This window comes from Drosophila takahashii, chromosome X, assembly GCF_030179915.1.
Source record: "Drosophila takahashii strain IR98-3 E-12201 chromosome X, DtakHiC1v2, whole genome shotgun sequence".
Lineage (NCBI taxonomy): Eukaryota > Metazoa > Arthropoda > Insecta > Diptera > Drosophilidae > Drosophila > Drosophila takahashii.
Genome location: NC_091683.1, coordinates 4,804,439 through 4,948,617, shown reverse-complemented (window position 1 = coordinate 4,948,617; position 144,179 = coordinate 4,804,439). Strand labels below are relative to the sequence as shown.

General features: G+C 36.8%; 9 protein-coding genes across 9 annotated transcripts in view; 6 read left to right on the top strand and 3 right to left on the bottom strand.

The window, feature by feature from the left end:
• Positions 1-10,228, top strand: part of out (outsiders) — a 12,750-nt gene extending 2,522 nt beyond the window's left edge. Inside the window, exons 2-5 of the mRNA XM_017155605.3 lie at positions 6,699-6,888; positions 7,405-7,531; positions 7,588-9,111; positions 9,692-10,228. Of these exons, the coding sequence (XP_017011094.2) occupies positions 6,724-6,888; positions 7,405-7,531; positions 7,588-9,111; positions 9,692-9,831 (1,956 nt within the window). The 5' untranslated portion in view covers positions 6,699-6,723 and the 3' untranslated portion in view covers positions 9,832-10,228. The remainder of the gene's footprint in view (positions 1-6,698; positions 6,889-7,404; positions 7,532-7,587; positions 9,112-9,691) is intronic.
• Positions 10,229-18,908: 8,680 nt separating this feature from the next.
• Positions 18,909-22,653, top strand: LOC108066882 (monocarboxylate transporter 9). The gene is made up of 4 exons (XM_044396072.2): positions 18,909-19,398; positions 19,462-19,588; positions 20,265-21,584; positions 22,204-22,653. The coding sequence occupies exons 1-4, from the start codon at positions 19,030-19,032 to the stop codon at positions 22,347-22,349; spliced, it is 1,962 nt and encodes a 653-aa protein (XP_044252007.1). The 5' UTR covers positions 18,909-19,029; the 3' UTR covers positions 22,350-22,653.
• Positions 22,654-28,860: 6,207 nt separating this feature from the next.
• On the top strand, positions 28,861-49,566 carry LOC108066884 (uncharacterized). Its single transcript, XM_017155606.3, has 4 exons — positions 28,861-29,852; positions 45,464-46,919; positions 47,713-47,904; positions 47,970-49,566. Exons 1-4 carry the CDS (start codon positions 29,772-29,774, stop codon positions 48,173-48,175), a joined length of 1,935 nt encoding a protein of 644 aa, XP_017011095.1. The 5' UTR covers positions 28,861-29,771; the 3' UTR covers positions 48,176-49,566.
• An 871-nt stretch (positions 49,567-50,437) lies between these two features.
• LOC108066953 (monocarboxylate transporter 7) lies at positions 50,438-54,966 on the top strand. Its single transcript, XM_017155760.3, has 5 exons — positions 50,438-50,567; positions 51,546-52,595; positions 54,069-54,213; positions 54,285-54,405; positions 54,599-54,966. Exons 1-5 carry the CDS (start codon positions 50,484-50,486, stop codon positions 54,858-54,860), a joined length of 1,662 nt encoding a protein of 553 aa, XP_017011249.2. The 5' UTR covers positions 50,438-50,483; the 3' UTR covers positions 54,861-54,966.
• Positions 54,967-63,445: 8,479 nt separating this feature from the next.
• Positions 63,446-86,293, top strand: Sxl (Sex lethal). The gene is given in 9 exon segments (XM_044392997.2): positions 63,446-63,572; positions 69,832-70,381; positions 74,620-74,665; positions 76,424-76,768; positions 77,007-77,114; positions 77,182-77,363; positions 77,762-77,985; positions 81,755-81,820; positions 83,517-86,293. Coding segments are annotated over 8 exon segments (2,220 nt in total). The 5' UTR covers positions 63,446-63,572; positions 69,832-70,304; the 3' UTR covers positions 84,689-86,293.
• Positions 86,294-90,173: 3,880 nt separating this feature from the next.
• LOC108068122 (facilitated trehalose transporter Tret1) lies at positions 90,174-95,032 on the bottom strand. The gene is made up of 3 exons (XM_017157529.3): positions 94,206-95,032; positions 93,004-93,507; positions 90,174-91,688 (listed from the first exon to the last, which is right to left on the bottom strand). Exons 1-3 carry the CDS (start codon positions 94,471-94,473, stop codon positions 90,886-90,888), a joined length of 1,575 nt encoding a protein of 524 aa, XP_017013018.1. The 5' UTR covers positions 94,474-95,032; the 3' UTR covers positions 90,174-90,885.
• Positions 95,033-98,561: 3,529 nt separating this feature from the next.
• LOC108068153 (uncharacterized) lies at positions 98,562-143,804 on the top strand. The gene is made up of 6 exons (XM_017157567.3): positions 98,562-99,069; positions 138,556-138,612; positions 138,666-138,863; positions 139,514-139,707; positions 140,195-140,291; positions 142,041-143,804. The coding sequence occupies exons 1-6, from the start codon at positions 98,982-98,984 to the stop codon at positions 142,196-142,198; spliced, it is 792 nt and encodes a 263-aa protein (XP_017013056.1). The 5' UTR covers positions 98,562-98,981; the 3' UTR covers positions 142,199-143,804.
• On the bottom strand, positions 117,500-118,147 carry nullo. The gene has a single exon (XM_017157569.2). The coding sequence runs from the start codon at positions 118,145-118,147 to the stop codon at positions 117,500-117,502; it is 648 nt and encodes a 215-aa protein (XP_017013058.2).
• LOC108068154 (vitellogenin-1) lies at positions 127,233-128,360 on the bottom strand. The gene has a single exon (XM_017157568.3). The coding sequence runs from the start codon at positions 128,297-128,299 to the stop codon at positions 127,535-127,537; it is 765 nt and encodes a 254-aa protein (XP_017013057.2). The 5' UTR covers positions 128,300-128,360; the 3' UTR covers positions 127,233-127,534.
• Positions 143,805-144,179: the final 375 nt, after the last annotated feature.

Genomic DNA, 144,179 nt, shown 5'->3' with positions numbered 1-144,179 from the left:
AGTATTTAAATATATATTTTTTAAAGACAACCTAATAAAATAGTATTAGGAATTTTATAAAAATATTTCATATTTATTTATGGCAATAGTGGAATAATCTGTTATTATAACTTTGATTTCCAGTGTATATTTTCAATTATAGATTATAGATTATGGCTTTTTCTCAGTGAACCTCCTTCTCCTCCTCCTGTAGATCGTGTGTCAGACACTTGTCTTGTTTGACAGCACACCCAAGTGGAATTAGCATTTAGGGATTGAAACTGGAACCATTGACCGACCGGCCAGCAGTTTGCCCCGAGAGAATTTCTGGGATTGGTTTTGGGTTTCACTCGTAGTACCCATAACCCACCGACGACTGCATTTCCCAGCACCACACCACTTCACTTGGGCCTCCTCTTCAGTTCACGGAAGGCACCACTTTGGTGGGAGTCGGGTTGAAGTGTACGTGAGTTTATTCGGGCCGAAAAAAAAAACGAAAACAAATAACCAAAGACTCGACAAAAAAATAATTTAAACAAAATAAAATAAAAGAAGTGCCTAGGAATTGCCTGAAATGTGCATTAAACGCTTTGCATAGGAAAGCGACATGGACATGGGGGAATTGTTGTGCCGGAGATTGACATTCCCATTCCTATTCTGATTCTGATTCCCATTTTCACTTCGAATCATACAAAGCACACATGTGAGAATGTGCCGGGTGTTGGGATTATTTTGTGGCCTGGCGAGGAGAATGCTGAATGCTGAAGGCTGAGGGCAGAAGGCTGAAGGCAATAACAATCATTCGAAATGCGCCTTAAAATAGCAAACAGCTAGCACCCGAACACGTTGTTGCTCATAATCTCAGATGCAATTGAGTGCTGCCAGCCAGCACATGAATGATAACTTTGTCCAGGCCCACTGGAGTATTAATAGCCATTTTTAGACTCTATTGAAACCAAGCATGACGCTCTGCTGCTGATTTTCCTGCTGCTGCCATACCAACCAGACCCAAAAGAACAAAAAGCCGAAAAAAAGAGGAAATGGAAAAAAACACCTAAGCCGCAGTCATACTTCAAATGGTGAACAAATCATTTCAAAATGTAAAGGTGTATGTTTAAAAATGCAATTGTAAAACAAGTTCTACAAAATCCTGGTAAAAAATCATTTTAAAAAGGAAAGGGTTTATCTTCAGAAATGCAGTTTTAAATTCTAAAAAAAAAGATAAAAATAAAAAAATAACTTTGAGCCTTTTAAATAAAATCTTGGTAATCAAAGGTAAAGGTATACGTTTTAAAAAGAAACCTTAATTTCTAAAATATTTTTAAAAAATATAATTTTCCCTTTTAAAATAAAAATTAATTTTAAAAGTGTAAATATGCAGTCTTAAACTCAAAAACAAATGCTAAAAAAAATGTTAAAAAAATCTTGGTAAAAAATAATTTTAATAAATAAAGGTATATGATTAAAAATGCATTCTTTTTTCCACAAAAAAAAAATACAAAATATATGGTTATATTATAGTATTATATAAAAATGCATTTTTTTTATATATCTTTTATGTTTCTTTTACAATTTAAAAATCAAAAACCCTAACGAACGGTTTGTGTTAGCCAATTTCAACTGTATACCAATGCCCAGAGATTTTTTCCACTCTGGTTTTTCATTTGGTTTGGTTTTATGCGTTTTGCAGTTTATTTACACCAGCTCCACAAGAGTATCAGGCGCCAACAGTGGGATCACACAGGGGGAAGGAGTAAAAAGGGGGAGAAACCCCAGGAACCTGGAACTTGGGGATTGGGGTTTACGATTCGACGCGTATATAGTACACAAATGAACCCTAATTGGACACCTTGAATGCACGCAGTAAAATGCAAACGCATTTCTCGAAGACTTTCCTTCACAACCGTTGATCTCTAGCAACCGGTTTTTTCACCTACAATACACAGATGTATATGCATACAAATCATTTCCTCTTAACTGCCAACATTTTGTTTGCGTCATTATTACTCCCAAATGCAAAAATACGCCCCGAAACGCGATCGTTTGTGAAATCATTGACAAATGTTTACAATCGCTTTTAAATGAGGAAAGATTTTAGATAATACAAAAGTATCAAGTTCAAATCATGTTAAATATTAGAAATATCTTTTTTTTTGACTAGACCTAACATTTTCATACACACAACTTAAAAGCATTGTGAATTTTTTTTTTCTGACTTCTCTCACATACTAGATCATTCTATAATGATCCCCAATCAGATCAAAGCTAAATCTGCTGCTCTCATTGTAATCTTGTGAAAGAGGTAAGATCTTAGTGATAGATGATATCTACATATTCTAAGTACTTGGACGATTATATCATTATTTATGACTGACGAAGAATTTAATTTCCAAAAGCCTCTGTTCACAAGTGCAACGATGTGTGTAGATTATTTTCCTTTCACCGAAGAAACTTGGAAACTATCTGCCTAAAGTTCATATATATATTGATATATATTCCCCCTTATTTGATCAGCTGAAAGTTTGGCGCTCTCTCACTTTTCTCATTAGCAGCGAATCAATTACGCTCATATCGCTGGGCTTTAATCAATTCTCATTGACACAATTTAATTGAAGCGTTTGGTTGTGAAATAAAACGATCTGAGCGACAATTCGTTGACGCCTCTCGCAGACCTATGCATTTACCAGGGTCTACACACACTATATAGATGAATGGAATACTCATATGTTGTATATACAATTCGATTCCGTTTATTACACACAAAGCAAACCGATTAATCTCAATTAGGGGCCAATTGGCTGAGCGAAAATGCTGGAGAAAACTTCCGTTGCGTGTGGGAAGCACTTGAAGAAAATTGTGCCCGTTTGAAAACTCCAAGTTATGGAGATTCGAAAGTGAACTTTTTCAATTTTCAAACATGGTGAATATGAGATTTATTTATTTGTTGTGATAAATTTACTGTTGTCGCTCGGTATATTCCCATTACAATTTCAATTGCATCTGAAAACAATTGCAGAAAATTGTGCCGGTTTCAAATCTCCAAGTTAAGAAGGTTTCAAATCTTAAATAAACTTTTTAAATTTTTAAACATGAAAAATATGCTATTAATTTCTTCATTGTGAGAAACTTACTTTTATCTTTCGGTAATATCTTTGTTTTGGGGAAATAAAATTGAGCCGATTTGAAATCTCAAATTTCAGGAGATTTGAAAATAAACTTTTACATTTATACTTCTTTCTTTCCATTTCAGTTTCTCTTTTTAATATAGAGGTATAGCTTACTTTTCTCCTAATTCTAATTTTTATTTTGAGATTTCAAAACTGGAAATCAAACTTAATTGCAATTGTTTTGAGTGTATCAATGGGAAGCTTGTTCGATACTTGTTCGCCCATTAGCTGCACCTGTTCTACACGTTCGCTCCCTTGTATTTTGTATTTTTCTGCCTGTGTGTGCCTGAGTGGGCATGTCGTGAACTTGAGAAGGTACAAGTGTTTTCCACATTTGTCTTCTGGCTCCGCTGGCTCCGCTGGGTCCCGACGACGACCGGAGATAACCGGCGATCGAACCTAATCAATAGTAGTGCCGCCATCGAGGGCCCTATCTATCCATCTATCTATCTGTATTTCTATCTCTATCGTTCCCCACCGAGTGAGTCATCAGACCCCGACCGCCGACCGGCGATAAGGCTTGAAAAGCGGCATTGGTTCGTAGGAAAAAGAGAGAGCCAACCTAAATCACAGTAAATCACATTCGCTCAAAGGTAATTTTTTTCAAGTGTAGTATTATTTTTTTTAATAACTCCCCTGCCAGACAGACCATCCACAAATAGCACGTGTTTTCCCAAAAACGCCTTATCGCTCCCGTGGGTAGTAGGTATATCCGCATTGATTCTTATCTGAGCAATGCGAAAAGTATTTGCCAATCCTTGGGCATATTCATTCGGTGGTATGCTGAATCTGTATCTGTGTATCTGTGGTCTTTGTTTGGCCGTTGGGTATTGCATTTGTTCTGGCCCTGCGGCCTCCTTATCGGACACAAAGATAAAGCCAATAAGCCCAACGAATCCCTTTGTTTATTGACTTCTTCTTTGGTTCTTCGGCGCGGCCTCATTATAATGCAAATTTACAGGTACAAAGCGCATTACGTGATCCAAAAATAGGCTCTAACTACTATATATATATTTTAGATTTTTTATTGCATTGACAAATCGAGAAATCTCTGCTCTTTTCAGCATGATTAGGTCAAAAACCAGAAAAATTTCGGTGAATTTAATAATAATGTGAAATTCCCAATTGTCTAACTGACTTTATCTGAGCTCTGAGCATGAGTGTTTGTTTTTCTATCCACAAATTGTTGTCCATGCAGCATGACTGCGCAAAAAACAATACAATTTATAAGAAAACATCGACGACAAATTGCGGAAACCCAGAGCTCTCCGCTCAGCTCTACAGCTCTACTGCTCCGTTCTCATCTGCCCCACGAAACCGGAATGTTGTGGTGTTGTATCGCACGATCGCTCCGACTTTCTGCTCGATATTCCCCCCACTCTGAGCGAAAGTTTCGCCTCAAAAATACTCTCACGATAGTCGCCGGGCGTTATTGAATATGGGAGTGTCATGCCATGAGTTTGCATGTCGCACACACTTAGTGAGTATTTATTCATAATCACCACTGTGCACCAGTTTCCTATATGTTTAAGTGATAACGCAAATCGAACTCTGTTTCAAGTGCAATATATAAATATATATATTGAGTAAAATAAGTAGAATTGTGAAAACTCCTTTTTTAGTAATTTACTTTTAGAAGTTAGTGATTAGAATATATGATATATTTCAAATACAATCGTTGGATGATTAAGATATGCATATCCATACATACGTTAAATATAGAAATTTATGAGCTTACTGAACGCGAGATTTATACATCGAAAAAAAGTGGTTCTAAAAACGAACCTTTTTGTAGATAAATTCCACACTAATGGAATTCCAAAATCTCTAAATAAGAGGAGTATTAAATAAATACTTTAGGAAGTATTAACATAAAACTTGGAATGGTAAACCTTATAATATTTGAATGAAAGTAGTATGAAATAAATACTACGGAGTTGACTTTATTTAGTATTAAATCAATACCAATCTTATATCTAGTATCTGGTATATCTAGTATATTTTTAATACAACAAGTATTACGACCTTTTTTGTGGGTGTAAATTTTTAAAATATTAAGCAACCAAGGCTTTTTCTATTAGCTATTTAAAGCCCAACTTGCAAAGTGTATTTCTTCGATCGTTTTTGTGAAGACTCTCCGCCAGACTCTCTTTCTTTTTCAGTTTTTTTTCTCACTTGATCGATGGCTTGGAGTTGTGAGTCTGCTAAGTGCCATCGTCGGGGGGTTTTTTGTTTATTTTTTTTTCCCCCGATCCCAGACTTAGTTTCAGACTGGCTGCGTCAGCGGGCGGGCGTCAATTTATGGCACGCTTCGATGAAGTTCAATGGCAAACACAGATGATGATGATGAAGAAGATTTCGGAGGGGGCAAAAGAAAAATGTCTGAATGAAGACATATCCCCGGTTCCCCAGCTGCACTACTATACTCGTCCTCGCATTATCGATGCATAAATAAACGAGATGCCATGCGATCTATACGCTATGGCTATGCTTTTATTTTTACAACTTGTCTTTTGATTATCGCAAGAACCGAACGATGACAACCGAGCCGGTCTGGCGGCTTTTACCAAGTGATTTTCCCTTGAGGATCGGATCTCTCAATGCAAATCCAGATTCTTCGCGAGAGAAGCGTGCTTTGCATGCATATTCTATATGGTATACGATGGTATTTTGTATGGTGCGCGTCGCACCCATTATGGCAAATCGAAAAATAGAAATTACTATGGCAATATATCTATGATAGAGACCTCGCCCCGTCTATAAATGCCTTCGACTGTCATATAATGACTCCAGCAATTCAGCTATCTGTTGCGATCCCAATTAGCAATTAGAGCATTATCTTCACCCCAGCCCCCGCGAATCCCTCTCGCTCTCCACAAAGAGTTGTTAAAGGTGTGCCATCGATATATGTACACATTTACTGCAGACAGGGGGGGAAAATATGTGATAATGCCCCGATGGAGTCGATAGATGACAGCTTTCCCTATACCTTGTAATTTGGAAAAACGCCGGATATGTTTGTCTCAAGTGGTGTTCATTTGCCAGATTTGAGATTGCCCAGTAATCAGTGGTTGGTTTGGGTACTTAACGCCTTTTTAGAATGTTAAATATTCCATTTAATTAACACTTAGCACTGAAAAGTGACTAAGACCATGGGAAAAAGTCCGAAAAGAAACTTGAAGATTTGGATTTTTTGAAAAATAATTTTATCTTAACTATTATTTTAGGAATACTGATTTTGCATTTAATACAATTTCTAATTATTATTTTATGTTCTACAAAAGTAGTCACTTTTAAGGTCATTTTAAAAGTTTTTTTTTGTTTCAGAAAATCCCACCAATTTGCATAGAAAAATGTCACACTTGCGTATCATATAGTAAGCTCTCTAATTAGCAGCTTTTTTTTGTAGTTCGTGCTTGTTATTCTCATTATTCTCAGAAATTACAAAGTCACATCACCATAAGAATTAAGTGCAGAAAAAAAGAAGAAAACTCCACCCTATCTCCCAATTGAAAGGCAGTGTGTCATTAATCAACGTCTTTGCACTTTCAGGATCAAATCGCATCGCAGCATCGCAATGGAGAAATCCAGCTTAACGGAGAAGAATCACACCCATGTGTACAATGACACGACCAAGCCGAAGAAGCCCAAGCGTCGCGACAAGAGCGATCTGGGTCCGGATTTTGTGGCGCCCGACGGAGGATGGGGCTGGGTGGTCTGCCTGGCAGCAGGTCTAAATAACGTGAGTGATATAGAGACGAAATCCCAGTTGAAAGGGATTACAATACTTAATTTACTACCTATATATATAAGTTAAAAAAATATATAGAGAAATAAAAATCATATTTACTATGATCGATACATTAAAATTGAAAGTCCTAATATTATTCATATTTAAAATATTAAAATTTTTAGCTTTGAATGTCATTCAAGCTCTTAACAATTTTAATATAGAGTAATTAAAATCATATTTACTATAATTTATAGATACAAATTGAAGCTAATTGTAAACGCTGATGCATCGTATAACAATTAAAATTCCTAATATTATTCTTTAGCTACAAAAAATAAAAATAAAAATAAGAAATAAAAATAAAAACTTAGAGTACACTTTGAACTATGAATACCCATATGTTTGCAAGATTTAAAGTCTACTTTAAATTTCAGAAGCGGACAAGTTAAACTAATGCCTTAGAAAAATACAAATAGTTACTATATATAAATATATTAATTCATTTTTCCACTCCCATTTCCACAGTTTTTCCTTTTCCCGGCTTTGCAGCAATATGGTTTGATCTACAGGGTGCGAATGCATTCCCTGGGCTTTGATGCCAAGCAAACGACAACTATAGTTAATGTGGTGATGGCCATCTCCTCGCTAGTGGGTGAGTTCAACACTCAAGCGATTAAAATATTAAATATTAAATCTATTTTCTATTAGGCATTGTAAATGGAGCCATGTTCCGTCGCTTCACATTCCGCCAGGTGGCCCTGACCGGCACCACGTTGGCCTTCCTGGGCATCTTCATGTCGGCCTTTTGCACCAACTTCTGGCAGTACATCCTCTGTTTGTCCGCCGTCTATGGCATCGGTTTGGGCCTGGCCATGGCGGCCACCTCGCTGGCTGTTAATACATACTTCAAGCAGAAGAGGCGCCGAGCCACTGGCTTCTCGTGGACCATCACTGGCCTGGGTCCCATTTTCTTTCCGCAGGTTTCGACCTTTCTGCTGGACTATTACGGTGCCCAGGGTAGCATTTTGATCTATGCTGGCATCGCCATGAATGCCGTACTCTGTGCTCTCACTCTTCAGCCGGTTCTGTGGCATGTGAAGAAGCCAGAAAAGCAGGTGGTCATAGCCATCGAAGGAGGAGGAGCTTCTGAAACGGAGAAATTGCAGCCCGATTTGCTGGAGGCCAATGGCAATCTGGTGGATCCCTGGAAGGATTACGAGTGCAGGTACTGTCAGTATCAGAAGCGCGGCAAGCGTGGCATCTTCTCGTCGCAGTATCTCTTCAATGTGGACGATCCCGAGAGGCCGGGCTATGAGATCACCGAGCCGGGCACACCGATGTTGGCAAGGGCCAACGATGGTTGGTTTGGTTCGAAGCTTTCGCTGACCTCGGAGAATGCGGCAGGCGGCGCGGCTAGGTATCGCACTCGCCAGGCTTTAATGCGTCAGGTTTCCGCCTCGCGCAGCCGCGAGAATCTCGATCGGTTGGAGCAGCAACAAAACAACAGAGATGATGGCCTGTTGTCCAAGCCGAATTACTTTAATCGCGAACGCGAGGACATGGATCGTTATGCCAGCAAGACGAGCGTCTACTCGAAACCAGGCCAGGATGAGCAACTGTTGCGCTGCACCTGTGCCGAGGACAAGGCGCTGCTGCAGAAGACCGCCGAATCGCTGCAGGTTGAGCTCTCCCATCAGCTGGCCGATGATTTGGCCGAGGAGGAGGCCAAGAAGCGCATGACCTTCTTCCAGAAGGTGAGCAAATTCTTCGATCTGGATCTCCTGCGTGACTTTACGTTCGTCAATTTGGCCGTTGGCATGAGCATCATGATGTTTGGCGAAATGAACTTCTCGGTGCTCACACCGTTCATTCTGAATTCATTTGGCTACTCGGATGGTCAGATCTCGTTGGTAATGTCGCTGCTGGCCTGCATGGATATATCGGTGCGATTCCTTGCGCCGCTCGCTCTGGAGAAGGTTAAGCTGGATAACCGGGTGCTGTTCGCCTTTGGAATCCTCTGCATTGCCGTGGGTCGCGTGGTGGTGTCCTTCACCAGCTCCTACGAGGTGATGATCGGTGTGTTCCTGCTTATTGGCTTTGGAAAGGGCTTCCGCACCATCTTCTCGCCACTCATTATACCCAGCTATGTGCCGCTGAATCGTTTGCCAGCTGCCTCCGGCCTGCAGCTCATCTTTAACACAATGTTCTCCTTCGCCATGGGACCCATTCTTGGTGAGTCTGGAGATAGAGCATGAATGGATTCAGTTACTAATTTTGAATTTTTTGTTTTATATGAATGAATTAATTAGAATTTTGAGTTTAATAGAATTGAAAGAGTTTGAATTTTTAGCTTAATAGAATTGAAAGAATTTGAATTTTGAGTTCAAAAGAATTGAATGAATTTGAATTTTGAGTTTAATATAATTGTATGAATTTGAACTTTGAGCTTAATAGAATTGAATGAATGAATGGCATGAATTTCGAAACAATTTAAACAAAGAAAGGGCCATAATTTTGTGATTAAATCTGCCTGAATTTTATTTACTAAGCAGTTAGCATTAATTTGTTTAAAATTTTTCAATTTCGTTGTCAAAAGAAAACACAAAAAAAATCTGTCAAATTCAAAAAATTCATAAAAATTATTCATTCAATTCGAAATGAATTAGAAAAACATTCAATTTATTTTACATAAAATTGTATTAAACAAATCTGAAATTTCATACTATGATAAAAGAAAAATTGAATAATTCACGCAGGGCTCTATTTATTATTATAATTACTTATAAATTATAAATTACTATTATTTTTTTAGGTATCCTAACGGAGGCCTTTGGCTATGCGGCCACCATCCATACCATCAACGCACTCACCTGTCTGGCCCTGCTCCTTTGGCTCACCGAGTCCGTGGTGCGACGCATTTTGGGTAAACCCTCCAAGGGATTGGGTCAATAGAAGAAGCAGCATCCTTGCTAAGGAGAGAGCAAGCTGACAAAATCTTCATCGGAACTGAACTACTTGGCCATCGCAATCCCAGTTGGCGAGAGATAATTCAAGCTGTAGACATAACCTAGTCCATCATATACTTCCCGATCGATTTGTGTGTATAGTATTACTTGAGCTAGCGGCGCCTGGAGTTGTCCGTACTTAAAGATACCTAAGAAACATATATATCTCTTAACTAGCTCATAATCACCATCACCGTTCCCCATCGCTACCTTAATTTACGGTCAATTTTTTTTTTAGCTTTTGATACTCTTCCCCTAGACTTATTAAATGTACTTAGTGATATGTGATAAGTGTATTATTGTTCCGCAGTTGATAAATATGTGTATATTATATTATATTATATTATATTATATATAAAAAAAAAAAAGTAAAAAGAGTTCGTATTTGTAGTTAATACATATCTTGTAAGGTGATTGTATGCAAATACACAAGAATGTATAAGAAATCTGTACTTTTCTGTACTGAAGGAAATTGAGGTAATGATCTGGGTTTGATGCCCCTCATTTTAAGATATCATATAAGATAAAGGTATTGTCACTAGTATTTTTTTTGAATATATATAAGTAATATCAATGTTAGTGTTTCCCTGAAGAATTTTTTTTTTTTAATATATATAAGTAATATCAATGTTAGTGTTGTTCCCTTGAAGAATGCATTCAAGGGTTAGTTCAGCGTTTATCAACCAAGTACCAATTAAGATATCTCGTCGGAGCAAATAAATAATAACTCCAGTCTGTTTTATTTTTGATAAATGTACTTTTGTTGACATGCCTTATCTTGATTCTGTTTCTTCCTATATTATGAGATTATTTGCATTTAATTAACTTGCTATTTACCCGATGTTTTCCATTTTAATTTCTATAAAATCAAAGCAGATAGGTTATCTACCTTTTCATATTTCTCTTTGATTTATTTTTAATAGGTTTTAAATATAGATTCTTTGCAATGGATAAAATAATAATAAAGAAACTCTTGCCAATAGATACATTTACTTCTGCATGTAAAGCGTAATTATAAACGCATAAATAAATATACAAATGGCTGCTGTATCTATTTCTTAGTTTCCACTGCATGCTTAATTATAAATTTAATATCGTTGAAATGCTGAATAAATGATTTTATTATTGTTGCTACCGACGATAATAACACAAAAGCGTTTTTAATTACATAAAATAGGGTGGTTAGTTGTGATGGGAGCTGCCCCCAAAAATATGCTTCATAATTAAAATATTCGACAGCTTGTGCATATTAATGAACTCTCAATTATGGATAGTGAATGCCATTAAATTTGGAAAATTTAATATAATATACACTATGCGCATATTTAAAATCGCATTTTTTGTTTGCAATTTTAATTTATTTCTGATAGAAAGAACTCTATAAAATTGTAGCATCTTTTGGGGCTAAAGAAAAAATGGCTTGCAAAATGGGACATCTTTTAGGATATTATTAAAATGAGCAGATGATTAAATTAATTTAATGACCTTTTAAGAACAGAACACTTAAAATCAAAATAAATCTAAAAACCGACCAAGAACTTAAATTTCTATTTTTAAATTAAATTATAGTGTTAAATATGTAGAAAATATTTTATTTATTTCTTGTTTATCAATAGAATTTATAAAATTTGTTAAATAATTAGGAATATCATTACGTAGCAGCAGATTTTTTTGCATTTAACATAGGTTTTGTTTCCCTCATAAATATTTCTTTTGAAATTTTAACTATTTTTGATCCCAGATTCCATGACGTTCCATAGCCTGACTCAGTTTTATATATGTATATATTCCTTGGTTCCTACTAATTTTCTGCCCAGCACCGTGTTTTATAACATCCGCCAACCCAGCCGATTCTAAAATTCGAATAGGAGGCTTATCTTTTGCGCTGGGGGCAGGTCTTTTATGCCTCCTCGTTCCCAAATGCTCATATTCCCGATTATATGGCCGTGTCATGATCCTCGTCACTTGAACGAGAAAGAAACTGCTGTTGCCGTTGTTTTATTTGTGGGTCGACACACCCACATTGGTCTTTGTACCCGAGTGGCAAGAATCGAAATGAAAAATGCCAAATGCCAAATTCCAAATAAAATGTGTGCCGTTCTTATCGACAAATTGTAAATGTCGCAATCGAATTGCAGAACCTGAATTCGAGTTCTGACCACTCCAGATGTTAGAGAGTAAAGGTTTCTTCCAATCTTTATTGGTATCCAAGTTCTAGACTAAAAATATATCAAATTACAGTGGATCCGGGCGATTTAGATGCTTTCAATTAAAAGTTTTTAAAAGTTAATTAGGAAACAAATTTGAGAGATAGGATGGGTTATCCATAGGAGCATCAGAAAGAAAAATATGTATTAACTTTCAAGATTATTTTTAGCACTTCAAGTTGATAATCTGGCACAAAAGGAAAAAAAACAGATCCGAGATTTCGAAATTAAATAATCCCCAACTAAGCACCAGAGAACCTTTCACTTTGCGCGTAATCCTCGATCTGGTCTCATGCGTCACGGGTTCCGACGACCTTGGAGTGTAATGCTAACCACCGGTGGGTGATGGTGATAGGTTGATATATGGGACTTGGCCAGAGGCGGATTCCCTGTCCCGTTCCAGTTTCAGTTCCAGTGACAAGCTGTCATCAACATCAGGCCGAAGCCAAGGGCTTAGCACGCCCATCACTTGCCGGCCAACTATGCGCATTTCCTGTACGTAACGCGTCTTCTGGGGAGGCATAAGACGTACAGTGGGCCTACTTACACTAAAACCATACCAAAATGTTGAGTAGGCATTGTAAAACATTAATCTTTCGATGCCTTCTATATGATTCTCAAAGAAATTGGTATTATAAAGAGCATAACACAGTCATTTTAATGACCAGAACACGCATTTTTCAACTACCTTGTATTTTTTAATTATTTTTAAAATTTAGTACAGCTATTCACAGAATATTTATATATATTTATAATATATTTATTCTTGAATATGACCAGAACCCGCATTTCCCAACTACTTTTTATTATTTTTCATTATTTTTAAAATTTAGTATAGCTAATCACATAATATTTAAATTTTTGTTTATAATATATTTTATCTTAAATAGTCACAGTCACTTTAATGACCAGAACCCGCATTTCCCAACTACCTTGAACGTTTTTTAATTTTTTTTAGAGTTTAGTACAGCTAATGACAAAATAGTTCTCAGGCAAGGTGACTGTAGCTCCATTAAAGCATTCAAGAGTTAAAAATAACAAATATGGAGGCCATGCTCCACTAATTATGAAAATGTTTTTTGCCAATTAATAAAAAAATGACATTTCGTTCCACTGTAGCGCCGGTCGATGGCAAAATCAAATTCTAATCGCCGCCGCTATCATAATGTATTTATGAGTTGTGTTATTTGTTTTATATTTTTTTTTTTATTCGCGCGCTCCGTGCGTATACGTAATGCACTCAGTATGGAGATATACTTGGATGTATGTGTGCGTGTGCTCTGATGTCCATGTGGACACACATGATGTAAGTATGTATGTACATATGTACATACCTATATTTGCCCCTGATAATCGGGGGCCTGCGACGACAAAACTAATTACAACAACACTAAAAGCAAATACAGTGGTAACACAAAAAATAATTCCAATTCCCTTATCAAAACAGCAATAGAACGGAATAAAAGCAACAATAACAACAACAAATGCAAACAGAGTCAAAAAACAAAAAAAAAAAAAAAATGAAAAGGCAGCGCACGCAAGAAGAAGAAAGAGCAGGAGCAACGGTAAAGCTAAAGCTAAAAGACCAAAATAACACGCACACTGAGACAAAGTAGAGTAGAAATAAGTGAGCAAGTATCGTTGTGTGCAAGTGTGTGCGTTGTGTTTGGGTGTTTAATACTATAATTCACAAAATTGTTCAGTTCAGTTCGCGCTGGTGAACGTAACGGAAAAGTCGTCGCCTGTTGAATATATATAAACATTTATATATATATTCTATTTACTTGACTCGCCGCCTCGTCTCGTTTTTATTTCTTTTTTTTTTTTGGTTTTGTTATTGTTTTGTATCTCAACATTACTACAGCATAACAACAACAACGCGAGAGAACAACAACAAACGGAGAGGAGGAAAAATCATTTACAAAAATAAAACGTACGGCCCAAATACATAAAAATATATATAAAATAGATGTGTGTGTGTGTGTGTGTGAGTTAACATTTGTATTTAAGTTTAGTAGCAATTAGCACTAGAGCAAACTAAATGATATTTTTTCTCTCGAAGCGCGCGCTTTCCTCGAGACACGTGCACCGCACATAAAATATAATAGACCGTATGTACACAATTGGTAATATCAGAAAAAAAAAAAAAAGCGGTCGAGAGAGAAACCCATATTAATTTCGAGACAACGCTACAGATTTCGAAGCAAGTTTTCCAAAAATCCAGAAATATTGGTAATTATAATACCAAAAGAAAAAAAAAATAAGGTTGAGAGAGAAACCCAATTCGATTTGACAATTCTACAAATTTCAAAACAATTCAAAGTTTTTACAAAATCCAGAGATCAACCATTTAATAATTATTATCATAGAAATAGCGAACGAGAAACGTATTTCAATTTCAAGACAATTCAACAAATTTCAAATCAATTTTTAAAAAAATCCAGAAATTATTGTGAAATAGGTCTAACCTATAGAAAAAGTCACTACATCACTATTACCGGTAAAAATTAAAGCGGTGGAGTAAAAGATAAGCAAATTAGTCTTTAAAATATATGAGAAGGAGAAGGTCTTCATATTTCAAATAGTTCCCAACTTATCTAATCAAAGTCGGTAGTAAATTAAACTAGTTTATTATAAATATAAATCTAACAAAACACTTGTACGAACCTCATATGAGTATTTTAAAAATGTTTTCAACTCGAAAATTCACCTTTTGGAATTTGAAAACAAACAAAAATAATATATGAATTCAAATATTTCGCGCATTTAATTTGTTTTGTATTCCAAAAATAGTCGTCTGCCCATTGTGAAATTGTGACACATTCGGGGGAGGTGTTTTTCGGGATTCGAAACCGTATATTTTGAGTGTTACGTCTAATTTCGATATAGGTGCATACGTGATGTTCTCATATGCCCATCAATCAGACATCAATCAAAGTCGCTTTTCCTCTCTCAAACGGAGCGATTACGGTTTATAGAACCACAAAACCGCGTTCGAAAAAGGTTCCACGTACAGTGGCTACCAAAAAGCAGTCTACCGGCTGTAAATGTTTTTATGATGGGATGGGATCATCATCATCTTTGTTTGGCCAATGCAAATATTCTTTTATGGTGTGTGAATTGTGAATTGTTTGGGCCAAAATAAAATGACGGAGGGTAACGGAACTCGTCGTCATATAATGCGGAAAGCTCTAATTATACAAATGTTTGTTTTTAGCTTTAGACGGCTTGATCGTCTTAAACGTCTAATAACGACAACGAGACGTCGCGTGTTAATCAAACACTTAAGGGCATTAATATACATACAGCCTGTATTTTTTTTAGTTCTTCAATGGCCTTTCCCCCAAAACTCTAATCTTTGAATTTATAGTTGCGCGAAATATACCCATGTATTAAAAAGATCTAAGAGTTATCAAACTTCCTTGTGAGCTAATCGAACGGATGGGAAGATCAGGAAACAAAAACTAATCAACGGTCAAAGTTTACTCAATCAACTTATTCACGATCTATAAATATTTTAACTGTATTATCAATTGATTGGACTTTCTATGAACTAACAGCTGTTCTGATCTGATATTTCAGTTTGTCCACTAAATATCAGTTATATCTTTTTGGTTCTAAAGCACCCAGTCCTTTATATAATGAAAAGTATTTCATAATATTTAATAATTAAAGTAAGATTAAATAACATTTGTAATCAGCTAAATTAAAAAATGGTTCCCAAGATCAATTATCAATATCTTCCAAGAAATCCAGTTTTTAGTCTTAGTAATTAAATTATCATATTTAGTTATGTGTAAATATCATATCCAAATAATAAGATTTGGCGCTTTAAATTATAGATACTGTTTCTTAAGAGCCCTGTTAGAGCTGGGGCTCATCACATGTGTCTTGTCGTCCGGTTCTTATTGCCAATTCTCGCCATGTGCTCGCTGATCGATGGGTGGTGGTTCGATCATTGGATGACATTGAAAAATTCCACACAGTTGTTGGCCAGGCCATAACCATATCCATTTCCAGGCCTTTCGTTTTGTCGATAACGAAAAAAAAAGCCGATTCACTTGGACTGAGAACCGAGGAGGTCAATTAGGGGCCCATTACTATATCGAACCGAACCGAAACTGCGATGATAAGCGAGTCAAAAGTCTGCCTGCAACCCACTGTGTTTAGCATATGTTCGTTGTCGTGTATGTTGTTTTGCTGATTGCCCGGCAATTAAAACACTGTAAAATTGATATTTGAGCAGCTCGTTTAATGGCCAAGCGCGCTAGTTCTGTGTAGCCCGACCTTTAGTACAAACCGTTTTTCCGTTTCCCCTATTATACTAGTAGTATATCGCATATAAAGCGAACTTTGCTAGCGAATCTTATCTTCTGCCCACAGCCCATACACCCCTCATCCTGCCCCCACATACATATATTTATATTTGCAGTGGTCATTCCGCGGTTCGGTTCGATGTGGTTCGGTTCAGCTGCTGGAGTGGTCGCAAAATATCAACAACTTTTCACCAAAGTCAATTAGAAGCCAGTCGGAGTCCGATAAAGCAAGTAAGCAGGATAGTTAGCGGGCCATGAGGCACTCGGAAAAATTAGTTAGCTTAAAGAAAGTAAAAAACATAATCCTAGCTGGGTTACAGTAGCGTAAATTGCCACCTATATTCTTTATTTTAAAATAGTAGCTTAAAAACTATAGAATTTTTATAATACAATAGACAGAAAACCAATTTCGATTTAAATTTTGGGTTTTTTTCATATCAATAATAAAAAAACGATTTGATTTATGTCGAGTTTATGATTCAAACATATCAATTTAATATTGTATCATATCATATAAAATACCAAATTCAGTATTTTTGAACAAATAATGTAAAATAAGATGAACATAATCTTTAATCATATCAAACTGATATTTAAAAAGTATACATTTGACCAGCACTATTAATCTATTATCTTTGTCAATTTTTTTACGTATATAATGTTTTCTTCAGAACTTAATAAAAAAAAAATTCACAAAATTCCTTAACAATATAATATGGGGGTAAAAACAAACGGAAAGAAGAGCCTGCAACCAAAATTACATAAATGACATAAAAATCTAAAAAGAAAAGCCTAAATTCGGAAACAATATATATTAAAGTATGTGATGATTTTCGCACAAGTATTTTCTTGGGAAACGGCCAAGCACACTTTTTTTTCAGTGCAGTGATTCCGCCGATTGATTGGTTTGAAAACCTTTTCGGCTGCTATAACCTTGTGCTGCGGATATAACGATTGGGCAACAATATAATTAGGCGATATCGTTAGGCGAAGGAGTGCGCCTTATCACATGGGCCGCCGCATTCCCGTTCCCCGAATGATCTCACATAAAAACCCATGCCGCCAGGCCCTGACATATATATCTCGATGATTCGGTGTCTTTGTCGCGTCGTCGTCGTCGGCACAAGTATTTACACGATGAACACTCATTTCTGGTCAGCAAACTCTCGGATACGAAAATTCCGATTCAAAAAAAGAAGCAAATAAAAAATAAAGTTCGTAACTTTGCTCTCTGAAATGAAATTGCGGGCGCGATAAGGCGGCGGCGCTCTCTCGGCCGATCATCATCATCATCAACAATCGAACCCATTGACGTTAAATGCGTTGTTGTTAGTGTTTTTATATAATGGGTGCTAAATCGGTATTATTTACTTAGTTGTTGCTTTTTGGCAGTCACGTTTCCAGGCTCAAAAATATCTCCCGCCCGCCTTCGAAAAGAAAAAATTAGTGAGAGTTGCCCAAAATATCACTGGGCTGATCGGTCAGTTGAGGTTGAGGCTTTCGCCCCGCCGTCTCGCGTTGCTCTGATAAAAAAAAAAAAAAATATTTAAAAAAAAACATCAAATCAATTGAGCCGTAAACGGTTGTCTGCTCTGTGTGTGCAAATCAATTCACTCAGAGTTCAAATATTGGTTTGTTTTCCATCTTTTTTATTTATTCTGGGTCGTTCGAATACTGTGTGTGTACTACATGTGTGCCCAACTTGTAGGGTTAAAATTACAGAGGTAATTACATTCTGTATTAAATATTCCATCAATCAAGAAAATATTAATAAAATCAAGGTTTTAAATATTTTTTTTCTTGTGAAAAGTAATATATGTAAATAAAACGACAGGTATTTTTCATAATGCCTTGCAATGATGAAATATTCAAAAGTGACTAATGGTGACAGTTATAATGTTTGTTCCATTTTAAAAGCTCTCAAATTGGACAAGTAAATAACCGGAAGTTAAAACGAAAAAAAATGTATAATAGAGAATCCCGAATAGAAAATAAACCTTACTTAACCCAGAAAAATATACAAATATGTTTTATAAGACGGTGTACAAAAAATCAAATGGATATGCGCAGGTTAATTTAATATATTTTTAAGATCTAGATTATCTTTAACATATTTTATATTATTTGTTAAAAAAGATGTACTAGATTTCATATTTTAAAGTGTTATATTTATAATTTTTTTGATATGATAAAATAACTAATTGATAAGTTTGAATCATAAATTTTACAGCAATCATATCGATTTGTTATTGATATGAAATAAAATAGAATTTATTTGTTTTTCTGTGTATTAGATAAAACCCCTTTTTTGCGAACAACAAAAATCTGTTTAATGAGATTAAAAAAATAATTCATCGAATTAACTTTGTTGTGGCAAACAATTGTCTGACTAATTAGATTTGTGTTTCGAACAATTTCGTTTTGGTTTAAATATATACTTAAATTAGATATAATTGTGATAAATAAACTTTTATTAAAAAACAAATAATCAATATTTTCAGAGCTGCCATCGTCTAGTAATGCAACAACCGGTCAAAAAGCCCTCAGCGCTAAACTAACCCAAGTCCCAACCCAATCCCCTCCTCCCCTTAACCCAAATTCTGGTCCAATAATAATTCCAAGATGACCGACAATGGAAACCATTATAATAACAACAACAGCAGCAGCAACAATAACAACAACAATGAGGCATCCAGACTGAGATTACCCGAGGAAGCTGAGCAGCAGCAGGCAGCAGAGCAGCTGCTCCCGAAGAATGGATCATCAGGGGGCGGCGGTGGTCATCAGGCCAAGATAGCGCCTCCTTCATATTCCCAAATCCAAAACCAAAATCAAACCCATTCCAATGCCGAATCCCAGCCAGCAGTGCCAGCGAAAGGATCATCGCATCCGGTGAAAAAGAGGCGAGACAAGAGCGATCTGGGCGAAGATTTTGTGGCGCCCGACGGTGGATGGGGATGGCTGGTGTCCGTCGCCAGTGGCGTTAATATTGTAAGAAGGCATTTTATTAAAATCTTATTAAATTTATAAACATATAAACCTTTCCCTCTTCAGCTGGTGACGTTCGCATTGGCCCAGCAATTCGGCATCCTGTTCCGCGATCGTATGGCGGCTCTAGGAATCTCCAGCTCCGAACTGACCACCATCATCAACACACAGATCGCAGTGTCTGCATTTACGGGTGAGATGAGGAGGCAGTGGTTAATAATTCATAAAATACCCATAAGTTATGAAGTGGGTTTAGTATAAAGTCGTTAAAATTCATGCAATTTACATAGTGACGAATTGCAACGATGGTCTGGTATATATAATAGCTGAATTGAAAATCTGACAAGATAATCCAATCGGAATTAGCGGAGGGAGCATTTTTTGTCATCACAATATTTTTTATGGGAAGTGCGATCGTCACTACTTTTTTTTTAGCTTGTTGAGAGGTGCTTTAATTTGATTTATTTTTTTTCATGTAGTATTTATAGCAGAATAAGTCACAAAATTTGGTTAACGTAATGGTTTTTGATAAATATGAAATTTGGTAAAATTCTTAAATTTTAAAGTACAGTTTAAGTTTTAAAAATGTATGGAAGCTCAGAGCTTTTAGCCTACTTTAAATTTAAAAAGCGCATGTTAAATTTGAAGTAGTTTTTAAATTTAAAAAATGTTTGTGAGTTCACAGCTTGAAGCTTACTTTAAATTTAAAAAAAGCATGTTAAATTTAAAGTGACGTTTAAACCTTGATAACTTTAAATTTAAAAAAGCGCATTTTATGTTTAAAGTAACTTTTAAACCTTGAAAATGTATGGTAATTCACAGCTCTTTCCTTTTTAATTAACAACTAATTATACTTCCTTTATCCAAAGGTCTGCTCAACGGCCCGCTCTTCCGCCGCTACACCTATCGAGTGGTGGCCCTTTTCGGATCCGTCCTTACCTTCTTGGGCCTCTTCTGGATGGTCTTCGCCGACACCTTCACCATCTACATACTGAGCTTCTCGATCCTGTACGGTTTCGGCCGCGGCCTCACGGTATCCGCCTCCTCGCTGGCGGTCAATACGTACTTCAAGACGAAGCGACGCACGGCGACGGCCTTTCAGTTTGGCGTCGCAGGACTGGGACCGATTGTGTGTCCCTACTTTGCCACCTACATGCTGACCTCGTACGGTGTCCAGGGCACCACACTGCTCTTCGCCGGCGCCTCGCTGCACACGATCGCCTGTTCGCTGATCTACCAGCCGGTCAAGTGGCATGTGGTTAAGCGGGATCCCGATGCGGAGGCACTGCAGCAGGTTCAACCGTCTCTCGCGGAGCGCGAGGATCAGGACGAGGATATCATCAAGAATGTGGTGGAGCCGGAAACCCCTGTGCTCCCGCGAGCCAATGATGGTTGGTTCGGCTCGAGGGCCTCGCTGAACAGCGTGGGCACTCGCAATCGTCTGAATACGTGGGAGAAATCCGATGGCAATGGTCATGTGGAGCTCAAGCGTCTGAGCAGCCGGGATTCGGCGAATCCGGGGCGACAGCTGCGCAGCATTTCGGTGAGTCACAGCATCAAGGAGGAGGAGGCCTTGGGCTATCATTCGGATAATGATGAAAAAGGCCATCACGTCCATCATGTCGCCGCCGAGCTGAGCGAGAAGGAGAAACAGGAGCTGGAGGACGAGGAGGAGCGCCAGCGACGCAAGAAGCTGCCATTCTACATGAAAGTGGTGATCTTCTTCGACATGGACCTGCTGCGGGACATCACATATGTCAATCTCGCGGTGGGTATAACGCTGATCAACTTTGTGGAGGTGAACTTTGCCATCCTGACACCCTTCATCCTGTCCGATCTGGGCTTTAATAAGGAGCAGATTGCTTTGGCCATGTCCACGCTAGGATTCTTCGATCTGGTCGTGCGATTCCTCATACCGCTGATCACGGCGAAGATAAATCTAAGCAATCGCACCTTCTTCGTGGTGGGCATTTTGGGTATGTGCGTGGGCCGCATGTTCCTCTCGATGACCCGCAACTTTTACGTCATGATGGCCATCTTCCTCTGGCTGGGCTTGAACAAGGCCTTCCGCACGGTCTTCTGGTCTCTGATCATTCCCGGCTATGTGCCGCTTAAGCGCTTGCCAGCGGCTGCTGGTCTACAGCTGCTCATGTCCGGCACCTTTTCGATGATTTTCGGTCCGCTGATTGGTGAGTTGGAATACTAGTAGATGCACTGATAAAAGATAACCTAGTAAATCCAACGATTTTTTCGATATTTTTCAAAGGTTGATGTTTTTCGGAGAAATAGACAATTTTCTTACATTTTAAATTATAACCTTTGAGATTTCAATCGATTTTATCGATACAATATTCTGGGAATACCGATAATTTCGATATTTTTCAAGCGCTATTTTATATTTAATTTAAATATTCTTCCCTCTTATATATCCATTGCTTTTTTGTGTTTCTTTAAATTTTTAATTCAACAATTTTACATTTAACAATTATAGTTAATTTAAATATTTTCAACATTGATTTAAATAGGACATTTTTTTTTTATCGACGTAAAATCTTAGAAGTAAATGACTTCAATATTTTATTTAACAATTATAGTTAATTTAAGTATTTTAAACATTGCTTTAAATATAAAATTCTTGTTTTAACATCGAATCTAATATTTTCGAACTTGATTCAAATATTTTCAATAATAATCATGCAATATAATATGATTGGTATTTAGTATTCTTTTTATCAGTGTATATTCCAATAATAATACATATAATATAATAATATGTAATATTTATGAAATTTCTCATCCCAAATTCAGGTCTTATCCGGGATCACACCAGCTATGCCGTGACCCTCAACCTGTTGAATGCCCTTTGCGTGATGGCCTTCGCCGGCTGGTATCTGGAGGACTTCATCCGCGCCCGCAGCCGAAAATCGCAACCAGTGAAGACAATCGACAACTGATGATCAGCCGCCGATCCAAAACAATAGTTGACCAAATAGTTGAACTCAGTGCCAGCAATTCCAAGACCAACAACTCCGTTCCCCCCAAATCCATCCTAACTTTAGCAAAATGTTATTCTTGTTATCGCATTTGCCCAGTGCCTTTTTTTTTAATCTAAACTATACCCTTATGTAAACTACATATATTCTGCGTGTACATTGTGTATATACTATTCGAGTGTAGTAAATTAATTGTATTAAATATCGATAATTGTTAATTAATATGCATAAGCTGCCAAAACTTACAATTTACATCGAGTGTTTTATTGGTTTGGGTTGAGAGGGGATAAAGTTAAGATAAAATCAAATTAAAATAAAATAAGATTAACAAAATAACAGAATAATAAAATAACTCTAGTGACATTTATGGCAGTTTCAATAAAATATGGGTTCCTAATTTAAACTGTTTTTAATGGCATTTTTATTACTTTAAAAATAGGTACTTAAACAAAAATAATAAAGATAATGCTCTTTAATAATATTAAATGTGTATTCAAAATTATTGATATCTTTTTAGGATCTTTTTTGTGTTGTGTGGTTGAAAAACCAAAATTTCTTTTGAAATATTAATAATAGTACTATAGAATTTTCAATAGAAAGAATACTAATACATAATTATCTTCAAAATACTGATATAGATTACACTAGTTTACAAAATAATATTCTTGGTGTGCTCCCCAGCAATTGATGGCAAATTCTGTCAGTGTTGGACCCCTAGATCACGAAAATACCATTAATTTTTTTTTCGATGGCACAGTTTTTTTTTAAAGATTTTTTAAAGTTCAAAATGTTAAATTTCTGACTTTTTTCGAATTTCTTCTTATATCTCGGCAGATATCAACCCGATTGGGCTAGTTTTAGTTTTATTTTAAAGTCAATAGATCAGAGCTCAACTTTGCCATACAGATCAATATGATTGGATAAGTAATGGCAGCGCAGAAGCTCGACAAAGATGAAAAATGTGTTTTTTGGCCGACTGTAAGTCGGCTGTATATATCGTGAAAACTCGAAATAAATCCGTTGAAAAATCATAATGGGCTCCAACTTAAAGTTTACATCCTACCAAATAAAACAAGCCGGGTATGGCCCAAATTATTGGAAAATTGGATTTATGGTGGATTTTTAAAGTTAGGATTTTTCCACATCTTTTGATCGACAGATTTCAAATTTAAGTTTTATCGTAGGCGGCGACATGTACACAAAAATTAGTGGCGATGGCAGCCGGGTCAAAAAAAAACTAAATCAGATATTTAATAGCTAAAAAATTACAAAAGTGAATTTAATATTTGAAATTTATTAATTATCCAAATGGATCTTACTTATTAAAAATACTTACAGTCATAACGCAAGCGATTTTATATTTTTTTAGGAATTTGTAGAAATTAAATTCATTTATATATTTTTCTAGCTTTTAAATTTAGCTATTTTTTGACCCCGTTGCCGTCACCACTCATTTATGTTTACATGTCGCCGCCTATGATAAATCTTAAATTTGGACTCTGTCAACCGAAAAAAGTGGAAAAATCCAAACTTTAAAAATCCACCATAAATCCAGTTTTCTATGGATTTGGGCCATATCCGGCTTGTTTTATTTGGTAGGATGTAAACTTTTAGTTTGTACCCATTATGATTTTTCAACGGATTTATTTCGAGTTTTTACGATATATACAGCCGACTTACAGTCGACCAAAAAACACATTTTTCACCTTTGTCAAGCTTCTGCGCTGCCATTACTAATCCAATCATAATGATCTGTATGGCAAAGATAAGCTCTGATCTATTGACTTTAAAATAAAACTAAAACTGGCCCAATCGGGTGGATATCTGCCGGGATATAAGAAGAAATTCGAAAAAAGTCCGAAATTTAACATTTTGAACTTTAAAAAATCTTTAAAAAAAAACTGTGCCATCAAAAAAAAAATTAATGGTATTTTCGTGATCTAGGGGTCCAACACTGACAGAATTTGCCATCAATTGCTGGGGAGCATTTTGGCTGTAAACTAGTGTTATTTAGCTTTGCAAACTTCTGAGTGAAAAAGTTCTTATTTGGAATGTTAAACGATCCGTTTCTTCATCATTATTGTGCATGATCTCATCTCTTGTGATGCAGCAATAAAGTCTAATCAAAATTTGTTCGACCATCAGTCCCGGCAGAATCCAAAGTTCGAAATCTAACAAGAATCTTGTGACTTTGCGGAAGAATTGGGGGACGCGGGACGGGATGAACGGAAAGGAGCACGTGAATATCACGAGTAAACCAGCCAACCAACTCATCACAACATCAATATCAACGATCAATGACACTGAAATTGGAAGCGGAAAAAATTGAACAAACATTGGCCGCCAGTTGAGTTCAGGGAATTTATTTTCACTTTGGTCTGATGCAATTTTTTGTTTGCTTTATATTCCAATGAACCGGGGTTTTTATGTAACATAATATTGAAGAAAAATATACATTTAATGATATGATTTTGTTGAAGCTAAGGATTCCCCATGTTTAAAATTATTATCTGATAGCTTCTCTAATGACGTAATCTTTATTTCTGAGCACTGCATTTGCTCACATTTTTTTGCTCGACTTCTGAAGGTTTGTGATAAGCGCTCAGCCGTTCCCTTTTATTATTTTTAAAGTGCAACTTGTCGTAGAAACAGCAATGAAACACAGCTATCAATGCAAAACGACTGCACATTCCCCTTTAGATTAATCACCGCTTCGACAAAAAATAAAACAAATGTGCAAATTAGGCGAGCTAAAGAATAAACCAGTTCCCAGAGTGACGACAAAACAGCTGCGATAAAGCAGTAAATGGGTTATGAACTGAAAATACAAAATACAAATAAGTAAAAAGTAACTCTCCCAGCGGAAAGTTACAAGATCAAAAAAATGATTTCAAAACAATGTTACGATGCGATTATTCAGGTTCAATGCACCTGGGCAGCAGTCTATTTGATAAGAATATAGCATATCAAACGCCTGAAAATATCTGCCGAAAGCAGGCATCCAGCAAACAGGAAGCTCTCTTTCTCTCTCCGTCAACCCAATGCTAAATAAATTTGTCGCAGTTGGTTTTGTTACACTACTGTCAACAACATCAGCGGAACTAAATGGGGAAAAAAGAGGAAAGCACAGCGAAACATTCAACTTGAACAATCCATTCCGAATATTAAATACCCGGTAGTAACATTTTTAAATAAAGAAAAAACGTATTCCAATGTGCAAGGATATATCTTTAGCATCTCTCCTAATCTGGTATTATTATTTGGTTTATATAAATAAAATATACAATTTTTATTTTATATAAAAAATAATTTAATAATATATTAAAATATTATTCATTATTTAAGGGTGTTTCAGAGTTCTATCTTTGAGATTATGGCTAGTAATCCTTCCAACGCACTCTACACCACATATCCTGGTTCAGGACAGATAAAGGAAGAGGCACACACACACACATAAAATCACCCACTTATGGACATCCATTAGGAGTGGGTGGCGTAACCAACTGAGCAACAAGTTGGAACAGGAAGGAAACAACAAAAACAGAACCCACTGCCACAGTGCTGCCATTCTATCCATTTAATTGCTATTATAATATCACTCCTTTTAATAGCAATATTAATATTTACCAAAGATATTTCTATAAGGAATTCAGCTTTTTTAATAATAATTATTACAAATTAATTGGATGAATGGGATCGAGTCAATATAAGTATTGTGTTAGTTGACATAAAATAAACTGGGGTGGTTCGGCCGTTTCTGTGGCTTTAATTGTGAGTTGGTGACAACATCTTACCGCAGTAAAAGGCTAGTTTAGTAAATCAACAATCTGTTGCCGGCAGAGTGTCAGCTTTAAGTACTCGCATGCAAATCCCACGTGGTTGTGTGCGGTGTCATTGCCCCACTTCCTCCCTATCTTTTTAGAGACCAACAATTATCGATTCTTTGTCAAACTTGTACGACAGTGCTGCAGATTCAGATTCAGCTATTATCTCAGATATTAAATCCTTAACTTAAAATATCGAATACAATTTTGCCACAACTTATTATAACATTCCAATATGACATAATTTGTTGATTTTTTTTCTTTTTAGTTTTTAGAGGAAAAATTTGTAGAATATTGCATTTATAGTACCGTATGTAAATTTTTTCTGGTTTAATTTTTAACTGTTTGTAAAGCAATCATCTAAAATCTTGTGCTTAAAAAGTATGCTACAAAAATCGTATTTTTAAAACCTCCACGAACATAATAAATTTAAAATTAAATATAACTATTATAATCTACCCAGTGTAAGGTTTAAAGCATAAAGTACCTAAAAAGTGTACCTATAGGTACAAGAGTCTGGGCTCACACCCACGAGGGCTCACTGTGAGCACACACACACGACGACGCAACAAGTTAACAGGAGAGAAGGGAGAGAGCGAGATACGGAGAGTGGGAGAGCAAGACCATTTGCGCAACTGCAGCCGAGTCAAAAAAAAAAGGCCAAGTGAAGAACTCAAAGGGGAGCCAAAGAGAAGGAGGAGAGGAGAGCGTGCAAATGCAACGCAACAACTGCAGACAAAGAACGAATGTAAACAAAGAAGCAAGGCGCACTGTTTGTGGATTTTGGCAAGCAAAGTAAGCAACTTCTCTCGCTCTCTCCCTCTCCTCTCCCACTCTCTCTCTCTCTCTATCGACATTAGAACGCGATCTTGAAACACAGCCACACCAACAGCCCCCCACACACACACATGGACATCGTGGCGACTCTCTCTGGATGGAACGGCACTGGGGCACAGTGGGTTCCAAACAGCGAAATTTCGGTCAAATTCGGTAAGTTTCCTTTGGGCCAACTCTGATTCGCAGTCCTATGTGGATCTTCCTTCCTTTGCATCGTTAATACTTAGGATATCACAAGGATAAGCAGTCTACTTGATTACCATTCAGTTGGGAGGCTAAGAATAATAATCACCATACTGTAGACATTTTATAAAGAAGAGTCCCTGAGTTATAAAGGCAGCGATTTCGGTTTGGCATAAAAATTTAGAATAAAAAACCGAAATTTAGGACCTTGTGTAAGACATTACAAAGATTGTGTCATTGCTTGGGATGAAAAAACAAAACTATAACTAGGATCTGGCTCTCTGAAGAATCAGTTTAGGATAAAAATTTAGAATAGAAAACCATAATTCGTCATTAATTCATAGATGTTCGATAAGAAATATTTTACGTGTGGAAGGCTAGGACATTTAAAGATCACATAACATAGATAGAGGTATAAAACAGAACTATAACTGGGACATGACTCCTGGTTCTAGTCTAGTTACCGTCTATAAAGAAGTGCCCCTCATTTTCTGAAGAATCAGTATCGGCGACTTCGGTTTGGGATACAAATCTAGAATAGAAAATCGAAATTCGGAAATAATTCATAGATGTTCGTTATGAAATTTAACAAGAGAGAACGCTATAGTCGGGTTGTTGTCCCGACTATCTAATACCCGTCACTCAGCTAAAGGGAGTGCGAACGCTGTGTCGGGTTGGTGTCCCGACTAATAACCGTAACTCAGCTAAAGGGAGTGCGAGGGAGATAGATATATAATTTTTGATTGCGTATAACTTTTTAATGAATGGTCCGATTTTAAAAATGTCTTCTACATTTCGATAGGTATAAATATACACAACAAAATTGCATTTATACTTCTCGGAAATCTTTAAAGATGTGGGCGCAGGACCCATTTTAAAATCGTTAGTGGGCGATTGTGGGCGTTAGAGGGGGCGTGGCGCTCGGCTAAAATAAACTTGCGCTGCGTAGGAAGCCAAAGAATATGTGTGGGAAATCTCAACCTTCTAGCTTTTGTAGTTTCTGAGATCTCAGCGTTCATACAGACGGACAGACGGACAGACGGACAGACAGACAGACAGACAGACAGACAGACAGACAGACAGACAGACGGACAGACGGACAGACGGACATGGCTAGATCGACTCGGCTAGTGACCCTGATCAAGAATATGTATACTTTATGGGGTCGGAAACGCTTCCTTCTAGCTGTTACATACTTTTGCACGAATCTAGTATACCCTTTTACTCTACGAGTAACGGGTATAAAAATCACATTACACGGGTAGAGGTAAGAAACGGAACTATAACTAGTTCGGGTTCAAGTCTAGTTGCCCTCTATAAAGAAGTGACCCTTATTTTCTGAAAAATCAGTATACACCGATTATGGTTTGGGATAAAAATCTAGAATAAAAAACCGAAATTCGGAAATAATTCATAGAACTCATTATACATAAGTAAAAAACGGAACTATAACTGAGATCTGTTTCTGGTTCTAGCTAACTTTGTTCCACTGTACGACGACGGTAACGGCGACTGAGGCAGCGGCAGCGGCGGCGGCGGCAGTTAGGCCAGGGCACCAGAGCAGCGACGGGACGGCAACGGGCAAACGGCAAACGGTAGTGGCAGTCAGTATTCAGTATTCAGTTTTCAGTATTTCAGTATCGATTGAACAGCCGCGCGTAGCTCATCGAAACCGAGGAAGCGACGCGACGAGAGAGCGAGCGAGACAGCGGACAGGCGACGACGACAGGGTAAAGGAGAGGAAAGGGAGACGGAGACGGAAGCGGAGACGGAGACAGAGACGGAGACATTCGAGCGCCTGCCGCCCCCTCTTTTGTAATAAATAGCGCTGTGCGAGGCGACCACACTACCAAACGGCAAAAGTCCGCTGAGAGCGACGCAACGTAGGCCACAAAGGCCCGCCCCCCAAACTCCCCCCCGGTGGAAAGACACAACCAGAACAACAACACACACACTCCACCCCCTTTGACAAAAGGGAGAACAGAGTGAAACAGCTGGTACAGAAAATATAAAAACCCAAGCTGACCAAAACAAAAGCAGAAATTAGCAAATGACCAAAGGGAATTAAAAAAAAAAAGATAATAAACCCACAAAGTGCCTTATAAAAAAAAAACAACCCACCAGTTCAAAAAATTTCAGTGTGATAAGAAAATATCATAATAACCCAACTCAATCCCAAAAACATTTTCCGTCTTTTTTTGATTGTTTTTAAAGTTTTGTTTTTGTTTTGTAAAGTGCGTTGTTTCGAAAATCAAAGAAATGGAAAAATAATATAATTAACAAACCACACAACTGGCAGGCATAAATTAAGAAAATCGAAAAACACAAAACAAATCAAAAAAACCACAACAACGTAAAAAAGTATCCATAAATCTATATATACTACACCTCATATATAGAGAGACCTAAAATAAAACTAAAACAAAAACAAAGCAAGTCCAGGAAAGAAAAACAAAAAAAAAACAGCAGAAGCAGAAGAAAGAGCACAGAAGGAGAAACGAAGAACACAAAGACAGCAGAAGCAGAAGAAGAAGCAGAAATGGCAACCAAACAGCCCAGAAAAGTGGCCCCCGATGGCGGATGGGGATGGGTGGCTTGTTTTGGCGTTAGTTTGGTCAACGTAAGTTGTTACCCGATTAAATACTAGATTTACTAGACTCACAACCCTTTCCCCACCCAACAACACAACATTCCAATCAATTAGGGTAAATCCATGGCTAAACCTTTTATCCAAATTCAGAGCTACACAATATTCCCTTTTCGCCGCCTCACTTTCCGCATTTGCACTTAGGATAGGTTAGTTCCCAATACCCCATTTCATAGTTATTATATGGCTCGTGGTAAACTTGTTTTCATACATGGACGAACGATAAGATTCAAATGAAATATGACGAAATTCAATATGCTTCTGGTCCTACCCGCAATTTCCCGTGTTTACACACCGATTTATGGGGCTACCACCTGTAATGGGGCGGCACTTGGGCCAATTTCATTAATAATAAATTCCCTAATAGACGTGTTTAAACAAACTAACAACCAAACAAAAAAAAACAAAGGAAATAATAGGAAGGGCGATGTCGGGGGGCAAAAGGCATTGCATTTTATTAAATAAATGATAATTAACTAGCTGGTTATTAAACTATTTAAAAAGTACTTCATTATTTATGGTAATGAAGTTAAAAAATTGAGATTAAAATATATAATACCAAGACAAATTCATCTTGTTTGCAATAAAGTAGTTTGTTCTATCAATTGCGTTTTATAAGCTTTTACTATATAAAATATAGTAATATATTTAATTTTTTATCAGATTTTATATCGAAAACTCTCTTTAAATACGTTTAAAAAACTATTAAATCTTCTTGCCGAAACAGCTGCTTCCCAACTTCGAAAAGAACAGACAGAGGGATACTTATAGAGGGGGTGCAGTTAAAAGGAGACCACGATCATGGCCAAAGAGTTTTCTGTGGGTTCTCAGATCGCATCTGTCTGGCGGTCACGCACCCGCCGCGTGATCTCGAAAATGCGTCTCAACAGTGTTTTTTTTTTCTGTTTTGTTTTCAATTTCTGTAGTTGGCTCTGGCTCCTTATATGCCTACTACATACAACATTGTTTTCATTTAGTTTTATTTCGTGCCTCTTGTTGTTTTACTTTTGCAATCTCGCCTGAGGCCCCAGAGAGGTGATGGCAAACAAAAAAAAATTTGTATATAAATCAATTGGCACACTTTTTCGGATTTAATATCACAAAATTTTAAAAAATATATTTGGATTTTTCCCAAAACAAATAAACACTTACCTTGACACATTTTTAAAAGTTTTGCTGTCATCTTGATAAACATATTGTGAGTGCAGATTTTTAATAGTTTTTCTGTCTTCTTGATAAACATATTGTCAGTCCAGATCATCATTAATTAGGTGTCCCTGTTCGCATCTTTTATTTTATAATCACAACCCTAGGGAACAACAAAGACATGGTTAGTAAGTAGTAAAAACATATCTGCAATGTAAGGAGAATTGTATTTAGAAAGAAAAATGAGCTGAAAAAAATAAAATATTGATGGCATTGTAGGGTTTTTTTTAAAGGAGATTCCACCTGAAAAGAGTCCTATATTTTTTATATTTTATATGTAAATCACAGAAATTTCAGAAATATTTTTGAAATTTTCCCAAAAAAATAAACACTTACCTTGACACATTTTTTAAAATGTTGCTGTCATCTAAATTTTTAATCGTTTTTCTCTTTTTAATGGTTTTGCTGTATTCTTGATAATTATATTTATTGTCAGTCCAGATCATCATTAATTAGTTGTGCTGTTTCGGTTTTCTTATTTTATAATCACCCTAGGGAACAACAAAGATATTATTAGTACAGTGAAATCTGTAGTTGTAACTTGAGAATAATACATAAGAGGATTGCAAAACAGATCTGGAACTAAAGGAATGAAAATATTATAATTATAAGGTTCTTCAAAAAAGATTTTACCTGAAAAAAAATGTTTATATTTTTTAAATTTTATATGTATATCACAGAAATGTTAAAGAGATATTTCGAATTTTTTCAACCATAAAAACACTTACCTCGACACATTTTTAAAAGTTTTGCTGTCATCTTGATTTTTAATTGTTTTCCTGTTTTTAATAGTTTTGCTGTCTTCTTGATAAACATTTTATCCAGATTATCATTAATTTTGTGTACTGTTTCGCTTCTTTTATTTTATAATCACCCTAGGAAACAACAAAGATATTAGTACAGTGAATAATACATAAGAAGACTGCTAAAATAACATATCTGAAATTTAAGAAAAATCGTATTGAGGGAGAAATATGAACTGAAAGAAGAAAATTATAGATTATTTTTCTAAGGAGATTCCTGAAAAGAGTGAAATATTTGTTATTGTTATATTTGTTATTTCCTCCAATGCCACGAAATCAGATCATGTCAATTATGCAATAGTCCTAAAATTACCTTCCTTCCATTTTCCATACCAGCGAAACCCAAGCGACTTGGTAGTAAATGAGTCGAGACGATGTGCAATTATAAATGCTAATTTGTGTGTGGCCAAGCGAAGATCTCGAAAATTGACAGCATTACTTAGCCTAGCAGTTATGCGTACTCAGTGAGGAGACAATGATATGAGCATTATAGGTGCTTATATCATATCATCTGGGTGCCGTCGACGACTCTGAAAATAATCAACGGAACAGATGGGGGGATATGGTTAGGATGTGAGCACACATTGAGTGCCAATGCCTTGGTCATTGAAGCCAAATGCGTTGTGACAAGATTATTCGAGGGCAGTTTGATAACTTATTATGCGACTAAAATGGGAGATCTCTAAAATAAATGTATAAAATATCATAGGTTTCATATAAAAAATTCTTATATACCATTGAAATATTTCTACAATTTAATTTGCAAGTATCGTATGATGGTGTGATAGCTCCTCAACGATCCATCTTAGTCCACTTGTTATATTTATCGGCCAACCCATGATGACCTCCTCCAGCCAATCCCCACCCAACATTTGTTGCAACACAAAACAAAACACTAGAAACGCGCCATTTGCAAAACAAATCGAGTGTTTGGCACGGAATTTGCCTTTTGTATTTGGTATTTTAAAGAAAGAAACCACGACACTTGGGGATGTACTATATGAGAAATGATAGGTGGGGAAAAAAATTCATAAATTTCAAAATACTACCGTAAAGTTCGCACGACCTTCCCATAAACCCAAACAGGTGGGCCGCGAAAAAACAAAAATCATCTTTAATCATCTTCTAATCAGTCGATTAAAACTGTCCTGAATCATGGCCGTGCAAATATATCCCATGGAAACAAGATAGATAAGATATATTTGTGACCCACTTGGTCACACGACCAACTCTTATAGACTTCGACTCCGAAATCTCGAGTAGTTTGTGTTTTCGTACCACTCGTTGGTCTTGGTAGAAAATTTAAAACACTCGTAAAACTTAATTGATCCTCGGCACAATAGAATGAAAGGTGCATGTATATAAATATATAGCATATAGAGCGAAAACAAAATCGATCATCATCATCATCGAAAATCGAGAAAGGGGAGAAGAAATATTGGAATATTGGGGTTAGATTGCGACTGACTGATATGCCAATCACTCGATTATGTGTTCTCGCTTCGATTGATTATAGGTTAAGTTCGAACGACAACTAATCGCAATCGCAACTTTTGTTTGTTTTCGTTCCTATATATACGTTATATACAGCTATTTGACATTATCTTTTGGCCAGGCACACGTTTAATCGCTTTTAAATCATTTACGAGGCAAATTAGCACTTGAACCTTATACAACACGAAAAACCAATAGAGAAATATGTCCATAAACCATCATAAACAATACATTTTTCGAAGCTGGTGAAAAACAACATGAGTATGAGTATTGCAAGTCAAGTTGTTGCCATGTCTAGAGGACCTGGACCCCTGAAGAAGTTTATTTTTCTTCGTTTTCCATACAATCTAGCCGGAAGCATGACCGTAAAAACGTTACGAAATTTTTATTGTTCACTGATTTAAGAATATTCTTGCCGTAATGGTGACTTAAATTATTCATTTAAATGTAAATAATCAGCGGGAAAATGTCATAAGAAAATATAGGTATAAGGTGACATTTTCTTAAAATCAGATAACCTGAGGATCATCTAAAAATATCAACTGGAAATCAGTTAATTATAGAAGTATTGTAATAAAGGACTTATTAACCTAAAATACTCGAGTATTACGTATTTAATCGTCTGATTAATAGGATTAATATTATTTTTCCGAAATTTGCGTACATATTGAGTTCCTAGTCTGGGCGCATTGTTTAAAGACCTTATCAAAGAAGCAAAAAAGAAAAAAGAAACGCGTCGCGTCTGTCTGTCTGCAAGACCCTGGACAATGATAAAGAACCCAACTCGTCGACTATATAGTCAAATATCCGCGCAAACCAATTGGAAATTCGCTGGAAAGTGTTTACGTAAGGCCCCCAAAACAAAGAGCAGCCGCCGAACCCATTAGCAAAAGCACGTGACCGATAAAACCAACAGAGATAAAACTATGGAGACACATATAAGCAAAAAATAAACTCAAGATATATAAAATTCTATTTAGTCTCAACGGAATAATAATTAATTTTTCTAAGACAAAGAACGTTTTTTTCTATATATGATATATGTGCTTATCACTGCGATTAATCATTACTTATCATCGCCCTGTTTTAACTGCAATCAAAAGTGTAAATACGTATTTCAATTATTTACGTAGTCCATCCGATAAAAGCGTTATACGATGTGAAGGTTCAGTCAAATAAATAAATCAATTTAATATCTCAATTTAATTTTCGCCCCAAAATGACAAAAGGATATTTGTGTGTGGTGTTGTTATGCAAATAGTAGAAAAACAATGAGCAATTTAATTAAATTTTCTGCGAAACCATTGTTGGAAAAACTCAAAGGCAAAAAAAAAAACGCTGAGGGAAAATTATCTGAAATCCGTGGGTCAATTGATTGACTTTGCCACCCGTCAATTTTTATTTGATTGTGATTGATTTCCAAACGTGTTTTTTGTTCAAACATTGGCGACTACTGACTGCAAATAAAATCTACATTTTATTGTTTTGCGAGTGGCTCTTTGGTTGCCCGTTGATGATGATGATATTTGCAAAACAATTAAAGAACACAAATCAGAAACCAAAGATTTCTTCGCCAGTATCTCACTTTGGACTTTGCTCCACTGACTTTGAATCTACTATTCGTCTTTTGTTGTTTCTTTTTTTCATTTTTGTTTTTTCATTCCCATCTGTTCTTTTTTTTCTATCCACCTTTTTGCCGAGAATGTCGTCTGATTTGTCGTCTCTGTTTACCTATAAATTATATATGGTGTTTTGCTCGCCTTTGTGTGTTCAGTGTCAGCGCAATAATGAATACCAACTTAATGTTGTGGGTGCTGGTGCTCTCTTTCAGTTTTTCCTCCGAAGTAGCCGGCACACTCGGGTTCTAAATTGCGTTCTCTGCTGGGATATATAAAGCATTTTAGTTTTCTGATGTATGAGTGTTTCATTTATTTGATATATAGATGTTCCTGCATTCTTATAAAATTTTTGAAACCAAAACTTCCTTATTTTTAATTTATTTGAAATATGGATTCCTATAAAATTCAATTAACATCAAAAAAAAGATCTATAATTTTTTTTCGTAAATATTTGATATATTTTAGTTTTATTTCATATTTTGTTTGGATTTGTTTAAGCTTAAAAAAAATCTTAATTTCATATATGGATTTTCCCGCATTCCTTTAAAATTTATTTGGCATCAAAAAAATATCTATTATCTTAAATCTTTATTTTTTCATACTTTTTTGTAAAAGTGAAAGCTTTGAAAAATATTTCTTGTTTTTCAGATAAAAATTTAAAAAGAGGGTGTTTATAAGTCAGCTGGTTTTTTTTTCTTGTCATAAGCCTTTTGTTTTCTATTTGGAGACTACCAACCCCGCACTCCCTTCCAAACCATTAAATTCGAAAAGAAAAAGCGCAGAACGAGTAATTAAATATAGAAGGAAGAGTCAGTCGTCACTGATTACTATATATTTTTGTTGTTATACCCTTGCAGAGGGTATTATGATTTCAGTCAGAAGTTTGCAACGCAGTGAAGGAGACGTTTCCGACCCCATAAAGTATATATATTCTTGATCAGCATCACAAGACGAGTCGATCTAGCCATGTCCGTCTGTCCGTCTGTCCGTCCGTCTGTCCGTCTGTCTGTTTCTACGCAAACTAGTCTCTCAGTTTTTGAGCTATCGGGATAAAACTTTCCCAAAAGTCTTCTTTCTATTGCAGGTAGTATATATGTCGGAGCCGACCGGATCGGACAACTATATCTTATAGCTCCCATAGGAACAATCGGAAAAAAAAAACTTTAAAAAATTCTAGCTTCGGTGTTTTTTGAAATATTACCTTCTACTTTTGGGGATGTTATTTTTTAAATATATCTGAATTTCGAATTAATTATTTAAAAAATCGGACTACTATATCATATAGCTGCCATAGGAACGATCGGAAAATTAATGGAAAAGTAATAGGAAATAAATTCTAGCTTCTTTGGATTTTATTGTATTATCTTCTACTCTAGAATATGACTCTTTTTAAATATTTTCGAATTTCAATTTTAATTTGATCAAAATTGGACGACTATATCATATAGCTGCCATAGGAACGATCGGAAAATTAATGAGAAATATTAGAAAATTGAACATTTTTGCGATTTGTTAATTAATAGGAATGATCTGCAAGGGTATATAAGCTTCGGCTGGCCGAAGCTAACTTCCTTTCTTGTTTTTGTTTCGGTCTCTGTTTCTGTTTCTGTTATCATTATCAGGTGCGATTAACACATTGGTTCATGGGGCTCAAGATGTTACCGAAAGCGAAAATCCCCCCGAATCAGCAAGTGCCATGCCAATTAAGCTTAAAATTTAGCACATCAGCTTAATTGATAATTAGAATATTCGGATTTTGATTAGCGATAGAGGAACTGCTGGACATGTAAGGCGGGCGTGAGACATCGCGTTCTTGGGAACTCTATGAATTGTGGTCTTTAAAAGACATTGGATTATATGTAAACCCAAAGTCTAAATTATTCTAAACATTCGAATTCATCAAAGTTTATATGTCTAGCATATAATCCCGATGTCCAGCAATTATCATCACCCAGTGTTTGACCGATCTGGCGACCGTTTAGCATTCTACCAACGCATGCTCACCCAATACGTCATAAAAGTATCCGGCATGCTTCACTCGATTCGAACAATCTATATCTGGACATGCCCGCACATACATACTATATATGTATATATATGTTTCGATGTGAAGTGGCATTAGTGTCGTCGCACTTCGAAAGCCAATTAGAACATTTCCGAATGGTGTTCAGATAAGTTAACGTCTTTCAAATCAGATGGTTGTTTCAAATGGGAGGGGTTTTTGGTGGGGGCTTTCCATTATCTCTGACATTCGGGGGTCAAAAAAAAAAAGAATGCCTTTCAGTTTTATTAAAATAAGGATAATTGCTTTGACCATTGAAATATTTTATCCATTTAAAAAGTCAATTATAATAAAAAGTCCTTATAGAGATGACGTCTGGGAATTATTCTGGATATAGATAGAAATATAGCATTGAATTAGGAAATTAATAAATAAATACCCAAGTAAAATATCTAGAAACCAAAAAAAGTCTCGCTTAATTCCGCCAGCTAAATTTCTCGTTAATTGTGACGTTTCATCTTTGCACAATTGGTAAATGTGTGTGTGGTTTGGCCTCTGTTTTTCACAAATGAGAGCTAATTTCTTTGACAAATTCCGAGTACCAGGCGCGAGAAAAACAATAAATAGAATTAAAATAGAGCACAGTAAGCGTTTGCAAAAAAATAAAGTAGAAGCACTCGTGCAAACAAGATGCGAACGGACGCCTTTAACTGAGCAAACACACTTCACACAAAGAAGCTGCCCACAATGAGCATTCGCATTCGCAAGTGAATGCTAAAACCAAACTATATGGATATATCACATAAGATACGATCCGAGATCCCCCGGTGATCCCAGCCAAAAGTGTGCGGTGTTCACTAAATGTTAATTAAATTTTAACAACTGCTAAAAGCGAGCGCAGTCAGAGAATCGATCTATTGTGCATTTGGCTATCGCACGAGATTTGGAAATGGTTTGGATAGGTTATCAATATGGGATATGGGTGCTAATTCCCAATCCACGCGCCAGACATTCTTACCCCATAAACTAAGTGGTGATTTTCAGACGTTTTATAGCTGGGGTTGGCAACAAAAACAGCTGCATATCAGCCGAGTTGCAGATGTTTAATCTTGAGGTCCATAAAGTCAGTAGAAAGCCATATATGATATAAAGGAAATGTACTTTACTTATATAAAGATCAAATTGATATTATTTTTTAAAGAAAAAGTTAAATATATCAATTTAAAGTAAATAAAGATTATGTTTATCTTATTTTTTGTATTATTTGTTCGAAAAATCCTAAATTTGGTATTTTAAAATAGTGATTCTATAATTTTTATGAAATAACTGATATGATAAGAGATCAAGTTGACATGCTTAAATTAATAATTTGACATTAATTATATCGGCTTTTTATTGATATAAAATAAGATAGATTTATATCAAATTTGTGCATCGTCAAGATGACCACTATCACCACACTTATAAGAATTTAATATTAATTAGACTGAATTTATTTTTAAATTTACTTAGCATTGAGTGGTGAATCTAATTGCGGAAAATAGCCACTGAGTCAAGCCAATTTCCCTTTCGATAGATAATTCCCTGAAATCAATACCCCAAAATAACAAGAAAAACAAAACAAAAATAAGTAAAACGTTTTTTGCCACAAGGCTGCAAGGCAAAAAAGCAGAGAAAATCGCATGTAAACTTTCTTCGCTACCCAATTTATTTTTGCATTGGCCTCAACGACGTCACGTGATCGTGATCAAAAGACAGCAGAGAATATCTGGTGGCGGCGGCAGAAATAAACGAACCCCAACAAGCTTTAACAACCTTAACAACGGGTCCCCAGTCCCCCAATCCACAATCCCCAATCCCCATCAATGTCAATAGTCAAATGCACATGTGACGACGCCGTCTTGGGGCAAATCCGGTTTTTATCCACAACAAAGGCCGCCAGCAGCATCAGCAGCAGCTGATGCTGCCGATCACGTGACTGCGTTGTTGCAAGTTGCACTTCCCCCGTGGAAGTGAAAAAAAAATCCAAACTCGTTTGCAGCTTACAACAGCACAAACACAAACAGCTGCTCTCATAACTGTTTCTGTATCTGTATCCGATGAATGTCTATCTGTATCTGTATCTGCTACTGATGCTGTGTATCTGCACAGATGGAAAAACAATTAAAATATATTATAATTAAAAAATATTATAAAATAGAATATTTCTATTTATTATTATATGTGAAATTGGAGTTCCTGAAAATATATTTTATATTGTTTGTTTTATTTTTAAAGAATATACCATTATAATGCCTCATAGAATATTCATATTATTTGTACTTTCTTATCAAAACAGATCAGTAAACTAATATATTATCTTTGTATTTAAATGTTCAAAGGATATTTTTTAAAATATGTTATTTAAATTTATGAAATCATTTGCGTTCCTTTATTTTGAACACGTTTAAGAATTGCAAAAACTGAATATAACATGATAATATATATTTTATCAGTTATCATAATATCTTTATCATAATCCCCAAAGATCCTTTTAATTTTTCTCGAGTAAATGAATCACATGATTGTGATCATGTGCAAGCTACCAGCAAAGCAGCTTCACCACCAGAGCCATCAGCCCCATCCGCTCCGTTTAGTGCCCCATTTACAGTAGAGCCTCACTAAAACAGACCACCAAAATCGAAAGTAGTATGAGGAGAAAACCGCTTTAAAATAAATCTCAAAGATGTGCATAAAAAAAATAATAAATTAATTTTTAAAATATAAAAAAATCATTAATACTATCGAGTTTTAACTGTACTGCAGTTCAATTCGGATTGGATCGGCTTGGCTTGGTTTGGCTTCGCTTCGCTTCGATTCGATTCCATTCGATTCAGTACAGTTCAATTCAATTTCGAGTTCAGCTTTGTGACGGCTTTTGTTTTATGGCAATGTCGAGTCAACTTTTTGTTATTGTTTCGTTTTTGTATTCATCATTATTATTTTTTTGTTGCCGTGCTGTTTTAATTGAAATGTTTGGGCAGCGGCCGAATACCCCTTCAGTTAAGTTCAGTTCATTTGAGACGTCGAGTTGAAATTCGTTCGCTTGGGTTTGGTTCGGTAGTGAAATGTACAATGTACTTCACAATTAATTGCTTCAATTGCCACGAGGGCCCAGCAACAGCAGCAATTTAATTTCAATTCGAACTTATTAACTCACTGAGGATCGTCTTCTGTTTTTGCACAGAAAAAAAATCTATATGAAATAAGGTCAATTCTACATTATTTCATATCAATAAAAAGCCGATATGATATGTCCAATTTATGATAAAATACCAAATTTAGTATTTTTTGAACAAATAATGTAAAATAAGATACGTTTTAACTTTTTTAACCTTAAAAAAGCTGATATTTTGTCAATTTTTTTTCTGTGTACTTTTATTTTTTTACAGCTTTGTAAAATGCATTTTGTTACTTTACTGTAACGTTTTATATTATTTCACCACACAGAGGAGCTCTTCAAGTTCAAGGTACTCGTCGAAAAAATGAAAATTATGTAAATTTACATTCGATGAAGTCAAGGTGCTACCGAATCTGTATGGAATCCATTGAACTGAACGGGTTAACAAATCGCATTACCACCCCTTGTTGTAAACTTGAAAGTAAATCGGAATACTTAAAAATCCCACATTTCAATGCCACCGAATTATTATTAAATGTTTAATTTTAATATTAGAAATGGAAAACCAATTAAAAATAACCAACCTTTATTATTTTATATTCAATTACAAAACGTAATTTTCCGCACAACATGCTATATGAAAAATGCGTGTGTTGGGGGTACGAAAATAAATTCATTAAGCATTCCCATTCCCAATTACACAATTTTACAATTTCTCTAGATGATTACCAGTAATTGGCCGATTCAAGCGTACATAAAAATGAGCTACTAACTTCTGAAGCCAATTACCGTCGTCGCCAAAGCGATCCGGAAATTAACCTGGGGCCTAACTATTCACTCCTTATCAAGATACAAGAAAAAACAATGGACAGTAGAATACCCAGATACCATTTAAACATATTTAATAAAGTTCAAATTTTGAAGGACAAAACACAAAACACCGGAGAAATGATGAAATATCAAGTTGGAAGCATAGAAAATGCCACGCAAAACTTAATGGGAAATCGATAGGATGAATGGACTTGATTTACGACGGCGGTCAAGAGAGCCGACTTCTCGAATGAAGAGGAATGAAGAGGCGGCGGCGGAGGAATCAAATGACGTCTGCCCGACAACGTCATCGAATCGGGGGTGACACATTATGATGGCATAATAATATGGGTTATATCCACCACATCCCATCCCAACCATCCATGCACGATTCGCACGCAGGAAAGAGACACGAACTTTGGACTTGAAAATTGATAACACGCCAAAAGTGAATTCGAAACCAGTACCACACACGCGCCGCCAAGTGGTTCCCAAAAGTCAAAAGCCCCCTGTATAATATCTTTCCAGATAGACAGTGGAACTTTTTGTATCCCGGCACCCAGGCGTGCTGAATTTACATATTGTGAAATAGGTTTAGGTTTCTTTAAAAATAAAATAAATGAAAGAAAATAAAGTAATTATTATAAATTTACTAAAAATCAATTTACAATAGTTTATTGATTTTTAAAAAGTCTTTTTCTTTTTTATAATTTTTTTTTCGAATTTTGTTGTTTTTTTTTTTACGTTTTTATGTCAGTCCGATCTTAAATTTCTTCTTATATTGAAATATAAAATATTTTGTTAATATAAAGTAAAATATTACATGAATAAGCCTTATGCAATCAAGATTTATAAATAGCACACATCGATAAATAGTACTCGAAATATATGCCTTTTTTACAACAGAAATTAAAGCAAAATACCTATTTGAAACGTGTGGCTTCCGATTCGGAAATGTAATTTATGAGTACTTGGGCGTTTGACATCTATGAAATGTTTAGAAAAGCCAGAACAAAAACCTTGAAAATATATAGGCATACACCACTCACAAACTGAAATCCATAAATCACATAAGTAAGTAGTTACGATAAAGCTTTCTGACCTGAAACACAAAATATTTCCAATCCATAAACCCTTCCAATCCAGTTGATTGAGCTGCGACGAGACAACGTGTTAGCCGCGTGAAGGGCGCGCTGGCGAATTGTTAAGTAATATTGTCTATATAGGGACCGCCGCTACGATTATAGATATAATATATAAAGCAACTTTCGTTGCGAACACTCAAGTGTCACGTTAATTTCACGCAGGGCATCAACACCACTTGTAAATTAGATTCGAAAATATTGCACGAAATGTTTAAAAATAAGTTAGCAGCTAATTGTGCAAATTTCACATCTCACAACTCAGTTCCCTCCCCCTCTCTCAAAATCATATATATATAAATCAATAAGCTGATTTGGAGCAATATCCGAAAATCAAACAAACAGAAATCCCAGAGATCTCATCTCTGTTCCCGACTTGGTTGTTATCGGGTTTGTTGTTTGTCTTTGGCTGTTTTTCGCTAAAATTGTCGAGCACAAATATAAGAAAGAAGAAAAAAAACATGTGTGTATATATATATTATATATTCATATATGTAGCACCCACCAATAAACAATCCCCAAACAGCAGGCAAAAGTCTAGCTAAAAATGTATTTACACATTACAATAAACCCTCTCAGCCGTCGTCGCTGTTGAAAATGTGCAAATTTGAAATGAAAACTGGTCGGAGATTATTTGTTGGTATTTTAGAAATATTGCTGAATCGAAAAACACGCGTTGATTGAGATTTCCTTGTTATAGCGGAAGTTTAACTAGTGCTGGGCATTAAAAGGCATATAGGTTGTCTTAGTTTTAAAATTATATTTAGAACAATAATAATAATAAATATTATATGACCAGAAATAAATAGTGTTCTTTACTTATTGCCTGTCAAAAGTGTCTACAACTATTCAATCTATACGAATTGATCAATCAACTGAATTTGACCGTCTTGAAATCAAAGTGTGGGAACCTAAAGCGAATTATGGAACCCCCATATCATCGCCATCGACTTCACCCCCACCGATCACAAACGATTGAACCATTTTAGCAACTATATTGACTTCGAACACCGAGTGAGCGCGTGTTGTTTCTTTTCCCTTCAAATGTTTCTCTTTTTCCTCCTTCAATTATGAGTTCTGATAATTGAATTATCAAGCAATTAAGGCTTTTGACTGAAACGCCCCATAAAAGCTCATATACCTAGAGGGACGGGCGCCGTAATTTAAAAATTCGAAAATCAATAAGCACCAAAGCGCAATCAATAATAATCGCAGCCCAGCCGCAAACAAATAAAACACTTTAAGAAGCCCATCCATCGTGTATACATATGCTTGGAGGGACTAGAAGGTTTTATATTCAAAGTTTGCTGTAGGTTCTTTGAATATCCATGGGAAATACGACGGAAGTTTAGACGACCAGCAATCTTTAAATGCCAATTAAACCTAAACCCTTTTTATAAACTTTTATTTAACGATTTAATGCACCAAATAGGAAAGTCATTAAAGTTTAACAAAGTTGGTATAAATTGTCTGTATTTTTATTATAATAAAAGTAAAGAATTCCCTTTCAATGTTTTAAATTCAATGTATTAGTAAATAAATTTCATAAATTTTTTAATAAAAATTCTTTTTTTTTACAATTTTATTTTATAAATTACAAAAGTAATTTAATTGTTTCCTTCTTTATTTCATTTTTATAAAACAAATTGGACAATATGAATTATTTTCCATTTATTGTGTAATAAAAATATGTGAATACGAATTATTTTAAATTTTATTGGAGAATTTAAATTGGATAATTTATCAATTTATTTGATAAAAATCAAGCAATTATTACTATTTTATAATTGGTATTTTAGACATCAAAATAATTACAGACCCTGGTTCATTCGACATTAAGTCGACTTTCTTTTAAGAAACCATATTTCGTTTAGTTGTCCTCTAAAGTATACGAAAAAAACCGAATTGAAATGACAGCCCACCACCGGCTGCAATCATCTAATACCAAATTCACGCCAGTCCACTTTATAGGCCAACCCACTTTACGAATACAAATTAGACATGCTCGAATTTCGAGTCATGACAGGCATCAGGCCACAGATATGACCACCAGTAGTTAGTTGTAGGTGGTTCCGCAAGGCCCAAGGAAAACGAAATAGAATAGAAAAAAAAGAAAGAAAAATCCATCAATCAAATCCGATCATGAATGGAAAAGAACGCTGGTCAGAAGATTCCGATTCCAAGTCCCTGGCGATGATAAGGAGCTGACGTGGTCACCTACCCATTCAGATGATGTCCAATGAAATTGCACAACCGATAAGGAAAAAACAGGGGCCTGAAGAGCCCACCATCCATCCATCTGAAGTGCATCGATAATGGGGTGTGTAGTGTGCTGACTTTGGGTTTCTTTTTTTTTTGTCCACTTGCCCGCGCCAAAGGGTTTTTTTCGATAAGGATTGGGGGTTATTTTTGCGATATGGTATTTGGTATATATGGTTATTCGTGTGATGACGTCATTGTATTGTGTCAATTTCTCTGTTTTCCATTCGCAATCCATTGCAAGAATGCCATCCATGTCGCACTGATAATGATAATGAAATGGTGGTTATGGCTCAGCGCCCTCTCTTCCACTCTACGCGTAATTCTTTCCCCCGAGTTCTCTGCCTCCGCAGCCGATAAATCACGCGGCGGCCTCTGAACGCGGCAGATTAGCTCGCACAAATTGGCCCACATAAAAATACAAATGGAATAAGAGTAATACCAATGTTCGCTCAGCAAGTGTATAATTTATGGGGCGCCAAGCGATCAGAAATCGAAGCACGATTAAGTTGGATGAGAAAATAATAACTAATAATAATAATGCCATAAAGCCCGTCGATAATCTATTGGAAATCGAGTAGGAATGGAACAAAATAAGAGCTTAAATTAGTTCCATTGCTTAATTCCGTGGTTCTCATTAAATTTTCAATGGATTTTTTTAAAGATCCTTACGCCTTATCAAAAAAAAAAAACAAGAAAGGCAATTCGAGGTTTTAATAATAATAATACTCATATACTGAAGAGTAGAAGATAATAAATCAAAAAATAGCAAAGCTTACTTTTATTATAATTTTTCCGATTATTCCTTTGTCAGTCGAGCTTGAAAAAATTTCGAATTCCTATTTATTAATATTTAATTTGTGTTTTCCCTTGAAAACATTTATATTATTAAATCGATGTTGTCAAAATATCGAAAAGATCGATAATTTGTAAGCTCTATTTAGTTTCGATAACTCGAGACAATAATTTCGGATAAATCAACCTCAAGTCGATAGTAATTTGAAGACCAAAGAATGGCAAAGTGGCAGGGAAAATAATCCCAATAATCATTAAAAATTATTAATCGATAACCCTTTTTCTCTTTTTTAGCTGGCCACCCGCTCGATTGAGCCCTCGTTCGGCCTGCTCTTCGGCGACACCCTCAAGGATCTCAATGTGGGCACAACGGGAGCGGCGATCATCATCAGTGCGCTGGACGTGTGCATGAATTTCTCGGGCCTCTTTGTGGGCCCACTGCTGAAGGAGTTCTCCTACCGCAAGGTGGCCATCGCCGGTTCGCTGCTGTGCGGCTTGGGCCTGGCGCTCACATCGCCGGCGACGAGCATGGCCCACATTCTGAGCACCTATTCGGTGATCAATGGCATCGGTGTCGGTCTCTCTACATCCGCGGCCTTTGTGGCCCTCAATCATTACTTCAAGCACAAGCGCGGTCAGGCGGTTGGCCTATCGATGGCTGGGACGGCCATGGGTATGTTGATAATGCCGCAGCTGGTGAGGATTCTGCTGGAGGCTTACGACTTCCGGGGGGCGGTGCTGCTGCTGGCGGGCGTGGCCCTCAATGCCACGGTCGGTTCGGTGCTGCTGCAGCCGGTGAAGTGGCACATGAAGGAGGAGTTCGACGACGAGGAGCTCATGTGCATCTCGGCCCTGCCCACCCCGCAGCCTCAGCTGACGGTCGGCGGCGGAATAGGTGGCGGCGCAGCGGCAGGAGCGCCCGAATTCAAGGTTATCAAGGAGGATGGCAACGAGGAGGATGCTCTGCCCGAAATGAACACGCTGCTGTTTCACAAGCATCATGCGCATCAGCATTCGATGCGAAAGAACTACTCGGAAATGGCCATGAACACGATGAATGGCAATCGTTTGGGACTGCCAAAGAGGCCAACTTTCCCACGAATCATGTCCCTGGCCGGCGTACAATCGGCGGCTGGCGGAGATTCGGGCGGCTATACATCGCAGGCGGAGGTCAATGCCACGCAGCTGCGCTGCCGCAAGGCCTCGGTCACCTCGAACCTCTCCTACATGGACTTCACCGGCTCCATACTCCAGGTGCATCTGAACACCGGCGACGATGAGTTCGAGCAGAACGATCGCGAACTGCGACGCGTGGGCACCGCCACGGGCAGCATCGTTCTCGGCGGTCATCGCGATAGCTTCATCAAGATGAAGCCCACCGAGCTGGACAAACAGGCCGAGGCGGCCGCCGCCCTCGACGAGGAGGCCAAGAAGAAGGCCAAGAAGCCGGGCTTCTGGCGTCGCTTTGCCGATCTCCTGGACATCGATATGCTGAAGGACAAGATGTTTCTCAATCTCCTCTTCGGTCTCTCCATTTTCTATGTGGCCGAGATGAACTTCAAGATGGTCACGCCATTCTTTTTCGCCAATCTCGGCTATCAGAAGGCCGACGTCGCCTTCTGTCTCTCGATCACCGCCATTACGGATATCGCGGCCAGGATTGTGTTGCCGCCGATCTTTGATCGCACCACCATCAAGAAGCGCACCATTTTCCTAGTCTCCATCATCTTTGTGGCCCTGACGCGTTCAAGTAAGTTGGTAGGCTAGTAAAGTTAGCAGTTAAGGGCTTACATACAACGATAAACAAGTGGAAAATTAATAGCTGCTTAAAGACGCTTGGAGATATTTTAATTAAGTATTAAACTGCATGATTTAATTTTAAAATATTTGAAACAAGCTCAAACTCAAATGATAAAAAAGTAGAAAATTAATAGCTGCTTGGAGATGCTTGGAGATATTTTAATTAAATATTAAACTGTGTGATTTAATTTTAAAATATTTATAACAAGCTCAGAAATATTAGATTCGCTGCTATTCATATTTAGATAAAATATTTAACGTCAATAAAAGGAGGACTTTCATTTAAATAAACTAAATTTATTTAATTTAATATTTTCACATTTAAAATTAATAAAAGAGGGTGTACCAGTGTGGAGTTTTTCAACTAAAAACTAAAACTTTAATGATTTTTTTTTAATAATGTTTTAATTGATATTAAAATGACATATTAAATATGATATCCAAAAATAAGAAGTATCCATCAAAGAATTATGATGCACACTTTGTATAGTGAATCTCAAAATGTATTGCTATTTAAAATGAAATTTTTATTTTTTGGCGAAGATAATATAAAAAAAAACTAATTTTCGACTAATATTTTTAAGTTTGTAAGTTTCTAAAATCAGTAACCCTAAGTAACTGCCTACAAATTATTAAAAATACCTTTATGGGCACAATGGAAAAATATCGTATTGCATATACTCTATATACATATTTTCCTTTGCATTTCCAATAACCAAACTCTAAAATCTCGACTTTTTCAGTTATGGCCGAGCAAACGGACTGGACCCAGTTGATGATTTGGCTTTCGATCTGCGGCTTCTTCCGCGGATCCGCCCTGAGCAACTTCACCCTAACTGTATCCGAATACTGCTCCCTGGAGAAGCTGCCCTCGGCCTTTGGCTGGCATCTGGTGGGCAAAGCCCTGTTCGTCATCACATTCGGACCACTCATCGGTAATGACTATCTATATATATAGCCCAACTCCTTACTAATTTTTTAAAATCACTATAACTCACAGGCCTCATTCGTGATGTGACCGATAGCTATCCTATCTGCATTCACACCCAGAGCGTGTGCATCATGATTTGCGCCATTGCCTGGGGCATCGAGTACCTGGTGGAGTACATCCAGTCCAGACGCCGCACCGCCGATGCCGCCCAGTTGCCCACCCAGGATTTGGCAGCGACAACGACGACGACGGGACAGCCGGATGTGAAACTTTAAGATGGCGATGGACAGGAGAGGAGATGCAGAGATCGTGGGACCAGAGAGATCTATACTTTAAGGAAGACAGTCTCGCCGCAGGGCGGAGGATTTCCTCCAGCGAGTACCCAAATTAACAAAAGAAAAAAATATATATACTTAAGAAAACGGGAGGCGGGGCCCCAATCCCCCGAAAATGTATTAAAACTCAATTTAGTTAAGTAACGTTTTTTGATCTTTTGTTTTTTTTTTTTTGCAATATCTTTAGTGAGACTTACCATCTTGGAGAGACATAATCACACACACACTCCATACCACACACACCCACACACATGTAACCATAAAAATATAAAACATATATTTAAATAAGCAGGATTTGTCAGTTTTAGTTGATATGATATAACTAAAAAGAAGTGCGTTTAACTCTTAATGTTATAAACCCCAAAAAAAGAAATTTTGCCGTTCCCCTTTTATGATTTCCCCTTGAATTGTTCTCTCTTTCGTTTATTAGTGAACTTGTATGTGATAGTTCAAAGATAGTTTTGTAATTTAGAAGTTAATCACTACTTATAGAAATACTGATATCTGCATCGGAAAATACATCGATGCGAAAGGAATGTTGAAAATTGATCGGCTTTAAAATGTACCTTAAGAGCGATGTTAAGCAACGACAAAACAACTAAACTACTATATAAACATAAATAAAACAATATATACTTATATATCCTATGTATGCTTGAGACAACAACTTTGGTATAAGGCTAAGTGCGATGATTGAACTGAAGAAATATACAAGAAAAAGATCAAATAAGACGAGATGATGGACAACAAAAGTATCGAAAAGCTCGCCAAAGGTTATTTTTCTAAATTTTAAAATGAAAACGAAATGCCACAATATATACATACATATATATTTACAACAATTGAAGATTTATAACAGCGGCGAGGTGGAGAGATCAAAATCGATAGGAAAATCAGAATCTTGTTGTAGATCTATTAGATTATACCTAACCAAAATGCAACTTAACCCAACCGATAAGCAATAAATGCAAACAATCCACGCAACTTTGTGGACCAAATGACCAAGTAAACGATGATATGTAGCAAACTTTTGGGCTCGTTGAGAATGGCTACACTGGAAACTAAACTATTCGGATATACAATAATATATACACAAACTATTATAATTAAGTATATTTTGGGTACTTAAATTTATCATGGAGTATATATATATTATATACATTTTTTTGTCGAATTAGTTGATAGTAACGAGAGCGATTTTGATACAAGCGTATGAAGCGAACTTTTGGAAATGTATTGCCCGATATTGTAGCCTTATAGAATATAGTATATTGTATCAGTATATGAATATGTGTATATTAAATTGCAAAAATAAATTGATGAAAAAATAACGGTAAAATAATTTATTTGAGGTTAGGGTATTTTCTAGAACGAAAAAAAATCATATCAAATTGATATGCGCATGGTATTTATACGCATATCACTTTTACCGATGCAATACCGATTTCTCTTTCTCGGAGATTCTCTGACTTCGAAAAAGAGAGCAATAAGAAATGAGTTTTTATTCGAAATTTTAAATAAACTACGTTAGTAAGTAAAGTCATCATCTATAAACTCAGAGATCCGGCCAAGATGGAACGAAGCATCATTATCACTTAGATGGAAGTCATTTATAGAATGGAAGCTCATGCGTCGGGGGCAAACAAATGTAATGCGTGAAGAATAAATAATAAGTTTGTATAAATTAAACACAAGAACACTCTCGTTGGAGGAGGAGGAATATGACTGACAGAGACGGCGACCCACGAGGACTGTGTTGTAAATCTGGTGGCAAACCTGTCCGAAGCATTAGTTCTGGAGGCACAATTCTTATCAGTTGGGTTGCTTGTCCCAAGACAACTTGTTTTCGATAGAGCGAGGCGAGAAGATACCTGATAAAAGGCCGAAATGATGATGCTCAAACATGTTTCCGTTATTCGCAAATGTAACATTACAATTACAACTGAAATGGGAATGGGAATTGGAATTTTGGGGGCGGCGCTGTCTCGAGTATTTACACTTACGGAAATGCTCGAAAAACTCGGGAGCTATCTTATCGGCAAAGCCATATTGTAAACCTTCGTCATAAGAAGCTTAGCTTGGCCATAAAGACGACCAGAGGTGCGATAAGGGTAATCGAGGAGGTTGCTACTGGATGCGCTGACTTATACGATGGGATTGATATATGTACACGGATGGATGGATGGATGGATGCCTCAGACTCCAGCACTCCAGTCAGTCGCACATCACTTGCCGCCCAGCATTCGAGATGAAGAAGTCAAAAGGCTACACACTGGAGGCCCCCGACGGCGGCTGGGGAATCCTCGTCTGCATCGGCATGGCCCTGCCCTTTGTAAGTGCAACCAGTGGAATATCGGTGGGATAACATTTTTTTTTTAAGTTAAAATAAACAAACGAATACTTGTAATAAAAAAAAAAAGGAAAGCCATCTTTTCAAAAAATAAAAGTGAAATAATTTTTTTTTGTGTTCGCCTTTTGAAGAATTTATAAAATCTCAAAGGTTCCCGTAAGTTTAACCGTAAAATATAATATATAAAATATACAGCGTTATTTAAACCATTATAATTATGAAGTGCTTCGAGAACATAAATATATTTCTCTAAAACGTAAGTCCTTTATAATATTTTAAAACAAGTTTTCGTAGAAAAATAAAGCAAAGCCAAAATAATTAAACTTAAGTGCTTCCAAATATTAAAAAAAAAATTTTGTAGAAACCAAAATGAAGCTACAGTAACTATTTTTTTTGTCATGTTAAAAAATGAAACGTATTATAAAAGTTTTTTCCAAAACTGTTTCGATAACTTTACGAACATTTATGATTTCTACATTTTGGATAAGTAAATTAGCCTAATTTAATTAGGTCCCAAATTAGGATTACATAGACTATAAAGTTTAAAAAATTCATCATTGAATATTTTTATTAAATATTTGTAAAAGTTATTTAACTCTTTTTTTGTTTTAATAAATAAAACTTGTTAAAGTTTTTTCCAAAACTGTTTAAAAAAGTTGCATAAAGTTATCACATTTATGATTTCTAAATTTTGGATAAATAAATTATATAGTTTAAAAAATTCAGCACTGAATATTTCTATTAAATATTCGTAAAAGAATTAAATAACCTTTTTTATCATGTTAATAAATAAAGCTTGTAAAAGTTTTTTTCAAAACTGTTCAGAAAAAACTGCATAAAGTTGTCACATTTATGATTTCTAATTTTTGGGTAAATAAATGAGATTCCTAACTTATGTGATAATAGTATAGAATTTTATACAACATTGACTCACCCGATTATATCTCCCCCGATTACCAGACTAGTGCCTTGGCTGCCCTGCCTTCCTTCGGCTTGGTTTTCGGTGACTTCCTGAAGAGCATCGGGGCGGAGACGAGTGCCATGGCCATCATCACAAGCGCCTTCTTCTCCTCGATGAGCTTCGCCGGCCTGTTTTCGGGCTCCCTGTTCCAGCGATTCGGCATGCGACAGGTGGGCGTCACGGGCGGCATTCTGTACTTCCTTGGCACCGGACTGCAGCTGTTCGCCACCTCGACGCTCCACCTGCTGCTGGCCTTCAGCCTGATCCAGGGCTTCGCCTTTGGCCTGATGGTTCCGACCTGCTATACGACCTTCAATCATTACTTCGTCAAGAACCGGGTGATGTGGATGAGCTTTGCCCAGACGCTGATCGGCCTGGGAGCCATGTTGTATCCGATTTGCATGCAAAAGCTGATGCAGTGGTACGGCTTCCGGGGCTGCCTGCTCATCCTCACCGGTTTGAATGCCCATGCGGTGCTCGGTATGCTGGTGATGCATCCGGTTGAGTGGCACATGCGTCGCGTGCCCATTAATGCGGTGGAAGAGGAAGAACTCAAGGAGCTAAAGCCACCGGTGGTGGTGAGGGTGCAGCCCGAAACCCCTTTGAAGGCTCCACGGGAGGAGCCCAGTTTCCATCATACCGCTGGTGATCCCGTCACGCGAAGACTCTCCCACGCCGAGGAGCACATGCTAAGGATCCACTCGAGCCGCGCCTCGAGCATCACCAGTTTGGGCAATTGGTCCGGACCCGTGGTGGTCAGCGATGCCTCGCCCCAAATGATGCACAGCCTGCAGGCGTCGAGGCGACAAAGTGTGGTTGTTGGTGGAGCAGGTGGTGCGGCGGGTGGAGCAGCTGGAGAATCGGTGGCCCAGGTGGAGGCTCAGCCCAAGAAGAGCTGGCTGCGCACCATTGTCGACTTTCTCGATCTGACGCTCCTGAAGAAGCCCATCTACGTGAACATCGTGCTGGGCATCACCTTCGCCCTCTACTCGGACATCACTTTCTTCACCATGCAGCCGGTCTATCTCTTCGAATTGGGCTACAGCAGGGTGAGTGAATATAACCAGATTACTAGACTTACAATACTATAATAATAATTTTATTTAATATATGTAGGTATTTTATTGTTAGTTTAGCCAGATTAATTTATATATTATAATAATAATTTAATTTGACATATTTTTAAATTAATTTAAATAATATTATTATAATTTAAATATATTTAGGGTCCTCATAGTTTTGAAAATTGCAATTAAATTAAAAATAGGTAGTTACAAAAAAAAATGGATATGATATTATGTTATTTTTGATATTTCTGATAGTATTTTTCATTAGATAAGGTTGATTAGTAAATTACATTATTATATCTAGTATCTTTTTAAAATTAAATTAAAAATAGGTAGTTGCAGTAAAAATGGATATGATATTATGTAATTTTTGATATTTCTAATAGTATATTTCAATGTATAGGGTGGAAACTATGATTTGATTAGTAAATTATAATATTATATCTAGTATCAAAATTAAATTTCAAGTGTTGGATTGATATTAAACAAAGATCTCATAGGTAGTATCGAAATTGGTTAAATAAGATGAATATTATAGATATTATACAGGGATTATCTGTAATTAAGCAAAAAAAAAAACACTTCGATCACCGAGTTAATAAGCTGGAAAGAAACATTTAGTTATGAAGGAATATGGTGTTACTTACTTTACAGATTTAGTGCTTACTTATAAAGAATAATATTAAAAAGAGCTGCATAAACTTAAAATGGCGGTATTAAACACGCATACTTAGTTAATATTACATATGAATGTATATGTACAGTATTTCGTCATAAAAAGCCTCCATGATCAAAGCAACAACAAAAAAAATGGCGTCCACGAAGGAGTCCCAAAAGCGGACTCGCAAATGCGTCTCGAAGTGTTAAGTTCTTGACTAGTGGTTGTAATTAATGCAAATCCATGTTAAATACACATGCACAATAACCAATTTACACCATTTTACTCGATTTTTAACCAATACGATCAGTTTCTGCTCACAAAATGGCGAAGCGGGTTGAGAAAACTTACCTGCAATGCGAATTCGATCAAATTAACACATTTTCAGCTAACTTTACACGATATATGCAACTAGTGACTCTGCGTACAGTTGTTGCAACACCAATTGTATTATTTAACCACTTTTTATTCAATTGCGCCGCCAATTTCACTTTGAGATAAATATTTAAAAAGTTCGCCCGGCGTCTACGAAGAAGAAGCAAAAGAAAGTCACCGACTAGGGAGGGTACTGTATGCGATAGTTATCGCAGGCCCGATTTATCGACTTGCTACTTGTTCGCCATCCCTGTCGTGTTGGAATTCATGTTTAAATTTAAATAAAACGTAAATAACTTATTGAAATGCTCAAAACTAAGACTTTTTCCATTAATTTACTCAACATATTATGCCTAACCTAGGTGACCGACGAGTTTTGTAAAATGATATATTATAATCAATATCTTCATATTCTCTTTCAGCCGGATACTGCCACTATTATAGCCATTGGAGCTGCCGCAGACCTGTCATCTCGAATTTTCCTGGCCATCACGGCCGTGTGCATCCAAGTTCCCTCACGATACATCTATTTGGCCGGGGCCGTCCTAACGGTTTTCGCTCGATTCGGTAAGCAAAAGACTGTCTGGAACTGGAACTATATTGTAAAATATTATAATGCTCTTGATCACCCAACACAGCTTTCAATGGGATCACAGATTTTATGGGCATGGCCTGCATTACGGCCGTTATTGGATTTCTTCGAACGTGGCTTCACGTCCCATTGCCTCTGGTCTTCGCGGACTACTTGTCCAAGGAAAGGTAGGTCCGGTTGCTAGAAAAAAAGGTATACCTAAGAAAATGCAAGGATTTGGATATGGTATTATATTCTTACAATTTACTTGTGTAAGATCATAAGAATGATCACTTTGATCCCTTGTACATTTCAATCTTATGTAAATTTATTAACATAATATTCATCCCTGTATTTTTTCAAACTATTATCCTTATTTAGGTTCGCCACTGGCTATGGTTTGTTCATGTTCACCCAAGGCAATGCCATGTTCCTCATTGGCCCCATTGTGGGAATTATTCGCGACAGGACTCAGGACTATATTCTGGTCTTCCATATCCTCAACGGCTTCATGATCCTGTGCGCCGTTCCCTGGGTCATTGAAGTGCTTATCGTTAAGTTCCGAAGGCGCAACAAGATCGAACGCAACAATGTTGATCACGAGGAAGTGGGGAACCAAAACCGCAGTGCAGTTGTCCATTAACAAACGTTGTAGAAATGTCAAGAAGTAATTGAAATTGTTCAACAATTACTAAAAGTTATAAAAAAAAGTGTACTAATAAGAATAAAATAAATTAGGAAATTTTGAATGCACGGAAATAGATCATTTCGCTGTCACTACGAAACGGGAGCTTCAAATATTATTTGAGATCTTTAGAACATAGATTTACAAAATTCTTTGTAGAAAAATATGCATTGATCGATCGATTTCGGTGCCGTTACGCTCAGTGTATATAAACCACTGTGGTAGGTGCACTCGCTAAGTAAGGTGTCTGTATTCCCTAGGTCTCCGCTTCTGTTAACACTTAACAGAGGTGACTTAGCAGAGACATCCTCCACATGTTTATGGTATATTTGATAAAATTTACAAATTTATATTTTTTAGAGGCTGGACTATCGAAGCTATCGAATAGTCTTTACTCAATTTATCGGGATATGTCAACTGTACTTTTTTCGATTTTCGGATAAACTTTAGAAAGTTAATTTTTCTAATTTTTAGAATTCTTGTATTTAACTAATACTTATTTCGAAGCTGACAACATGTCCTTCGAAAAACCGCAAAATATGTTGTTTTGTTTTGTCTTCTAAAATAACACTATTTTACAAAAAAAATGGCAAATTTGAAGGAATTTCAATGTTCAATTTCTTGAGCGATAATTTGGAAGTCCGGCATTTCGCTGGCTTGAATGAAAAAAATATAAATGTAAAATATCGCATGTCAGGTAATATTCTTTAAATAAATATTATTATCAGCATAATGCTAAAATGTCTATTCATTTTCATGAGAACAACGACCGAACAAAATACTGCACAGAGTTTGGTATCCAGATGGGCTTATACCTTTAGCGATTTTATGTGCGCCTAATGCCTTCGGGTTTCGGATTTGCAATCATGAATTTAGCACTACAGAAGACAAAAACGGAGAAGCTAATTCATGCAAAAATGGGCCTTTTGGATGAATAAAAGTTTAAAAATAAAGGATTTAAAAATAGGAATTATAATCCAAAAAAATAAAATAAAAAATGGTCGGGAAGTACCATGGTTTATAAGGTACCATTGAAAACACCGCTGATGGGCGCCAAATGCGCCAAGAACTTTCCATCGTCAAAGATGGTCAGATGGGGGAATAAAGCAGGAATGAAGCGAAAAGTGGAACAAGTTGCGGTTCGGCGGTAGTTATTTAAAGAAAATCTTAATTTTATTTTGTTAGTGAATAAGTTTTATAACCCCAATTTGGCAATGCGATAGAGAAAGCAAATGGAGAATTAACCACATTTTCAATAAAAAGAAGTGGTAAAAATGTCTGGTCAGAACTTTGCTTCGAATTTCGAAGAATACATAATGTGTCCATTTGATAGCGTTCACCGTATAATGCCGGTAAGACTATCATACCACCATACGATAGAGAAAGCAAATGGAAAATTAACCACATTTTCAATAAAAAGAAGTGGTAAAAATGTCTGGTCAGAACTTTGCTCCGAATTTCGAAGAATACATAATCTGTCCGTATGATAGCGTTCATCGCATTATGCCGGTCAGACTATCATACCACCGTACGATAGAGAAAGCAAATGGAGAATTAACCACATTTTCAATAAAAAGAAGTGGTAAAAATGTCTGGTCAGAACTTTGCTCCGAATTTCGAAGAATACATAATCTGTCCGTATGATAGCGTTCATCGCATTATGCCGGTCAGACTATCATACCACCGTACGATAGAGAAAGCAAATGGAGAATTAACCACATTTTCAATAAAAAGAAGTGGTAAAAATGTCTGGTCAGAACTTTGCTCCGAATTTCGAAGAATATATTATGTGTCCTTATGATAGCGTTCACCGAATAATGCCGGTCAGACTATCATACCACCTAACCAAATGCGCAAAAAATTTTCCGTCTGCAAAGATGGTCAGATAGGGTCATAAAGCAGAAAAAAACGGCTGAATGGCTGTTAGGTGCCGATCTGGAACACTGAGTCTTCGCAAACCCCATTATCGAGGAGGACATGCCGCTGTGTCCCATCTTCGAGCTAATGGAAGAACGACTAATTCAATAAAAGTTTATAAATAAAGGAATTAAAAGGGGGAATTACTATTACAATCTGGAACTTTAATTTTTCCCCATCATTGGAATAGAAACACCGTTGATGAGCGTGTTATTCGTCCCGAAGGACGAAACAAAATGTGAGAAGTCTGAGCCTAATGAATTTGGCTTAGAGGTGAACGAAAAAAAAGGTGTCACTATCGATGGCATCGATGTTCTTAAAAACGGCAATACATCGTATCGTAATATTTCCAGATTCGATATTTTCCCTAATACCCTCTTCCCATAGCGTCCATCCGTGTGAAACAGTTGGAATATTTAGGAGTCCAAAGTACACTTTTAATTATTGTTAGTTATTATTTCTGAAGTGCATAAAATATTCAGGGACTTTGCTGCAAACATTAATGTTTTCGCATGCAGAACAGCTAGCATTTTGGCCCACTCATAGCAACCTGCCTGCGAATGCTTTTCCGCTCATAACAAGCTACAAATAATTCAACGATAGCCAAAAAACAATGAAATTAAGCATTATTTAATTTTTTTCCGCCATTGATTTGCAGTCATTCGCAGTCATCGTTCCATTTTTCACAGCCCAAAAAACCCAAAAACCAATGGAAAACTGCCTGTAGGAGTTGCTGCAATACATATCGCCATTCCAACAGCGAATTTAAAGCTTGTTTGATTTGATGATTTGGTGATTTTTCTTTAATAATTTGTAGTTTGTTGTTTGCGGAAAACAATTGTACAATTCATAAATAATAATTATTAAAATATTAATAAAATAAATAAAGTTCGACTTAGTTTTAAATAACCATAAAAGTACACAATCGTTTTTGCTTACAATTTGTATGCAGACTTGTAGGGTACGCTATAAAAGTTAAGATATGTTTTAAACTGTTATTGGACGCTGTATTATAAAATCTCCCTTCTGAATTGGAGTTTCACACTTGTCAAAAATCTTAAGCTGCTTCCAACGGATGGACTCTATGGAAAAAAGTAGGAAGAGGGTGTAAAATTGGAAATTAATCATCGATGTAATGCCTTTTTAAAAACATCGATGTCATCGATAGTGACATTTTTTTTTTCATCACTAGCCAAATTTATTAGGCCAGACTCATTCCGTTTGGTCTTTCGGGACCACAACACCATCAGCGGTGTTTTTAATTCATTTCTTATTTTATTTATAATAAAAAAGTATTCACTTGAGGAACACGTTCTGTGCTTAATTTTTAATTTAATTTTTTTGTTTTACTATCCTAGCACAAAAAGCGTGAAACTTATTTATTACTGCGCTAGTCACTTTGAACATAAAATCTTACATTATACATTAGTATATTTTATTTCGTATTAAATATATATTTTTATATTTCTTTTCCATTAGCTCGAACATGGCACACAGCGGCTTTTTCTCCTCGATAATGGGGTTAATAAAGGTGCAGTATTCTAGCTTAAAGAAATCTTTGATTTCACACAAGCACAACAACCGTGAAACTTATTTCTTACTGTGCTAGTCACTTTGAACATAAAATCTTACATTATACATTAGTATAACAATTTCAATTACAACTAATATTTTTTATTTTTTATTAAATATATATTTTTATATTTCTTTTCCATTAGCTCGAACATGGCACACAGCGGCTTTTTCTCCTTGATAATGGGGTTTATAAAGGTGCAGTGTTCTAGCTTGAAGAAATCTTTGATTTCACACAAGCACAACAACCGTGAAACTTATTTCTTACTGTGCTAGTCACTTTGAACATAAAATCTTACATTATACATTAGTATAACAATTTCAATTACAACTAATATTTTTTATTTTGTATTAAATATATATTTTTATATTTCTTTTCCATTAGCTCGAACATGGCACACAGCGGCTTTTTCTCCTCGATAATGGGGTTAATAAAGGTGCAGTATTCTAGCTTAAAGAAATCTATGAGGGTCTGTCCGACACCCAACAGCCACTCCGCCGTTTTCTCCTGCTTTATTACCCCAAACAAGATTGGCCAAATCGTAGGTTTTCAGAAAGGTCGAAAATTAGGCCTATTACGCACGAGTGTCTGCTTCGGCGCAACAATTTTTATTCGAGATGACCAGGCCATATTGTCTGTTTTCTGGCAGTTTGACATCTGGTTTCAGATCATAGATCGCTTCTGGCATAGTAATGGCTGACACTTTGCGTTTTAGATACTCAGAAATATGCCCGATTAGTTGCACTCTTCACATTTTTTTTTTGGAACTTCGGGACCACAATACTTTTTTCGGATGTAATTCCTCATTTTAATTTTGTTAGGCCCACGTTCTGTGCTTCCTGAGCTCAACGACACCCAGTCCGTTGTTTTTTTCTGCTTTATTACCACCCCGAACAAGATTTTCCATACCGCCTGTTCTCCGGCATGGCTTTGGCATATGGGGATCTTCGGGCCTTACACTCGCATATGGCGGTTCTCCGGAATTTCGACCATTTGTTTCCGGATCCGGGATAGTTTTCTGTCGCTTTCGGGCATTGTCTTAGCATACGGAGGCCTAGTGTCCGGTTTGCCACCAATTCGATCTTCACATTCGAATGAATCCACTACTGTCTTGTTCTCTGCGTCGTGCTTAAAGTGGAAGAGCGTTCCACCTCGACCTCACCTGTACTGTGTGGTGCATTTTGCATAGTGCAAATCCGAAATTATAAGGCATCAGGGGCCTGCATTCGAGGAACAAGCAAGGCTTCTGCTATGATGGCCAGGTCGCTGCACTCATAATCACATTTAGGGACCCTACTTTGGGTGCAGTAATTGGTGCAATTCATATTTTCATAAAACTTAATAGACATTATAACATTATACTAATAACTAAGGAGCCCTTCTCGCTGCAATTTCGATTGGACCCATCTCCATCATCCTGGCCGTATTCCACTTCCATATTTTTCCCCTGATCAGCAAACAAAAGTTGAAAATCTACAAGTATTTTTTAATGCTATTAATATTTTAGCAGGTTAAGCCTAGTACTCAGTACGACGAAAACTGCTAGCTAAGCATAGGAGTAAGCGAGAGGCAAATAGGTAGCTAAGCTAGACTTTTTTCACCGCGGTACTCAGTTGAGCTAAGGAAATGGTAAGGAAATACCAAAAAAATACTAGACTTAGCGGATGAATTCCGATGAACGCCTTTAGCCGCGGCCCAAAGAATAAAAAATTTGATCTTTGGCTGTGTTTGTGCAGAAGCGGTTTGCCAATAACAATGTATAAATGGAAGGAAAACCACAAAAACCAATGGAAAACTGCCTGTAGGAGTTGCTGCAATACATATCGCCATTCCAACAGGGAATTTAAAGCTTGCGACCCAGGTCGGCTCAACGTTTTGTAATATTTTAAAATTGGCGCCAGTTGATTTGTTTGCTGAGAGTAAGACCATGCTACATGCATTGCGGATGAACTCCGAAAACTTCGGTCACACTAAATGATTAATATTTTTCGACTAGTGAAACTCTTAGCCGAACTGAGTACTAGGCTTCACGAGAAAAACACATAAAAATCCTTTGTGGCGCCGTTGTTTTGTGATGATTTTATTCATTACCTGCTAAAATATTAATAGCATCAAAAAATACTTTGGACAAAAGTTGTAGATTTAAGAGATCTATAAAATATTTTTTCCTTTAATGATTTTTATTAAATGATTAAATTATGAAAAGTGAAAAAAATAACTTTTCTTTTGAATGGTCATGTTAAATTGATAGTTTAAGTACAAACCAAAATCGCCGCGAAAAAAATGTTGATTTATCGAAAAGTATCAACACAACGCTAAAAAGGAGCGAACATAAAAAAGTATTTTAACTAGCCAATTTTCAACTTTTGTTTGCTTCTGATTCGTTCCGACGTAGGACGATGATCGGGGGAAAGATGTGAAAGTGGAATACGGCCAGGATGATGCAGATGGTCCCAATCGGAAGGGCACAGTTTACAATCCATAGCTTCGCTGCGGTTTTATGCACATGGCAATTGCGGCGAGAATGGCTTCTCAGTTATTAGTATAATGTTATAATGTCTATTAAGTTTTATGAGAATATGAATTACTGCACCCAAAGTAGGGTCCCTAAATGGGCCTTCTCTGATTATGTGTGCAGCGACCTGGCCATCATAGCAGAAGCCTTGCTTGTTCCTCGAATGCAGGAACCTGATGCCCTATACTTTCGGATTTGCACATTGCAAAATGCACTAGGCAGTACAGGTGAGGTCGAGGTGGTCGAGATCTTCCCCATCCAGGACGACGCAGAGAACAAGACAGTAGTGGATTCAGTCGAATGTGAAGATCGAATTGGTGGCAAACCGGACACTAGGCCTCCGTATGCTAAGACAATGCCCGAAAGCGAGAGAAAACTATCCCGGATCCGGAAACAAATGGTCGAAATTCCGGAGAACCGCCATATGCGAGTGTAAGGCCCGAAGATCCCCATATGCCAAAGCCATGCCGGAGAACAGGCGGTATGGAAAATCTTGTTCGGGGTGGTAATAAAGCAGAAAAAAACAACGGACTGGGTGTCGTTGAGCTCAGGAAGCACAGAACGTGGGCCTAACAAAATTAAAGTAAGGAATTACATTCCGAAAAAAATAAAACAAAAAATGGTCTGGAATAAAAACACTGCTGATAGGCGTATTGTGGTCCCGAAGTTCCAAAAAAAAATGTGAAGAGTGCAACTAATCGGGTATATTTCTGAATATCTGAAACGTAAAGTGTCAGCCATTACCTTAATAGGCCTAATTTTCGACCTTTCTGAAAACCTACGATTTGGCCAATCTTGTTTGGGGTAATAAAGCAGGAGAAAACGGCGGAGTGGCTGTTGGGTGTCGGACAGACCCTCATAGATTTCTTTAAGCTAGAACATTGCACCTTTATAAACCCCATTATCAAGGAGAAAAAGCCGCTGTGTGCCATGTTCGAGCTAATGGAAAAGAAATATAAAAATATATATTCAATACAAAATAAAAAATATTAGTTGTAATTGAAATTGTTATACTAATGTATAATGTAAGATTTTATGTTCAAAGTGACTAGCATAGTAAGAAATAAATTTCACGTTTGTTTTGCTTGTGTGAAATCAAAGATTTCTTCAAGCTAGAACACTGCACCTTTATAAACCCCATTATCAAGGAGAAAAAGCCGCTGTGTGCCATGTTCGAGCTAATGGAAAAGAAATATAAAAATATATATTTAATACAAAATAAAAAATATTAGTTGTAATTGAAATTGTTATACTAATGTAATTGAAACTGCAATTGGTATATATTCCCCTCACTGGAATAAAAACACCGCTGATGGGTGTTGTGGTCCCGAAAGACCAAACGAAATATGAGAAGTCTGAGCCTACTGAATTTGGCCTAGAGGTGAACGAAAAAAAAAGGTGTCACTATCGATGGCATCGATGTTCTTGAAACGGCATTACATCGATGTTTAATTTCCAATTTTACACCCTCTTCCCACTTTTTTCCATCCGTTGGAAGCGGTTTAGGATTTTAGGGTTTTTGACAAGTGTGAAACTCCAATTCAGAAGGGAGATTTTATAATTCAGCGTCCAATAATAGTTTAAAACATATCTTAACTTTTATAGCATACCCTACAAGTCAGCATACAAATTGCCAATATTAATAGTGCAACGTTGTAAGCAAAAACGATTGTGTGCTTTTATGGTTATTTAAACCTAAGTCGAACTTTATTTATTTTATAAGTATTTTAATAATTATTAGTTATTATTTATGAATTGTACAATTTTTACAATTCTTTTCCGCAAACAACAAACTACAAATTATTAATGAAAAAATCAACAACTAATCAAGATACTGCTTAAATAATTCAGTATGTATAATACGGTGGGATTTTCAGTATTTATATACTTTGCGCCTTTTCACACTTTAACATAAATGTTGAAGCTAACATTATGTCGTAACATTTTATGTTAACTTTTCCGTTTAACTAAATGAACGAAAGTATAGCAGTTGACCAAATCTAGGCTTAATTCAATTGTAAAACTAATAAAATGTTGATTAAATTCAATTTAATTTAAACATCCTGAATACAACATTGGAGCGCGCCAAACAACTGAAAGCTGACAATTGCTGATTGGCAAGGAAATACCATCGCATCTCTAGCAAAAGTATTTTCACTTGTGTGATTTATGAACAGAAATGTTGAGACAAATTCCTCCAATTTCGCTGCACAGTGATTTTTGAATCTAACATTTGAGCGCCAAAGAATGTAAGACAAACGTTTCTGTTAACACGTATCTTTACATTAGAGATGTGAAAAACAACGCGGGGTCCTATGTTTTTTTGGCTGGCTTTGCTTGGTCACACTCGAAAACTTAACAGAAATGTCGCTGCTCTGCCAATGTAAGAAAACGTTGCATTTTAACATTTTCTGTTAGGCGGAGAGCGAGCTCTGTTAAGAGCAGGGCGATAGGGATGGGAAAATTGAAGAAGGCGCGCCAAAGCAGAGGCGAAAACCATCGATTACCAGCGAGTATTTTCGAGTATTTTCGACCAACGCAGAAAAGGTCGCACTTTCGAGTACTTTTTCACCCTACGATACCCTACAACACAGTTTCGACTCGCACACTGCTTTTTGTTGTTGCCGAGCGAGGAAAGTCAGTCCGCGCAGTGAATTTTTTTCTGGTAATCATCTCGCCACGTAAATCTAAATCTACTAAAAGTGCCCAAGTTGAACGCTAAAAAACACGACAAAGACTACGTTTTGTGTGCCGTATGCCGTAGTGGGAAAAAATAAAGTAGGGAAAACCCCAGCGAAAAAACAATACACACACACAGAGACAGCACGTCGTGCATATACATACAGGGTTTCTAGCGTGACGTGAAGTGTATATAACGAAGCGAATGAACAAACGGCGAAAGAGAAGCGCCGAATGATAGTGGAAAACACGCAGACATTGTGAAAATGCGCATAAATCATTTCGCTATAGAATAGTACAGAGTTTTTCTTTTCTTTTTTCAAGTTGTACTTGTTTTTTTTTGGTTTGGTACTGCACGCATACAAGCATACGCTCTGCTAGAGCGAGTGCGAGTAGAGAGCATAAATATACATAAATACTCGCTGTTTTTGTTCCTTTTTTTTTCTGTATTTTCTTTTTTTTCGAGTTAATGGGCAAAAAGAGTAACGAGCCGAAAAAACATGTTGTAAAATTCCATTCAGCATTTCCCACCACTAGCAGCAGCAGCAGCAACAACAACGCCCTCTCTCTCTTCCATCCACTCGTTGCTGTTGTTGTTACTTTATGTACTACTTTTTTTCCTGTGTTTGCGGCTTCGTCATTCGCATGTACATATGTGCGTGTGTGCGTTGTGTCTACGTGAGAGAGCGTGCGTGTATGTATATACCCGAAACGCACACACGCACACGCCGATTCATTCGCTTACACTCTGTTTTTCTTTTTTTTTCTGTTTCCGTTACAGTCGTGTAGTACATAGCAACATACATCGCCCAAATACCACATGTACATAGTACATACATATGTACATAAAGCAGTAGGTTGTAAAAATACTTAACCGAGAAAGAGAGGGGAGCAGCTGCTTGTGTGAGTGTTTAATTCTTTTGTTTAACATCTAGTTTTTTAACCAAATAACAACAAATGGGTAAGTGTTTGGTATAAGAAACAGCTTTTTGGCCAGAGAAACAGCAACAACAAGAAGCAAGGGCAGAAGAAATAACGAAAAAGACAATAACAATACATGCATACAGTCGCGTCCAGCAATAAATGTCCCTAAATGGGTTCACTTCTACCTGGGTTTTTATTGCGTCCCTTTTTTCACTTCCTTTAGTTCCGCTGCACTTATATGCATATCCTGGACACACACATACATAGTTGTGTGTTTCCTGTTTATGAATATATCGCACCATGTGTTTTTTGCTGCGCATTAAGTGGAGTTTTTGAATTGTCCTGGGAGAAAAAAATGGTTTGCCTTCAGTCGTAGTTGCGAAAAGTCTTCACAAGTAAGTGTACGAAATAGTAAAAGCAGTACATAATTAAAGAAGTTAAAACAATCTGTAAAAAAAATATTTAGCCAAAAAAGAAACGAATATTCGAAAAAAAAATATTTCTACAGACATTAAAACATCTTTAAATCTTTTATAATTAGTAGACTTTTATTTTTGAAACTATTTTTCTGCGCCGCACTGTGGCGACCCCCTCACGACGAAGGCATTGCCAGCTGTTATTGTTCAAGGCAACGTGTTTTTTTTTGTTTTTTTTTCGTTTTTGTGGGTTTCTCTTGGATAAGATATGCCATTGTACTGCATTTGCAATTAAAATAATTGCCATTTCTTCGATCGGTGTTTATGTAGCTTTAGAGATCCTCATTAACGACACGCGCCTTTTTGGTTTTATGGCTTTCTCCCTTTTTTTCCCATTGAAGAAAAGGGATCAAGGATTTTCCAGGCAGGTAGAGACTCCAAGTTCGCTCTCTCTGTTTTTCGCTATCTTTCGCACGCTCAGCTGCCGTGTTTTTTGTTTTCCAAGTTGCAGCTGGCTGGAAGGGGAGGGGAGGGGCAGCTGCATTGCATTTCTCTCCTCTCCGTCTCTTGTGCTCCTCCTTTGCCCTCTCTTCTGCTCCCTCTCCTCTTCTCCGCGGGTCATTCCCCTTCTTTCTGCTGGCAATGACATCGCAACGATCGTTTGGGAAGAAATAATGTATTGGAATATTGGAAAAGTGGTAGCAAGTACCCCCTACCCCCACCCAAAGCCCCTTCTCTCTCCTCTACTTCTACATTTTTGCATTCCACTGAGGTCATTCCCTGGCGCAAATTACAAGCTGCACATTTCCCATGATCGTTTTACCTTATTTGGTCGGGAAATCAATAAAAACCTCCTGTACAGTGATCTTTCAACAGTTAAAAAGTTTTAAAAAGTATATTTCATATTCGAAATATGAAAACAAATTTTTTTTTAGAGAAATGCTATTTAAATCAAAGGTAAATCATCTTTCCAGTTTTTAAAAATATTTTTTAAACTAAAGTTTTACCTTAATTAATAGCCAATTTCCTTGGGTTTCGAGTACCCACTGTACACTGTTAAGCTCCGTCAATGTTTTGGACAACACACACACACAAACACACACATGTAACCCCACTGGATACACTTGAAATAGCAATAACAACAATAAAATAACAACAATACAAGCTGGCGATCAGCTGGAATGTTCGATGATCGTTGTTTTTGCGTCTGGCAATGCTGTTGTGATTTTTTTTTCGAGATTGAGATCCATTCATGCACGCGGGTGCATGACTCACTCTCCCAGCTGACAGTTAGAAAGATATATACATGTATATCTTTGGATATACAATACATACACATACCATTTGTATACGGGCTTTTGTCAGCTGTTTCGCACACACACACAGTGCATAATAGTGCTGCTCTATTTACACAAGTGTGCTCCAAATTAGCCGACTACTGTTATCAAACTGTAAAGTTTTTCAGCGTTTTTGTTATTGCCTTACAATTTACTAGTACACTGGCGAAAAAAAGTCTGCATATTGGTGTCAATGCGCTACATTCATTTCAATCAATAAAGCCTGACCTATTTGTAGATCATTGAATAAACATGTGTTTTAAAAATAAATTTACAAAAATATTTAGTTAATAAACTCATTGTTGAAACATGGAATACCTGTACTTCGTGTATAGTTTTTACAATGCATAAAAATAAAAATATTTTATACAGGTTTTATTTTTAGAAGGTCTTTAATATTATTATTGTTGATTGTACAAATGTACTTTACCCATAAATTTCAGTGAAAACAACACAGAAAAACGAAGAATTTTTTATAAAGAGTTTTAAATGGTTATTTGATATTATCAATTTTCCCTTAAACTCTTGTGCGTGTTGGACTTTCTATTTTGTTTTTTTTTTGGGTTTTTGATTTCTCAGTGATTTAGCTTTTACCCATCTGCATATGGAAAGTCGAGTCAACGTTTGCTACTCTTTTTTTGTTTGGCTTTTCTTTTCATTTCTGGGTTCTCTTATTTTTTTTGCTTTTCCTGGAGAGACCACCGACCTTCAGGTTACCCTTTTGTAGCCCCCGCCCCCCAATTTTCATCTTTCCCGAAATTCACAGCCTGTGACGCTTTTCAGTTCTCTATTTCCGCATTTTCCTCAGCTTTCTGTGGATTTTCACGCTGGAAAGCGAGGTACACACTCTGTTTTATATATTTCTGTATATATTTTCCTTCCCTGGGTTTTCGGTTTGTTTCTTTATTCTTTTTTCGGCAATCTGCTGTATATTTTGTACATGGGAAAATCAGCCCTCGAATTGGTGACCGTACCACCCCATTCCACCCCGCTGTTCCTCTTCCTCTTCTTCTTCTGGTTTGAGTGTTTCTGTTTCTGAGCGACCCAAAGCGATTTAGGCCGTCCCGCCCCACTTTTCCACCGCCCCCTTTTGCGCCTCATTTTGCTGCCCTCGTTTTCTGGCTCCTCTTTTACTCTTTCTCTCTTTTTCTCTCTGTGTCTCCTTGGCTCCGCATTTTCCAATTTTCCTCGTTCTCTGGCTTGCCAAATATTTGGATTCCTCCTTGCGCTTCCTTGAAAATGGGAAAAGTTTCTTGCTCTTTTTTTTTTTTTGGCTGGGGGATCCCAAATGGAGGATGTATGTATAATATCCAAGGGATTCCTTTCCTGATTCTGGAAATAATGGCAAAAAGCTCATTGGAAATGTTTCAAGGTACACATATTGTTGGGTTTTTAGGGATGTTGGTATAACTATTCGTTAATGAACTTGGAAATTTATTAAAAACTATCTCGCTTAGGCTAAAAATATATACAAAATATTTACATTCAATAACCATTGAATACATTTCAAAATGTAGCCAAAGAATATTAGATCATTATTATGTTTTAATAGGGCTGATTTATTAATTTGCATAGTTTTGTATTTTAGTATCTAAACATTAGTAAAATTAGTTTGAGATTTTCGTTAATAGGCCTTAAAATCCTTAATTCAAAAAGGATATTGTACATATTCACAGTTTTAAAAAGATTGAAGGAACTTGAAGTCATAGCTCCGAATATATTTTATAAATACCTGTAGCTCAATTCAATTATTCACACATCTTAAATTCACAATTCCACTTTCTTGTCTAAGATAAACAAATTTAATAGATTCCTTAGCTCTCGAGAAGAGTGAACCAAACGTCTTCACGGACTTAAAGTTTCTGCTGAAAAGTGTTTAAGAGTTTTCCTCTGCGGACTGTGTTCTTGGTATTTCGTATTTTGGGCTGCGAGATTTTTTCCACCCGTCATTTTTATAAGCGAGAGGTCAATTTGCATTTTCACCTGCCCTTTTCCGAAATCCGAGCAAAAAGGCAGCTGCAATTTGGCTGCTTGGAAATGAAATCTGTAATGGGTTATTTATGGTGAAGATTATGTTTATGGGGATTAAGAGTAAATGGTGATATGATTTTATACAAGTTGATAAGAAGAATTTATAGAGATCAATCGGGGCTTATTTAAATAAAATTTTGGAAGATATCAATTGGGACTTAAGTATTTAATACAATTTTGGGAAAACATTATGTTAGGTAAATTAATATTTAATGACATCAATATATTGATAGAATAAAATGAGTTTGAAATATAGAATAAAAGAATATTAAATAGTTCGATTAGATTTGAAAACATAAGATAACTTTTTGATTGATAAAGTTTAGATTTATTCTAAAATCTATCTCATAAGATTAAATCCTAATGATACTTGAATATACATTTAACTTGCACCTGGTTCTAGGAATCTAATCAACGGTAGACTAAGTATTACAAGTCCTTAGAGATATTCAGAGAAGAGATCTTCAGAAGTTGGGTCGCGAAAAAAATTGCAGCTTGCTTCCAAGTAATTAATTTGCAGCTTGCCACGTTCCACCTTTCGGCATTTTCCACCCACCCGGACCATAGGGAAAAGTTTGCACCTTGTCTTAGCATCCAGCTTCCGAGAATGCGGCACATCTGCCTGCCTGCGGAGATCAAAATTCGGGGATCCGCGAGATGCAGCCGGCCACCCAAGAAAGTACGCCTGGCACACTTCCTCGCGGGATCAATAATTCCGTGGGATCTTAGGTAGCCCACGCGACTGGCACGCGCACCTTGCCTCCTTTGCCCTGCCGCCTACCTGCCACCCACCGCCCACTCCGATCCGATCCTTAAATAGATCGTTGGGCGGCAGGACCTCTTCAGTCGAGTTCCACTCGTGACAAGTCCAACTTGTGTCCTGAGATCTTGTGATTTCTTGTGTGTCTTACATTCAATTTGTTAAAAAACAAAAAACAACTTAACTTAACTTTGTGATTATCCTAAAATGGATTTCAATTTCGATACTGTGACTCCCTGTTCGACCATGTCGTCCTACTATAACTTTAAGATGGCCAGGTATGTGGAGTTCGATTGTTTCACTTGATTGCTAGTCAAATTATTGTATAAATGCGCAGAATATTTACTTGTGTTTTTTTTTGCTTTATACTATGGGATGGCAACCCTGGCTGAGATAGCGACTGTATGCAAAAGTGTATTTTTAAGTTTGCTTTAAACTATGGGATTGCAACCCTGGGTAATTGGTTTGCTGAGATAGCGACTGTATGCAAAAGTGTATTTTTAAGTGTATTTTAAACAGTGAAAATTATTTATATTTTTTGTTTAATGCTTGACAACTCTGGCTTTAAATACTCACACACAAACTCAGCTCGTCTCTCTATTTTGTTAACGGTTTTCCATTATATTTTGTTCATTCGCTACAATTCGCGTCGCACACAAATCACGTCTTTGTCATGTTTTTTTTCCTTCGTATAAATGTAGAACCACCCCAACCCAACCTTACCCCCAACCACCCCCCAAATTCAATCAAAACTAAATCGAATCAATCAACTCTTAGTACCAACAACAACAACAACTCTATCATCTCTTCAACTACTACAACAACTATAACAACAGCGCGCCTACAAGAACAGCAATAATAAGCACACACTCAGAGAAAAACCATAGGAATTAAGAGCAGAAGAGGAAAGCACCAGTGTGTGTGCATGTAAAAAAGAGAAAGAAAGAAAGTAAGAGAGCAACAACTATATATGAGTACAACACACAAGAAGAAGAGCAATACAGAAAAAGTTGAAGAGAGGCAGCAACAGAAACAACAACAACAACACCAGCAGCAGGCCAGCTGAGAGCGCTGAGCGCCAACAAAAAAAAAAGGATTCGAGGAAGTGATCGAAGACGATCGATCCTAACTCACCAGAACTCACCTCATCATCATTATCATCCTTTAACCCCCCCAAAACCGAAACTCACCTTCGATCGAGGGTGTAACTTTTGTTGATTCGAAAAACACACACTCGCAACTCTCAGGATATGTACGGCAACAATAATCCGGGTAGTAACAATAATAACGGTGGTTATCCCCCATATGGCTACAACAACAAGTCGAGGTAAATTTTTAAACTTGAGTTCTTACGTTCCGTCAGCCATATCCATATCCTTTAATTTTTTTATCGTTTGATTCTGAGTCTGTCATTTGGAATTTCAAACTCAAACATTCAGTCGAACTTCTCTAAAAACCCAATTCCAAATATTTCAAGTAGTTTTTTTAATATTAAATATATTTTCACCCAGATTTAAAAACCCTTTTGATAAATTTGTAACTTTTGAAAGATAGAGAATTTCGACTGTAGTATCCCATTCCGTATTCCTTTTCCTTCCAATTCCTTTCCACCCATTCTTTCCCACACATACAACCAACACAGAAAAAAAACAAAGATGATACAGTGTTTACCTAATTTTTTTGCTACCCAGATTCTCTTTGGCGAACGAACAAAAGACCCACCCAACCTTTTATTGAATAGTTTGTACGAAGAAGAAAATTCCCTGTTGCTGAAAAAATCAACCATTTACAGCCAACGTTAATTTTTTGGTTTAGATTTAGATGTACTTTTTTGGTTATGAAAGTTAAATTTTTTTGCTTGTTCGAAATCTCTATTATTAGCAAAACGGCCTATATGCATTGGTATGTGTGCAGGGAAGGATGTCGATTGCCAGTCGATAATATTCCGAGATTGTTATCGATTTGCTGTCGATGTCGTAGCGCTGGCACAAAAAAAAAAAAGATATCATATAGTGTGTTTCTCTACCCCCCTTATAAGTACCCCTTATTCATTTCATATTCACACCCCACCCGCACATTGTATGCTTTTAGTTCACTTGGTTCTTTGTTTTATTTTCTGTGCTCTGATATTATCAGAGCGAAAAAAAAGAAGCAACGAACACACAGCCACAGGAATGGATAACAATAACCGCAACAACCCGACCGCAAGGAGGATTTATATAAGTATAATTAAATGTTACATGTACTAGATGATGGTGCAAGCAAAATGATAAAAGAGACCAATAATCGATTAAATACAGAGGCAATAAACACAAACGAACACATATGAACACAGATAGATAGCGAGCCAGAGCAGCAAAAAACAGTCAATCGTTATCGGGGGGAACCCCGCTTATAAGTACAGCCTACTACAGCCCACCCCCTAAAAAGCTCCGCTCCCAATTGTAATATCATTGTTTTTTTTTTCTTCCTAGAAGTTGTTAATTTTTTCATTAAACATTAGCTGTAATTTTCCATATAATATCGATCGATCTAGTTTTTTCATAGCATACATTCATGCGCTCGCATTTAACCTACACTTTTCGCACACACACACACCTAAAATCCTAAAATCACCTATAAATCAGATGATCGTCGTCTGCGTGTTTTTCGTAATCGCGACATGCTTTATTTTTGTCCTATATATTTACAGTTGTATGTGATAAATGATAAGCAATATATGCTAACAAAAAATGTTAACCGAGCATCGTGAAACAACGTAAAGTAACGCAATCTTCCATATATTAAATATATAATATATATATACACATAAACCATTTATAAGATCGAATTGCATTTATAAAGAGCGAGCGCGGCGCCATGTCTGGGCCAGAAAAAAATAAGTTTTGATTCCGCTGGGAATCGGAACTACTCCATATATATATATCTCTTCATATATATACGCGTAGAACAAGGCAGATACATGTATCCGTATCTGTGCATTTCGTTTGTGGCAAGAGGATTATAGAAACGGCCTAAAAACGTTCTCATCGTGCGGATTGTGCAACCTAAACAGTCTCACAATGTACCGGTAAATGTTCTTGAAACTCCTCTAACTCTCTCTCTTTCTATCTTTCTTTTGTCTCTGTTCCACACTTACTGCTTGGCGTAACTGTACTAGAAAAATATATATTTACTTTGTTGCCTTAATTGCCTTGAGTTGAGTTTAGTTCTTTGTTTTTTCAGTCAGTTTTTCTTTTCTCGCCTCGCATTGTCCATATATCTTCCATCGTCAGATCTTCAGTAGAACGTAAGCTTTAAGTTTTGCCTAAGAAATGACAAATTGACTGTTTTTTGCTGCCAAAAAAAAATGGAGAGCGGGGTCAAGCAGTGGTCTGATTTTTATAATGATCATCCTAGGGCATAAAATAAATGGGGAAAAAGCAGCAGCGTGGCAGTTTTATATGCTGTTTCTTTTGCTTTTTTTCGGGTCGTATAATTTATGGCACATTATTCAGCAGAGTCGATGAAATGTAAACAGAGCAACCACACAGAGGGTTGCCCTGTGGCCCCCTCCAAATTTTAGTGCATCACGTGCTGTGCGGAAATTGTGTCAGGACCTTGACATGCAGTAGCCTTAAGTTATATACGTATGGTTGTCTCTCTCTCACACGCATGTGTTGGGAGATTTTGCAGTTTATAACTAGCCTTAAGCACCGGTTGTTGTTGTGGTTATTGCGTCGCCATCTCACTCTCTCACCCCCAACACCCCGAAAACCCCGAACACCCGACGTATCCCAATGCATATAGCCGACAAATTGCCATTACCCCCCACTCTCTCTATCTCTCTCTCTCCGAGTCCCTGTGCTGGCTATCTCTCTTGCACTTGCGAGAGTAGCAGCAAAAATGAATAAAAGGCTAAATGCAAATGCAACATTTGCTCAAGGTCATCAAAAAAGCCCAGCACAACTACAAATACTACAACATCAAACCAAACCGCAAGCAGAGCAGCAAGCAGCATCGCATCAATCAACAATGTCAACAATCAACACCAGCGCAGAGTGACCTTGCCAACGCATATTTGAGATTTTTTAGTGACACTATTTTTTTTGCCTATTTTTTTACTGTGCAAAATGAAAAAAAAAAAACAATGTGACTTTACCAACGAATAATTGAGATTTCCCCGTCTCACCCTATTTTTTTTGCATATTTTTTTATTGTGCAAAATAAAAAAGAAACACAAAATCAGTGTGACCTTGCCAGCGAATATTTGAGATTTTTAAGTCTCCCATTTTTTTTTTCGTACATATTGTGCAAAATACAAAGGAAATTATGAACTTACTGCCCATACACACCACACCACACACACACACACACTCCAAAATCATAAACAAGAACCAAAACCAAAACTCCCCCTCCAGCAAAATTATGTAACGCCCATCATCGACGTTGTACCGCAGCTGAATTTAATCGTGTGTAGACATTTTTTTCCACAGCCCAGAAAGAAGCAGCCACCATTATCAGCATCGAAAAGCGAAAGCGAAAGCGAAAGACACTCACTGACTCTTTAGATAGTATGTAGTTTTAATTTGCACGGGGGGCAAACCGCCCCCCAGGGTCTCCTCGCCCAACGAAACGAAATGTTTTTGAATCGAGGACGCCTCCAAATCCCTGTAAGTAAAAAGACTCTAAGACACCTATATAGCGAAAAGCTAAAAACAAAATAATAATAATATAATGAAATATTGGGGATACCAAATACAATACAGCCTAAACCTAAAAATACTATAAAAATCAATATAAGCCCTAACTTAGACATTAATACCGATCTGCAATCAAAATTCGACGTGGGAAGACCAAAGGCGGTGTCCGAAAATATCCAAAACTTATATTCTTTTTTTGTTTATGTGATACAAATAACAAGTGCTAAAAGTGATTATTTTTTTGATTTTTTTAAAGTGAAATGTGTTCTAAACAAAAAAAAGTGTCCGATATTGGAATTAAATAATGGGTTACTAGTATAGTCCCATGATTATTTTTTTTCTTTTTTTTCGGTGAATCGAAAGTACAACAAAAAAAATACATCATGCTTTTCTTAAGTGCCAATATTTAAAGTGAAAACCCAGTGTTTTCACTTTAATGGCAAACGGGGGGCTTTGCAGAATTCACGGGTGAATATAACTAAGGGATCTTTCATTTGGTCTATGCTATGTTATATTCCCCAAGAAACTGCAAAATCTTTCAAATCAAATTTCTGTCTTGCTATTTTTTTTAAATTCTCTTTTAAATTAAGCCTAAGTCTTGAAAACAAGTTAGTTGTGTAAGCCTAAGTTAGTTGCTAAGAAAAGAATCGTCAAATCATCCAACGCCAAAACATTTCTTAATCATTTTTAAGATAATTACAAAATAGCTAAAAAAAAAGAAATATATAGTAAATTGCGCTTTATACATTTAATTTTGATAATTTTAAATAGTATTTTACTTGAACCAAAAATAAAAAAACCAACAACATCATCATTTCCCTGAATGCTAATCGATATTTTCTCTTTCCCCCAAACGAAATGGCATCGAATCATCATCCTATAGCGGTGGGCGTGGATTTGGCATGTCCCATTCTCTACCATCCGGAATGGTTAGTATTCATCACTCTTCTATACTCCATTTTACGCCTGAAATTTATAATTATTGTTAGCGACAAATTTCCATTTTCAATTGCATGAAAGCAATCAATCAAAGAAATATTAAAAAAAAGTTAAAAATCAAATTTGAAGGCAATGCATTTGATATTGACTGACTTTTGTATTTTGTTCTGTTTCGTTTTATTTTTATTTTGATTATTTTTGGATAATCATAACAATAATAATATAAATTTTATGCCTTTTACTATTTCATAGTTGTATGTTATTGAGTTTGTCTCATGAACGCTCTGGGGACACACGCTTTTGAAAAAAAAAAAAACAAAACAATACTAAAAACCTAACTGAACTATTTTATGGATGCTGAACAATTTTATTTGGTTTATTGATAATAATAAAAGTCAACAAAGTTAAAGTTTGCAATTTAAACAACAAAACCTAAACAAACAGAAACAAAAACAAGATAAACATAAACAAAAACTAACCAGCAACAACAACAACACAAACAACTTTTTAAATATCCAAAAAAAAAAACCCTTAAATAGAAATAACCAAACAATGAAACACAGAAACATACAAATGCCAAGCAAAAATACTCAAACTCAAACTAACACTTGCATGTGCCATGAAAAGCAAAGACAATCTATAGTATAGAAAACCTTTAGGTATCACCCTGCCACCTTGTCCGCCCCATTTCCGTTTCCATTTCCGTTTCCGCCTCGGCTTTGGCTTCCGTTTGGCGTTCTGCGCACTTTTGTTTTACAGTACTTGGCAAAAAAAAAATGGGTATACCTAAAGTCATGGTTTTAAATCATGTACAAAAAATCATAAGAGAAAAACCTTCTAACTTTAATTTTCATTATTAAAAATCATCTTTACTTTCATGATATCATATCATATTTCATACAACAAATTGTTTATTTGAAAAAAACCTCCAAAGCATTTTTCCATTTAATTTTCCATTTATTGAAATTTAAAACCTATCGATTTTTTTTGTTTACCACCTTGTCATTGGCATTATATTTTTGTAAAGCACTGTATTTCCCCTATTTCTCAATGACACTGAGACAACCTCACAAAAAACACACCCTCAAGAATAAACTAAAGAAAAAGTACCTAACACAAGACACTAAAGAAGCTTAAGAAAACTAAAGAAGAAGGGAAGAAACATTTTATGCATTTCTTGAAATTCCATATTTTTTTTGTCTTTGGTTTTTGTGCAACCCAGTGAATGCCGTTTAGCTCACACACACAGACAACTTACATACCTACACACACACGGAAGTACAGTGAAGCAAGAGAATGTTTCGATTTAATGCTTAAATCAAAAATTAAAGATACAATACAAATCGCTGCACTCGAGTTTCAAGCACGCCTTAAAAATTAACCACAAAAAAAAAAATAATTCAAGAAATAAGGATTTTTTTGCGAGAGATTTGCATTTGGAATACTACTGTTACTGCTAGCGTTTTGTCGTAGATTTCTACGTTTTTGAACCAATCCTCGCCACCTCATCTACTAACCAAGTTGTGTGTGTTGTTGTTCGAGATCTCGAGAAATAAAACAACCAAGCAGCAGCCGAACAACCAAACCAAACTGAACCATCCAATCAATCTACTAATAATAATAATAATGATAATTATCATTATAATCAACAACCCCCAAGACAAAAGCGATATGAGGCCTTCTCACAACACTAGAATATCTTTGTATGGTTAATCTGATTACAGTCACGTTATGCGTTCTCGCCACAGGATACAGAATTTTCATTTCCAAGTTCCTCGTCGCGTCGCGGTTACAATGATTTCCCCGGCTGCGGCGGTAGCGGCGGAAACGGCGGCAGTGCCAACAATCTTGGCGGCGGCAACATGTGCCACCTGCCGCCGATGGCCAGCAACAATTCGCTGAACAACCTATGCGGCCTGTCGCTGGGCAGCGGCGGTAGCGATGATCTCAATATGATGATGAACGATCCGCGGGCGAGCAACACCAACCTGATTGTCAACTACTTGCCCCAGGACATGACCGATCGCGAGCTGTACGCCCTATTCAGAGCCATTGGACCCATCAACACGTGCAGAATCATGAGAGATTATAAGGTGAGTTCATTTTAATTCTTAAAAGATCAAGATAAAATTCCTAAGAAAATCAAATTTGTCTTAAAACCCTTACTTAACCTTAACTTAACTTAGTTCTTCTTTTATCTTGATTAAAATCTTCTTAAAAAACATGAGTAACCAAGATCCTGTGGTTATAAATATAACCCGTAACCTAACCTAACCTAACCTAACTTAAATTTAACCCCAACTTAACCCGTTTTCTCATTTCCCCACACAGACTGGCTACAGTTTTGGTTATGCTTTCGTGGACTTCACATCGGAAATGGACTCGCAGCGTGCGATTAAAGTTCTGAATGGAATCACAGTGCGCAACAAGCGGCTTAAGGTGGTTATTAAACACTCCAATAAACTAAAGAGTTTACTAATTACATTATTTTTAACCCCCACTTTAGGTTTCCTATGCCCGTCCCGGCGGCGAATCGATCAAGGACACCAATCTATATGTGACCAATCTGCCGCGCACCATAACCGATGATCAGCTGGACACGATCTTCGGCAAGTACGGTTCCATTGTGCAGAAGAACATCTTGCGTGACAAGCTCACCGGTCGTCCACGTGGCGTGGCTTTTGTTCGGTGAGTCCTAAATATAGTTTATTGGATTTTAAGATTTGTAAAATCAGAAGCCATACATACAATTCGAGGTTCTTCGAGGTAACTTTTAAGAAAATGTAAGAAAACCTTTATTATCATTCTTTTTCAAATGATCGATATTTTCGATAATTTCGCAATATTGATTCGATAATTTGTTTTAAAATATCAGCTATCATTATCGACTCGAAGAACCTTTCGAATGTATCCTCTTGGCTCGCTTTTTATTTTAACCCCTACTTTGTATTATTTCGACACCCGGCTCATCATGTGCTTTTTCTTTCTTTTCTCTCATTTTCTTTTTTTTTTCTTACTGTGTAACATCGCTCATTTTGCCATCCTCTCTACGACGATCCAAATCAAATGAAAATCAAACTATATAGGTACAACAAGCGCGAGGAGGCCCAGGAGGCCATATCGGCGCTGAACAACGTAATACCCGAGGGCGGATCGCAGCCACTGTCCGTCCGGCTGGCCGAGGAGCATGGCAAGGCAAAGGCGGCGCACTTTATGTCCCAGATGGGCGTGGCTGCGCCGAATGTCCCACCGCCGCCGCCACCACCGCCGCCGCATATGGCCGCCGGATTCAACAATATGGTGCACAGAGGTAGATCAATAAAATCACAGCAACGCTTCCAAAACTCGCATCCCTATTTCGATGCTAAAAAGTTTATCTGAAATGCAAATACAAATTCAAATACAAAAATCCAGAAACGAACACAAGATGAAACACACAAGCTACACACAGAAAAAAAGCCACATATATTATATGTATATGGTATATAATATATATATATACCATGAGTGTTATACATCTTATATAGCCCTTTGATTCATTTTGGTTCATTTTTTTTGTATTTGACAAACAACAACAACAAAACAGCAGGCTACAAACACCAATCCAACAACAACAACAACAACAACAAACAAAAATCACTAACAACAACAACAATACAAATGCATACCTAGTTTTATTCTTTGCTTTTAACTTGGTAATATTCGTAAAGTAAATAATTCAATCGATTGCAAATTTATACATGCATTGCGCATATATATTATACTAATATATATGTTGTATATTTGGAAAGAGAGCAATAATTGAATTATACGTTTTATTATTTAGTGTAATTAAAAAATTAATACAAAAAACCCTACAAAAAAATACAAAAAACTAATTATTTGAAAAAATTAAAAAAAAATCGTATTTTTAGATACTAACATAAAATTTAAAAGAAAAACGGAAGTTATCAACGTTTTTTGTTTAGGTCTTTGAATCTTAAGCTTTTATTTCACAACTACGACAACAGAATACACACACACAGTTACACACATCAACTCACAAAACACACACACATACAGGCGAAACGGGAAACTAGCACTTAGAAAAAAGTTCGCGTAAAAGTGTTGGCAAAAAAACATTTTTTTGACTATTTTTTTTAAAGTGTGTGTGTTCCAAAATGGAACAATTTTTTTTTCCGGAAATAGATGGTTTTTAGAATAAAATCACAGCACAATGAGCCAGCGAAAAGCTGCAATTTTTTTTGATAAAAATAATACACCGAAAAGCACATAATAAGAAATATATATATTAACAACAAAGAGATAAATCAACCAAGGACTGAATCGATACCTAATTAAAGAAAGCAAAACCAAGCTTAAATCACAAATAAATTATATATATATCTGCAAAGGAAAACCCCCCCCACTTCAACGAAGAGAGGAGAAGAGTGTGCAATTTTTTTTTGTTCCTGAAGGTTTTTTTTTGCTAATTTTTTTCCTGTTCACAAAAGACTGGTGCGAAACAACCGATGATGAAATAAATATTGCAACCAAGCAATCAGAACTGAATTATAAAAGAAAATCAACAATTTACGATATAAAAATGCAAACTTAAAGGAGTAAAAATTACAAAAGCGTTGCCGAGCATATAAACCTGTAACCCCCTTTTAGCTCTCCACCCACCTCTTCAGCATCTTCAGATCGCATCAAGAATTTCGAAATCGAATCACGCCACCACTTTTTTTTTTGGTTATAATTTACCCATCTTTACCAGCGACAACAACAACAACTACAATCCACAGCAAGAAAAACAACAAGAACAAAAATCGAAAACCAACAAAAACGCAATTATTTCAGTTTTTCAACTTCTCGCTATCATCAAGTTTTTATCCATATATCGACAAAAACGAAAAACATGAAAAATTAACAAGAAAAAAAATCCCTATTTAGATATATACTTATATAATATACATATATATTTCACTATATGAAACCTATTCTATAAAATAGCGTTAAATTTTAATAATTATTTAGTTTGTAGTGCGTTAAAAGCATTCAAAACGAAAATCAAGCATATAAAACAAACAACCCGAAAGTGTGACCAGAGAAACCGAATATAATAAAAAGGCGAAAAGCAAAACAAACATAAAAACAAAAACCAAAACCGCAAATTTTTTTTATTTTTTTTCAAGTTCAAGCAAATTTGAAAAAAACGCAGTGTTGGAAAATACACCTGGATGCCATATATATATTCTATATATTCTACAACGGGAAGTTTTTCTCCCACGCTCCTTCCACTACTTTTTTTTGTTTTTCTTTTTTATTTTTGATCTTGCTAATCTGCCTTGTGTGTTCGAATGAGTCTGTGTGTGTGTGTGTACGAGTGTGCGAGTGTCCTGCTTTGGTAGCAATGAGCGAATGAGATGGCGAGTGAGTGAGCTGGCAGGATATCACCATCCCCCCATCTACCACGCGTGCGTGCGAGCGAGTACGAACGAGAGCGCGAGTGCAGATTTCCCGTTACAGTTACAGTACCCAGGCTCAAGAGACAGAGAGAGGCGGACGGCTGTGTGACAGACAGAGACACAGAGAGAGACACTGTGAAAGTGATTAGAAAGAAGTGAAAGGCGCATGGTAAGTATGCGCGCACTCAACCGAAACGATAACGGGGTGCTGCCCTATACATACAAAAAAAAGAAACCTCAAACCCCTCTCATAAACCCCCATCGTTTTTTTTCTCTTTTTTTTAATGTGATTTTTTTTTTTCTGAATGGATTGAAAACCGACGATAAAAAAGACACAAACCATAACCATCTTGTTGTCTCTCTCTCTGAACCCATACACCCCTTTATCGGTTCCAGTGCAAAAGGAAAAAAAAACAAAACTATTTTTTTAAACTTTTTTTGCCAGTGTATTTCATAACAACATTTTCTTCAAGTGAATACTGTGTGCTAAGCTATGTATTTTTTTTGTTGTTACTCATCTCTGCCTAGTGCTCGCAAAAAAAAAAAATACGCCTAATCACAAATTTATTTTGTTTATTTTTTTCCGTGCCTGTTCAGTGTTTTCAGTGTGGACCTATAAGGAATTTTATAATATCTATATAATTACATTTACAATCATTTCTACCAAAGCCAAGCAACAAATGTGCAAAAACTCTATCCGAAATTTTTTTTAGTAGATTTAGCTTAACCCCTCCATTTATTTTATTTGAAATCATAATTTACGTTTTTAATTGCTTTTTGTTGTTGTTGTTTTGAATTTCAAAACCATTATATGATCATTTGCATTATTTTGTTGAGTATTTTTGAATATTTAGTTTAAAATTGTTGAAATTAGCTGAGAAAAACGATTCGACGTTCACTTTATCTTTAAACAAAAACGCTGCATTATTTTTTTAAAACTTAATTTTATCTAAACAAAATTTTCAAAACTGTTTTATTTTTAAAGAGATTTTAATTCCTTATTGATTTGTAATCACATTTTATTTATTTATTATTATTTATCAGCCAGAAAGTTTGCAACGTTTTTGTGTTAAGCTTTTGAAAATGCGAATCAATCGTCGTATAATCGATATCCTTGCGATACAAAGGTCTCCCCAATCAATAGCAAGAATATCTTCGTACTTCGGACTTTTTCGCCGAAGACAGTTTGGATTTAAATGAGTCACTTTTAGTTTGGTTTTATTTTTGTTAGTTTGAATTTAGTTACTCCCTCTCGTTTCAAGTTAAGCCCGTAGTTTGTGTTTCTCAGTGTATTTCGCATTTGTTGTTACCAAGCCGTAGTTGCTCTACTGTACTTTAATCTACTCACACCACTAACCCCGAACCGATCGCTTTTCCTAGTTAAGCCGAAGGAAAAGCGACCGACTCAACTCATTTTCATTGATTGTTGTTGACAAAGAAATTCAAAAAAAAAAGAAGAAAACGCCAAATATTTGAATAATTTAAAAATCTATAAAAAAAACAATCTTTTTATTCCCCCATTTCATCCAAAATCAAGCAAATCAACCAACCCCACAAAAAAAACTCAATCTGCGCCGCAACTAATCCAAGTTGTACAATTTTTTTTTCGTTTCGTTCCTTTTTTCATTATAGACGGAGCTATGGAAAAATTACGCTCATTATTCGATGCTATATGCGATGCTATCTTTGGTCTCGATAGTAATTATTCCTTTTTTATATACTTATATTTCTAATTAACTACTCCTAGTCGTAAACTATCATAGATTATTTTGCTTTTCTACCGCAGGAGAGCAAATAATTATAGAGCTTTTTTATTTGTTATTCGTTGAGAGCCCTTAAGACAGATCTAGCCGAGAGATCGAAAGCAGAGCCATATGATCTATTTAAGTATAGTCTATCAAGAAGAGAGCACACACCTACACAGATACACACAACACACGCACACTCATGCGCTCCCACATAATTGAGAAGACAGAAAATAAATATTTAATTTCAGTTTTTAAATTTCTCATCAATCTATATAAAAAATGTATATTTATAAAGAAAAAAAGAGAAAAAATACTTGAAAAAGAAGCCGAATTTTCTTTTCAAAGCGTGCCATGTTTTTCTTTGTTACTTTCTTTCATATCATCATCCAGCTACTAAACCATCTCTCTCTCAAGAAAAAAAAAACCGATTTAGTGATATAAAACAATTTTTTTTTCGCCCTTGGCATTTGCTAATTTGCTTTTTTCTTTTATTAAGCAATGGCCAAGGGTGTGTGTAGAGCGTTATTTGAAAAAAGTTCCAATTGAAAAACTGCCAAAAAAAAATTGTACTTCTAGATGAAACCCAATTCGAACTCAAAATTGAATCACAAAAAATTTAATTTAAATTGCTGCTGGCCCTCTTAAAAAGAGTTAAATTGCTAACCAAAAATGTGTTTGCTTGCGCTTAATATTCACCCCTTTTTAAAACTAAAACCGAGTTCTTCTAGATCCCCTCGTTTCGAAAGTTTTGTTTAGTGTTTTTGATTAGATTTTCGTTTAATCCAAAATCCCCCACATGGTCTGCTTTGTCTGCTCTGCGAACTCTTGTTGTTACTTCATCAAAGTTCCCCAGTTCGTAAATGTTTCTCGCTAAAAAAAACTGAAAAAAAAACTAAACTAAATTAAACCCGTTTAAATCTCTAACTAGATATATTTAATTTCAACTATATACCAACATGTTTTGCTTGCTAATGTTCTTTGAACGCACTTGAATATTCGTATGTGAGTGTTTTAAATACGCCCACAGATTCAGTCACAACATATAAATTAAACACACATAACAAACAATAGACCATCACCAGATCAGTCATCAATTTGTTTTAATAACACCAATCCAATTCCCCATCCCATCCCAATAGTTCCACAAAACTAAAATGGAAAGAGAAAACATGGCACGTTCAAACGAAAATTACGAATTGCGAAAACCTTTCAATCGTGTGTTATATCGAGTGGGAAAAGGAAAACCTTTGTAATCGAAAACCAAATAAATATAATGCAATTACAAAACTTCAGCTTGAATTAAAACTACAACAAAATATCCCTAAAGTAAACCAAAAAGTAACAAAGCAAAAAACAAACAACAATAAACACTAACCCAACACCATCTAAAAAACAAAAAACAAAAAGAAGGCAAACGAAACTCTCTAAAAGAAATACTAAACCTAATTAATCTCTCTCACCTAGGCTAGTTAAGTGTCAGGGCTCTACCACAGGGATATTTATAGTTATATGATAAGTTTTTTTTTTGTCAATTTACTTGTTAATATAGACGCATGATTACTTGAAACATTATTGATATATTTTACTAATTAATTTCTTCTTTTTTTAACCCTTTCCTTGCTCTTTTGCACCTTGAATCCATCTAGGCGACAACTTTGCCGATTTGCTTGACGGACTGTACCGCAGGAAGTACCATTATCCCTACTTATAATTGACACCGCAACAGCAGCAGCAACTACTACAACATCAGCAGCAGGCGTTGGGCTTCACCGGCAGCACCAACAATATGATTGGCAATGGTAATGCTAACGAGAACAACATGCTACTCTACCACCAGCATTACCATCAACAACAACAACAACAACAACGCCTGGGCAATGTTGCTGCTCACAGTAGTATGAGTCCAAATGGAAGCAATAATAACATCAACAACACGAACACCAATAGCATCAACTTTAATACGATACGCCAGAATGGAGTTGCTGCACTTCACTATCTTCAGGAGCAATTGCAATTGCAACAACCGCAGGAGCAACAATCACAACAACAACAGCAGCCTTTGACAATGCCATCGCCGCCGCCGTATCAACATCAACAACAACAACAATCGCGACACCAACCACACCATAATGGCAACAGTAGTAGCAGTCTTGGCAATCAATTGCTCGCCATAGGCAGTAACAATAACAATAGCTTCAATAACAATTCCAATCACTCCAATAGTTTTAGTGGCAATTACAACAACGCTAGTGCTTTCACCAACAACGGTGCCAGCGGCAGCAGCAGCGGTGGCGGCAACAACTTTGCCCACAACAACTCTGCGAGCAGTGGAAACAACTTCACCAACAACCCCACAAGCAGTGGAAATTACTCCAATAATGCGGCTAGCGGCAGCAACTTCAGCAACAATCTTTCTGGCAATTACACCAACAGCAGCAGCAGAAACTACACCAATAATGCGGCTAGCAGCAGCAACAACTTTTCCAACAATGCAGCTAGCGGTAGCAATTACAACAAGAATCCTAGCAGCAGCAACATGATTGGAAACAGCAACACTGATAGCAACAACACCAATAATCACCACACTTCGCCGCAACACGACTTCAGTTTTAATATGTCGACAACTGAACAAGAACTGCATCAGCAAACACTAAAGTTGCAGCAGCTGCACCTTGGCAACAGCTTCAACAACACAGCAGCGGCAGCAGCGACATCAACAACAACATCAGCGGCTGCTGCAACTTCCACTTCCACAACGGCAACGGCGGCATCATCATCCACGAACCCCACAAATGTCGGATTCTTATGGCGTACATAACCAGAGAGTTGAGAAGCGTACGATGAAGGCAATCTTCAAATTAGAAATTATATATAACAAACTTATATATATCTATATATATATATATAAAACTATGAATACCTTATATTGATCATCGTAGTATCAGCATCCATCGAAACCATATACAGAAACCCAAATTTTTATGTTCTCAAACCCCAAGAATTAATTAACTATATACTTTTTTTTTTGTATGTTCCTCACTTTAACCCTTATGTTGTAGTTGGTTTTTTTGTGCTTTTTTTTGGGAAGAATCTTTTTTTTCTTTTTGTAACTAGCTGTAAGGCAAGACACGTATATGTATACAAATCATAAATAATTATATATAAATATATATATAGAATGAGAGATCGACGAAGAAGTCGATCAATTTTTTTGCTTAAACTTAGAGAAAAGAAACCTATGAGAAATACATTTTTTTGTCACATATTTATAACGTATAATCGTAAAGAAATACAACAAAATATATTATATACAAAAACACACACATTATATATCTATAACTATATAACATACTTGTAGGCGTGAAGACATAAGCTCTGATTGTTTAGTTTTTTTTTTCTCTGTGTCTGAAACTGATTTTTTTGGCGCGAACTATGCCGCAACAACGTACACGGGCATCGTGTATGTTTATAGCTGAAGTAAATCGAGATATATGAATACATATTACTTTTTTTTTCATAATTTATAAATCCATTTTTTTTGTCTATATTATATACGTAACGAAATGGCTAAACCGGCTGGACATGCTCAAGTTTTCAGGCTGTTTATTACTACATTTAAAACGAAACAAAAACAAAAACATAAATACTTAGCTAGAAATATGCTTGAGTAGGAGAAGGAGAAAGAGACCCAGACAAAATTACAATACAAACCCAATTTTTTTCATAGCTATAATGAATATGTATTTTTTTTACTAAGTATAACTACTTTTTTTGAAATCCATTTTTTTTATTACTTTACGAAAAAACTTGAGCATGTAGCAGCAAGAGAAACGAAGCGAAGCAAAATAACATTCAAAATCCGAGTAAGAAAAGAAACGTGATAAATAGCCCGACAAAATGAAAATCAGAAGAAATTGGAAAGTAGAAAGAAAAAATAGAAACGAAATCGAAAGAAACGGAAAAAAGAGAACACGAAATCATTGGAGTGACTTGGCTTTATTTTCAACTTTAAATAACTCGAAGAAAGCACATCGTTAATGTTTTAACTTTGTATTTTATTTTAAGTTTTTGTTTTTAATCCTTTTATTTTACCCAATTTTCGATATTCCAATTCAGCCAGTCACTCCACCTGCAGACAACAGATAATTTTTCGGTGTAGGTGCATAAATTAATGGAAGAGAACAAGAGATATTATGCGATGATCCTTTTTGCTAAATTCTTTAAATACTTTTATTAATTACTTATAAACAAACAAAAAAATGTAAAAAATTTTAATTTGTTAAAAAAACGTGAAAAACATTTCAGAATTTCAATTTTATTTTATTATTTTATTACCATGTCTCTGGCTTAAAACAAAACTTACAAGAAACTAAGAAAAGCATTATTTAAGGCAACTTAATAAACATTTTCGACACAAACAGCATTACCCCTGAGTTTTCTTTTTATTTATATATATTTATGATTAAGACTATGATAGCACTCTCTGTGTATTTATCAAAATTATGTTTTCCCAGAGTTTTTGTGGCATATGAAGTCAACGAAATAAGAGTAATAAGAAGAAACTAGTTTTAAGCGAGAAGCAGACACAGTAAACACTTACAGCTTGGTTGTGCTGAATACTAAATATAACGATTCAAAAACAAAACAAAAAAAATCCGAAATATATATATATGTATGAAGAGTGCATTATGCATTAGCGAAAGTAAAACCGAATATTTATACACAAAATCGAGAGCGATTATTAAATCAATATGTAAGCGACATTCATTCTAAAGCCCCTCCAATCGGGATGGCGGCATCAAACTCACTTAAATCGAAAGCAAATAGTCTCAACCAAAGTAGCCTTAGTGAATAAGCGGATACATAACGAATATCGGATTAATCGAAAGCAGAACTCAGAACTCATACATATGCTACACCTTAGCATGCGGTCGATCGTCTCGTGTAATTTAGATTAAGCCACGGCGAACCAAAAATAAATATTTATTCATTTTTTCTTGGATAGCGCAAGAGCGAAAGGAGGGAATATTTTTTTGTGACTATTTTTTGAGCATGTGACAAAAGGCAAATCATAAAAGAACTTGTTTTTTTTAGACGGTTTTTTTTTACCTCGTAACCCTTTAGACAATTTTTTTCTTTACTCATAAGAAGCCAAGCTAATTTTGTTGTAACACCGAGACCGAACTGGCGACGCAGCAACTGAATAGAGTTTTTTTTTGGTATTTTTAATAACTTACATTGTAGAACATGGTAACCTCACAGAAAACCTAATCGCAAATACATTTAAAATGTTGTTCAATAAAAACTTAAAAAGCATGAAACGTGTTAAGTAACGGAAATATACATTATACATTTTTTTATATCAACGTAAATGTGTCTAGAAGGTAAAGATCTTTTTATAAAGAAAAACCAAAATACCAGAAATATGCATACAATTTTTTTTCTAGCCTAAGAGAAAGCGTTTTTTATATAAACATATATTATACAAGAAAAAACACAAAAAAAGGAAAACAAAAACAAACAACAAATGACTTGAAAAAAACAACCTCAACAAAGCGGAGATTAGTGAGACCCAGATGATATTGGTTCAGATTCAGATAGATATATTCTTTTTCTGCTTCCGTTGAAGGAGAGATCAAAGTTGGACAGATCTAAGCGCTTTATCCTATATATGAAACTTTTTGGTATTATTTCGTGGTTTCAATTTCGACCATCTATCTATCTGCTCTATTCCCTTTAGCCTTTCTACCCAAAAGTAGTGCCCCATGTAGCGCTCATATTTCATCTAAAAAATACAAATAAAAATAAAAATCGAAATAAAAAAAAAACAACACCGACAAATTATATACAATTCAAAGAAATACAAGAAAATATAGAGATATGTATACATAGATTTAAACAAACGGCAACTACCAGGAGGAGGAGCTAGGACCGCCCAAGGAAGTGGGCTAATTTTTTTTGAATAAAAAAATAGTGAGGTTAACACTCGATCGGATGGCGATGATTGTATGTGAAACGTGAACTGCCCTATGAAAGATTTTTTAAAAACCGAACACCAAACTAAAAAACGACAGAAACAAAACAGAATAAAAATTAAAATCAGAATTAGATAAAGATTAAAGATTAACGATTAAAGAATAAAGATTAAAGTCGACAAGTAAGAATACTACAAAATGCCTACAAATAAATGCATACCTAAAAGCAATATACATACATTCATACATAGAACAAGTTTAGTGGAACAAAACAACAGTTTAAATAGCAAGCAACAAACAAAGGGAATATATTCGACAAAAACAATTATATTAACTATACCGTATACAACATATATATATATATATATATTATAACTATTAAGCCCCCGAGAGCGGAAATTTTTTTGAAATAACTAAATATTTAAAAGTAAAAACGTAATGTACCGTAATATACCGAATAAACGACATACACACACACACATAGAGACAGCCAGACAGCAGACAGACTCTTAAAATGTTCGTAGTTCGTAAAAGCTACACGAGAAAATAAAAAAAAAACAAGAAGAAATAAGAACAACTTGAATTTTAACTCGTTTATACAAAAGAACACATATATACATATATTAAACTAGCAGCTAATTGTTGTACTTAAGAAATGTCACATTACAAAGAGAACAAATAAACGAAGGAACATTTCAAATTCAAACAGAACGCAAAACAAAATAACGGTCGTTTTCCTTAGTGATGGGATGGTTTTTTGCATTTAACAGTGCGCTTAACAGCACTGCTGAAGCTTAACAGCACTCTGGATTCGATAACAGCGATCGTTGACATTTTAAGATCTTGAAATTTAAATTATTTATAAATTTATGAATTTAAAAATAATAATACAAATAAATGCTTTGAAAATGTATAAACATTCTGAACAACAAAATTCTTTCAAAAGAATAAATAGTAAAAGAAATGTATAATTATTTTTTTCTTTTAAAGATTTTAGTGTTAAAAAGTATTTAAATCCTTATATGGCAGCTCTATTTTATTACTGTTTTTTTTATTATCACCCATTTATTGTATGCGCAAAATGGAATTGTTCGATCGCATTCTTTAGCAAATCAAATTTCTAGTTCCACTTGAACACTATCTACTTTTTTTCGACAAATCCAAGGTTGGCACTTGAAAACTCAGAAGGCGCAAAAACCTTTTGATTAAAGTTTGCTGGAACTGCTGTTACATATAAATCTTTATCGGTCATTGCAAAAAAAAACCTCATCATGGGTGTTCAACAACAAACAAATCACTTGAATGAATAGTTTTCCTGCAACGACTCACTTCTTTCCATTTCCATTCGCACTTTGCACTCGAGGATGTGCCCACCTGGGGGTTATATCATCGCCGATCTTTATATCTCGAGTGGAAAACTTATACCACCAAGTGGGTTGTGCAATAAATTCAATTCGGGACGAATTACAAGTGTATCTATGCAGTGTGGGTATTATATTTATTGATATCGTACCGAGTGGTAAACAAAGTTCTCGATGTGATTCTTTTTTTTTTTGTATTTTCCGGATCGTTAGGTGCTGATAGCCGCGACACGTTTTCATAGCGCCTCCAATTAGTGTTCCGGAATTGCGTCAGAGCACGCAATTCGCCAGATAAGAGCCACTCTATTCACTCGACTCTCGATCCTTCGCCTCGTGATTCCCGATCTGTGGGCCGTGATTCGTGATCCATGATCCGTGATCCGTCATCGTGTCACGAACGCACACCCACCCGGCGATCGATCTAAATGTTATAGACTCTATAACACTATCAAGTGGCGATAAGCAATTGACATTAACGCAATTTGTGGGCCAGTCATTGTTTGGATTCCCGCATGGACAACTTGAAGGTTGGGCCCTGGATTGCAGGGGATTGGGGATTGGGAATTGCATAATTACCATCCAGAAAGTGGGCACGTTTTGAGTTGCTCTCTAGATCCCACAGTGAGTATTGGCTAAGAGGCACTTGCCTTTTGCAAAGGTTATCTTTCAAATTGTAAGTTATTTTCCTATTTCTCCTTAAATTTTAAACAATTTTTTCAAAATATACTAAATACTAGAAATACTAGAAATTTCAATATTTAGAAAGTTTCTTTTCCTGGAAGATTCGAGTGCAATAGTTTCGCTTTGAAAGTGTTATCTATTGAAGACGCTTCAATTGCAAAAAAAAAAACTGCTGATTAATTTCTTATTAATCAACAACGCAGTTGTAATAGGAATTTCCGATCATTCGAGATTCTGAAAACTGAAAATCAATAAATTAATCTTTAACCCAGAAATGACTAGAAAATTATTTCATTTGTGTTGTATATTGCAAATAGCGGTTTTACATACATTCGTTTTTATTAATAATAATACAAGGCGTAAAAGTATAAAAATATATACATATAGGGCTGAAAAAAAAACAAAAAAATAAAAGAAAAATGTAAGTGTGTGAAAATTCATTCTGCAGCTGCAACATGCACTTCAATTGACTTTTGTTTACTTGGTAAATGGTCTTTATTGTTCATCAAATTGCCGCATTCCATGCGGCTGCCAAGGCTAAGTACTTAACACATCACAGATTGAAGACCCCGACCCGCTTTCTAATGGAAATGCTTCGTATTTCATTGCTACATTCGTTGTAAATCTCATAAAATTTGCAAATAATTTTCTAGGTTTTTTGTAAATCTTATAAAATTTTCCAAGGGTTTTCTAGATTTTTTGGTGCACTCATTATAAATCTCATACAATTTACTAATGATTTTCTAGTTTTTTTTTAGACACTCGTTAAAAATCCCATAAAATTTACCATCGAATTTCTAGATTTTTTGGTACATTCATTGTAAATGTCATAAAATGTACCAACGATTTTCTAGATTTTTTTTAGGCATTCGTTATAAATCTCATAAAATTTACCAATGATTTTCTAGACATTTTTGAGACACGAAAAACCAGCGAATGCGCCAATGAAACTTTACTTTAACCCCCATTTTATAATTTTTATCATTAAAATTTTTAAACTATTTTTTAAGGAACACTTCGTGCAGCTCCACGTCCTTCAGGTTGACGAGCGTCAATCTTCGCGAGAACTTGCCCGTCTGCCAACGCTCCTCCAGCTCCTCGAGCGTCCTGCCCTTCGTCTCGGGGACAAAGGTTCCAATGAAGGCGGCCGCCAAAAAGGAGATGCCCGCATAGAAGGCAAACAGATTGGCGGTGCCCAGGGCATCCTTCATATTCGGATAGATCTTTAGCATCACGAAGGCCAGGATCATGCCAAAGAAGATGGCTATGCCGGAGGCGCTGCCCCTCGCGCGCTGCGGAAAGACCTCGGAGATCATGAAGAAGGGCAGCGTCAGCATGCCCATGGTGGAGAAGATGATGTGGCAGACGATGCAGGCCACCGGCAGCCAGTGCCAGGTGCCCAGAGTGTCGGGAAACCAATTGCCGCCGGCCAGGAGCAGCATGCAGAAGCCCATGCCGGTGGCCGAGAAAATCCCCGCCGGTTTGCGACCCCACTTCTCGAAGATTCCGCTCATGAAGAGCGTCGTGATTATCCTGGCCACGCCCAGCATTACGGCCACCAGGACAGGATCAATTGTGACGCCCGCCTGCTGGGCAATCTGCACGGCATACACGATGATCACCACCACACCGCAGGCCTGCTGAAAGCCGAAGAAGGTGGTCATCATCAGGACGGGCTTGTAGACCTCCGGCCGGTGGATCATCTGGCTGAGGGACTCCCCGGCGGCGGTCGTATTGCTCGCATCCGCCAGCTCCTTCATGTGCGCCAGCTCCGCCTCGAATTCCGGCACGTAGTCCACCTCTAAAAATATATTTAAAATAATAATAAAATAAATAAAAGTGACTTTTACAAGTTAAGGGGTGGGAAAATATTGGAAAACTCTTATTATAAAGTAGGTAAAAATATAAAACGAAATAAATAAATATATAAAGCATTTATACAAGTTAAGGGGTTGGAAAATATTGGAAAAATATTAATAAAATATATATACAAATAAAATTAAAAAAAAAAAGCAATAAAGTATAAAATAATGGTTGGAAATAGTTGAAAATCTTAAGTAATAAACTGGCTAAATAATTTAACAAAATAATATTATAATTGAATACCTATAATTGAATACCTATCAAAAAAAATATTAAATTATGTCATCTAAATGGTATTTAATAATTGGGCAGGTATTTCCTTAAATACTTTGTACCTTAAAATACTTTTGTATCCTCAAAATAATATGTGCATATGTACTGCCATAAACTTTTCTCTTCCGCAAATATATAAATACATTTTAAGTGACAAAACCAGTAATGCATATTTAAGGCTTTAAATGCTAATTAAGATAATTGAAATTGCGTTAAACAGATAAAGGAAATGTATATATAATAATTACTTGCATTGCTTTGCCATTTTGTTCTGAACCTAAAAAGTCTCATTAAAACATTTCGAACGAAAAAACTCATACTATAAAGGTCAATGTTGACATTAGATTTATAGTACCCATATATCTAATTTCCTAATGGATTGCCTGACTTTTCTACACCCACTCACTTAATTTTTAGTCACTTTAATGTCTTCAAATTGCTGCCCAGATTGCTTGATTATTTTGTATTTTATTAGTCAACGATTAGGTGAATCTTATCAGATTTTCAATTACACTAGCTTACAAAATAGAGGAACTTAAAGGGTTATTAAATTTTATTTTTAGTGATTTTTAAGTTTTTCTTTAAACAAAGATATTTTTTAGGATTTCTTTTTTATGTTATTATATTTAAACAAAAGTTAACATTATGATATTTTTATTTTTTTAGGTTGAATAGAATATAGAATTTTGTAATGTTATTATATTACAATCATCTATACATAATAACACAAAAAAACCGATTGAATTTAAGAAAATTATATAGGGGTAATTTCAGTTAAAGCTTCTTATAAAAGAAGATATTTTTTTGAAAGATTTATTTTTGCTGTAATTTTTTTAAACAAAAGTTAAAGTAATAATTAATATTATTCATTACTGGTAAATTTAAAGAACAATTTTTTTTATGCTAATATATCATAATCAGACATTAATATTAAAATAATATAGGGGTAATTTGGTTCAGTTTTCTTTGGATCAACTCACCTTTTTTTGGCAGACCGCGGAAGTATCTGAGCGACGCCCTGGCCCGCTCCTCCTTGCCCTTTGTGAGCAGCCAGCTGGGGGATTCCGGCATGGGGAAGACGCACAGGGTGGCCGCCAGTTGGTAGCAGCAGCTGATGGCGAAGATCAGCTGGAGGTTGTGTCTTATAAAGTAGCCCAGGACGTACATCAGCAGGATGCCGCTGGCCAGGCCCAGCGAAGTGCCCAATATCAGGCGACCCCGTATCCTGGGCAAGCTTATCTCGGCGGAATATACGCCCACGGGCGAGACGAACATCCCTATCATGATGCCACCAAAGCAGCGACCCAGGAGCATCTGATAGTAGATCATATCCCGATCGGAGTGCATGAAGCTTGTGACCAGCAGGATCCAGCCAATGAGTCCTATCAGGTTGGTCAGCAGGATAGTGTGTTTTCGGCCAATCCTGTCCAGGAAGTAGCTAACCAGCAGGCCACCCAGAGGACAGGCCATATTTTGAATGGAGGCTGAAAACGATTTATAGGGAGAATTTGTAAAGGTTAGTGGATTGGCTATTTCTATTTTATGGGTTTCAGATTTAGGAAATTGAAAAATAAATTTAATATTTTATTATTCATTGCATTTTTGTCAAGTCACTAAAATTATTTGCATTTTAATCTTTTTATATTTTACTAATCGTAAGATTTCATCTTTGGTTTAAAAAAATCCATTGAACATATTTTTCGATTTCTTTTATTTTTTGCGTCATTTAAATTTTGTAAATATTGTTAAGTTTTAAGGGATGACGAATACTTTTTAAATTTGAACAATCGTGGAGTTTTTATTTAGATTTATTGTAATTAAAATAAAGTTATATTTTTAGCCCCGAATACTTTTTATATTGAAATAATTCATTGCTTTTTTATAATAGTTCTTTAGCTTTAAAAAATATTTAATTTTTCCTTTAATGACAGTTTAGATTTGTTGAATAATTGGGTGTCTTCTGGGTCTTCATTAAAATTTTGAATAATAGAGCTTTATATTTCATAATTGAGGTAAATTAATTATTCATTTTCTAGGATTGATATATTTTCTATTTAATTTTCTTTTAGACCTCAACGAGTGATAAATCCTTTTTATATCATAATAATCATTCATTTTAAATTTTTCACTTCACTTCACTTTTTTTTCAAGATCCCCAATCTTTTATTTTTTGCGTGCTCACCAAACCAACTGGACTCGTCCTTGTTGAGCCAAAAGGGCTGCGTTTCGTCGTGCAGCTGGGTGAGGGTGACGGCGGGCATGCTGACGACCATTCCGGAGCCGAGGACGCCGGTGTTGCCCAGGAAGACCATCAGTTCCTGCCGCAGAACTGCTAGGCGTCCCTCGCCCAGGGGCTTCTCCTTTTTGGCGTCCTTCGAGGTGTCCTTTCCAGCCACAACGGTGGGCTTGTAGGCCGGTGGCACCAGCTGCTCTTCCTGCTGGCCCTTCATTCTGTTGTCTTTCCTTGCTTTTTATTTTATATTTTATGTGTGTGGGGAAAGGGGGGGTTGGAAAAAAAGGGGGCGTTTCTCTACCAGCCGGCGGTGGTTCACTGTTCGCTGCCAATCAATTAATGGCTCACAATTAGCTTTAGTGGCTATGTCGTCGACTACCGGGGGTATTCAGTATGCTGGCTCTGATAGCTCCGACTGCTTCGACTGCTCGACAAGTGGAAACTTCCGCGCATTTCAATCGAGAATCAAGGGCTCGCTCGCTCCTCCAGTATCAATTTCACAAGTTGCACTTATCAGTTTTCGAACGTTACCTATCCGTCGTTGTTCTCGTGCTGTTTTTACCAAATTCGCAAAAATCCATTCCCCTTTTTTTTATTTTACCCCTGTATTTTTCTGTATTCCTTCTCGGTGGTATAAGAAAAAAAAAGAAACACGTCCGTTTCGTTCGGCTTTCGCTGGGCGACTGAATTGGATGCTATGCTCTTCGCCGTCCCATAATTTGCAAATTAAAAAATTATTGTTTGCATTTAATACGAAATGAGAATGGGAATACGCGGCGTATACGCGATTAGGCGCGATTCGAATTCGGTGATTACGTATACGCCACCGCAGCCCGACGGCTGACACGCTGTGAGCGGCGGCGTTTTGAACGCAATTAGCTGTCTAATCGATCCGGCGACACCCTCAAATGACCCCTCCTCACCCCCCGACACCCCCGATGGCCCATTGAGAGACCCGGAGACCCCCGTGGGAGCCGTATTATCTCTATAGCTCTCGCGCTTTGCTCTCCCAATCGAACGACATTGGCAACGAACTTGACATTGGCCCGCGAGGGGCAAGGTGAAACGGGGGGTAAATGGTAAATGCCATATAAAAACGGAACACCGAAATGAAGAGCGAAATCTGTCATCGGTTGGCCGTTCGAATACCCTGATTCCGATTCGCATTCGGATTCGGAATCCCCCGAACAACAAAAAAAAAAAAAGAAGAAACAGAAAAACCACCTAAGCGTAAACAATTTAATTTGTTTATTTATGACGCTACTAATCTTACCAAAATCGCCACTCACGTTTCGGGGGACTTTTGATATTAACTTCTTATATTTCTGTGTATTTCTTTGCCTTGGTATTCATTTACTGGGAATCTGAAGACAGGTAAAAGTAAATAAGGTCTAAAAATAATTCCAAATTAACAGATAATTAACAGATAAAACTGCTTAGTAAATTTAAGTTTCATAATTTATATATATAAAAACATGATTTTAAATGAAAATATTAAAAACATTAAAATAATGTGGACTCTCTGTGGTGTAAGGGTATATTTATAAGACCAATTTTTTTCTTTCTCTTTTATATCAAATATTTAAATACCATTCTATTTTTAGGGTATATAATAAAGGTGCCGCAATTTATTAAAAATAATATGGACCCTTCTTTCGGTAAGTGCATATTTATAAGGTAAACACAAATGTTTCGTTAATGAAATTTCTGTTTTGTGTGTTGTTGACGAAGCACATCGGACATCGGAATCGCTGCGAATATTGCGGCTGCATTTGAGTTGGCCAAAAGCCAAGAGTTAAAAGCCAGAAGCCAAAAGCCGAAGACCAAAAACCGAAAGAGAGGGCCAGAAGCTTATCACTACTCTCCATCCACCTGTCCGCCTGTCTCTCATTTTTTTCGCCACCTTTGCTGCGGAAGAGGTGCATAAATTATGCGATATCGAGCGGAATGTTAATACCCGGCGCTCTGTTTTTTTTTAGGCCCTCTGTTCGGGTTCGGGTTTTGGTATTGCTTTTGGACCCCCGGACTTATCAATAGGGCGATGGGATGCACGCCGCTGCCACGCGGATCGCTTCGTTTCGTTTCGAAATATGAATAATATTGCTGCTCACCCCTTTAATTAACGAAATCGGAGCCCGAGAATTGTGGTAGCCCGTTTTTTGTTCTTTTTTTTTATGACCACAATCACATTTGTAATCACGATAATGGCAGCAAATATTTAAATTGTGATTGCGGCGGGCCAATTTGACAAGTTCAAATATTTATGGCTTAATATTTAGAGACCTTAGCAGACCAGCAAAAAAAAAACGAGAAGCAAGCCAAGTGAAACGATAAGTAATTTATGGCCAGCGACCGGTGAACAGATAATTTAAATTGAAACTGATTTATGACGGCCGTAGGCAAATTTCTGGTTTCCTGCTAAGTGCTACCTTTCACCAGGGCTTTCCCCTTTTTTTTTTTCTTACTCCTCTCCAAAGTCCATCGATCAAGCTGAAATTGTAACTCCGAATCAATTATACTCGGGTGTCTCAGCCGAAAGAAAAATAACCTTTCGGGGCTCGAAAAAAAAACCCACATACCTACTCAGCCGGATCGTTCGATTATATGTAAATGTCTTGCCAGACAGCTGATAAAACAGTAACAACGAAAACGTGAGATTGTCTGGCCCAGAACAGCTTTGGAAAAAAAGAAAAAGAAATACGGTATATATCAGATAACACACTTCTGAATTCTGAATCGAATAATGGCGCCATTCGACCGATAGTCCTAGGCGAAAGAAATTCTCAAGGTAATTCCAAAAGAATTTCAAGTGCTTTTGGACTTTGTACTTTTCTTTATAAAATATTATTATTAAAATATTTAATTTTTTGTTTAGTAATGGTGTTTATGTAAAGCTGTCAATACGAAAACTATATGATTGAACACAAATTCCAGTCAATTTTTCGCTGAGCTGTTCAACTATCTATCGACCGAATTCCACTGTAAACTGATCAAAACTGGTTATCTGAGGACTGCTTTTACGTCAGCATTACTCAAAATCCGCTATGCCCGCCTGGCAACAAGTATATATTTTGGCAAGCGACTTAACTTTGATTTGACATTTATAAGCAACATTTTGAATCCATTATTTGTTTCAAACAAAGATTTTTTAATGCTTTGGGAATTTGCAATAATGTTCTTTAAATCAAGTAGAATAAATATCTCAAATCATTTTAGTTGAAAGGCGAAACAAGTTAAAGGTATTAATTATTTTTGGAAATAGTCAAAGAGACCATTTTCTTATCACCTTTTATTTAACATCAGTTTTGAATTTTGGTAACAGCCTAGGAGCGCGCCAAATCAGTAACATAACCGTCGGTATATCGATAGTCGATGTTAGCTATCGTAAACGTTAACAGAGCAGTCAACACCTGGCGTTACCATACCATCTGAAATTGATTAAAATTTTAAAAATACGTTATATTCAAGCAAAATATCCATTACATATTCAGTCTTTGAAATTGCAGTGCTAGGCAAATTTTAGTTTGCGTATCGTGGCATGTATATTATATTAAGTAGGTATATTTGCTTAAATCAAAGAAATTTTAAAATAATATTTAGCAAGTTTTATGAAAAACATTATAGAAAATAATAATCAAAACAAGTATTTATTATATTTTCTCTAAGAGAGTATGTTTGAGATTTAATGTTTGTAGGTTTTTACTTTATTTAAGCATTTAACAGTTGTTAGCTGCTCCCCTTTATTTATAAACCTAACATTATCTACTCTCTGCATTTTTCGCTGTTAACAACGGTTAACAGTGGTCTAGTGTTGCCATTTTGACCTTTTTATGGGTTTAAGACTTATACTATAAGTCCTTTGCTGAATCCTATATAAAATATAAATTAATTAGTTTAAAGAATTGTATCATTAAACTCACAAAACAAGCTGCTTTTCTTAGGAAGCACACAAAAGTTGTACATATCCCAAGGCAACTTCATGTAATATTATTTTTAATTAATTTAATAATGATTTAAGACAGAATATACGCTCTGATATAAGGTAATTTTAATTTCTACACAGAGGATTAAGACTTCATTTATAATTTAAGTTTAAAAACTTTACTAAATAGTAAAATTAAATAAAAATAATAAGATGTTTGGCTTTTTAAAAATACACTTTCGTCTTATTTTCCGCTATTTTTGTGTCTGTTCTACTGCGTCCTTTTAATTTTCTGCTGGCAGCCCCTTAACAGCGTCTGTTATCTTCTGTTGGCCCCTCCAACTTGGCCAACAAAACAGAAAATTCAGTTGGTTTCTGGCGCTTAGCGAAAGCGCACGTGCGACTGCCCCGCCCCCTTTTAGCTGCCTCCCAAAAAACGCGAACACAATTTTTGGCGCGCATTTTTGTGAACGTTCAATTGCAATTCAATTATTTGGCATTTTTTTCTAGTGTTATCAATTGGATCTGGTTGTTTTTTTTTAAGAGGGTGCGTGTGTGTTTTGATTATTGAAATAATTGTAATCATAGATGTAACTTTGGCCGAGTGTGTGTGTGTGTGCGGCTAATTGCAGGGCGCACTTGAAATATTCATGGGACAAGTGCAGCGACAAAGGGCTGAATAATTCACCAGAACTAGCAGTTCTTTTTTCGTGTGTGTTTCTGGACACAAAAAAAAGAAAACAAAGAGGTGAAGGAAAAGAGGAAAAGCCGGCGATCCGACGAACATGTAAATCGAAGCTCAAATGGCAGCGAGCAACAAGCCCCGGTACAGGTTCAAATCCCACGGCGCCGCCCTGGAGTGCCTTCTGCACCTCGTCCTGTTCAGCGGAGGTGAGTCCTTAATGTCCTTATCCTTATCCGTATCCCTAGCCACACTGGCGAGAAAAATGGGTTCCTGAAATGGGACAGTTTTGCGAAGAAATTGTTATATTTTATTTATTTAATCCTATCTTGATACCTCTGGTAACTTATGCATACAATTATTATCCTAGTTACTGTATTTAAAATACATTTATTTCTTACTTAAAACAAAAAGAAAACAGGCTTAGTGAGAATGTTAACAAAAAAGTAAATAATATGTTAATATTTAAATAATATTTATTAACTCTAAATTATTATTAGCTTTTTCTTAATTTGTTCTTTTTTTTGTAAACTGCCTCTTTAAAATATCTCAAAAGCCAAATATTCTATTATAAAACCATATGCGTTGCTGCATTTGATTTTATCATGATTGTACTTCTCCCTCACCTGGAATTGTTTACAAAATGTAAGTCTATAAAACCCCACCCATTATAAGGTCATTATTCACACAGAGGAAAAATGTGTAAAGGAAAACTCAGCAAAGTAAAGGAATGCACATAAATAAAATCTTAAATTTCTTAAAGACAAAAAATATATAAAAAAACAAAATTATTTTTCCAATAAATTTTTATTGAATTTGTAAACGAATTTCAGTACATTTATTTAGTACTCTTTTAATTATAACGATATAATTATAAGTAGACATCGGATTTTAGGTGACATCGTTTTTTTTAAATACGATTGAAAGCCACATTTAATTGGTTAAAAATTTTATTTATAAAGTTATACATAGATTTAGGCAAAATTTATTTGAGGTTTTTGTTTCAAAATTTTAACCAATCAAATGTGGCTGTAAATCAAATTAAAAAAAAACGATTTCACCTAAAATCCGATGTCTAATTATAAGACATTGGCTCTTTTGATTTTATTTATCTTTTTTTCCGACGTGCACTTGCAATTCCCTCGAGGTGGCCGAAAGTGCCCAAAACTGCTGGCGAACGCGGCGTATGCGTAATTTATGGACCTGCTCCCATTGCATTCCACTTGCGGCGCGGGCCATAACGGTACTTAACGAAATTAAAATGCCAACTGCTCTCCATCTCCTGGGCGTACTAGCCCCGCCCACTGCCCCTCGCACTGTGGAACAAAATAGTTGAAAATACCAATTTATTTCTTAGCAGGATGTAGAATAAATTAGAATTTCCCCGATTATTTAGTTCCCTTTAAAAACCATTCATAAAAGTGTCAAAAAGTATGCCATAAATCATTTTCATAATTATTAGAGACCTTTTTGGGATATTTTACGTCTCTAGATATTTTTGTCAATTCGGTTTGCCCATTTTGACCACTGTGCCATCGGTTGCGTTAATGTGCAAAATGGACAGCGGCAGCAGCAGCCAAAGGAAAACTTTATTATTATCATAGAATTCTTGGAAAACTGTTGCCTCAGCTTTTTCGCCCCCGCTCTTCAGAGCGGTGCATCTCCGTCAAGAAAAAGTGCAACACGAAAGGAATGTGGCCAACTAAAGTAATCCCAGCAAATTGAAAAGAAAAAGAGAATCCGGAATCCAACTTTGTCGCTCTGGCCTCGAAGGCAATTTCAATTATCCCACGTTCAAATTATAAGCTGACTTTTGATTGACCAAACAGCTGGGATTGCAGTGGCTAAGGAAACCCAACGAAAAACCTTGATTGCAAGTTGATAAAAAATACTTAAAATTTAATTCATTGGAAATCGACTTACATTTTTACCGTAGCTTAGTATTTATTATTAAACAGCCCCATTATAATTGTTTCCCAACCGAAAAACCATTAGCAACTTTATGAAACAGTTTAGGGCGATTACAAAATTTCCAAACAATCTAAACAACTTTATAGGCCGCTGGAAATTTCAATTAGGAAAGCACTTAATAATTGGTACTTATTAATGAATGGAATAGCCGGACCGTGGAATTTCTCAACGCTTTATGGGGCTTTTATGAGGCGAAATTCCCAATATGATTATCCCCAAATCGAAAAAATATAATTCTCGAAAGGCTCGCGGCTATCCGATTGGTTTCCCATTTCAGCTGACTGGTATTCCCCAGTCACAACTTATTCGGGGTTTCTATCTGCCTGGGTTTTAACCCGGGGCCAAGTTCACTCCATTCTCATCGACACCCTTCGCTCATCCCTCGTTCGGGCATTCCAAAAATAGACGCAAATCGCAGTTAAGAAATCTCATCACTCTGCCTAAGCGTGCCACAATGAAAATGAAAGCGTCTAAACCTAAAACTGATACTAGACAACAGGCAGACTTCCCTTTAGGCGATTTGGGGCAGCACTGAGAGAAGTTCTAGAACGGTCTGGGGAAAACTAGAAATGGAGCTTTGTAATCATTTGAAAAATTGCCCAAAAGTGTGCTAAAAAATAAAAAATCATTTGAAAGTGTACCCAAAAGTATGCTATAAATAAAACATCGTTTTTCTGCATGCGCATTTTAAACTTTTCAAAACTATTAGCATACTTTTAGACAGCTTTTTAGGATATTTTAAATCTCTAAATATTTTTTATTTTTTCTATGGATATAGTTATAGAAAGGTTGGTTGTATTTTAAGATTTTTTCAAGTGCTTTCCTCAAATACCTTTTTTTTCTCCGAGTGGGTTGACGGATTGGTTACAGCTCACCTGGCTATGAGTTTGCCCCATGGGCTTGGGACTCGGAACTCAGGACTCGGGACTCGGAACTCGGGACCTGTCTTAACTGGCTTACGGACGTGCGGCTGTCACAAAAGGGCGGGCTAACTCTAACTCAGTCCTGGACCCCGGACATAGACATAGATACAGATGCGGGCATAGAGACACAAAACAGATCCAGTCCGACGCAATATGGCGACACTAATCTGAGATTGTCAGCAACCCCACCTCCACCTCATGTTTGCGTTTGCAGCTGATTAGACGGCGGTGACACTCCATTTAACTGTCAGTCGCAGTGCCTGAACAGAACCGAACCTCTGCAAAAAGGGCAACCTGCAACACAGCGAACAACATTTCATAATTCACATTTGCAGCCTTCCCCTTGAAATATAAAAAAAAAAATTATACAATTAGATTCCAGCAGTTGATTGGAATGGGGATACGAATTCTACACTTCACGTTATGTTTATGGATTAATTCAAAATTTTAAAACTTAGAAGTATTTTTCAAACGTATTAACTTCCTCAAAATAGTTTTAATTACTTTATAAAACAAAAATAGATTTTTTTTGGTTCTATTTTTCTTTTAGTACAAAGAGTTAAATTTCTTATTTCTAACTTAACCCCAAGAGTATTATAGTAACCATTTCAGTTGAAATATGAAGGGATATTTTTCCTGTGTAGCAACAGTTGCATCGTGAGGCGGTTGATGGGTGGTTGGGGGTCCTTAGGCGAAAGGTCCTGCGTCCTTCTTGCGTCAGCGAAAGCTCTCAACCTTGCAACAATTATTCAGACCGCGTCCATCCATCCGTTCTTCCTTTTTTTTTTGGAATTTCGAATTATATAAGCTGTTTGTTATACAAAGTAATATTTTTAGCTTAACTTGAGCAAATCGAAAAGTTTTTCAGTTGGGCGTGGTCGCCGCCAATGAAGAGTGTCAACGGAGTGATGTGAGTAATTCGAATACATTAATTCCAATGTTGGTCTCCTCTTTTTTGCTGGCAACAAAAAAATATATTGAATCATAATCCCGGTGCCCGGGGGTTGGGGCACGTTTATTATTTTCTTGGCAACAAGAAAAATGACATAAAAACGTTTTAATGCAGGTGGAACCGAGAGAGATAACGGCCGTCAGGACTTAATGCCCCAAAAGATCTGAATAAAAATGGGGGAGTTTAGCCTCAAGTGGAACTGAACCATTAAAGCGTAATGAGATGTGATGAAAAAGTGTGTGTGGCGAAAGGTTAAATGTGGCCAAATTAGAGATCTCCATGAGACGGATTAAAACTCATTACAACAAACTCAAACTTCTGCGTCTCTTTATAATTTTACAGACCTATAACATAACTATTCCCTTTAAATCACAAACATTAACTGAACATGAACTGAATTTTCAAAGTGCAACATCTATTCCACATTTAAGTATTCGGTTAACATCAAGTGTAAGCTCTTCAACCGCAACCGAAATGATTTTTTAATACTCGGAGAATAATGAAAAATTATAAACGAAGAAAGAGTGGGAAAAAGTGCGATTTATGGGGGGAAAATAGAGGTGGTGGCGGAGTAAAGCAGGAAAATGTTTACAAACATTGGACGGCGTACAAAAACTTTGTTGTGAAAATAAACAATACGGAAAACGAACACGAATGTGAAATGAATACTGAATACTCTTAATAGGCGGTTATGGGTGAATACGCATGAAATGTTTATTTTTCTTTTTTTTTTTTTAATATTTATAACAAGACAATGCTTGTTACAAAATATTTAATACCTATTTATTTATACAAGGTTTACATTATATTTTATATTTTAAAGAAACAAGTTAAAAATGTTTTATTAAAATAATATCCCTCCATTTATTCCATATTTCATCAGTTAACTCTTTGCACCATTTTTCCCTTTTTATTTGGCACTTGGTTTTTACAATTTCCCTTGGCCATGGGAACACATAAAAGGGAACCATCAGCGGTGGCATCTTCATCAGCATCGTCAACAATTTGGCACATTATTACTATATATATACATACATATATTCAATTGTGGGCGCTACACCCCCGAAACGCCCCTTTTGCGAGATATTGTTATTTTCTGGGTTCTGTGTATTTTTTTTGGCCTCAAGGCAGCAGCATCTGGCTGCTGTCGCTGTTGCAATTTTTCCAAATTTGTCAACTGCTGTGGTCGACATGTCCCATCATCCACCCCCCTTTAGTCCCGCCCCTTTTTGGCCCCTTTTAACTAACCAAGGACGCGCATATGAAATGTGTCGTCTTTATTTTGTTTCAATGGGAAAAATCGTATTGAAGGGCAGTGTAATCGACTAAGTGATACCACTTTGAGTTATCCAAATAAAAAGAATTCAGAAAGGAGAACCAAAACTGCAAACGTCGATTTTCTAAGTAGTTTTGATATAAAGAGAAATATTTTTGTATACGTATTACGTATACTTAATATTTGAATTGATTCGATTTTGATTATTGTCGTTACATTAATAGATTTAATATTTTAATTATCTTTTTGACATTTTCTTCCTAATCGATTGCTAAATTATGAAAAGTACTTACTAGATTACATTACATCATATTTAAACTTGATACTATTGCGCTACCATACATAACAGTATGTTTACACTAACTATTCTACTGATTTTTATTTTTTAAGACTGATTAAAGCAAAGAGATATATATTTTTATTAGTGTACTTAATATTCTGCAAGCATATCTCTAACAAACGAGCTTTAGCCCCTCCTAATTACATATTGACATGACATTTTGTATTTATTTTAAATACCTAACAAATCTGCAGACATTCCTAAGACGGCTTAACTTTTCACCAAAGAGAAGCCACTTTGTTTGTCGTTAGAGGGCATTGCAAATGTAATGTCAGCTTATCCCCATTGAGTGACAGACTTGTGCGACTCACTGATACCCTATAGATAACGTTATTTTCTGACTGAACCTCCACTGTCAATTTATTGAGATTTTGCCTACTGCTGCTTTAATTTGGGCAAAAACCATATCCTTAAATCTTTAGAAACTCTTTTTGACAAACAAAAATTTAATTTAATTTTTCCTGTATCCTCATCATATTTTGTATAAATTTTGATTATTTTTCGTTGCTTTGCCGCGGGCTAAGGAATAACAATTTATGTCCTGCCACGACCACCGCACACAAAAAAAGGGATGATTTTGTTTTTACCATTTTGTGACATGTTACAAGCTGCAAGGGGAATAAAACGCGTATTAAAAATAATTTCCAAAGCGATTCTTTTTGGTCCTTTGCCATTTGCGTGTGCAACCAGCGGGGGGCGGTAGGGGGTGTGTGTGCCCTAACCCTTTGCATTGTGGGGCTCAACCTTAACCCCCCTGGCCATCAATCGGGTTAAAGGCCACACATGAACAGAAGCACGCAATCGAGTTGGGAATTGCTGTTCCCGCGGACGACGACGATGATGATGATGGTGATGCCCCAAAAGGTCTCGCCACTCAACGTGCAACATGCAATTACAGGTGAAATCGCCTAAGTGAATCTCATCCTTTTATTGCACTTAAATAGGAGCGGTTTTCGGTGGAGTTTACAGTGAATTTTTTAAAAAAGTTGAAGCATAACTAAAAAAATTAAATATATAATGTCCTTAAATACATAAATCTAAAATTAAATATATTATGTCCATAAATACAAAAATTCCACCATATTTAATATTTAATTTAATGAATCATATATTTCAATTCATTTAAGGTTATTCCTTCTTAATAATATTAATATCTATCTATATTTTCGTTGAGATTATTTAACAAAATCTATATTAGTGTAAACACATTCCCTTTTTCCCAATATCCTCTGTAAGCCCTTTGTGTTTCGTGTTCCCTACTTAGGCAAACATTAACACCCTTTGATTAAAATGGAATATATACATACATATTTCACGGCACGTGTGCATAGTGTACATGTATTATATGTGGTAACACGAGTTGATTGTTTTCAATTCGGAAAAGGGAGATTTTAATCTCTTTTGGCCCGAAGTTTCCATACAAAATATGGCCAAATTATTCAATTTTTGTGGGGCAAAACAATTACCCAATGGCTAATTGCAGGTTGACCTGTACTCTGAACGAGTTTCTAGAGTATCTAATTAAATGGTATACATTCTCAACAGTAATCTCTTTATATCACATTCACATTTAGGATTTAGGACTGGCAGATCCCCTTGGAGATCCTTTGATAATTTAAGATTCTCCTTTGAGTGCTTAATTATTTAAAGTGTTGTCTCTGTGTTTTTCCCTCAGCTTTTCCTCCTCAATTTTCTGTTTTCTATATTTTTTATGCACCCATCTCCTCTGTCGTGTCCTTTTGTAATTTCATTAGTGTTGACAACAATTTCGTTGTTGTTGGCGTTGTGCTGCTTCTATTATCCTTTATCCTGTGCGAAAAATTGAAAGTCAACTCGAGCACTCTCATACCTTGATGGGAATTGAATAGAATGCAAAATGACAGCCACGCCCCAAGAACCCCTTTTCTGCACCCACACCCCCCGAAAAACTCCCCATAGAGCTCGGCATGTGTGATGAGTTCAAAACGTGCCGAGGAAGAGGAAGAGGGCAATCAGTTGCACTAAAAAAATTATCCCCGGCATCAAATATCCTGATTTATGGAGTTTTAATCAAAAATATAAATTCCTCTTATTAAATAAAAAACAATTAGTCGAATAGAATTAATAAAAGGAATGTTACAATAATTTTATTATAGAAAACAATTAACAAAAAAAATTTTTTTTTGTTTGAAAATAATAACTTTTTAATTTTTTACATTTTAATACATTTTATCTTAAAATTGTACTATTTCATTTACTTAAATTATATTAAACTTAACTTAATAAAACTCTATTATTTCACATAATATTCAAAGTACTTGTAGAATTAAATACTTTTCTCTCCGTGCAGTTGAAGAAAAACAGTGGGAGGAAGCACTACTGGCAGTTGAGTTTTTGCTTTGAAAGTTAATTAAAAACCCATTGAGTAGAGATGCGAGCGTTTGGCAAAGTGTGAACTACGGAGAAGGGATTTGCCACGCCCCCGCCCCCGCGTGCCGCCCCCAGCCCAAACACATCACTCACTTTCCATTTGCATTTGCATTACCCTTTTTTCCCTTTCCTTTTGCTCTAATTTTCCCTTTTTTTGGGCCCGCCCACCGCTGAGTTTGAGAAAAATGCCAAGGAAAATGCGAAGGTTTCGCAAATGCATTTCTCATTTCTCTAATGACCGAAATGCGGTCATGTCACCGGTTACAGGTCACGGCTTCTTCTTTTCGGTAGCAGTTTCTGTCAACAGGGTTCCCAGGTAGCCCGAATGCCCACCGTAACTAATCGCCTGTATATATATAGTAAATGCGGATAAACACAGGTAAAGAAGTTAGAGTCTAATTGAAAGTGTCCTCAACGGGGGAATTTCGCTTGTCGTCTTGGGGATTAAAGTTGTAAGCGGCTCAATGGATAATTAGCCAAATGACCAGGGTATGGCAACCCTGCCCCCACCCCAAAACAAGCTGACAACCCTAATGACAGCCAAGTTGTGGCCCCAAGTCCTTTCCATTGTTCTCCGCTCCTGGAGATTCGTTTCCTGTCAGCCAGTGGCCTGCATTGTAATGGATGCAAATACGTTCCAGCTTTATGACGAGTGTGTGCTGTCAGCAGAACCGAAAACGGGGGCTACCATATACACACATATATCTATGGGTCATCGCAGACATCTGCCAGAGAGATGGGATGCCAGCAAAATATATGTGCTTCACTTTCTGAACTGACAGTATCATGTTCCATCGCACTAAAGCACTTACCACTGGAATTCAATTAGAAACTTAGCTAGTGATCTTTAAATATATGGAAAAGTTGTAGGCAAAACATCAATTTCATAGGCATTACCTCTTGTTACTCAGATATTTTAAGTACTTCTTAATAATAAAAATAATAAATAACTTTTATTGCTTCAATTAAATGGTTTAATATCTTAGTAATAAATTCCCAAGTGCCAGGGTTGCCTTAATTTCCTAAATTATCTGTTTCTACCTTTAACTTAAAGTATCCTACATATTTTACTAATACCTGTAAGAGCATCTCGAATGGCAGTGATTTTTACAGACAGCTTGTAACTCCCCAATCCAATCCTCTCACCTCGCCTAAGCCCTCTGATTTCAAAAAACGTTTCACATTTTCCATAGTTGTGGCTGCACGAGAAAAAAAACCCGAAAAAAACAAGGAGGAGAAAGGGAAAAAAATAACACGGGAAACTTGTTCGTACATTTTCCGAAATGAAAAACGCACAAATGCAACGGCAGACATATATATGGTAGAATCGGGGGAAAATCGAGGGAAATTGTGGCACTATGGCAACTGAACCAACAAGAGATGCAGATGCTGAATACAGATATGTGGATGCAATGTTGTAGATGCAGATACACAGATACAGATACATTTTGCCCATCAGCTCCTGTATCTCTGACTCTGTTTAAAGATTTAAATTCCAGGCGGATTTGCAATTGCATTTTCATTTTGATTTTCCGTTTTTCTGGCCTACAAATTTAATTTGCTGACTTTACCAGAATTTACGCAAAAAAACAAAAAAACATTTGTTGTTGCTAGTGGCTAGTTCTAATTTGATTTATAATTAAAATCGCCTCCAGAACATATTCATTTTGAGTTCGATTTTCTGCCAAAATGTTTATTTGCTTCAGTGCTCGAGACGAAATGAAATGTTGGGAAAATATCTTCCTGTCAGCCGTACAGTACAGTGAGTACGAAAAGCGAGTGTACAAGTTAATTAACACTTCAACCTTTTAATTGTGGCTAGACTTCACTTGGAACCTCATTTATTTATGTTTACCTGATGTATTCAAATTTTCCATTTTCCTGTGAAAATGTTTATTAATTATTTAGCAATCATCTTGAATAGAATGTGTGAAAAAAACATAAATTTAAATCTTAATGTGATGAAAGTGCATATTTTATAGAGTTTATCGCTGTTTATGTGTGGCTTTTACAATTACGTTTAAATTAATAACCTAATTCAAATATTTTTTAATTTGTTTATAATATTGTTGATTGCTTGAATTTCGTTTTTGATCGAAAACAGAATATTGGCTTCTTTGGAAAATAATTTATAAATATTTACCTATCAAATAAATTAGCTCTAAAAATCAAGGCTAAATATTATTCAATTTGAGTATCCACAAATATTAATGTCAGAATTTCATGAGTTATTCACTTATTATGATTAAATTTTTAAGGTTTATGAGTTGTAGTTTTCTTCGACTTTGAGTGCATTCAGATTGCTTTTCCTGGTGGGATGAAGACATTAAATATCGCAGATCGCCGCGTGTGTGAAAGAAGGTAAACAAATATTTGGCCATCATCATCAATCAGTGGTCCGTAAACTGTTGCCCCTCACTGTATACTGTATGAATGTATGTACTGGCCCCATCAATTTCCATTTAGACAAATCCGAAGGTAAACCCGGGCCAGAAAGCGAAAGAGTGGGCGGTTGTTTATTTGAGTTATGCATATCAAGTTGAAAGGTAAACATGCGAAATATGCCGACCTCAACCTCAACCCCGCGACCCCAAACATCTGCCATCTTGCCCCAAACTTGGCCTCTAATTTGCATATTGAAGCAAATAAAACAAAATTACAAGGCGAAACGCTCGAATTTTGGCCCATAATTATGAGGGCCGGTGTTTTATTTACATGCTTAGAAATCAATTTGGTGGCGCAGATAAGCGGCCAAACAATAAACAATACAGAAAACTGAATGGGTTAGTGGTTAGGGGGTCAAGGGGTCAAGGGAGAGGGCTAAAAGCGAGTCAGACAGTCGGAACCAAAACAAACAGGACCAAAAAACGCCAGACAAAAGAAACCGGGCAACCACAGCCGACGGATAAGGGATAAGGGATAAAGGATGGCCAACAAAGGTCAAAAACCAAACTGAGGCCCACGAACCACCCACAAAAAAGGCTCAACCGCCTCTTCTTTCAGCCTAAAATCCAACAATCCACACTTTGGAATTTACCCACCACCAACCGACGATGGGTTTTCTACAAGTTTTTCAGGACTAGTGGACCGATTTCGAATTCCTTTGTCTACGATTTAATTTACTACGATTTCAAGTGGGCTGAACGCATGGCCATTCGGTTCAATTATAGAGCTCTAAAATCTCAATTTGTCTTAATAATTTAATATAATTCATATTTTGTAATATTTAAGAACAGAACTAAAACAAATATAACTAAAATCTTTTTTTATATTTAGGCAATTAAATGAAAGCCCTATATAATTATTTAAACATTGTGAACATTATATAAAACTCCTGTATAATTATTTTAAAAAGGGATTTTAACTTTTGAAATATTTAAATAAATATAAAAGTAAATAAAAATCATATAAATTTTTATAAATAAATAAAAGATTTCTCTATCTTAAAAGAATAGAGCATTTGGCCATTTCCATTTGCCGAAATACTTGTCATCGAAAGTTTGATGTGGCTTTTGAGTTGAGTTGCGCTGCGTTGACCCGCAAATCGTTTGATAAAGTTTTCTGTGGCCGAAACTCGGATTGCTCAAAGGTCTGTAGGTCTGCGGTTGTATCAATCATATGGGGTCTGCTTATGTCACTTGGGTAATCACGATAATTGGCAACTTCCGAAGGAATCGCTGCCTATAGGTGGAATCCCCGGATTTCCCTTTCCAATTACCCAATTTCTTCAGGGTTTTCCCTTTTCTTAGCCCTTTTTCCGGGCCCTCAAAATCATAAAATTAAATATGCATATCAGGCGAAGAAGTTGGAGAAATTCCACGGATTTTTTTTATGTTGAGCAAGAGAAGCTCTGAAATTGACTTAATATCCTTTGGGCAAACAATCAAAACAAGAGGAGAAATGAGATGCTGGACGGGAAAAATTGCGGGGGTGGTGGGCATAAAATCTGGAAGAGGAAAACTCGCAAAAAGAAAACGCGGAAAATCGCACCCAGACGCAGAATGGCCGATTTGCAACGCTTTGTTGCACGCATCCATTGAAATTGTTTCCGCTCCTTTTCCACAATTGTTTTTTCCCTCGATTTTATGCTCGTCCTTCTTATTTTCGTCCTTCTTCTTCTCCTTCGTCTCATTTTTTTTGCTGCTTGATTTGATGTGTGCAATTATGGCGTCATTTACATTCTTGCCTTCCAAATGGCCAATCCATGACACCCATCCCCCCATTTGGACCACTTCTCCAGCCCAAAATATCCCCAAGTCATTTTGGATACACTGAGATTTCAATTTAATGTTAGAAATATTTTGGAACATTATGAGGGTAATTTCAAGCAACTTTACAGAGTTTTTAGATGGCTAAAATAATATAATATTATTATTATAAACAAATTTTTAATATAATATATTGTTATTATCTATTGTATTCCATTTATGTTGATAGAACTTTGAAGCATGAAAATTAGGGATTTTTTAGTAATGATAAAATAATTAAGCAACTATAAGCAAAAAAATATATAAAGTAAAGCTTTTTTATCCCAGCGTAGCCCCTTCTTACTGTTGTTTCAATGCCCTTTTGCTCGCTAAGTATGCTACAGAAATTTCCTTAGCTTTTCATGGACCTTGCTCTTCTTTCTTTTTGTTTTCCGGCGCTCAACTTCTTTGTCTTTCGAGGGGGTATAGTATCATAAATATAGAGGGCGGTGCTCCATATAGAGATGGATGATGCTAAATGACGAGAACAATGGGAGTGCCAACATTGCTGTGAATTTACTCGGAAATAGTGAAGAGAAGGCCCCCGTTGAGGGGTTACTAAAACAAAAGTTGCCACAAAAGTTTTTTCACTTCAATATTTTGGCTTCAAAATTCCCACTTTTTTCGAGGGGGTTCCCCAGACTTTGGCCAACATTTTGCGAAGGTAAACAAGCCAAAAAAACTTGAACCGAACCGAAACAAGTGCAAAGTGAAAGTAAATATGAAAGGCAAACAGAGGCCAGAAAATAAATATACGTGATGGGAGCCGGAATCAAGGTAAATATATGCTGTATATATGCTTCCGAAGCATGCTTCCAAAGCATGCTCAATGCCGAAACTTGAGAACTTTACAGCTTGAGCCACGAGATGTAACGAAATTGAACTGAATTTCAACCAAAATGGCCCGAATGGGTCAATTAAAAGCGAAATGAAGCCGAGATGAAGTGAAGATGTCGAAAAAACAAAAATATTGACGAGCAGGGAATCAAATTTCGCTAAGGGAAAATTTGGGAAACATATTTACAATCAATTTAAATCAAAGCTTTTTAAAATTGAATTTCCAAGAAGAATTGAAATTTAATTTTCATAATAAAATAATCTTTTTTAATTGGCTGACACAACAAAAAAAAAGCAATTTAATTCCAATTATGTTAGCCAAACCAAAAAAAGTTTGCAATTTGGAATTATCTAGTCAAAGGCGGAACTTTATTCAAAGCTTTATGCAAAAATACAATTAAGCTAGAATTTTATTGCAAACATAATTAAACCAAAAATAATAATGCCCTAATGAGAAAATAAACAACTACACATAAATTTGCATGTAAATGTAATATATATGATTAAATAATCAGAACAATTAAAAACGTAATAGCATAAACAAATATCGACAGCAAATAAATCCCACATAATTGTAAGTAAATAAAAAAGAGGAAAAATAAAGAGGGGAATAAATCTAAGCCCAATTGAAATGCAGAGAAAATTCGGCGGGGATGGGTGGGAAAAATCAAGTGATACTGAAGCGGAAATTAAGGGGAAATTAAGTGAAAGTGAAGCGGGCATAAATCAAGCCGCAAACGGGCAGGAAAAACCCAAACCAAAACCCTCTTGGAACTCAATTTTTTCATTGACTTTTTCCCTCGGTTTTTTTCTCCGTTTCTTGCTTAATTTTCCCGTTTGGCAGTCTTTTGCTCGGCTTTTTAATTGCCACTTACGCGTTTTGGCTTAGACCAAAAGCCCCGACAAAAGCCCTTGATGCCGGGTCCTGAGCCCCGAGTCCTGTTTCCCTGTTTCCTAATTTTGTATATACATATATTTTTTATCCCTTTTGTCATTTTGGCGAAGCGGAGAAGAAGCTGGAAGGCAGGCGACATAAATTAAACTCAACTAATTGCGTATACGCCGCGTGTGCCTTAAGTGGGCTTTTTTGGCCAAGGACACCCGGCAAGGACATCGCTCGGGGGGCTTAGTTGGACCATGGACCATGTTGATCCTGCAAACAGCACTCGCTTTTTATTATCTCTGAAATTTCGCGCGTATATCCTTCTGGGGGGATTTGTGGCCATGATTTAGTAGTGTGCAGTGTCATTAAAATTTAATTAAATGCCCCAAATGAAGATGAAACTGAGACAGAAACAGGAATTGGAATCGGAACACAAAATACAGGACACTGATGACGACACAGCATCCATATTATTACCATATCATTGTCATTATCATTAGTATTATCATCATCATACAGCCAACATATATACATATATATTTCGCCTGAGCACAGGCGACATCAAATGAAATTCGTTTTGTCTGCGAAAGCTTGTAATAATTTATAACACGATGAACTTGTCGTCCATGTTGGAAAGCAACAGACCAACAGACACCCAACCGAACAGTCACGCATATGCAAATGAACAACAGAGCCACCATATATATCATATGTATGTACTGCACTGTACCATCTTCGCATGGCGAAGAAAAGGGCATTTTTCCCTCCTTTACTTACATTTAAAATTTTCTTTGCCAGCCTGAAATTTATTACACGTTTCTTGGGAAACGAATTATTATGAGAAATAATTTATAATTTATTTACTATTAACATTTATTAAAAATTAAACAAAAATGTATTGTAAAATATTATTTTCCTTCAATCCCAGTTGCTATTGTCCAATAGAGTTTTCAAAGAAACTTTTCCTGGAATTTTCCCATTTCGCAACATCTCAATCTCAATCTCATTTCAACATCTTCCTTTCAATTAGGCAACTAACCAAGTCATGTTTATCCCTATAATATACCCTATATAAAGGAGAAGGCCATCATCATCATCATCAACATAGTCGTCATGATTGTCATCGTCATCAGCGAAGCATGATAATGATAACAATAACAAACAAGCGCAGCGACAACTCTGGCCAGAAAAGTGGGATGGATGGTGGATGGGGGATGGTGTGATATAAAGATTGTTGCCATATTGCTATCATTTGCACACAATCAGCGTCAACGTCAACGGGATGCGAAATGAGAGGAGAGAAAAGAAGGGAAAGGAACAGGAAAGCAGGGAAAAGAAAGCGGCGTCAAAGGTTGCTGGGTGGATGGGTGGGTGGGTAGGTAATGTATGCACAAGGCTCAAAGACCCCCACCCCCCAAACAATCCCCCCCTGGAAAAGGAAGTATAACCATTCGACAGGATGAGTCGAGGATGACGCGGAGATTGCTCGTCGTTCGCCCATGTTGCCAACGACCAAATTGCAGATAAAGTATAAATAAATTTAAATAAATAGCGTAAAATCAAATTTCCTAGAAAAGGAAAGGGCGCCCTCAAGTGGCGTGAAAATTTCCCTGTGGTTTCTACAAAAAAAAAAAAAAACAGGAGTCAAATGAAAATGGTGGCAAAGGAGAATTGACTGGCAATATAATCATTAGTAGACGAGTGAGCGGAATAGCAAATGTGCAGAATTTTAAATCGAAAAGATAAAGTGTTTTTCATTAGGGAACAGATATTGTGTATATTTTTCATATGTGTTTTTTGGGTAGTTTAAAAAATCCCAATTTAGGTAATATATCTAAATGAAATCCCTTTAAATTTTACCAAGATAAATGTAAGAGAAGTTACTCTGTATATTTTGGGTAATTTAAAAATCTAATTAATTAAGGTAAAATATTTTAGAAACACCCTTTAAATAAATGAATATTCTAAGGGAATTTCCAATTCCGTATTCCTCTTTGACATATTGCTCAACCGCATATTTCACGCGTTCTATGACCGCGACCTTGACTACCACCCACCTCCTCAGTTAAAGCCACCAACATTTGCCTATAATTGCCTATTAGTTTTCATTTGTTGATTTGGTTTTGTCTGCACGTGACATTAGTTTCTGGCTCTGATTTTTGGTCTCGCCTTTCGATATTGATATTGCTTTGCTTTGGTTTAGTTCACTTGGTTTCTTGTATCGATTTAGTTATACATATATGTATATAGACCATAAGCTAATGGCCAAAGTGTTGCCATCCGATCAATGAGGGATAATTGAGGCCTTGCTTTAGGGTTGTGTGTGTGTGTTAGGAATCAGGGGTCAGAGTTCAAGGGGGGATTGAGCTTGGGTTTGGGAAAGAACATGAAAGGACCAACGGACCACATTTAAATAAAATGACACTCTTTTCGGGTTATTCAAGTATTCATTTATAGCTTTTCAATATTCTATTAATATTCAATTAGTTTAAAAAAATCTTCGTATCATATAAGTATTTATATATATTTTTATCTTTTTGGGGTAATTGAATATTTTCTGCAATTAATTAATATATTTGTATTTTAAAATTTAATAATTGCTGCATTAAATCTTATAAATATTCTACTCGCTTAAAAAATATTGCTGAAATATTTCCTAAAATTTCCTGTTGTATTTCTGAAATACTCGCATTACTTAAGACCAACTCTTTGCCAGCATTTTGGCCAGAAAGTCAGAGAGCGTTGGCCAAATTGGAGCATTAATATTTGGATTGTTCGGAATTTCGTTTTATGTCGGTCAGGCCCTCGACTTTCGCCCCCATTTCGCACCCATCCATTTCAATTTTCCTCTGAATTCTCTGTTATTTTTTTTTTGGTTTGTCAGTTCGTTCAACTTGGCGGCGACAGCGCCACAAATATTTCATAGGGACATTTGCATTTTTCAGGGGGCATTATTATGTGGTCCAATCTTCCAGCGATATTAATTTCTGAAAGAGTGTGATTGTGGTAAAGTGCATTATTCGGAAATTTGGACTCGAGAGCGGAATCATTATTCATTCGCCGACAATCTGCAGCGTGGCAAATTGGCTGGCTGAAGATGAAAGTGAGCTGCCAAAAAATAATTATTTGTGACGGTTGGGTATGCAAAAATATCCTACATAAATACACCGAAAGAAAATGTAGACATTTTAAAAATATATCTTATAATATAGATATTAATAATGATCTTTAAAAATTAGCATAAGTATTTAATTTTAATTTCTTATTTTTAAAATAAAAAATGATTTATTTTTAATACCACAATTTGTATTTTCTCTGTGGAACAAAGAAAGCAAATAAGCTAGAAAAATCGGACAAGGCCTCGAAGAGCTTCCCTTGGCACCAGCGTTTTTCTCGCCCCCCCCCCTTACAATTTTCCCGCCCCCCTTTTTTCCCCAAGTACTTGCAAATTTTTCATTTCTGTCTGCCTTTTGTCTGTTTTTGTTGCACTCTTTTTTGCTTTTTTTCGGTTGCTTTTTTGGGGCTTTTGTTATGTATTAGTTGGCAGCTGATTAATTGCCTCGCCTCTCGTTGCCATGCCCCCCCGCCTGACCCTGCCCCCGATTTTGATTCGGATCGAGAGTGCCGGACTTCGCATTATGATTTCCATCGCGTTCAATAATTTGATTCGCTAAAAATAGTTGACTGCAGACGAGAGGCGTTGAAAATTATGCCGCCTCTAATTGGCAAAAAGAAAAGTGAGAAAACTGCTAAATTTGCGGTGGCAATCGAAGCACGATTGCCATTCAAATTGCACTTTACGAGATTTCACCTGTTGGCCTTTCGCTGGTGAATTATTAATTCGTGGCAATTGCTGCACTTAATGGATGGGTTTTTTGGGTTCCGTTTAAAGGAGAAAATTTACATAAAAGCTTTGGGTATTTTATGAAGGTTTCACGAAATCAGAGCAAAATAAAATACTTAATCAAGTAAACTTGTTAGGAATTTTGACCAAAGTTAACTATTTTAAGCGGTTTTTCGATCATAATTTGGCCAATCAAAGATGCACAGACAAAAGAATGACTGTTTTGAGCAGCTAACAACCTAAGCTAACGATCCCTATCACTTTCGGGGAAATTTATTTTTTGATCAATTTTCGCTTTTTTTATAAGGGGTACATCATTATTTTTTCGAAAAATGGCAAAAATTACAAATTTTCAGGTTTAAATGCCAATCGATTGGGAATTTAATAACGAGTTCAACAAGGTACGACACACCATATTTGGATCATTATTTCAGTTTTTATGACCAAAACACTAACAGTAAATACTACTTTTTTTTGGGTGAAAAATTAAGACCTTGATTTTTGGTAAAAATTGGATTTTTTATTATGGATTTTTGGCTGTAACTTGGTCAAAAATGGTCCCAAATCAAAAAGGCGCACTGTTTTGTGCAGCCTATGACCTTATAATTAATATCAGTGCACTTCCCGACTGATTTGTGAAAATTAAATTTTGACCCAATTTTTGCTTTTTTTGTAAGGGAAAAATGGCAAAAATTAAAAATTTTCAGGTTTAAATGCCAATCGATTGGGAATTTAAAAACGAGCTCAACGAGGTATGACACGCCATATTTGAATCATTATTTCCATTGTTACGGCCAAAAAACTAAAAGAGAAAATGAGGAATTTGGAATAAATACATTTTTCGGTTTGATTTTCATTTCGAATTTTATTCAGGACTTTAGGCTTACGAGCTATCACAATATTTGCTATACAATGGGAAATGTCTTAAATGTAGGTTATATTTTCGAACTGGTTATCCTAGATCTTGACCAATCGCTCGCGGCACTGGGCGAAGTGGAAGCCGCCGTAGTACTCCTCCAGATCGCGGAGATCCCGCTGGAACTGTTCGTCGATCTTGGCCTGTTCGGCCTTCTGGCGGGCCGACGAGCGTTTCAGAGTGGTGGCGTGGTTGCGCAGACTCAAACGGCGACGGATCTTCTGGCCACCGACCATGTCGAAGAGCGGGGATTCCGGAATGGGCGACTCCTCCTGGAGCAGACACCTCTTGGGATCCGTGTGCGAGGGGAAGCCCCGCGGAGTAGTTTGCACCGTGAAGGCCTCGCTGATGTCGTGGAGTCGCTGCTGCTTCTGGGCCAAATGCTCGAAGCTGCACTTCCATTGGGCATAGCGACGATCGGCCAGAGTGGAAACCGATTTCTTGCCGGGCGTCGTCAGCAGAGTGCCGCTGGAGCCAAAGGATGAGCAGCGGGGCATGGGACGAAGGGTTTGCTTGGACCGCCTGCTCAGTCGCTTTTGTTTCCTGGCCGAAATGCTCAGCTTGCGGACGAGAATTCTTTGGATTTTGCTTATGAAACCGGGGAGAGGTGTGCAGAAAATGCCGGGATTTCCCTGGCTGGTCGAGTCCTCGACGCTCTTCACCTTTTCAGCGGACTGAGTGCTGCCCATTTTTCAAGATCTTAAGTTTTTTTGCAAAGTTTGAATAAGATGGTCACTCTTGGTATTACTCGTATGCTGTGATGGTCACACTGTATTTATATCGTTCGATGTTAACGATGTAACTGCTGTTGGACAACTGATGCTGATTGCCACTGGGCGTCGGGCATATATACCCAAAAGTCGGGCAATGTAAGTTAGGTACAGGTACCTGGCGTCCCTAATAGGGATCAGGTCTTATTCGCTACCTTCGCCTACCCTCGACCTTCATAAAATCCTGACCCCTAACCCTGACCATAATCCCCTTGTTTTGCATAGTTTTATGAGGCAACATTTGGTCGCGATTTCGGGGTTTTGCAAGAGTCGCGATTTCTTTATTTTATTACCCCCTGCATCCCTTGCACGTGCAAGGGGGTTTTGGCTTAAGGGTAAGGACAAAAAGAAGGATGGAGGATGGCCAGCAGCAGCAGCCATTTAATGGCCTGTCATTTGCTGTCGCCTGCTGCTCTCTGGCCAGGATATCCAACATCCTCAAGGCATAATTGCCGGCTGTAAGACTGCAGTTCGAAGGGGCTAGAACCCCCCGAAAGGGGGCGATGGTACAGCCACTCAAGACTTGGCTGTCATCGCAGGGAGAAATTCTTAATGAATTGCACCGCAGCCATAAGCGAAGCAAAAGGCAGTGAGAAAAAACAGCGTAAATAAAGCATTTTCTTAGATGTATTAAAAGAAATAAATTAAAGAGTATTTTTACAATATTGGTAGAGAAAAATAAAGAGCCATTTAAGTGGTATATTGAAAAATATTTATTTTACCATTAAATAATGTAGACATGAAGTTGAAAACTGTGCGACCTTTATTCAATTGATATATTTCAATTGAATAAAGGTCGCACAGTTTTATGATATTTCTTAACACTAAGATGTATAAAGATAAATAAATAAAATATTTTTAGTAAAAGCGATAAATAAAGTTTATTTTTTTAAATATTTTTAAACATATTTTAGTGAGTTAAAATGCATATGAAATTTCTCTGAAAACTATGCATATTAGCTTGGGAATATTGAGGAATTTCACCACTATTTCTCCGCGTGTAGCGGGGGAATGGGGGCGTGGCGCTCTGGTGGGCGGGAGAATAGGTGATTGGATGGTCGAGCTTCGTAGTTCGAGGTCCATGGTTAAGCATCCTGGCATTCTGCTCGCTTTGTGTGTCAATCAGCCTTTGCATGTCAGTGGAGCCTTCATCAATTCTCCCCTCGGTCCTTGTCTTTGTGTGTGTAAGTGTGTATGTGTGTGTGTGCCTGCGAGTGTATAAGTAATTGCGTGGGTGAGGACATAAGCTGCTTTGCCATTATTATAAGTAGACATATGGATGTACAGTGGGCACTGCCGGAGAAAATAATTGAGCCCAATTAAAATGCATAAATGCAGAGAGAGAAAAAAAATGCAATTAAATTAAAATGTTAATTTGAAATATCCTGAAAGTAGAAAAACATATTTTAGAATTATTTAAAGACTTAATATAAAATGATTATTTTGTTCTTATTTATTTGGTAGTAAAATCCTTTCATTTTTTTTCTCTCTGCATAAAAACCCGTTCCGTAAACCCAAAGAACTCGTGTTTCCCATTAATTAGGTTCGTTGTGGAAACCCCCAAATGGCCCTGAATTCCCGCTCAGCTTCCACTTATTTGCAGCTTTCGATGCATCCTCTAATTGTATTAAAATCGAAACACAAAATACCTTCTCATGTTCGCCGGTCTCCTCTGGAAAATGCGAAAATGGAAAATACGAGGCCAAAAGGACGAAGGTCAATGTGGGGGGAAATGGGGGTTGCGGTCCTCTGCAGTAGTGTCCATTTCCCGTTTTTCCTTTATTCAGAGGAACGAAAGCTAAAAATGCATTTGAAAAACTCCAGGCAGTAGTAAAATAAAAGGGTTTTTTGGCTAGCCATTGCTCTAATAAATTCATTTAACGATAAGGTTTTTTGAAGTTCACCGAAATAATTATAAAGAATCTGCAAAAATATTTACAGGATTTTTTTTATCAGTTTAAATATTTGTAAATGTATATTTGATTTATTTTGAAGTATTTTCAAAGTGATACTAACTACTTGAGATTATTGTAGTGCATTTATCTCTAAATTAAATATTTAAGCTGCCTATTTTGTTTAAAACATAAAATTTAAGATAGTAATTAATATTATTTATTTCAAAAGAGCATCTCTGTGTTGAGGTTAAACTAGTAAAATCATTTCCCAGAGAGCATTTCATTGTCAGCTGCAGTTAGAATGAAAATCCATGGGGGTCAGGTGGACAGATATTTGCGGCTGTTGGCTTTTGGAGTTCAGGATTCACCTCTTACACAGAAATTCCAATGAGAGCAAAGGTACCCTACACTTGGACATAAATTCCATTTAATTGCAGTCATTTGTTAAGTGGCAAATAAAAAGGGCAAAGAGATACATTCGTATTTTTTGCCCATTAAAATATACATATTTTTGCATATTTGAATAACTGCCGCCACAGTTCGTTTAATTGCACATTTTGCGGCTGGCAATTAATTATTTTCACTCATATTTTTAAATATTTTATTGATTCGCAGTGTGTTTTTGGTTTTCAGTGTCAATGTCAAAGGCCAGTGACAAATTGAATTTATATTTTTCAATTAAAACGATATATCTCCGGGTGCCCATTTGGATTTTCCACGGCTCACGCAATTCAATTCCTACCTGGCGGCATTTTGCAAAAGGCTTTTACGACCTGACCAACACGTCTGCATATCATATCATAAAAAGAGAAAAAGTAGAAAATCTGTAAATGGAAAAAATGAACAAAAATGGCAAATGGCGTAAAAATCGTTTTTTATTTAACCCTTTCAGGGGTATAAAAAATGCATCTGGGAATATTTCCCTAACCCTTTTACCTTCTATTTGAATTCCCATTCCCGATCCCCCTATGCAAATAAACCCTTTGCCTTTGGCACACTGCACATTCCGAAGGACAAAGGCGTTTTGTCCTGTAAATATTTTCCCTTGTGTCACGCGTAGAGGTGTCACTCGAATGCGAATGCGAATTCGAGTTCCCCGAGGATAAAAAGGGTTGGGCGGAATAGAAAATGCCAATAAAGGCAGGGTCCCCAAGCTGACAAAGCGAATTTGACCAAAGTTTGCCAGTCCGGAATTGAGATAAAATACCGTGAATCAAAGTTGAAATTTTTTTGGGCAAAAGGGTGTACAACTTATTGGGACTTTTATCATAAATCTTGCCTAAACAAATATAATAAACTTTTTTTCTACCATCTAAAAGTTTAAATATCATGAAATTAAAGCTGTAAATATTTTAAATTAAATATTTATAATTTGAAAGTTATTAACAATTCACTGCAACCCCTTTAGTATTTTATATAAAGTTTCTTTGGGCAACAGAGAGTACAATTTATTGGGTCTTCTATCATAAATCTTGACTAAACAAATATAATAAACATTTTACTTTTAAACTTTAATAGAAATATTAATAATTTAAAACAACAGATTTAACATAGAGTATCTCCAACTATTTTATCAGCAAGCTTCCTAGCAGACCACAAAATCCATCTTTCTCGATCGCCCCTGCAAAACCCTGAGTGGATTACAAAGTTTACACAGGCCAAGAGGTGTAAGCCAAAGTTAATAACACTTAGATACTCAATCACCCACACACTCCGGTTAACTTTGTCTTCTGTAATTTAGTGGGCCACAGAAAACGGAACGGAAAACCATTTGGGATGACCACAAATCTCGGCAGAGCGAAACGCGGAAGGGAGATATAAGATAAAAACCAACTTTATAGATATAGAGTCAAAAGGATAAGGGCAAGGACACTGTGTGTGTGTGTGTGTTTGTGCGAGGGTTAAGGACAAATCAGGCATCAATAGCAATCAATCAATTTGCGGGCAAACAAACAAATTGACCAAAAAAAAAAATAAGGCAAAATCACAGCCACCGACTAAAGTTAACCGCATCTAATGTGATTTTGACACACTCCACACTTGAGAAATGGGAGAAAGGGAATGTTTTGACAGTCTTTTGTTTACAATTTCCACCCCAAACCATGGGATGCTTGGGAAATTGCTCCTTCTCTCGGTTATTAAGACTTGGAATACCCTGTAGTTTAGATAGATATTTAATAAAAGCAACATATTTGATAATGGATAATATCACAAGTACCTATTATTTTAATACTCTAAAAAACTTTTAGAAAATCCATAAAATATTTATATTTAATCTCATCTTTCGATTTTTAAATTTTCCAGTATTTCCTCAATAGTTTAATGGGTATCTTCCTTGCCTTCTTCATTATTTCAAACCAACATTTCGCTTTTACTTTTCATAATTGAGTTTGTTTAACCACCAAAATAAAAGGCAAACGAAAACGAAAAATGTTTGTTTCTGTTTACTTTACTGGGTTTTCAATTTCGATGGGTGGCAACCCTGCTGCCAGCTCCAATCAAGGGAACTATCCATCAGTGAACGATGTCCATTCCCCCCCCATTCCCATCTCAATCCCCTGATTCTCCACTGGAGTTTGGATGCTGGCACGCATCAAATTCCCTGCTCCTGTTCTCCAATCCTCCCCTTGATTTTCTTTGCCACAAAAACCAGCACACACACGCATATATGGGGAAAATCAATAAAAAAGAAAAGCTTTGTTTCGTTGATCGAATTTTTACATACCCTTTGGTGGTTTATTAGGTGTTTATCTTTGAGATTGCGCACAGATCCTTTTTAAAATTTTTTTTGGCGCTTAAATGTAGGCAATGAATTAAACCACATTTTCAATTTTCCATTGCATAGTCTTAGGCACTCAAGAAAAAGGTTCCCAAATCTCAAGGACCAAAAAAAATATCAATAGTTCTACAAATCTTAATAATAGGATTAAGTTTAAATATTATTATGATATTAATAATAAGAACCTGAGAATAAAAGAAATTTTCAAATCTCAATAAGGGGATTAATTTAAAATACCGTAATTCATGATTTTTGGGATATAATTGGGCTGTATTATTATCTTTATATGAATTAGGACCTTGGAACTCATGCAGCAGTAAACTAAAAGTATCCCGCCATATAGGGTATCTCTGGGCAACCAAAAAGAGCGGCTCTGAATGTGACAGTCTCACCCAGTAGGACGTTCCATAAATTCATCAGCGTCTCTAAATGGCTTAAATGTGGCTTAGATGGCCACAGCTGTTGGCTGTTTTTGGCTAGCTAGCTGCTGGCTGGCTGGCATTAAAACCGCAAGATGTCCTAATCCCGCCGATGGATTTACAAGGATTTAACCCCCGCCCACCGCCCACTCTCCACCTCCCCCTTCCCTTTCCTTCCCTCCCGTGCAAGGAATCTCTAATCTGGCCACTTGATCCCTACACACACATAGATGTACATATACCATAGAGCAATAGAGCATATATCCGCGCAGATCCTCGGTAATCTTCACACCGCAGAGCACGCGACTGGCGATTAGGCAAATCTAAAAAGGGATTTCGATTCTATGGATTCAATGGCTGCAACGCAATCCTCAATTGTGGCCAGATTGTAATTAGAGCGGATTCCCGATTCTCACTGGCTTAAAACAGAGAGAAAATGAGAAAGGGGCTTTGAGATTTGAGATCTGAGATCACAAATCTGGCCCAGATTGTAGGTCCTTCGAAAAGGGACCAGCAACCACTTGAGTTTGCTCCTGTTTTAGCCTCGCGCCCTTTGTTTTTTTTTTGTTCCGGATCGAATCTAAACGGAACGGAACGGACCACTTTGCTTTGTCCGCCACTCAAAACCGAGGCTCGGCTCAAGTGTCGCGTTGGAGTCAGCCAAACACTTGCGGCTGTCAAACGGCAGCAAAGTCCCTTGGCTTCCTCAGCACCTCGTCCTCGTCCTTATCCTTATCCTTAGCCCTATCCTTTTCCCAGGGGACACGGCGAGAAAATTGGCCAAAATGGCTGGGTTTTTATAGTAATACTACGTATCATCTCTTGCGACTCAAAAATAAATAAATATTCGTATCGATATTATCGATAATTTCGATATTTTTCAAACAAAATGAATTGTAAGTTATTGGCTTCATTTTAATGGATTTAATATTTTAATTAACTTTGCTTGTCGTTCTTCTTCTTCTTTTTCAACGAGTGAAGTTGGCTGCGCTTCATAGAGATATTTATCGTGTTATCGATACTCATTGCTGAACTATACAAATTACTGACTAGATTGCATTACATCATGTTTACACCTGATTCATTTAAAACATATGTTTGCAAAGATAAAATAATAATCAAAAAGATTGTAATAGGCATCAGCATAAATATTTTATTTTACTTAAATATATTTTCCTTTTAAAGCATCCTTAAAACTAACCTTCCTTATGGCTCATAAAACTGAAGCCCGATTAAGAATACTTGTTTGTTCAAATTGGCCCCCCGAGAAATATGTGAAACTTATATTAAAACTATTAAAAAGTTTTGTTTGCAAACCGGCAGCTAATGTTGTCTTGTTTTTCTTTCCGTGTTAGCCCAGTGCCTCTTAAATTATGTATACGCCCTGTTGTCCGGCCCTGAATAGTTTGATTCAACCCGGGTATTTTGCTCTTTTGCCTTTTTCCCGCACTTGCTCGGTTGCATGCTAACAGTTTGACACTTTAAAGTTCGTCCCGAGAGTTGAGAAGTTCACGGGGAATCGGAATCGGCCGAGGAATTCCAGGTTCCAGGGTCAATGTCAGCTTGCATATTTCATGGAATTGAGGCAAAGACAAAGGTTAAGTCACGATGGGTCGGATTTAATGGGTGGAAAGGCCGGAAGTGACTGGCAAATGCTTAGTTAAAAAAAAAGAATAAAAAGCAAGATGACATTGTATTTTTACACCTTTATAAATTTGATAAATTGTATGACACTTTTTAAGTTTTATCACCTTACTCCCTTCTCTTTTTACAAGATAATTCATATCTTGGCTAACAAAAAATATATTAACCAGCTTTTTCAATTTTCCACACAATAGAATAGCCGCTCTCATCTTTATTTGATTTCTTTGCCGTTTCCTTGCGCATAAATTCCCTATAAAATAGCGCCATTTACTATTTATTATTCCGCCAGATGGGCGAAAGAGGGTCCCTGGGGCAGGGTTTTTTCTCTCCACTTGTTCTTTATGGCAAAAAAAGGCAGCCAAGAGGCCAACAGGCCGAACGGAAAACTTAATTATTCTACATCATTTTTATGTGCAGCTCATGAAAGTCAGACGGCGCAAAAGTTGGCTTGCACTAAATTAGGGAAAAGAAAAAATTCCGACACTTCAACACTGGCTTTAATGCCCCTTTATTTTCGCTGTGCACACAGTTTTTCGCGCAGCATTTTCCACGTATGTTGAAAAGTTTTCCAGGAGTGTGAGAAAAGGGAGAAAAAGTTTCGCAATAATCAACATGGCACTTGCACTCTGTTGGCCCTCCTTTTTCACCCCACAATTAGGTGCAACACCTCTGTCCTTCTCTTTCTCCCCCTCCATATACCCCTCTCTTTCGGCTGGCTGAAATTATAGTGCACAGTGGCCAAAGTCATTGATTGATTGAATGATTGACTGACTGATTGCGGGAACAATTGAGCGTCCGCACCAATTATGGCAACTCACCGATGCAAGCTAAACTACTTGGGTAACCCCCAACCGTCTGTCTCTTTCGTTCGCTTTTTTCGCCCTGTTGTCGTCTCTCTCTTTTTGTCAAGGAGTCCAAAGGAGCGGGAAAAATGTGCGGGAAATGCGAGGACTTCAGGTGCGAGGAGGAAAACGGGGATACTTAAGTGGGCACCCGGACACTTGACAAGCCACTAAAATCGATACTGCCAACCGATACCCTGTAAATGGGGAGGGGCTATCGGCTGGCGGTAGAAAAAATAGCTCTTTAATTTCCTGCACAAATATTCAAAGCTAGATTTATTCCAGTAAAGCAGTTAATTTTAATTAGATTAAAAATAATATATTCCCAAAGCCACAATCCATAATCCATATTTGCCTATCGCTGGCTTTGCTTTCAATATTTGCATTCAATATTTCCATTTCGATTGGTCTCCACTAATTAATGCACATTTATCCGCGTAATTACGCGCAGCATGCTACTAATTCTTTCCGCCGATTTGAATATGGAATGAGCCCCGAACTTTTCCAGCTTTTCGCCATTTTGTGCGGTTTGCGGCGGCTGTTCGGTTGAATTTCGGATTGCCAAAGCCCAATTAAAACATTTTGTGGCCGGCAATCAGTTAATGGGGCTGGGCTGAATATGTCAAAAAATATGATTTATGGGGAAGGGAGCATTTTCCGAGTTTAAAGCTTGAAGGAAATTTTGTGCAAAGTTTTATTCCTTATTTTCCGCCCTAAAAATTCACCTTTTTGGTCAAAACAAGGCAAAAAATGGTCGAAATATGGAGTGTAATACCTCGCTGAGCTCGTAATTAAATTCCCAATCGATTTGCATTCAAACCTTTAAATTTTTAAATTTTGTAATTTTTCGCAAAAAATTATGATGTAACCCCTTATCAAAAATGCGAAAATTGATCAAAAAATAAATTTTCCCGAAAGTGATGGGGATCGTTTGTTTAGGTCGTTAGCTGTTGAAAATAGTCGGTCTTTTAACTATCGGACTTGATTTGTCCAAATTACGACCGAAAAACCGCAATAAAGGTATTATTTTCGTCAAAAATTCGAATCCATATTACTCACCCTAAAATATCACTATTTTTGCTGTAACAATGGAAATATTGATCCAAATTTGGAGTGTAATACCTCGCTGAGCTCGTAATTAAATTCCCAGTCAATTTGCATTTAAACCTAAAAATTGTTAAATTTTGTAATTTTCTACAAAAAATTATGATCTTACCCCTTATCAAAAATGTGAAAATTGGTGAACATTTTAGTTTTCCCGAAAGTGATGGGAATTGTTAGATTAGGTTATTAGCTGCTTAAAGCAGTTAGTCTTTTGGCTGTGCGCCTTCAATTGACTTGTTTATGATTTAAAAACACAACCCACGACAACCTTTTACCCGCAGCTAATCTTTAAAATTGAAAAGTCAATAGTTTTGTTTTATAAGTTTATGAAATACATATATTTTCAAGTACAATTTGATTATCCAACGTTGTACATGTCCTTAAGTCTGGTTTTTGTATGATATACAGTTTAAAAAAAAAGAATTAATTTTTGTAAAATCGTATAGAAACGATGGCCATTGCTGGGCAATGGAATCGCTGATTTGTTGATTTTTGTCCAACTGTTTGACAGCTGGCACACCTGTTGCCAGACCTCGCCGGGGATTACTCGGGAATAACCCATACCAATCGCAGGACCACTCCGAACCACGCGGAGATGGTGCGATATAGGGTTAGATTCTAACTTATAGATCTGTGGATATGGTGTGCGTGTGGCCGGCCAGCAGTTGGTAGGTGGTGTACAGCGGTTCATTCTCCTCCATATCCCGATCCATATCCTGATCCACCTTGTATCGCTTGGCCGCACTCTCCATTTCCTCCAGATCGCTGAAGCCCGGAAAGCCGGTGGGGCAAAAGTGGCCGGCAATGGCCTCTGGTATGTGGGTGACATTGTGCAGCATGTGAGCGGGCGTGGATTGGAGGTAGTTTCTCCACTTTTGATAGGATGATGGAGGGGGTAGGTGAGCCATGCCCCTCCTTTGGCTAATTGGAGACGAGGTCTTGGGCATGATGCGCTGGGCCTGCTGCATCATGTACATTTCCCACTCGAGGTTTCCTTGCGATGGCAAGGAGTTCGAATTGGAGTTGGAGTCGCTCATGTCCTGGGTGCGCATCAGTACCTCCTCCTCTTCCTCCTCCTCCTGGTGACTCTTTCTGGGTGAGGAATTGGCACTGCTGCAGGTGTGATAGCCGCAGGATCGCTCCAGTTGAGCCGCAGGCTGCTCGGCAAAGTCATCGCAAATCGGTTGGCTGGATCGGCTCCAAATGCTGCGATTTGAGTTCGAAGATGATGAGGTTGAGGATGACGAGGAGCTGCTGCCCACTCCACTGCTGTTCCGGCTGCTATATAACCGCTTTTGAGAGCGACTTCCACTTCCTCCAGCTGCCAAGTAGATGCTGCTGTTGAGATTCAGCTCCTTGAGTTTCAAACTGCTCGCACAACAACCCATTATTATTAATATTATAATATTTTTAGGTAACTCTCTTGGTTAGATGTTATTCGCTTGACAATTCCTTGTCGACTGTTGGGCTTGGCCATAAACCCGCCGGGTTTATATATGACGAGCAGGTAGCTTTGGTTTGAGTTCCAGGAATTACCTAGTGTTGGCCAGTCTGACTACCTGATTTCACGTACATTTAGTTTCTGGCCTAATCCGCGAACGGGATTTCGTGAAAAATACGCGATACTTTATGGCCCCGCCGGGGAGTACCTGAAATTTGAAATATGAAAATCCGAAAAACTGAAAATCCTGCCGAAAAATCCTCGACCTTGATTCGAGTACTTTCGATCGTTGGCCAACGAGTTAAGCAGACCTTTCCTATATATAATATGCCTTGTAATATTTTTAATATTTTCCTAGGCTCCTAACCCTTTTTGTAGAGAGATGGCCGCAGATATGCGATGATATATGACTGATGTTCTGACCATCAATGTCAGTCATTTCGGTCGCCGGTGTCCTTGGTCCATTGTCTTTTGGGCCAGAGATCCTTGGTCCTTCCTTGCGAGAGGGACTTGCGATTGTTGTGCAAACGCCGTGGCGCAGTCCTCGGAACGCCGTTGACGCCGGCCGCAAGACTCGAATCAGCGGGAAAGGACCTTTTTCTGGCCAAATCAAAAGCCAGAAATTAGAAACTAGAAACTGGAAACCAGCTGCACCGACTTCGATCTATTTCGAGGGAAAACTCCTCAATGGAACAGCTCTCCCATTCTTGGACTCTATGGCTCTTTAGTTCTATAGCTATATAGCCCAAGGCCAAATGAAATCGAAATAGGCCATCGTCATCGTTGGGCAAATGAAAAACGACATTGGGAAAATGGTTAAATGAAAATTGGCAAAATGATTTCGCGCTTGATTTGCGCTCAATGAAATGATGGCCAATGAATGGCAATGGCGAATGGAAATGGAAATAAAAATGGGTCACAAATCGGACTGGATTGACTGTGACAAGTGCATCTGTCTATTAATTGCTAAAAATCACCTTAAATTTAGATTATTGAATATTTTTAAGGCCTCGAAAAACATTTAAAAATATTATTAGTTTTTATAAAAATCTACTTCACTTGAAATCATTCTTTAAGATTACCAAACTTTCTATAAGCTAACTAATTTTATATTTTTTTCAGCTAAAAACTAGTTAAGAAATTGTTTTCTTTCTTACATTTTTTATTAATTTGTATTTAATCAGATGATAGTTTAGTTATCAAATATTATGTAAAATACAGCTGGGCAGGTCCAAAACCCACCCAGTTACCCAACATCCTCAATCCCGAACCCCGAACCCTTAAGATCTATGGGTTCTTTGGGCTCGTGCCCCTATATTATATGAAATCCATAGGAATGCCCTTGCCTTTGCAACTGCAGTGGCACGTGATAATCGTCGCCTCGTTTGGGGTCCCGAGTTCGAATACCCATGTCAATTTTAACAACCTACGGGTTCTCCTCTTTGGCCTTACGGGGAACTAACTTGGCTTTTGTTCCTGGTCAACTGAACAACCAAACAACTGGCCAACCTCAGGCCTCATTTGACTATCGCACATTTGGTGTTTGCCGTTTTGGTTTCTTGTTGCATTTTCACACGCAATCTTTGAAATTCCCGCATTTTTCGGCTGGGAAAACGCTTAGCGGAATTTCCACGCCTTTCTAATATATTTTCCTTCACGGAGTTTCCCGCTCTCTCTTTCTCCCTCTCGCATTTGCTTAGCGAATTTTGATCCGTATCTGCATCGAAATCTGCATCCACATCCTCATCCGCATCCACATTCGCATCCACATCGACATCCGCATCCACATCCGCTTGGCAGTCACGTAACTCCGGCATTTGTTGGCTGCACGTGACGGGTCTCCATTTTGGGAAGTCTCCATGTTGGATGCGGAAACGGAAGTCGATGAGCTCCATTCCATGAGTGACCTCGAGACCTTAAAAGTCTTTAAATTTAAAAGCAACCAATAGATTTTATTTAACAGAAGAATTTATGTACAATTTTAAGATTTAATGTAGGTTTATTTAGATTTAATTCGAGTGTTATTAGTAAGAATGTATTGCTATTAAATTAAATAATTAATTAAAAACTACGTTTTTTGTATTTTTTTTCGAAAGTATTCCTGGAATTATGACTTGATTTTTCTCTCTGTGTGGGGCATGCGGATTGTTCTTAGCTTCGATTCAGTTGAATTTGTGCAAATGGCATCCAAAGGAGTTGCTAGTGAAACCATAGAACAGGTTCAAGAGAAGGCGGAGGCTATATGTACACTATATAGCCTTCGATTCGAGTGGCAGTCTGATAGAGGGAAATTCCAAATGGGGAAATAGCACGTATGAGGAATGACCCTTGACAATTTGGCCAAGTAAGATGCAAAGCTAACTCACGATTCACCCATTGGCTTGCATACGAAATTTACTCAAGTAGCCAACTCAACTTTAAGTGCTGTAACGACTTTGGAACTTTAACAAATGTGCTTAAAGTAATAGCAACCAAGTGGTTTAACATAAACAAAAAATTAATAATATTACACAATAAAAATAAATAAATAAAATTTTTTCTATCTTTTAATGTTTGTCTTAAATCTATAATTAAATTAATTAAATAATTGTAAAACTTCCACTTTTTTAAGTGCGTCAAATATTTGTGAAAATTGTAAGGACTAATATTTTGAATCCACCTGTACTTGTGCTTGTGTAAATATGTACATTTGTACTTTATAAACTTTCAGCTTAATGTGCTTTCTTACACCACCTCCTTGGGGCAATCACATGTGAAATACTCACTGAAACTTGCACATTTCACCTTAATTAATTACGAAAACTTGAGGATAGTTAACGCTAACGCAAATTGGCCAAAACTTTCGCAAACTGCATTTAAATAACAATCAAGCAAAATCCTCTGGGATTCTGGACTCTGGACAAGTGCATCAATTGAGTATGCAGTGTGCAAACCTTATTTGCGCCAAAGGAGCAATCGAAATTCGCAACTTTGTGGATGGAAATCGAAATCAAGCCAGTCCAACAATTCGGTTGAGTCCAGTTGACTTGCCATTAAAAGCGAACTGACTGACTGACTGGATCTGGGGATGCAGAGGATTCCGCACGAAGCCCCAAGGAAATGGCCACGAAATTGAAATGCCATTGACACAAAGGTTTTGGGAGGGGAAAGCTCGAAACTAGGGGGAAAAGTAGGAGACGTGCCCGGGACCCCAAATCGTTGCAATGGAACTGGAACCGAAACTAAAATAAAATAAAGTAAAATAAGAGAATTGCAGAGAAAGATAATTTATTATAAAACAACAATTTAAGAATACAATTTAGGAAGATATTTCTGCTTTACTTAAATATGAATGATTGGAGGGATAAATACTGCCGTCACTCGGTTAAAAATTTAAAAGTACGTGTGGTATTCAGAAAGTATGCAACAACAAATTTGTTTTGAAATCCCCCTTATTATTTTGTTATTAATCATAAGTAATTATTTAATTCTCATTCAATATTATTATTATTAATATATAGAAAATGATTTTTAAATGCAACTTGGCCCCGATTTTTTGCGGCGTAGCCAACGAAGTCGAATGCAACTTTTTGGCACAAGTGCAAGCCAAGCAATTGTCTTGGATTCTGGCTGGGATATATATTCTTTTTTATTGAGCCAGCTGGCCGGGGAGGAAAAACAACCAACAAAAAAGCGAAGGATGAGGACCGAAAACCAAAAACAATGGCAAGGACATGACCGTTTCCAGGACTCTCGCGGTCGCAGGACATCTGGGAGATCAGGAGCATCAATGCAATTTCTGTTTACCATATTCTGTTTTCCCTTCGTTTTTTTGTTTGGTTTCTATGTGACAAGAAAAAACACAAAAAATCATGAACGGAAAAAGGAGGGAGTGAAAATAGGAGGAGGGATGCGAAAATGAAAATGTGAAAGTGGAAACGCGAATGGAGGCCGCATTTTGTTTACGAAACGCATTTTCCGTGTATCGCCGGCAACTCCTTGGCCATGGCCATAAAGCCATAAACCGTACCGCGTGCTGAGGCCCAGATCGGGCAGGTAGATAGGATATATACATACATATCTAAGAAGGAATATTATATTATATATATACGCACTTACCTCCTGAGGACGAGATGATGATGATTGCAGCGATACGCACTTGTTGATCCCGCTACAGGGTCAAGTTAAGTCGCGTTCCAAAAAATCTCGGGGCGCTCGGAAAGGCCCACCGATGTGTACGTACTATCCTATACTCTCTATACGGTATTTCCGCATCCTGTGGGAATTTTCGACGCACTGAGCCGGGGGAAACACTGGAAACACTGGTTATCCACCGCCGATCGATCCACATGTGTTCCGCAAATGGGCGAGACTACTTAGGCTCTAATTTCGACAATCACCGATCCGATCACCTGATGCCATCGCAGCTGGATCCTGGATTTGCCCAGGGACATTTGGCCCAAAATCACCAGGTGCTCGCGAGTCCTTGACCACGACAAGTCCAAAAGTCCAAGAAATAATTGCGAAACGGAAGTACAGTACAGAACATTTTAAAACTGGTTTCAAGCAGAAAAGATGAAGTTTCGAAATTCATGTGTAATATTTATTAAACTAAATAAAAATATAAAATATTGTCCAAAGTTGTAATCCTTATTTTACGCACTAAAAATGAATTTTTTTTGGTCAAAACTATGCAAAAAATGGTCGAAATTTGAAGTGTCATAAGCTCGTAATTAAATTCCCAGTCGATTTGCATTCAAACCTAGAAATCTTTGAATTTTGTAATTTTTTTGCAAAAAAACATGATGTAACCCTTATCAAAAAAGCGAAAATTGATCAAAAAATAAATTTCCCAGAAAGTGATGGGAAGCTGCTTAAAACAATAATTCTTTTAGCTGTGAACCTTGATTTGACAAAATTACGACCGAAAAACCACAAAAAAATATAAAATATCAGTATTTTTGCCATAACAATGGAAATAATGATCTAAATATGGAGTGTCATACCTTGTTGAACTCGTAATTAAATTCTCAATCGATTGCCATTCAAACCTAGAAATGTTTAACTTTTGTCATTTTTCACAAAAAATTATGATGTAACCCCTTATCAAAAAAGCGAAAATTGATCAAAAATTAAATTTCCCAGAAAGTGATGGGAATCGTTAGCTTAGGTCGTGAGCAGCACAAAATAATCGATCTTTTGACTGTGCGCCTTTAATCGACTTAGTTATGATTAAAAACATTTGAGGAGTTCATAAGAAAGCTTCCTCGGCTTTATCTGTATTTAAACACAGTCGGTACGAGAATTACATAGTGCACTTTATGGGCTCGCAAATGATAGCTTAACGGCCCTCCAGTAAAGCATCACTCAAGTACAGTTGTGCTCGAATGACCAAAACGCCTCTGTGGCCAAGAGTGCCCCCGACAATTAAGCATTCCCCATTTATCTGCCACGCCCCCGTCCTTCAGAGGCGCTCGTTTTACGATGGCCACTTTACGTGCCCATCTCAGTTTTTTGGCCAGCTTTAAAGTGATTTTGTCGGTGGTTCACTAAGTGCTCCATTCCACTTCACTTAAAGTTGACCCTATAATATTTCCTCATCCTGCGCCTTTGGGGTATGCAACATATTTTTCCAAGTGCCATATTTAATGTGAAGACAGTATAGAAACTTAATCTATAAAAAAAGAATTTGTTTTTATTAATAAAGTTTTTTTATCGAATATAGGCTAATAGTTTCCAAAGATAGAAAGTAGGATAAAAAATTATAGTTTAATGATCACAAAAAAAAGTTTATTAAAAAAATAGACATTTAATTTCCTAAAAACAATTTCCTGGAAACTCTTCTCTTTTTTTGAACATAATTTTTTCCAGCTTTTTGTGGATTCTTTGGCTAAAAAGGATGGAACGTCTCAAGATTTCATTTCGGATAATAAGGTGAAGGCAGAGGGTTCGATTCCTGTTGCCCCATTCCTGTTGATTTGATCCCTTTTTGTAAAGCCTTTGCATGCGTCACATTGAATCGAGTTGAATTCAGTTGAGTTTCTGGCATATAGGTAAGCGGCTTTAGTCGCTACACCTGCCCCACCCCCCCCCCCCTCTCTATGGCCCGCCCCCTTGATTTTGGATTCTCGGGAACTCGGAAAAGAGGAAAATCGGAAGCCCGGGAACTCACAACGTGAGGCGGACATCTTGTGCCGCCCATAATCGTAGAAAATCAATAGCATTCCCCCACTTATAATTGTGTTTGTGTTATGACTGTCGTCCTGAGCATTATTCATCGTTCGTTATTCGTTCGATCCCCCCGTTTTTCGCCGTGTACTCCTGCCTTTGTGTCTGTGTCGTCTGTGTTTTCCTTTGAATTATTGAACGGCTTATGGAGTTTTTTCTCCTCTTGATGTTTATTTACATTTGTAATCCGGTTTCTGCCGCTTCTGACAAAGTTTATTGGCAAAACTTTGGCTGATTTGCGTTGCGTTTGCATTTTACCAAACGACCCAAAAGCTGTTGATGCGACTCATGTGGAGCTAAATAATAATAATAATATTTACCAGTTCAGATTTTGGCAGCAGCTGCAAGGCAAACAAATAAATAAATGGCAGTAGATTATAAGATAAAAATAAAATTAAATTATATTTTGAATATTTTTTTATTTAAATTTTTCTATAAATATTAAAAGTATAGTTTTCCACGTATTTAAAATGTATTTGATTTTTTATTAAATATTTTACTTAAATGTATTTAGTTGATAATTATTTCTCATAAAATACCTCAAGTTAATCCTAAAGAATCTCTGCTAGTTTTATTAGTTTTGTCTCTTTGTCCAGTTTTTTTTATGATTTATAAAGATAATAATTTTAATTAATTGAAACGCACTGGCTGACTTAATTCTGCTTAATCTCTGTTCTTTGATCCTTGGCATATTTATTATATGCTTTATATATAATAAATTAATTACGTCTCTAGAATGCAGTGTTTATTTAATTAAATTCATTCAAAGGACTCTGCCTAAGTGTATGCAAATAGTGTTTCGCCTCCTTCAGAATGCTTCCATATTTAATTGGCTCCAGACACATTGCTCATCTCCCAAACTAGAACCTAAATAGAATGGAATAGAATAAATGGAACCCCAGTTGGTGAGTCACAAATTGCGCAAACTGTTTTTGTTAATTGCCGGCCGGCCGAGTCCTTTGAGTCCTCTTCGTCCTTTCCATTCCGAATTCATTCTTATACACTATATATATATATTCCTGGTCTTTCTTTGTCCCTTGGCTACTGATTATTAAAATTGCATTCCGGGTTGTTTGTTTACTCTAATGAGCATTTAATAGCCAGTTTCAACCTGGTGACACACACACTCACTCGCAGACTCGTGAAAAGCGAGGAAATCGTGAGGGAAAATCGAGAGGAAGAGAAATTCAGATTGGGCTTACCTGCAGCAAATTTCCTTCCCTTCCGGTTTTGCACTTCTTCACCCTTTTCCCTCCGCTCGCCTAATTTGATTTTTATTACACTCTTCCCAGTTCATTATAATGCCTGCTATTTTTTTCGTTATTCGTTTTCATTCATAAATTACGGGGAAATTCTGCAGATAGCAAGGTTGTTAGTTTTCCCCGCCGCACTCTTCGCCGGAAAATCCACGTCATTTTATGGCACATCCTTTGTACTCATCCCAGTGGGAATTGCGTATAATTTGCGCATGTTAATTAGCTCATTTCGGGCATAGATTTGAGCCCATCTCTCGTCTCGAACACATGTAATTAGGCAAATTAGGCAAATGAAGCAACTAAATAAATAGTTCAGCTTCCAAAGGGGGCTGTTGAGCTAGGGGCGTGGCAGCTGGGCGCTAAACACTTTCAAGGTCATTTACTTAACAGACTGACTGGACGACCTAACGACCCATTCCCTTCCCCATTAATTCATGGCTCCTTTTTTGCACTCACTGGCTGCACTGGAAATAAATCAGGAAACTATATAAATTTTAGGTTAACAAAAAAAAGATTAATTTGGAAAATTTTTGAATTTATTGGGAAAGTATTATATTTATTTATTTGCGAGTGGAAATATATTCTAATTTACCTTGTAGGTTTTTAAAAAATATTGGTGTAATTATATAATCAAACTTAGTTAAGATAAAATTATTTCCGAAAATCCTAATTAGTTTAAGCGTAAATCGAACTTTGAGTTTCTGAGAACAATTTAACTTAAATCAAAGTTCGCTGGAAATCGAAAACGATTTATTGTTAATCAAAATTCCCTGGAAATCCAATGTTTAGAACACGTGTTTGCAGATAATCGGATATATATATTCCCGACTGTATTATCAGCAATTTGGGGAGTATTTCGCGAGGTGCTTGAGGACCAGGACGATCCCACCTGTTCGCAGGCTTAGTGATGGTCTCTGTGGTTATTGTGGTTCTTGGTCGGGTGGTTTTTGGGTTGCTTCGTGCTTCTCATTTCGGAACCCAGGCCCTTTTTGGCACATTTATCATCGCAATACCCAAAAACACACCCATCAACGTCAAGGTTTTCGCCCCCGCAACCCTCTTTTCAGGCAAACTTTTAATGCACTAAATAACTACAGAAAGTTTCCTCGACTTGGGTGTGAGATGGTTGAGGGATGAGGGTTGTGGATGCCTAGACCTTTGCCACCCACATTTGCATATATATATGATGGGGGGAAGGGGGTTGAGAAATGCAGTCGCAGCACTTTAGTCAAACTTTCAACGACGTCAGCGTCGGGAAAACTTCATACTTGACACCCCCAAACGAACATGCGTACATGTATACGTTATAACACCCCCAACCTCGACCATTCAGCCCTTCTAAGCAATCATCTGGGGATAAGCATGGCCATATACGATCCTTTAAGTGCTCCACGATTGCATAATAGAGGAGAAAGAGAGACTTTCAAGTGCAAGAGCTTGGCATAATTCCTCGGCCATCAAATCTGTTTGCAGAGTGTTTATTGCATTTTCTTTGAGCGCTTTTCCTTGGCCATGTCCGTGGTATAATATTTTCCCAGCTGCCACTTGCCACAAACACAAGTTGACTTTGAAATGCTCCTTCGCTTGTATCGGGTTTCCTCGTTGATTTCCTTTAAACTTTGCGCATTGTGAAATCTTTCGGAATGGGAAAACATTTTATGGGTGCAGGCGATAATTTAATTAAATGCTTTAAATAATTAACAATGGTTGCTTTATAGATAAATATATTTCCACTATTGGAATTATTTTAAACAAGAAAGGAAGCTAGCTTCGGCAAACCGAAGCTTATATACCCTTGCAGATCATTCTATTAATTTACAAATCGCAAAAATGTTAAATTTCTTATTATTTCACATTAATTTTTCGATCGTTTCTATCACAGCTATATGATATAGTAGTTCGATCTTTTAAAAATAAAAATCGAAATTCGGAATTATTTCAAAATAGTCATATCCCAGAGAAGAAGGGAATGTAATAAAAACCAACAAAGATATAATTTTTTTCCCATTAATTTCCATTTAATTTTTCAACCGTTCCTATGGCAGCTATATGATATAGTGATCCGATTTAAAAAACAAAAAAACCGAAATTCAGATATATATAGAAAAAAATATTCCCAAGAGTAGAAGGTAAAATTTAAAAAAACACCGGAGCTAGAATTTTTTTACGTTTTTTTTTTTTTTGATCCTTCCTATGGGAGCTATAAGATATAGTTGTCCGATCCGGTTGGTTCCGACATATATACTACCTGCAATAGAAATACGACTTCTACGAAAGTTTCATCCCGATAGCTTTAAAACTGAGAGACTAGTTTGCGTAGAAACGGACGGACAGACGGACGGACAGACAGACGGACGGACAGACGGACAGACGGACGGACAGACGGACAGACGGACATGGCTAGATCGACTCGTCTTGTGATGCTGATCAAGAATATATATACTTTATGGGGTCGGAAATGTCTCCTTCACTGCGTTGCAAACTTCTGACTGAAATCATAATACCCTCTGCAAGGGTATAAAAAATGATTCTAATAATTTCTAATACATGTATGATAAATAAATATTGATTTAAATATAAATAATAAAAATAAAGCTGGTTGAAATGAATATTTGTTTACTTGTTTTAAAGATAAATATATTTCTATCTTTGGATTTACTTTATTTTATAAAGGGGTTAATATTTTCTAATAAATTTAGTTTCCCTTTTAATTATAAATAAGTATACTTTCTAATTCCAGTTGTGCATCTGGAGGTTTTGGCAGAAGAGGTAACCACTGCAGCCAGTCTTTCGGAAGGTGAGTTTCCCCATGAATAGGAATTCAATCTATAGCTTTCGAAATTCCCACAGAATGGGGCTCTGGATGGCGGGGCACCAATTTCCTCGTGGAGGTCGAACAAACCGCCCCCATTTCGCCGCCATCCTCCTCGTCGGCGTCCTCGAATGGCAGCGAGGATTATATCGGGGAGCTGGGCAGCCAGGAGGTGGACGAGGGATTCACAACAGGTGCCACAACAGGGGCCTCCAATATGACAACAGTGGAAACAGGTGCGTTTCAGTAGCTTTCCCAGCTCCTTAAAGCATTTTCTTAGGCAAAAATCATTTTTAAATTTAACTAAAAGTACTGACAAATAAAAGTTGCTAGCTGCAAGAAACAAATGCCAAACTTTAATTGGTTTGAAACCAAAAACCACATTTTTGTGGCTGCCAAACATTTGGAAAATACAGTTTAAATGTTGTTTTATTTTCATAATTAACATAAATAAATCTTTGGCATATGCCATTGAATGGATTGTTATTCCCGTAATTAATATAAATCCCTAGTAATTTGGTAAGAACAATAAGCAATTAGAAAGATTAGATTTTCCGCTGGCGGAATAATTTAATTTTCCAGGGATTTGTTGCATTGGCACTCACGCAACTTGAAAACACATGGAAAGGAAAGAAATCCCCTGGTTGCTTAATAAATCCCAATGCCAAATCCCATTGCCTTAACCAATCGCCGTCACAATCCCATTTGTTTATCGCCGAGATTTCACCGCGACGATAATTGAATTCGAGAGCCTGACTCTTGAGTTATTTGCGTGTGTTACGTGTGCGTTACTTGAGTTTACAATCCGAGCAAATCCGAATCCATAAAGGAGAAATCCTCTGCTTACATGCAAGACAAATAAACAGTCGTAATCTTTTGTTGGCAGGACCCAAGATCATTGTGCGCACCGAGGAGGTCCTGATTGTGGGCCTCGTCCTGGTTCTCTGGGTGGGCGCCATCATGCTCTTCTTCAACCGATGGGGCAAGATCCGGATGCTGGAGCCGTACCAGCCCAAGTTCCAGCAGCAGCACCGCAGTTCCTGTCCACTGGTCGACCTGGATGCCGTGACCACGCACCAGGTGAGCGGGAAACACTAGAATACAGGAATTCCCACGAATTTTAAAATCTCTTCTAAAGGTGCCCAAAAGTGTGCTACAATTTATTTGAAAAATTGCTACTTCAGGGCATTTGCGATTTAAATTTTATATTTCTTATTTGTGTGAATTTCAAAATCTCATCTAAAGGTGCTCAAAAGTATTTTATGTAAAAATACTTCTTCAGGGCATTTGCGATTTATATTTATGTTTGTATTATATTTCTAACTGCTCCGTATTTCTAAATCTCTTCTAAATGTTCCCAAAAGTATGATTTATTTGGAAAAAATGCTACTTCAGGGCATTTAGGATTTATATTTCTAATTCCTCCGAATTTCTAAATCTCTTCTGAAGGTGCCCAAAAGTATGCTACAATTTATTTGGCAAAAATGCTACTTCTTCACATACCTTAAACTTTCGTTACAATAAATGCAACCCGTTGAATATGTATATTTGTTTCTTTTTTCTGCAGCGCTCCTCCGTGTCGCGAATGTCGATGGGCATGGTGCACAATCTGAATATGCCGACGTGTCAATTTGCGGCCTATAATCCCAACATTTATGCCAAGGGTATGTACGTCGTTTGCTTGCCTTTTATCTGCTTCCCCATTGCCCATACCACCCACACAATTCCGCCCCCTGGAAGCCTCCCCGAATGCAATTAAAATCGAACATCCATCGAGCTCAAAGTATCCGCAACTTGTGCTGCATACCTTTGTGCGTCGCCAAGAGCGGCACAGTGGTTGGAAACTTATTTTCATGGAAAATATTATATTTTATAATATTAATAAATTAATTAAACTAATTATTAATTAAATTGAATAACAGATGATGGTTGCAGATTAAATTTTAATGAATAATTTGATTGTTAAAAATACAAAAAAATTATTTGCTTTTAAAATTTAAAAAAAGTTGTAAGAGATAGGAAAAATGGATTTTTAGACTAATTGAATTAAAATTCATTCACCACTCGAATGCCATATTGCACAGCTCTATAGTGGCCCTTGAATTTAATGAACTGGTTAACATATGCAGACATCTGTTCGCACTGCCAATCCCCCCAGCTATCGTAGTAATCCATTACGACCCTCTTTTCGCATACAAAACCCAAGGCGAATCGAAATACTTATGCGTAATGTGCGCTATTCGAAGCGTTCGTTAATGCCGTTCGCCCCTCGAGTGCCACGCCCCCACTAGCTGGTAAATACAGCATTTAGTTGTAGTCACTTTCCCGCCCCCAGATTTCCACTTATCCAGATCCTAGGACATTTTTTTTATTTAGCCTGTTTTTTAATGAGTTGCCAGACAATTAAGTTGCCCGCCGAGCGAAGGCAGCGGAGCGCAAGTGAAGGCAAATAACAATACTCGTACAATTTTAATGCCCCCGCTGGTTGGAGATTTTTTGTGCTTGAGATAGACTCCAGATTCACATCCTTACATCCTCCCGAGCGGCGCAATTAAATCTCTTGGAAATGCTGGGAACACACGGACATAAAGGCAAGAGGCCGTGATAAAGATACGCACATAAAACATGCAAGAGGAAGATGTACACAGAGAAAAAGAAAGGGTTTCTCCCTTTAATTTTAATTTTTAGGGGGTGGATTCCGAAATTCCATTTATTCAGGCGTCTAAAAGTATGCAACCATATATTTTAAATTTAAAAGTGATATGAAGTACAGTATAAAAATAACTCTTTTACAATTCTTCTTTGAGAAAACGTATTTAAAAAAAAAAAAATGTATGGTCCGTAAAAAATATTTATATTTTATTTAAATGTTTTTTTAATAGCAAAGAACTTCCAAATTATTTCTGAATTTGGAAAAATATAAAAACCGATTTCTTTCTGTGCATGAAAAAGGTGATGGGGGCTGACGATAATGTGGGTAAATCAACGCAGGGGGTGAGGTGCTGGTGGAAATGCTGAGTCGAGACCTCTATTCCGTAGCGGAAAGTCTATTAAGTGGAGTCAGGACAATGCCGCTTGAGGGGATTCCCCGATCGCAGGCGGCAAAAGGCAGAAGGCAAAAGGCAACGAGGAGCCCGTGACACGAACTGTGAAGGACCTACAAATTAAAATTAATTTGAACAGAACGCAGTGATTAGAGGCCTTAAGCCAGCAATAAGGCTGTCTATCACTTGGGAATTTTGCAGTAATAATAGTAATTGAACAAAATTTGAAACCACTTTGCACTGGGCTTAATTTTATTTGAATTTCTCAACCTAAGGTTAATTTACGCATCTCTAGAAATTAATGCCCCAACCTGTAATTAATCCCAGTAATCGCAGAAAAACTGAACCATTATTTCATCTGCTTTTCAGGCTACGCCTCGCATGTTTCGGCGTCGCGTCCCCGCCAAAATTCGGTGTTCGTGGGTGCCAGCACCAGTCACTACTTGATGCCGCGGCCCCCGAGGAAAACTCGGTCGGCAATGGATCTGCACTCCATGGTTCTGGACGAGAGCGCCGAGCAGGTGTAGGAATCCTAGGTGTGCTAAGTCAGGCTTGAAGGGAACGAGAAGGAGTGTGTGGTCCATTTTCTTCGAGTTTTTTAAACGAAATGTGACAGGATGACCGGAAACCCTTTTACAAGGTGCCTGGAAGTATGCTAGAAAAGGTTTTCCATCCGAAATCCCTAAAAAAAAAGCGCCTAGAGATGACGTGTAACTTTTTGTAGCATACCTTTAGACACCTTAGAGATTTCGGAAGTTTTTTATACAAAAAGCTAAAGAATTGCTTAGCCAAGACTCTTTAAAGCGCTGGCCTGTGTGTCCAAAAGCATGCAATACAATATTTTCTATTTAGTGTGCTTTCAACTTTTTTAAGCATACTTTTCGACAGTCACTCCAGCGATTGGAAAACTCCAAAGATTTTCCATTGTTTCTAATTAGCAGCAGAGGAGAATGGATTTTTGGGTAGCAAAAATGCAGCTTTTATTTGCAATCGAGGGAGCAAGGAATGTTGGGTGGAACAGCACTGTCCAATACATGCAACTATATACTATATACTGACCACTCAGAACCATTTCCCACTTTCCAACTATCTCTGTCGCACACATGCATATATTTATTTCTGTGCTGGCACAGAGTCAATTTGAGTCAATTTTATTTAGGACCACTTAGCACACACAAAATTATCAGCTAACAATATCGAATGAAATGTAGAAGTCAACCTATCTATCTTAGCGTATTCTTAGCCCTATCCAGTGTTACTCAACGTAGTCTTTACCTATGCCTAACCCGGTTCTTCTAGCGACTCTACGATTCTACTACAAAATATTGGATGCCAGAGGAAGTTGTTAAGTAAACATATGTATACACTTAAAGTTACTCAATGTATCCGCGAAACTGTTTAGTTTGTAAGCCCAAAGCTCAAAGATCAATCAGCATACCAAACTCCAAACTTGACCAAAGTTCCCGGTATTTACATATATGTTTTCCCAGCACCTTTAAAGTCTATCTTAAAACTTAAGTGATTTCGACCAAACAAACTGGTATGCAGATGGAGCAAAAAGCGAGGGTGGGGTTATGAAGATATAAATGTATATGTGGAAAAAATGAAAACGAAAGTGAAAATGAACAACTAACTAACGAAAGCTTTAAATTCCTTGGGTCTCCTGGGGACCTGCAAAACCAAGAACCCATCCAGATTGAAGTAAACTAAACCAAAGCTGAGAATTATACTTTAGGCCTAAGATAACTACAGATGTGTGTAAGTAAGTCTAAAACTCTACCAAAAACCAAAAGTCTAGTGGAAAATATGTGGATCAATGTACACTTTACCGACAAAACTAAATGGAACATAACCTCAACTTAACGATAACTTAATAGATCGATAGCTCGATAACTCTCACACAGTCAGACAGTTTTCCCTCACAACTCAGAAGAAACCAAAGTAAAAGTAAATCTAATTGTTGAATATTAATGTTTAATTAACTTGTTTACAATATTTACAAGGGCCTGAGCAAAACCAATTATATATACACTTGTGTAATATATCAAAAACTAAACTATGTATACATAAAGAATATATACACGTATGTATAAAACCAAAAACAATTATATACATTTTGATGAATTCGATTAAAAATTATATTTGAAGCGAATTAAGTGTTTTTGTGGGAACTTAAACCAAAAAACTGCTTGCACTGCTTGCATTCTATTATTCTAATAACTTTTGATGAGTGGTCGGATTTTAAAAATTTCTTCTACAATTCGATAGGGATTAATAATCACAACAAAATTTAGTCTACGACAAACGGGTATACATAAATTAAGTTCGATCCTTTGACTAACTTCGCCATTCAGAAGGCCAAACAGCTGGCCTTGTTAATGTTTTCGACTAAAGTGTTTATGGTTTATGGGCGTGCAATAAAGTGTAAAGCTATTTGCTTTCGACTCTTAAGAAATCGAATTTTTCGGGAGTAAATTGGGGTCACCACCCCACGCTGAGTTCCCATAA

Bases quoted from the DNA above. Each gene is read 5' to 3' on its own strand.
- LOC108066882 (XM_044396072.2), top strand. From the start codon at position 19,030: ATGACCGACAATGGAAACCATTATAATAACAACAACAGCAGCAGCAAC. The intron at 19,399-19,461 runs GTAAGAAGGCAT...TTCCCTCTTCAG, and splicing joins TCGCCAGTGGCGTTAATATT to CTGGTGACGTTCGCATTGGC. The intron at 21,585-22,203 runs GTGAGTTGGAAT...TCCCAAATTCAG, and splicing joins GATTTTCGGTCCGCTGATTG to GTCTTATCCGGGATCACACC.
- LOC108068122 (XM_017157529.3), bottom strand. From the start codon at position 94,473: ATGAAGGGCCAGCAGGAAGAGCAGCTGGTGCCACCGGCCTACAAGCCC. The intron at 93,508-94,205 runs GTGAGCACGCAA...AATCGTTTTCAG, and splicing joins GGACGAGTCCAGTTGGTTTG to CCTCCATTCAAAATATGGCC. The intron at 91,689-93,003 runs GTGAGTTGATCC...ATATATTTTTAG, and splicing joins CCGCGGTCTGCCAAAAAAAG to AGGTGGACTACGTGCCGGAA.
- LOC108068154 (XM_017157568.3), bottom strand. From the start codon at position 128,299: ATGGGTTGTTGTGCGAGCAGTTTGAAACTCAAGGAGCTGAATCTCAAC.
- LOC108066884 (XM_017155606.3), top strand. From the start codon at position 29,772: ATGGCAACCAAACAGCCCAGAAAAGTGGCCCCCGATGGCGGATGGGGA. The intron at 46,920-47,712 runs GTAAGTTGGTAG...CGACTTTTTCAG, and splicing joins TGTGGCCCTGACGCGTTCAA to TTATGGCCGAGCAAACGGAC. The intron at 47,905-47,969 runs GTAATGACTATC...TATAACTCACAG, and splicing joins CACATTCGGACCACTCATCG to GCCTCATTCGTGATGTGACC.
- nullo (XM_017157569.2), bottom strand. From the start codon at position 118,147: ATGGGCAGCACTCAGTCCGCTGAAAAGGTGAAGAGCGTCGAGGACTCG.
- LOC108068153 (XM_017157567.3), top strand. From the start codon at position 98,982: ATGGCAGCGAGCAACAAGCCCCGGTACAGGTTCAAATCCCACGGCGCC. The intron at 99,070-138,555 runs GTGAGTCCTTAA...TTCTAATTCCAG, and splicing joins CCTCGTCCTGTTCAGCGGAG to TTGTGCATCTGGAGGTTTTG. The intron at 138,613-138,665 runs GTGAGTTTCCCC...AAATTCCCACAG, and splicing joins TGCAGCCAGTCTTTCGGAAG to AATGGGGCTCTGGATGGCGG.
- LOC108066953 (XM_017155760.3), top strand. From the start codon at position 50,484: ATGAAGAAGTCAAAAGGCTACACACTGGAGGCCCCCGACGGCGGCTGG. The intron at 52,596-54,068 runs GTGAGTGAATAT...ATTCTCTTTCAG, and splicing joins TCGAATTGGGCTACAGCAGG to CCGGATACTGCCACTATTAT. The intron at 54,406-54,598 runs GTAGGTCCGGTT...ATCCTTATTTAG, and splicing joins GACTACTTGTCCAAGGAAAG to GTTCGCCACTGGCTATGGTT.